Raw genomic sequence first — 142,276 nt, forward strand, 5'->3', positions numbered from 1 at the left:
ACCTTTATTTCTGTGTATGCGAGATATTCAGGCTCATGGAGAAAAGGAGCTTTCAGTCACAAATTTATTGGCATTTAGGCAACATTTTGTATGGGTTGTCTTGAGGCAATAGTCAAATTTCCCACGATACCACAGCCCCTTATGAAACTACATCTTACAAATTAATACTTACATCACTGTGAACCCAGACAATAGCCTACGAACAAAATATGCTTAACCCTTAACCCTAAAGGAATATTCTTTTTTAGCCCCATGGTGGCTTTCTGCACTTGCCGTCTTGCACACAAACACGTGCTCGATAAGTCTTAAATTATTTAAGACTTTGTGGTCAATGTCTATGTTCTGTAGAGCACTTATCCACCCAAGTGCCTCTACAAAATCTACAACGTGTGCCAAAATTATATATCCTGACAAGTCATGCTGATCAAACTGATTTGATCTACTAAGGCCAGCATGCGATCTCTGACACGACTAATGTCTTCCATCATCTCTCGAATCTAGGTGTCCCTATCTGCCTTCGATCTTGTGCAGCTGCGTTGGTCTGAAGATAATCACACCCCTTTCGTTTGCATGTTGGATTGGAAATAAATACAGCACAGAAATAAATGTGCTGTTCGGAAATATATGTGACGTTAGGAAATAAAAGTCCCATGAAATAAATGTTGTCTTTACAAAAACATAATTTTGAAATAAGTACATTTATTTATTTATTGATGTAGGTAAATGGATTCAGCAATATAATTATATGATGCTATATTTGTATATTTATTGCCATATTTTTTTAATTTCAGGGTTTATTTCATAGCCATATTTATTTATTTATGTATTTATTTATTTACTTATCTATTTATTTATTTAATTTTGACTAACGCGGCATTCCATAGTAACAAAGTATTTTACAGTATTTTTACAAAATACGAAACACTGAAGTATTTTGATACAAAATAAATAGCTATTTCTATCAAACCTATCAAATACAAATGCCAAAATACTATTTTGTAGGCTATTTGAAATACATCATTTAAATAAATGTATCATGAATACTGCCCATCCCTGATGTCATCGATATGTAAATAGCATAACTTAGCCAAATAACTATCAATTAATAACAGTTTATTAGTTTTATTAAGAGCTTATGCGCTCTAGTTATTAGGTGCCTCCATTGCGTCATCGATACATGATACATGGTTTACAGTCTTTGTAACGTGTTTAAGCAATACAGATTTTTTTTATATATGTGTTTAGACAAAAAACTTTAAATTCACTTTACAGGGATAACAAAAACATAATTGTTTGTCCATTTCTCATGGAAAACGCTACATTCCGAATCTAGCCTAGATTTCTTTTTTTGACAGTCGCCATAATGCATGTCGTTGATTAGCCTTCAAAACCGCCAAACTGCTGTTAGAGTTACAAAACTGTCCTGTATTAGCCGGGAAGTCCCTTATATTGGGCCTAATTGATTTGTCCCATCCCATGCCTCCCTTGTCTCGTTAATTGACTGTTATGCTGACAGACATCCCAACCTGCAGAGACTCATTTCAGGGAGGAGGCTTCGCAACCCCCATGGTTTTAATAGTCATCTACACTGTATTTTCACACAAAAACATACTGCTGCAGCAGGCCACCGTTGCCTATTTCATAGTGACAAAGTTGACAACATTGCGATCACACTTACCCTGGACACCGGATTCTACTATTTTGTATTAAGCAACCGTTTTTCCTTATGTCGTAATACATTTGTTATATTGCTGTCTAGAGATGTTTTATGTATTTATGAATTGACTCGCGGGCGGCTCAAGCTATTAGGCCGTAGCCAGGCTACATCCCCCACCCCTACTCCTAATTAAGAGCGGGAAATCGGATATTCCCCAGTTGACATTCAGACACGCAACTGAAATTACAGCGTCTCAGTTATTTTCCTGTTTCTGTTGGATGCCATTTATCTGTAAGTAGGCCCTATATACATTTTGTGTATCATTAGTGTAGACGTTCATATTATGCCGACAATTGTAGATACATTTTCTCTGTAAATTATGTGTTTGTGTACCTACTGTACTAATGTACAGTAACGTTATGATTTAATGTAGGCCTATAGGTTATACTTTCAGTTTCGCATCGAAAATCGTTCCAGTAAACATCGTCAAGTCTTGTGTTTATTGGAGATTTCAAGTTGTTAGCTACCTGTCTACAGTACCTTTGCATGGTAACATGCTGTAACTAAGGGAAGAATACAAATATAGGCTATTGTTTAAAGATGAAGGTTAACTTCCTATATATGTCCTGGTACTAGTAGGGCTACAAGTGTCCTTGTATGAAGGAAATGCAAAGAAGTAGGTTCAACTATAAACAGCAAAGGCGACAAAGCGTTTGCTGACCTGTCGAGGAGTAAACATTTGGTTTGTTATATACTACAACAATACGTGGGAAGATCACAAATCAAACAGGTCGAATCCGGAGCAGACGCCATGTTGTCAGAGCAATCAGCTGCACTTGCACTGGTGACGTCACTACATCTCCAAGGCAACATATCAACAACGTCTTCTATCTGCTTCAGATACTTCTTTAAAACTGGAAGCGATTGCGGGGCGTTTGCGGACCTGTGCAAAAAAACATATTTGGTTGTTTTAGTTTTTTTTAAGGCAATTTAGGCTACTTTGTTGCCGAGCAGATGCCACGTCGTTAAGGTCAATGGCTACATCTCCAAGGCAACCGCTTGTTGCTAGGTCCGTAACGTTTATTTACCTCTGCGAACTTTCAGGAGGTATATAAACGGATTTATTAACTTTTGAGAACGTCTTCTGGACCAATAGGAACAGCGTATTGGTCCAATTATTACACTAGTATACAACAATAAACGACAACAGCAGTAACCTAAAAGTCAGTGCAAAGTTTAGAATTATAGGCTAATGGTAAATAAATGTATTCCAGTTAATCAGTAGCCTAAACTACACGTCTCTTACTCAAATACTAAAAAGCACAGACAACATAGACCTACATAAATAATATCACCAGAAGTTGAGGACAAAGTTCGCTTAATATATGAGCAGTCATGTGGCCATCACTGATAAATGATCAACTTTTATCAGCTTTTAAGGAGGAAGTCCAACAACCCAACCCAGACCACACCAGAAAGACCAGCACATCCTTACAACATCCTGCTCTCCACTGTGAAGATGTCCAGCTCTGTATCAACAACCACTAATGGGGTGGTGGTCATCACCCATGTTCACCCTGCTGGGAACGGCTTGGGGATGGGGGCCCCCTCTCCCCCCACCTGTATGGGTCGGGTAGGACCTGTGGTGTCGTCTGTGATGGAGAGGTTCCGTGAGGGACATCCTAAGGCTCTGGGGGTAGGACTTTACTGTACCAAGTGTATGTAAGATAAATATATGTGATCAAAACGGAGCGATAGTGAAGAATATTTCATAGTACAGAGGGGTGTATGGCTACATCATTGTTTACACATTTCTCTTATGACCGTGTTCCATTAAATAGTCACTGTCTGACTGTTTTTGCTCTGTCTGTTTTGCCATCAGACAGTACAAATCATGGTTGGCGCCATTACATTTTTGTTTGGAATCGTGATGGCTGTTGGTGAATTGAGTCTTGGAGTATTAAGTGGTATATTCGTCTGGGGCAGCATCATTGTAAGTGCACATCTTCCCTTTGTTACCTTTGTTGTTGGTCGTCATTCTACAGTACTGGTGTGGATTTCAGTTCACTTTTAAAGTTCTGTTGTGTCACCGTTGAAACAATGAATTGAACTAATCAATAAGACCTGTTCTCTTACTCAAAGTATGTGGATAAGTTTGACCAAAATGAGTTGAACTCACTACCCTTCTGTGCTTTAATTTGATTATTGTCAGTCGAGGCAACTCGTGTAATCATTAATGAATGCTGTCATTCGAAGTTAAACCTGACCCCAGCTACTAGCTGAGTAGCTCCAATTACAGAAGTACAGTTACATAGTTTCATTGAACTGTTTCCTTATTATTGTTTCCTCATGTTTGAAGCTTCTACTCTGCTAAAGCAGTTGAGTTATGAGTATGCTCTATTTTTATAGTGTACCATAGAATGTACTTAAGTATACAGTTCATAGTGTTGCATAGAAAAGCTAATTGATTTAAATTTACATCAACTTTGTGTGTACAGGAAACCTACTACTAAGCAAAATGTATTTTTCTCTCTCAGTACATAATTGCAGGCTCTCTCACCATTGCAGCTGAAAAATCATTGAACAAGTGCCTGGTTAGTAATGTTGAACTTTCTTAATGTCCAGTCTAGTGTTTTTGAATATCTTCATCCATTTAAAGTTATAAATCCTTTAACTCTGCTTTTTATCTCTCCCTCAGGTGAAGGCGTCATTGGGAATGAACGTTGTTGCCACAGTGACTGCAGGCATAGGCACCGTTCTCTACTCTGTAGATGCTGCTGGTGTATTTTACTATTGTTACAATTACTATGAGATATGTTATCAATACTGGGTATGACCATACATATTTATTCCTTTTTTATTTGAGATGTTTATGGAATTTAAGTTACAGTATGCATATTGATAAAAATGAAAATAGTCAATACAGGTCTAGTGTTGAGTAGTGAATAAGACCTCACAGTCACTTCAGTCAAACAAGTATAGCTGGCCCAGAGTCATGCTGTACACAGAGTTGAAGGTGTGGGATATGAGTAATTTAGCAGAAACAGTGTAATGATTAGCAATTTGAATATATATATAAATGAATATGAGGCACAACTGTCATTCCATTCATGCCATCATAAAAGTCTGCCTAATTGCTGTAGGCTATTAATTGACAATAGTAGATAGCTACTAGAAAACCAGTATCTGGAGTGAAAATCTTCACAAAATGTTTCTCATGTGCACAGCAATTTCGTAATTTTTTGTCTTCACAGGCAAAACATCAGGGAATTTCTGGCATCATGTTGCTTTTCTCTTTGCTGGAAATGATGGTCACCATCAGTGTCTCAGCATTTGCCTGCAAAGCTGTCTGTCATTCCCCCCCTGAAGTAGGTGGAAGCATTGAAAACAACGTGGGTTTCGTCAAAATGCCGTCCAGTCCTGACAGCTGGTATAGGCCACTGCAGGGGACGGTGAAACAAGATGCACCTTAATAATTACATGTCTTATTTTGTCTTGTAGCAGGTGTTCATCGTTGGCAGTCACTTACCACAAGGTGGCCCTGTACCTTCACAGACAACATTCGACAACCCACCGAACAGCTATGAGGTAGGAAGTCTAACACTGCTTTTCACCCATTTCTATACCAGATCAAACACCACCGATCAAAACCTAAGGCGCAAAGGGGATGCAGAAAACACTAACCAAAACCCAAACATGCTTCCTCTCAGAAATTTAAATGAACGTTCAATTCAATAAGAATCAACTGGTTATCCTTGATAAATCATGTCTTCTTATATCTTCTTTTGTTGCAACAGACTTTGAGGACCCCAAAAGGAGCAGAAGAGGGATTGCCTGCCTATGACAACAACAGACCCCCCCAGTACAGTCCGGCTATCATTCCCTGAAGCTCTTAACTGTGGCTGCTTGGTTCTCTTTAGTTTGTTATGGTCACTTTATTACCTCCAATAATCACTTTTTAAAACCTTTACACTGGTTAGAAGTCAATCATACTGACTGTATGATGCTTTACCCTGTCATTTTTTTCTCTCTCCTTGTAGTTCAAACTCTGGCAATTAGCCTACCAAAATTAGCTTAGCATAAATAAATGGTGTGACTATTATTTTGTGGAATTTAAATAAATTACTGACTTTCTGAATCAAAGTTGTGTCAAATAAAACTACAGCTCTGGAAAAAGTTAAAAGACCAGTGTACCTTTTTCTTTCCCTTTTAAAAAAGTTGAGAAGGACAATGTTGTTACCCTTCGGTTCCTCACTCAAAATTGTCCTTCTCAACATTTTTAAAAAGGATAAAAAAAAGTGCAGTGTTTTTTTTCAGAGGTTTATATTACTGGACTGTATTGTTTAATTATAGAACAAAATTCAATACGAGCGCTACTCAAATCTGTTCCTCTTTTCATGTTAGTTCTTACAATCAATAAAAATGTCCCAAAAGCAAAGTGCTGTTCATTAGTCATATTGGGGTTAAAGCCATCCCTTGCTTTTACTGCAACTGGTTGGTTGGCTGTATTACAGACCTGTACCTTTTGAACAAAAAAACTGGCTTGGACCCTGGCAGTTAAACACATTCGTCTTCTTTTTGATTAACAGTATGAAAGCAATCAAACAATGCTAAGTCTGAGCTAGCTAGTAAAGACAGAGTGGGAATCTATCACACTGTTAGCTGATTTTGTCTCCAAAAGCAAAACATTTCTCATGCATTTTTTAAAACATCGCTTCTTTTTTTTTGTTGACAGAATCTGATACAATCCATACTGAGCCTTTTTTGGGATCCTACCATGACAGCATTGTGTTAGACTGCTGAATGCTTCCAATGGTTTGCTTGACCGAACACATTGCACACTATGGATGCCTCCACAAACTTAATGACAATGGCAAAATTAGCATGTAGCTTAGCATTTATACTACTGTGCATTCAAAATGAAAATCCCATTCCAGTTGTTTGATCTAAACCAAGCCTTTCAAAAGTATTATAACTACATACTAATCAGAACATAAAAGCATGAAATAATGTCAAAATAGTAATAACTGTTAAGTGAACAACATATTTGCCAAAAGAAAACTGGACAAAAAGCAGGTAACTTTACACACTGACAGGTGGCCCTGGGATAGATCAAACAACCATCCAAAATAATGATCCTACTGGATAAGTACTGCAAAACAATATACCGAAAGGTGTGCATGCATTTGATAGTAAATAGAAAAGGTAGAATATTAACCCCCACACGTTTTTGCACATTTGTGGCACAGGAATACACAGTGATCACAAAACAAAATGACAAGCTTCACGATATCCATGGCTTTTTGCTTGCTTTTCTACACAATGTACACCCATCTTCAATTCATGTGTTGTGCTCCAAAAAGGAGTAAAAGCTTAAATACATCAAGTCATTATTAATACACCTATTCAAGCAAGTATTGTATCCTTTTGTTTTCAGTTTATTGAGGTTATACTGTTTTTGTAGATTCATTTTTTTGTGTTCTTTTATAATTTCTTTTATAAAATCTTCAGAAATTAAATTGACAGGTCAGAAAAAGGTAGTTTTTATATATATATATATTTAAAACCTTACAAAAATGACATCTGAAAATGATCTTTTCCAAGTGTTATAACCTTTTTTCATAACATTTGTGAATGCATCTGGCATAGTTCGGGAAATAGAACAGAGAGAAAAGTTGATGGTAAGCTAGATAGAAGAGATAGCATAAACACGACAAAGGACAGTTATTAATATCAAACACATAGCATAGAAGACAATGATACATATAAAAAATCTGTGGGGGTAAAAACCACCAAACCGTCACTGTGCTAAAACAGTGATTGTGTTTCATCATGTCCTTAGAATAGGTAAAATAGCCCAATTACATTAATCTAAGTGCCACATCCCTTACAAGGGATAAAATAATTTAACGGCAACTAGTGTACACCAGACAGACAGATTTATTTTAATTATGTAGTTAAATTCAGAATAAAAACTCCATCCATCATCTGCTGCTTTTCCGGGGGTCGGGTGGCGGGGGCAGCAACTTAAGCAGGGAGGCCCAGACTTCCCTCTCCCTGGCCACTTCCACCAGCTCTTCCTCGGGGACCCCGAGGCGTTCCCAGGCCAGCCGAGAGACATAGTCCCTCCAGCGTGTCCTGGGTCTTCCCCAGGGCCTCTTCCCAGTGGGACGTGCCCAGAACACCTCACCAGGGAGGCTTCCAGGAGGCATCCTTATCAGATACCCGAGCCACCTCAACTGGCCCCTCTCGACGCGGAGGAGCAGCGGTTCTACTCTGAGCCCCTCCCGGATGACCGAGCTTCTCACCCTATCTCTATGGGAGAGCCCGGACACCCTGCGGAGAAAACTCATTTCGGCCGCTTGTATTCGCGATCTCGTTCTTTCGGTCACTACCCATAGAATAAAAACTCATAAGAGGTTTTCCTTTGCTGTGTATCCAAATATTGCACCTGCTTCTGAAGTTTAACAAGGTTAAATGAAACAGAGGAAAAGTAAATCTTGACCTTAGTGGGAAGCAAAAAATATGACTACACCGAAGACAATTTCATTAAGAGAAAATTGAGTTGTCAAAATGATAAAGAACAACGGAATAATTCATTTTAACACTGTTGCTCTTCAGTTATGAAGCTTCTTGCTCTGAGGGAAAGCACATTTCCTGTATTGTACATACAGTTCCTGGCCTTCACTTCCTTCACTCAGGAATATTGTGCAGACAACTTATATCAGGAATATTGTGCAACCTGTTAATAATGAATGGATCATTGATATTCGGAACCCATCAAGAATCAAGACAGACTTTCCCTAAGCCTTACACTGCATAGTGGACTTGTACACTAGCAGGTAAAAAAGTCAGACAATGTAATATTCATATAAAACTTAATCTACAAGTTTATATGTCAAAGAAAAGGTAACTCTTACTAGGGAACTCTAGACTTAGAAACAAAAGATAAATAAAAAGAACAAGGGGTTCAACACGTATGTCCCAATTTTATCCCAACATGTCATATTATAGATCTTCTGAACTTGTCTCTCCTATCCAATTCCTCAACAAGGTTTCCCAGCCAACCAAAATCACCATCTGATGTTTCGTCCAATTAAAAAAACTCTGCTAACTGACATCCTTAACAATCCAATGACTTATTACATAATGATGTCACTATCAACCATATTAATCCATTTTTTTTGTCATTTATCTTTCGAGAACACTCCGGACTAAAGCACCTGTTCTGAGTCAAGTAAAAACAACGAGGTGGGATTGCAATGTGGCATCTATGACTTTAATCTCAAATTAAAACAGGGACCAGTCTCTAAACCCATCTGGGTTCATTGCCCATTCTCTGTTTGAGGTGTATCCACGTTTCAACAGTCACTTCATGAAGTATTGCTATGAACAAGCTCCCAAGATCTAAAACATTGTATCTTTCAACAAATCATTGGAGTTTTATTTCCTCCTCCTTTTGCACCTAAGCTCCCAAGCTTGTAAGAGGTTTGAGATAATTTGTGCCAATTAAGCAACCACAAGAATCACCTTCTTAAAACAAAGGTTGAGCTATGTCTGCAAGTCAGGGAGATTCCACCATCTTGAAGACAATGTCTGTAACACCAGGATTCCACCTCCAAATGTTGGGGGCCCAGTTGAATGAAGCCAGATAAGGAGAGAATCGACAATCCGAGAAGACAGTGTAGTTCTCGAGGAAAAAAATAAGCCATTCCCAGAAAGGACAAAGAACTGATTTCTTATTTTAAGAAAGGCCAGACAAAATATTGCTTAAAAAAAAAAACAAGCACACGAATACTGAACAAAAATTAACACCCCACTTCTGTCGCCCCCGGTATATAGAAACAGGGTGATTTGAGGACAGCGACGAGTCAGTAGCGGTGAAACGAGAAGGACATCCATTGCACTAAAGACGATTGCATTAACATGGGGACTTTGTATCACGTGTTAAAACGACTGGTCGTTTTAATTAAGAGCGTTGTCTTTCATTTATATATTTTTTTGTTTTTGGAGTCATTGATTGATTGTGTTTTTCATACAGGTTAGTTTGGTAGGCACACTAACAGGCACTGCATACGATGGAGGGTCGAATGGTTAAGGGGGCGGGGGGTGTTGCAGTATTGCACCAGGATAGGTTGTGGGAAGGAAGGGGCGAAGGAGTGGTGTGGTTCATATCTGTCCGGGGAGGGACTGGGATATGGAGCAAAGGGTTGGGTGGGGGGGAATCATGTCCAGCACGATGGGTTGGGGGGGGCGAACGTGGTGTGGTTTCATTTCTGTCCAGTGAGGGACTGGGATATGGAGCGAGGGGGGATCATGTCCAGCAGGTACTCCCTCTGGCGGTCAGCCAGACTGGACCCCTTGTGGCCCCCGACGTTGCCTGGGTTCAGGTAGGCGATGTTCACCCCTGGAGAGAAGGAGTAGAGAGAGATGGGAGTTAATGAAACTCGTACACTGACAGAGGTTGGTGGACTTAAGTACGAAGCGTTTCTTTTGTCTTACATCCAATTTCCACTTTGATCAACGCCACTAATGCAGCATAAAATCTGTTATTCTAACTAACAAAAAACTGTTCAATCTGTGCTGGCTTTCTGTTGCTTTGGTAAGAAAACAAAAAAAACCTTAACTACCTTGATTTATGGCCTCATATATACTACCTGAGTGAGGTGTGCCCCTATTGCTCCAAAACAATAAAACTAAACAAATACAATAAACAAACTACTGATATGATTATAATACAATAGTGTCATGGCTTCTACAGTCCTATTTATAAATGTTTTATCTGAGCATAGCCACTGAGCAGAGGTGAGTTTCTCTCAAGATGGAGGCTTTCCCTATGGGCAAAAAACTTTCCCTATGAACTACTTACTTATGAGCAAGCTAGCCAGTCACGTTTTGAATCGCCTGACACACAGTTCTAAAGTTGAATGTCACAGCTCATCCCGTAAATGTGTCAACAGGGTCAATTACAGCTTCCCGAAAGCAGTCAAGCTGATATGGGTCCAAGATAAAGGTATATAATGGGTTCAGGGTGCGATTACCATTCTCACTTCCCAAACCTAACCCTGTGACCCCTCCCCACCCGGCCACTCACCAGGGATGCTGTAGAGCTGGCGCCTGTTGTCATGCTGCTGCTGCTGCTGCTGCTGTGCCCGCTGGTGCCCCCGTTATATAGAAACATGTATTACCAGTAGCAGCTCAAAACCATATAATTTACAGTTTTTTTATAAAGTAATAAAATTAATATTGAGCATAATTAAGTTCAGCCTATTGGTTCAGCCCGCCACAACGATCCAAATTTCTCATGTGGCCCTTCAGGAAAATGAATTGCCCACCCCTGATGTAGATGAGAAGGGTTAGATTGCTACATTAATTTGAATCAGGTGTGTTGGAGCAGGGTAACATCTAAAACATACAGGACAGCAAACCCAGAGGACCAGGGTTGAACACCCCTGCTCTAAATCAAGTGTCTGGTTCTCTGTATGTAATTCCAGTCCTCCAACCAGCAGGTGGGGGCCTCCCAGCGTTCCTCGTCCTCGTCCTCCTCCTCCGCCATGTACATGAACCTGGACTTAACAGACAATTATATTATAAGCACAGTTGTCTGTGTTCACGTGTACATCATTACGTCAAAGATACCAAGGCAGGTATACAGTAGCAGTCAAAAGTTAGGAAACTTCACATCTCTCTAAACTCTAAAACAAAATAGATAAAATAATTACAACAAAATAAATGATCAAACTATAAATAAACTGCAACTCTTCTTACATGTACATTTAGTCATTTAGCAGACGCTCTTATCCAGAGCGACTTACAGTAAGTACAGGGACATTCCCCCGAGGCAAGTAGGGTGAAGTGCCTTGCCCAAGGACACAACGTCATTTTGCAGAGCCGGGAATCGAACCGGTAACCTTCAGATTACTAGCCCGACTCCCTAACCGCTCAGCCACCTGACTCCCACTTCTTCTGATTACTTTTTTAAGACAGGAATCTGTTCTGGGTAGTATTGTATGTGTCTGCATGTGTCTTAACATATGCAAGTAAGGGCATTTTTGCAAAAGACTTACCTGAAAAAGTTCAACTTAATTTTAGAATAGAATTCTAAAGCTGAAAACATCCACATTTACTACATTAACCTGTCCCGGGGGCGCCTGGGAGCGCGGACGAGGGGGCGCCTGGGAGCGCGGACGAGGGGGCGCCTGGGAGCGCGGACGAGGGGGCGCCTGGGAGCGCGGACGAGGAGGCGCCTGGGAGCGCGGACGAGGGGGCGCCTGGGAGCGCGGACGATGGGGCGCCTGGGAGCGCGGACGCGGTGGCAGGCTGCGGCCAGGAGTCCTCGGGCGGAGGAGGCGGCGGCCAGAAGTCCTCGGGCGGAGGAGGCGGCGGCCAGAAGTCCTCGGGTGGAGGAGGCGGCGGCCAGAAGTCCTCGGGCGGAGGAGGCGGCGGCCAGAAGTCCTCGGGCAGAGGCGGCGGCCAGAAGTCCTCGGGCGGAGGAGGCGGCGGCCAGAAGTCCTCGGGCGGAGGAGGAGGTGGCCGGGGCACAGGGCAGGACCGAGGCTGGGGTACAGGGCAGGAACGAGGCTGGGGCACAGGGCAAGAACGAGGCTGGGGCACAGGGCAGGACCGAGGCTGGGGCACAGGGCAAGAACGAGGCAGGGGCACAGGGCAGGACCGAGGCAGGGGCACAGGGCAGGACCGAGGCTGGGGCACAGGGCAAGAACGAGGCTGGGGTACAGGGCAGGACCGAGGCTGGGGCACAGGGCAAGAACGAGGCTGGGGTACAGGGCAGGACCGAGGCCGGGGCACAGGGCAGGAACGAGGCTGGGGCACAGGGCAGGAACGAGGCTGGGGCACAGGGCAGGACCGAGGCTGGGGCACAGGGCAGGACCGAGGCTGGGGCACAGGGCAAGAACGAGGCAGGGGCACAGGGCAAGAACGAGGCAGGGGCACAGGGCAGGACCGAGGCAGGGGCACAGGGCAGGACCGAGGCTGGGGTACAGGGCAGGACCGAGGCTGGGGCACAGGGCAAGAACGAGGCTGGGGTACAGGGCAGGACCGAGGCTGGGGCACTGGGCAAGAACGAGGCTGGGGTACAGGGCAGGACCGAGGCCGGGTACCGGAGGCCGAGACCCCCCGGCAGGAACAGCCTCGGTGCTCTGGGTGCTGTACAGTATACAGAGCCAAAAACCAGCCCACAATAAAATACTCAACACATTTCTCTGTCAGTCTGTTATCAGAATCAGAAAGGGTTTTAATTGCCATGAAAGTTTGCACAGACAAGGAATTTACTTTGGCAGGAAGGTGCCAAACATTCAACATATTGGAATAAATCTTAAATAAGTGGTGTAAGTTTAAACAAGTCTAACTATACTATACAAAAGGTGCAAAGTCTAATGAACTAATGCTAACTAATACGAAGGGGACAGGTATGTAAAATAAAATAGGGAGAGGATAGTGCCCAGGAAGCGGAAAGACTCCACAGTGTTGACTGGGGAATCACACAGGGTGATGGGGGTGAGTGGGGCTCACAACCATCTCCACTGTCTTAACAGCATTGAGCTCTAGGTTCTGGCTACACCAGGTTGTCAGCTTCCCACCTATAATGAGACTCATCCCCTCCAGAGATGAGCCAAATGAGGGTGGTGTTGTCCGCAAACTTCAGGAGTTTGACGGACGGATGACTGGAGGTGCAGCTGTTGGTGTACAGGGAGAAGAGCAGAGGAGAAAGGACGCAGCTCTGAGGGGATCCGGTGCTGATGGACAGAGACTTGTGTTCCCAGCTTAACGCACCGCTTCCTGTCAGACAGGAAGTCTGTGATCCACCTGCAGGTGGAATCAGGCACGTTCAGCTGGGAGAGCTGGTCCTCAAGCAGGGTGGGGACGACGGTGTTTGGTCTATAACTATGGGTTGAGTGCATCAAAAATTCCTTTAATAAGAATGTTCCACGATATATCACAGAATGTATTCACAGCTCACATATTTATGGTGTATTTATTTGTTTTCTACGTCAAGGAACATTCTGGATGCCTTAAGGGGATATAGGCCATAGCTGCTATAGGCTATCAATTGTTTACCCTAAATGAGGCATCTTTATCACCTTCTATCTATTAATAACAAGAATCTGTGTTTTTATAATGGTATTTTAGGGCAGCCAATAAATTAATAGTTACATTATAGAACATGACTAAATATAAAATTGTATCATACAATGCTTTTTATTTGTCTTCCTAACACACACAAACACATAGCCTATGAACAACAATAGTAGGCTACATTGGAGGGGGGGGGGCGTGCAGACTACCCCAAACTCACTGTGGGTCCCACACTTAAATAAATGAATTAATTATATAATTAAATGCTAATTGACATTCAAAATGTATGAATTACAAAACACTTTATTTCATAATGGTCAAGAAGTAACATGAACGAGACGCATCTGTCACTCCCTGCATTGAATGATTATGGTAGGCGAGATTTATTGAATACATCCTTTGGCCTAGATGAGGCAGTGCCCGAATCTGGGATGCAGCTGGTAAATATAATGTTGGTTGGTTAATTTGGTGTTCGTTTATTTGGAGTTTGTGCACATTTGCAATGTGCAGTGTTTGCATCAGGCTCACCCGTTCTCATTCTCAAGTCGTCAAATACCAACGCTTTGTCACGGCCCTAGGCGTCGGATGCGGACGCACAGGGTACCGTTTGGCGTCAGTAAGAGACAGGGTAATTAGGGTTAGGGTTTTGAGTTCCTTTTATGGTAGGCCTACATGGCCTGGTACAGTGAAACATTGGGGTTAGGTAAACACAATTGTTCAATATCATAACCCTAGTGTAGCCGGTGTGTATCAGTGAAACTCACTCCTCAGGTATGTAACAGGCCACCCGCATCAACGAATAGCTAGCTTTTCGTTGGCGTAGTTGGTAGTGGTGGCGCTTGGGAAGCCAGAGGTTGTAAGTTCGAACCCAGTGCGGGACGATTTGCCCGATACCTCTGACGGAGCTTGCAAGACCACGTCTGTTACACTGGTGCCGTGACCCGTATCGCTAAGTTAGCATCAGCTAACCGGCCGGAGTGAGTTTGAGGAGTGAATGTAGCCGGTGTGTATCAGTGAAACTCACTCCTCAGGTATGTAACAGGCCACCCGCATCAACGAATAGCTAGCTTTTCGTTGGCGTAGTTGGTAGTGGTGGCGCTTGGGAAGCCAGAGGTGGTAAGTTCGAACCCAGTGCGGGACGATTTGCCCGATACCTCTGACGGAGCTTGCAAGACCACGTCTGTTACATTAGTACCAACAGGGGATCAACGGCGCCACCTAGAATACCACATTTTGGGGTAAAAGTCCACGATCAGATGTCAATATTTCACATCAGGAACCAAGTAGAGCCATCAGACTGGCATTGTGTTACTCTCCTAATCAAAACCTATCCAATGATATATTTGGTTTGGTCCTATGACGAATTCTAATTTTCACCCTGCTGGACTTAGGCATACATTTCAAAGAGACAGGGAAAGATCAAATGCAAAAAAATAGATTTTGTGTATATAGTGGCCAAATTCCTTAATGATATTATTTGTTTAACTTACTATTCTTGTTAAGGGTTTAACATGGGGCCAAATACAACTTTTACACAAACGTACAATACAAATACGCGGTTGCAGTTACATATGCAGTTTTGGTCCAAAATTAGAGTTAAGGTTTTCAGTTCCTTTTATGGTACATAGTCATGGCTTGGTACAGTGAATAATTGGGGTTATTTAAACACAATCGTTCAATATCACGACCCTAGTCCCAACATGGGATCAACAGCGGAACCTAGAATAGTTAATTTCTTAAAATTAAATTCGACTTTTTATTTAATCTGAAGCTGTTATCCGCCTGGGATTTTGTATTCAGACTCAAAAGGGCTTTCTTTAAGTATAATGTCGGAACCAAGTTAAAAAGTTGTAAAATAATGATGTTATATAATGTTAAGTAAAAGTAACATATTAAGACAGTTACATTTTAACTAATTGATAACTGATAAATTATGACTTTTCAAAGAGACTGATGTAAGTAAATATTACATAATAAGCGAATCTGGTACTACTTTAGGACGAAGAAAGTATAAAATTAATATGAACATACAGAACTACAATTCCCAGAGCTCCACCAGAGTGTTTTGACGACAAACATGCGCCATATTTGTAGTCCGCTTATATTCGCATTTGTGCTACTTGCTACTGCTAGACTCCATGACATTGAACTATTAAATAAAATTAATTTTGTGTACCCACCTCCCAGTATTGTTAATGATTTAACATATGGACAAATGTAACTTATACACAAATATAAGATTCAAATGGGAATGCTACAAGTTTGTCCCTACGGTTTTACTTCCGGCTTTGTTGCCATCGCTTATGATAGGCCTCGTCTTACCAGGATGATCATGTCCGAATTTCCACCGTGGGAGACCGAAAATGTACTCTTGAATACTTGCAATGTGTGCAGAAACAACCATTGCGTTGCCAGCTATGTTGTACAAAAAAAGTTACCCTTATGGAGCTTTCTAGAAAAGATTGACTTTCTCATTGCTATGACAGGCTTAGTTACCGTAGCCTAGGCTTACTGAGATTGTCTTCATATCAGACAGCCACAAACGTCAAAACGACAGCTTTGACAACGACCATTTTAACAATTGCATGTCAGGCCAAACATATTTATTAGTTTATATAAATACAGTATATATATTTTTAAACATTTGTTAAAGTATTCCCAGTTCAAATTGAATTTAGATAACAAATTTCATAACAACAGGCTAAATAAGTACTATATCATAAGAAGCATAACACATAACAACATTTTACCATGACTGGTAGGCTTATATGCGTGCATTATGACAATATACATTACAAAACACACTAAGCATTTAAAGGTAAGTTACTGGAAAATATTTGATTAACAAGAGGCGTATTACTTTAGACACCATAGGACACACACAAACTGTACAGAACACAATACACATTTAAGCAAACTTGTAAAGCTACTTAAACTAAAAGCTGCCTCTCCATGTCTCTTTGTCCTGGCTTTTGGAACTGTTAAAAGTACAGTGCCACGGGACCATCCTTAGGGATCTACTGGGTATGTATCTTGAGAGCAGTCCTAAAATATATTTAAGTGCATGACTATGGAGTGATTTAACTTTTGTAACTATTAAAATAATCTGAAAATATATGTCAGCCAGAGAGAGAAAAGGTTCCACCGTAGCAATAATTCTAAGTGATATAAAGATGTTTTAGTCATATTTTTGATACAGGTTTCAACATTAAGATGAGCTCATATTATGTACAAAATTACACAAAGTTAAACATTGCATATGAAACTAGAGAGGGTACAATTTCTGGGGAAATTGTAGGGTGTGCTTGCTTGCGACAGTTGCACAGGGGTCCGTTTTTGAATGACATTTTTACAACTGATATTTCTGTATATTTTATATAAAAATGCATACTTATTATTTATAAAGATGACATAGATTTAAAAGCATTTTTTTTTTGCTGCTCATTTACAACTGAAAATACGAGTGAAGTGTAGAATGAAATAGATGTCTTCTCATTTCCCCTGCAAGAGGCAGCCTCATCGTTGAAACAAAACGAACTAGAGAGGGTACAATTTCTGGGGAAATTGTAGGGTGTGCTTGCTTGCGTCGGTTGCACAGGGGTCCGTTTTTGAATTACATTTTTACAACTGATATTTCTGTATATGTTATATAAAAATGCATACTTATTATTTATAAAGATTACATAGATTTAAAAGCATATTTTTTTTGCTGCTCATTTACAACTGAAAATACGAGTGAAGTGTAGAATGAAATAGATGTCTTCTCATTTCCCCTGCAAGAGGCAGCCTCATCGTTGAATCAAAACTAATAAATTTGGCAGACCGGTGTAAAAATTGACCTAATCTCTATGATTTAAACGTCATTTTAAGTTTTTCCCTTCTCATGATATTTTCAGGCATTTAGCCTACTCATTGCATTCATTCATTAATAAAGAACCCCCTTTGAAGATTATTCTACGTTACCCGGCAGTAGAAGATGGAATCGCGATTCAAACAGTACCATCTGCTAACTGAAAATATGCCCCCAAAACGTAAATAAGCTTGACATTTATTTAGTGGAAAATCGCTCATTTATAAAAAGCTCACTGGTAGCGATCATTGTCAGTAACAACGCAAAATGCGATATAGCCCTGTGTAGAGAAGCTGCCCCGGTAAATTGTACTACTACGGTACAGTACTAGACTACTGCTGTGTTCGTCTTGGTACTGTAGCGATTGCGTTGGTTGAATTGGATTTAACGTTCCGTTGTACGGTTTAAGCTGAAATTAATTATTTTCATGAACAGATTGACAACGTTTAGGCTGTGGCAATGAAGTTCAGGTTAGTAGTTAGATAGACTTTTGATTTAAGTAAGGGGAGTGCCGAACATGTTCTGTCGCCGTTTGACTTCCTAAACAGCTGTGTAAGTTAGATGTTTTTGTCGTGTGTCTCGGGTAAGCTACAGCGTTGCAGTGAGCTACACTGGTTTGAAACCACAGGTAATGGTCATTTCACCAACAAATCGTTTACTAATGTCAGAATAAATCCTACAACGAAAATGTATATGTGAGGAATGTTTATTTTAACGATTGAAAACAGATAACGCTACATCATAGACCACTGTAGTATGTGTTGCCCGGGCAACACAGGCTAATGTCATGATGCTAATACTTCAGTGAAATAGTAGACTACTGTTTCCGAAAGTAGATGTACTTCCTTAATAATATCAGCTTATACTGTACATTACACATCACAATTGTGTGTCATATCACAAAGTAAAATTAGTAAATAGTTATCACCCTGGCCTCTTTGCTTGTGGCGTTTCTGCAGCTGCCTTGCAGTAAAGCTATAGTTAGCCTAGCTATCCCCCAAGTTAACAGATGCGAAACGAATGTTCTGCCAAAGGTAGTCACGCGTGTTTTCGTGACGTTAGTGACGTAGTGACGTTAGTAACGTCAGTGACTGTGGCTAGCAAATTAGCCACCGTTAGCTTCACTTTTCGCCACAAAAACTTAACTTCAGCCTAAACCATGCAACGGAACGTAAATTCCAATAGAAGCAACTCAATCGCTACCAAGACGAAACTTTTGACACCTACGTTGTCTATGTAGGCCAAATATTGACTGAGTTTTAGGGGGGCAAAAAGAAATAATAATAATAATAATAATAATATATATGTGAGAGAACAAAGGTTGTGCTCTCGCCGAAGGCTTGAGCACACCCAAATATTGCATATGTCAAAGGTCAAATTATGAAGTAGTATGTCAAAACTGTAGTATCAAAGCAGACAGTCTTAACATTGGAAACAGAAAAAAAACAAAATCAAATCAGATACACAACTAATCAAGAAGAGCATAGGTGTGACCTACAGGTGAAATTGGCAACATAACTAGACACAGTCCTCGTCAGAAGTGCTGAAATCACTGTCAGCTGCATCATTTTCTTCTGGCATCTCCTCCTCCTCCGAGTCTATGTCCAGGAGCGGTTGGTGGCTCAGGATTCTGCTGTAGTAGTCCTTCACTTTCAGCATTTGTGCTTTCAGCTCTGTTTGCTTTTTAAGCACCAGACACCGTAGTCCCTTCTGTGCATCCTCAGACATGTCAGCAAAAGAAGCTGTAAAAATGATTACATTTCATAATATTATTAACATGCAATTCTAAAAGTTGATAATGAAACAACAAATGAAGTTCAAACATACTCAAAAGGGAAAGGACAGCATTAGTCGCAGACCAGTCTGGCAGCAAACCAAATATGGATGCAAGTGGTTGTAGCTAAAATAGTTACGTAAAAAAAGAGATGTACTTACAGATAGTTCCCAGCTTCAAATGTTGTGCCTTCATCACTGTCCAATGCTGCTGCATTTCTTTGCAAAGGAGCATTTCCTCCTCCTTCAGGCGCCTCACAGCCATCACCTTCTCAAACACCTTCCTTTTGGTCTGAAGGTCTGCAGCAACTGCAAATTCAATTCATCAACATCAGAAGGGAAGATATTATAGTTGTAACAACTTGAAAAGCTATGGTCCTGATATGCCACTACTGCATAGAGATAATGAGTATTTGTTAAAACAGCATAGCCTACATTATAAGTAAAAAATAAATAATGAACTAATTTTCACGTCTTATGTTCTGCCAAGGCCACGTGTCAGCCTGGAGGATGGCATCAAGTGACACAATCATCAATTATGTAACATAATTCAACATCAACCTATAAAGTAAGCCATATAGCCTTTCATTAAGACAACTCACCTTCAGCCCATTGCTGCACATCACACACCCATGACTGCATTGTGCTGTCATCTACGCCCAGCTCATCTTTGGTAGCATCCAGGCTCTCCACTTGTTCCTTAAGCATCCTTACAGTCTAATAATTACATTAATAAAGTCAATCCCTTGCCTTTGTATGTCTTTACATTACTAGTGTTTTTCTCATTATGATATCAATATCAAGGTTCAAATTAACCTTAAGGTATCTCTGGCTCAAAGTGCGGCCTATGTTCTCCACTTTCCTTTTATTCCACCCCCAAGCCAGGAGGGTCAGCATGTCTGTTCGACCTAAATTCAAGGCCAGTGTGTAAAAATAGTTATTATTTAACAGGAGATTGGATGGAACACACACACACACATACCTGCTTTAGACATGTACTTGGTTGTGATGGCTGCTCTGGACAGGAAACTGTTCACTTGCTCAACCTCTTCTCCAATTGTTGAGCCTGCACCTTCCTGAAAAGCGCCTCCCCATTTAATCTGTAAAGAAGTGAACACATAGAAAAAGGCCTCAAACTAACACTAAATTTGTAATTAAAGCTACCATATACCTCGCATTTCCCAGTGTGTGCCTTTGCATGCATGACCGAAAGGAAAGGACGCATGGACAAGAGATCCCTCATCTCAGGGCACTGCTGAGCCACCTTGGCTAGATAGGGAAAATATTTGCAGGCTACATCTGAGCAAAGGAATGTGATGTTTCCTGGGGTACTTGCTGCTAACGTCTTCTGGAGGAAAAGTGGGTACGCAAAAATCTCTCCTCGATACATGTTTAGAGCACTGAGGAGGACTCCATGGCGACAAACAGCTATTTCAAGCCCTTCCTCATCCAGTTTGCTGGTGGACTTCCTGGATAACTCCTTAGCTGCTGTCCAAGCTGAAGATCCACAAGCCCCTTTTCCTGACACTTATACATTCAAATTAAAACATAAATGACATCCAGTATGAATGATCAAACCGTATCAGGGTTGTTACTGGCAACATCTACTAATAGTGACAGGTCTAGACTGTGTTCTGTTTACAGAACAATAAATAACTTTGATTTATGACTGCAAAAATTCTTTATAATTACACAAAAATAGTGACATGCCAGCAATGATACAAAAATAATTCTACGTACATGACTTGTCCGTCTGTGGATGTGGCTTACAAAGTCAGCAACCTCCTCATCTTTTAAAATGAAGATGTCTTCAAAGTTGCTTTGCTGTGAAGTGCTGACACAATACAGTGGTTTTCAAAGAAATGTTTTACATATTCATATTTGATAAACTGTTCATCAGGACTATGTTAGGGTTATATTAATCCATACATGTCATACGTAATGTAGAGTACCTTGCATTTGATTTAAAGCGATAAAGCTTGCGGTTTCCATCAACGGAGACGGCAAGCATTTCTGGAGTGCAGGCAGGGCAGCTGAAAAATGTCTCCTGACATATCTTCTCCACCTGAAACCTTACAGCAACCCACTCCGAGAAGCTTTTGCTGAAGGTATCAGCTGATATTTTGCCAGTCTTGTAGGTTTAAGGAAAACACAGCAAAGATATTAAAGATTTTAATCAAAATATATTTGTATATGTTAGAGTCACCATTAAAACTGATGTTGCAAAAAACATTTATACGTACTCTTCCAAAGTGCACTGTTCTCTTGTCAAGCATTTGGACATATGCCTTAAGTGACATCCCTGGTGCGGCCATCTTGATGTCACAGAAAGACTGAAAGACATCAGTGGCAAAGAGGGTGCAGAAATTAACTGTGCCAGGCCAGTATCCACCATCATGGATGTCCTTAATGGAGGGGGACCATGTTGCGCCACAGCTGGTGCAACTCACCACTGGCAATGCAAGGTTATAGCGACCTGTAGGGAGGATAAATGAGTCAGTGAATTAAGTAATTCTGTAAGTTACCTTACCTTCTGTATGCTTTAGACCAGAAGTAGGCAACAGCTGTTTACAGTTTTATCATTTTTAAATAATACGTGCTGGCCACAATTACAAATTCAGCCATGGGTTCAGAAAGACATGCATTATTTCCATGTTGCTTACAACCCTCCAGTAAATCCATATCATTAGACATAAGGGCAGATTTTTGGAAAATGCCCACACTGTATCCAGGATAATTACAAACAAGATAGCAATGTGCAACATGCACTAAATTCATGTAACATGCTTTGTGTGTATATTACAATGTAATACACAGCGTGTGTATTGTGTGTGACAAAATGTCCACTTACCATTTATGGTTATAAGAGCCACATTTCTGCCATGTGAAACATGACTTTCGCCTGTTGAACAGCCACAGACGCGATCTGGCCTCTGTATCGGTAACAGCCACACTAACAATGAAAAACAAATGGTAAAAATTGAACATGTTAATTGTTTAAATAAACAATAACAGCATACACCCCCAATCCACAAAATGTATACCCGCAGTTGACTGGAAAGATATAGATGTGTGACATTTGGTGGAAAACATAATCAACAATGTTGCGTGAATGAATGCGTTTTTCTTATGAATTCATTAACAAGAATAGCATATTTTTAATACATAGTATGAAAAGCATAGGACTTAAAAACGGTACCTATTTGCTGCTGAAACTCTGACAAAGGCTGCAAAAACCCTCCAGTTACTGCCTCTCTGTTGTGCAGGACAAAGCGTGTGTGAACAGCAACATCACAGTCCTCACAAAGGAATGGGAGAGGCAGGCAGTCCAGGCACCTCACACTGGCTTGTTTGCCACATTGGCACCTGCTGTTTGGATGTGGATCCTGACTAGCCAGCATATTTTCAATAAGAAGAGGCCTGGCCTCTTTCCACTTTTGTGAGGACACAGTGTTTCTGATCTCCCAATCAGTAGCATTAGCAGCTGGCTCAAGAGACGCCTCACAAGTCACTACTTGGTCCTCAACTCCATCCACCAGCAGCTCAAGGAGCTCTTGACGAAGCACCTCAGTTTCAGACACTGAAAGGAAATAATTTATAAATATATAAACTATGCCAGAAAGTGAACCAAACATTGTTGGTTGTATGACTTCTGGCTGCAGAAATGACACATCAACAAATTAAAAGCAAAATATATCCAGGCAATTACAATACACATTTCATACAAGTTAGTACCTTTTGTTGGGTTGACATTGGCAACACTCACATCTGGTGGCTCACATCTGGAGTGTTCTGTGTTAATAAAGTAAGTAATGACATTATCCTTAAAGAAAATACAAAAACTAAAAATGGAAAAACTTGAATCAAACATTTAAAATTAGAAATATGAGTGAGACTACTGACTAGGTGGCATGCAACTGGTCTTCCTACTGGATGGCGGCCTTTGAGGAATAACAAGCCCTTGTCTGTTGCGCTTCTTCCACCGGATAGGCTTTGGGTCAGAGGAATTGTTGTGCTCCTCCTGTGCCTCATTCTATGTCATATAAACGAGACACAAAGATGAAACACTCAAAATACAGTCCATTAATTAATTTAACATAACTCTAATTAATGGTGCAAAATTAGACATAATAGAACATAAATAATATTTGTATCTATTAATAATACATTACTGGGGGCTTGCTGTAGAAAAATTCTAATAGAGGTATTGCAGTAAACTTTCACTACCTAAAATAGTCAAGTGTCTTGTTGATTTACTATTTCCCTGCAATCTAGCTGTAAAAAATGAAACTAACATAATGAATTATAATAAACACAGACAGCACATTTTATTGAATGATTATGACACAATAATGCAAACATTTAAGAACAATACCTCCAAATCCTGAAGGAGGTTATTGGCATCCTGAAGCTCTTCCTCCAACCCCAAAGTATCAGGATCTGATTCCAAATAACTAATTTTAGACACAGAGATAGACAGATACAGATAGGTAGATAGGTAGGTAGATAGGTAGATAAGTAGACAGATAGATGTTGGCTCTTAAAAGAGCCGTTGGGTTATGTATGGGAGGTCAAAGGTTGGTTGAGGTGAAGGGACAAGGTAAGTGTACTGGAGCTGCAAAGAAAGATAAAGACAAGTGATTACAATTAAGTGTGTTGCATGGTTATAACTAACCTAAAGATCAGACCTTAAGATGTTCTTCACTGATTCAATTGATTTAAAATCTATCAGTCCCATTACTGATTTGCGAGTAAGATACAATAGTATTGGATAGGAAGGTAAATCCTAGCCTGGATCTGCAATTCGAGATTGCCTACTATTGTATATTCCAGGAGGAGATTAGCCCGCTCAGGAAGAGATTAGCCCGCTCAAAGAAGCTAGAAAGGGAAAACTGACAAGATAGCTAGACTAGCTACCACTAGCTAATATCCCATTTGTATTGTAAATAAAAAATACATAAATGCGAATAATCTTAACATTGTCAAACACTCACTGTCCCTTTTAATATTAAAGATAAAACATGCACGTTCCTCAAAACACAACTGAAGAATTATCGCGGTAAAATTCACAGGGCAGCCTCTGGGGGTTGTTCCAATACGAATGCGTTGATCCTTTCTCATGTCCTTGTCCTACCTTTTTTAATACTTCGCTAATTAAGTGCATTTCCCCATAACTATTAATTATATACTTATTACAACTAATCTCTCTCCGGTGCTGTACAGTCCATGCACAAAGCGCAAGATTAAAACAGAAAATTGTATAATTATAATAAGCTATTAAGACTATTTTCTTCACCTTCCGGTCAGGTTCACGTTCATTTTGAGATACAAATTCTTCATATCAACAGTGTACAAGTATAAATAAATACAAGGAAATCCTATTTAATAAATACATAAATCATAGATCGTCTAGCCACGGTGACTGAAGATTTTCAGCTACAAATTCGAAACTTTTTTCTTTTTTTTTCAGAATCGATGCAGAATTTCTAAAAACTGGATGGACATAACATTAACCCATCTTATTGGTGAATTATCAATGATACTTTCGTGTTTTGGGGTTGAACAATATTTAAGAATATAATAAAATTCTTCCGTATACAACTGCATCCCACCCTTCTTTTATCCAATGGGAATTATGCTCAAAGCGTCCAATATTGCCGCGAATGGGTTTACATTGGAGTCAGTTGAAACCCCAGTACGTCTCATACTGACGCGAAAGGGTACCCTGTGCGTCCGCATCCGACGCCTAGGGCCGTGACAAAGCGTCGGTATTTGACGACTTGGGAATGAGAACGGGTTGGGGGCATGGAGCTGTTGGAGGCGGACCTGATGACAGAGTGACCCTGAGCAGGACGAGAAGAGGGGTGAGGAGGAACAAAGATTATTCTTTTTATGGGATCAGTTGAGTTTCTGCCATAGAGGCTTTGAAAATATGCCATTTTCTCCACCCCAAACAAACCTACAGGCTACCTAAATACATAATTTGATCTACATAAAATATGCACACCCATCCAATTATTTGAGGGGGTCGTAGTTCCTCTCCCAGCCACTAGATGTCACCGTATCACCAGCAACAAGACTTGCAAAATCCAGGAGCTATTTGTAATGCATTGTGTTCCTCTGACCCAGGCATGTGACAACATGAATATACCCAGTAACTGATAGTGAATTAACAGCATGTGTGAATGACGATCCGAGGTGTAAAATGACCAATGACCATCTAGAATCGGTTATACGTCTATGTTTGGTTATCTTCTTGAGTGATCTGGTCCTTCTTAACTGGCAGAACAGAAACAAAATAGGTGGAGCCCTGCCAAGTGTACTCAGGTGGCTAGCGAGCACACACAGTAGCTAGAGAGCCAACTGGGCCGAGAGCTGTCCTTGTGGCAGACCCACCTGTGCCAAGCGGAGGTTCTGTGGCTCCGGGGTGTGGAGACCTGGTCGGGCAGACATCTTGTTCATGCTCTGGGCACCGTGGACAGAAGCTCCGGTCTGAATGGCCGAGGCTGTGTTCTGGACCACAGGGACCTGGGGGTGGGTCAAAGGTTAGAGGTCAAGGTGCAAAGGTTTAAGAGGGGGGTCACAGAATAATTCCAATATTACAATCATTGGGTTTGGTAATGTCAAAAAGATCATTATTTTCTTAGAAACTTTAATCAGTTTAATGTGTAGTGGATACTAGGCTATCAATGGTAGAGAATAGCTGATGTTGCCTGGGGAATTTTGAGTCCTTTATTAAAAGTGACTGGAGTTGGTTCGTTTCAATTAGGTTAGAGTATGGTGAGTTGGGGGGCCAGACAGGAGAAGAGCTTGTGTTGGGACCGGGCGCTCTTGAGTGGTGGGACCACCAGACGGTTGTCAGAAGAAGACCGTAGGTGGCGGGGGGGGGGGGGGGGGGTGTAAGGCGAGAGACTGTGCGAGGGACATATTAAACTGTGATGGAGGTCGCTCTGTCTACTCTGTATTTAATCTGTATTTCTCACAATCATTCTTGGCAGCCAGGCTGCTGATGTTTGCATATAAAGACATTGCAGAGGACATATGTATAAGAACATATGTTTTACAATTAAATTATAACTTTCTAAAACACTGATGTACATTGGTTATATTGTATGCTCAGCAGCTATGACAATCCCGGGTTCTCTTTTCAAAAGAGTTAGAGCATCAAATTGGGAGATGTATAATCCTAATCCTTTTGTCTGAAATAGACAATGTTCTTGCTGTTTCAGGATGCTGATGGAGACAGTGTGTCACAGGACCTTGCTGAGCAAAGAATGAAAATCTACACCATCAAGACTAACACATCAGAAGGTCCAGACGACGTTGGTATTGTGGTAGAGGGCCTGAAAGTTCTGACTGCTCTGGGTAACTTTACAAGGGCTTGCTCCATGCTCATTGGGTTGACATATGCAGTAAATTTGGCTTATCCCAAGGAGCTCAAATATACGTTTGAAGTCTTCCAGAAACTCCTCCTCGAGCTGGACTGTTCAAAGCTGTCCCCAAAAGTGAACAGCCTCAAGAACAAACTGCTAGTTTAAGAATATGGTCTCTTACCATATAGAACGGAATTGTTCAGTCTCGTGACATGTTGTCAACTCTTACAATGTTACCTTAATTATTGCCCATCAATCATACACCTTTAAGTGGTATTGCGTTTTATTTTTGTACCTAATTTCGTAAGAGGCAACTGTTCTTGTGACATGTTGTCAACTGTAACAATGTTGCCTTCAAATGATTCTTCAGAAATGCCAATCAACCGTACTAATTTTAAGGAAGTGGTATCCACCTTCAGAGAGGGAAATCAGGGTATTTCCCCAGTTGACTTTCAGACACGCAGCTGAATTTATAGCGACACAGTTAATTTCTTGTTTCCGTTGGATGCCATTTATCCGTAAGTAGTCTTCCATACATATTATAGAGAATTAGTGTAGATGTTCATATTTTGACGAAGTTGAGTTTTGTTACATTTCTCTTCAAGTTATGCGTTTGTGTACCTATGATTTTATGTAGGCCTAGGCTACTTTCAGTGGTACAACGAAAATAGTTTCAGGAAAAGTCAAGAAAAGTCAAGCATTGTGTTTTTTGAAGATTAAGTTGTAACTAACTGTCTATCTTTGCATGGTACACGCTCTAGGGGCAGAATAAAAAAACATATTGTTTAAAGATGAAGGTTAACCATGTCCTGGTGGTTTAGTGGATAGGCCGACAACAGCAATAGTCTATTAGTCTAAAGTTTAGAATGATAGGCTACTAGTAAATAAATATATCCCAGTAAACTAGTAAGACTTGTGCCTGAACGCGTTCATTGAACGAAAGTTCATGAACTCGTGTAACGAATAGCAGGTTGAAATATTGATCCTTGGCACACAACCAACACAGAGGGGTAGTTTATAAAAGTAAGAATTTATTGATACCTATGCTCTAAACAGAATACTTGAAATGGAGACAATTCACAAGTTCACATCTAGTGCTAACAGGGTGGGCTAACCCCCAGGGGATCAGTACACATCCACCTTATTCTCAGGGGGTCTACTGTAGAAATAATTATGGGTGAAACTTCCGGTGAGATAGCGGAAGTTGCGGTTTGCTATACGTTAGTCCCAGAGCCATAGAAAAAGAGAGTTGCGACACTTCCATAGACTCCCATTGTTATCGAGGAATGCGGAAGTAAAGCGTGTCACATGCGACCTGTAGTTCCAAACATTGCATTTTCCACCATTCAACCCCATTCATTTTCAGTGTCTCCGAAGCAAGTTAGCTGGTAAATTGATGAAAATCCTTCATTTTTTCATATTTTTACCACCACATATCAATTGTTATTAGTAGTATGTCATATAGCTAGCTTTAGATAAAGTTTATCGTAAGATTATAGCTTGTTTGATTCGAAACGCAGTTAGAGCTAGACTGTAGGTCTAGCTAGTATCTAACATAAGCAACACTTTTACTGAAGCTAGCTAGAGAGCACGTGTATCATAACCAGAAGTCAGTTGGCTTATAGTCTGTCAAATTAGTTCTAATTATTGGTGTTCGTTGGCATACAAAGTAAGTCTTCTATATATAGCTCTTATTAGCCTAGTTAGTAGAGCTAGCAACAATGAATTGCAAATTAAGTGGTCAGAAGCAAGTTAGCTGGTAAATTCACGAAAATCCTGCATTTTTTCATATTTCGACCACCACATATCAATTGTTATTAGTAGTATTTTATATAGCCAGCTTTAGTTAAAGTTTATCGTAAGCTTGTTAGATTCTAAATGCAGTTGGAGCTAGACTGTAGGTCTACGTAAGCAACACTTTTACTCTAGCTAGCTGTACATGTATCATAGCCAGAAGATCACCGGATCACTACAAACAAAAGGAGTGGAAGAACACAGGACATATTGTACAATAAAATGTTTTATTGAATGCAGTTGGTTGCCTTGTTTATTCTGTTCTATTTACCAAACTCCTTTCTTGTCTTAAATTGAGCAGTTTCTGGTGATAATGGTTAGATTCAACTTGCATCAAGTACTACAAATATAAGTGTTGTTAATGTGGTAGGCTAAATTGTAAGTGGGCTGATGAATAAAAAACGTTTAACAAGACCCATTTACTTCAACCGTCTAAGGTTAAACGTTAAGTGGAACAATATAGTCCTCATTAGGCTACTGTTTGGTATGTACAGTATGGTACAGTACAGTTTGTACAGTAGAGCTAGCATAGCCATTTCTAGCTCTGCTTCACAATATTGTGTTATGTATAAGTTCATGTAATACATACATGTTAATAAAGTATCAGACATACATGATACAACACACCAGTAACCAATTGACATTATGTGTTAATATACCGAAAATGTCCGTGAATCGAGATGGTGCTGCTGTCTGTCCCGCCGAAAACCATTCAAACAGGTTGACAGCAGTGGGGGTTTTGTTTAACTACAGGGAGCTACCGGAACCACGTGACAAAAAAGCTCTAGCTTTTTTCATGTGTTTCACTGGCAGTGAGTGTTCACAATGTTGTATTTCACTCCATTCTACACCAAACACGTCAGGGAGGACTGCCTTTTGTAGATACAAAGAGTCTGCTGAAGATAGCCAGAATATCGGATTTCTTTAACCGAGCCTGTTTCATTCATCATTTGCCTGAGAAAGCGACTTCCGTTGGCCAGCTTCATTGAAAACCATTCAAACCGGTTGACAGCAGTGGGGTTTTTTGGAACTACAGCGAGCTACATGAACCACATGATCACGTGTCGGCGAGATCAAAGCCTGTCGCAACTCTTTTTCTATGGCTCTGGTTAGTCCCAGCCAGCCGTCAACAGTGATTCTTTCTAAAGTAATTTCAACTATAATTTAACTAAAACTGGTTTGTTTTTAAACATATGTTGTCATTTATATTGTTATAAAATGTCATTGCGGAGCTCTGGTAGGCTTGAATCTGTGGCTTCAACGACAGTGTTGAATATACACTTTCAACAAAAAGGGATTGTTCTTGTGACAAACTTTACAGTTTCCATCGCCTGCCAACAGATTAGGAATACAAAAGAATGTAGCTGAAAACCCTAGCATTGAAGAGACCACCCAAAACACTATCGTAGCTACTCATTTTATTTTGGGGACAAAAAGCCGACGGAGGAAATCCGGATCCTACTTTGTTTGGGCTGCGAAAGACCTCCACAGATTTAGTTGCAGTACTGCCAGTAAAGGTGGGATGCAAGTGTTAATTTAGGTTTAATTGTTGTGAGTTAGTAGTGCCCTGGGGGCTATTGCACGAAACCAGGATAAGGGATTAAGTCGGGATATTCAAGTTATCCTGGATGAATTTAGCTTTGACTTGGTTGCACGAAAGCAGGTTGAATTAAACCCAGCCAAGTAACCATGGAGATTTATTCTTTGCAGCTAGCCTGCTCGCTCCAGAGCAGGCTAACAGCCAGGCTAAGATTAATTCTGGAGTCTCGTGTTAAATCAGCTGCCGCTCTGATCCGAAATAAACGTTTTTAACAGATTCTGAATGTGTTCGGATTTATTTTTATTAACATGCATTACTTGTCACTATTGCTGTCACGAGTTTGATTTTAAACCTTAGCCTACTATTGCAGTTTTTAGATGTTTAGAAATGGTTGACGAAGTTGCAACGGTGATTTCAATAGTCAGTGATGAAGGCGATATATAAAGTCCTATTCACCTGTGTTTCTATGGAAGCAAATTGTTACCAAAATTCAAATGAAAATGCATTTCCAGAAATGCATTTGCATTTTAAGAATGTGGCTGCATTATTTGACTCAAATGAAATTAGTAATCAATCATCCTATTTGCATTTTAATTTTCTTCTTCAAGAGTGCTCAATCTTTCACTTAATTAAAATGAAAAATAAATAGACATTTGAGATTTAATTTTCAAAACATGCCCCAGCAAATAGATACCAAAATTCAATTTGAAATGTAAAATTTGAAAATTAAAATTAAATTAAAATTTCCAGAAATGCATTTTCATTTTAAGAACGTGGCTGCAAAATCGTGACCACAATTCAAATTCAAATGCATTTCCAAAAATGCATTTTCATTTTCAAGAACGTGGCTGCAAAATCGTGACCACAATTCAAATTCAAATGCATTTCCAGAAATGCATTTTCATTTTAAGAACGTGGCTGCAAAATCGTGACCACAATTCAAATTCATTTCCAGAAATGCATTTTCATTTTAAGAACGTGGCTGTAAAATCGTGACCACAATTCAAATGCATTTGCAGAAATGCAAAATGAACGAAAAAGAATTCTGAGCGGCGCAGCAGAGTGACGTCAGTAGCCGCTCTTCTTCAGCTCCCTGCTGACCGAGCTACCCATCTTGTTCGGTAGGGAGCGGTGTGCACATCTGCATTGCATTACATTGCAAATGTGCCGGGAAATTGATTGAATTGCCGGGTCTTTGGAGGACGCATCACAGACTGAGCAACTTGATGTCAAACAATGAATAAAACAGTGGCAGCTAGAGCTACTATTAATGTGTAAATCTGTGACGGCAGAGTATGCAGCCAAGCTCTCTATGACTTGTTCTACTCGGTCACGGGCATCAGACTCAGATATATTAATAGATTCTACCTGTTCAGCTAATTCTAACAGTGTTTGCACAATTTGAGGGAGCGCCATGGTCTGTGATGCGTCCTCTAAAGCAGCGGTCCCCAACCTTTTTTGCGTCACGGACCGCTTTCATGTAAGACATATTTTCACGGACCGGCAGAACGGACTGGGAGGAAAGATAGGCCCTGGACAGCTGCGCTGCTAATGCATGTACATTCTGGGTTTGATGTGATCCTAGTTAGTGACTTCCACACCTAGTTTAGTTGATTTAAGCGAAAAATAGTTTTTGGAGTTTTATGTAAAATAAACAGCCGTTTTTTCAATTGACCCATCTTTAAGTTTCTTAGCCTGGTTTTCCATCGTTATATTGTTACTAGCTAGCTTTCGATGTGTCAGTCCCACTGTTGTGTGTGACTATAACAGTGACACCCGAAGTGCGTTCCTTATATCCAGTTCAGGCCTATTCCAAAATGTTGTTTGATTGCTGTCACGGCAGAAAATCCCGCTTGATGTTGGAAATGGAAGCAGGGTTTTCAGTGCTTTAGTGGCGATCTCAGGATAGCCTTCATCCAAAACACCGATAGAGTTGTTGTCTCAAACAGGCTTCATTGAGTGGTAACTATCACTTGTCATGTGTCAAGAGTAAGAGACGCGCATGATACCGTTCAATAAAGCCCACAAACTTGCTAAAAAATGAGTAAACACACGTCTTTGCAGAGCTTGTTTGCTCAGGGGAAAAGGCCCGCGGAGAAGGAGAGAATCAGGTCATTTTTTCAGAATAAAACGTCTTTCAGACTCTGATAATCAATTAAAAGGAAATAATGTTATTAATTCTTTTTTGTGCGGCCAGGTACGAAATGACTCACGGACCGGGACCGGCGGGCACCGGTTGGGGAACGCTGCTCTAAAGACCCGGCAATTCAATCAATTTCCCGGCACATTTGCAATGTAATGCAATGCAGATGTGCACACCGCCCCCTACCGAACAAGATGGATAGCTCGGTCAGCAGGGAGCTGAAGAAGAGCGGCTACTGACGTCACTCTGCTGCGCCGCTCAGAATGCTTTTTCGTTCATTTTGCATTTCTGCAAATGCATTTGAATTTGAATTGTGGTCACGATTTTACAGCCACGTTCTTAAAATGAAAATGCATTTCTGGAAATGCATTTGAATTTGAATTGTGGTCACGATTTTGCAGCCACGTTCTTAAAATGAAAATGCATTTCTGGAAATGCATTTGAATTTGAATTGTGGTCACGATTTTGCAGCCACGTTCTTAAAATGAAAATGCATTTCTGGAAATGCATTTAAATTTTCACATTTTACATTTCAAATTGAATTTTGGTATCTATTTGCTGGGGCATGTTTTGAAAATTAAATCTCAAATGTCTTTCTTTTTCATTTTAATTAAGTGAAAGATTGAGCACTCTTGAAGAAGAAAATTAAAATTCAAATAGGATGATTGATTACTAATTTCATTTATGAGTCAAATAACGCAGCCACATTCTTAAAATGCAAATGCATTTCTGGAAATGCATTTGCATTTGAATTTTGGTAACGATTTGCTTCCATAGGTTTCTTCTTGCACCATGGCATGCCCATTTCTTAATGACGTGTTGGACGACGAAGCACTGATACTGAGACGTGCTTTCAGACGTGAGAGTGTTTCGTGACAGATCTTTTCTTTGGCTTTTTCGGACGAGTACCTGCACGAGAGGTATAGGTTTTCTGGAGATGGGATCCGTTATTTGTGTAGACTGCTGGGTCCCAAAATTCAGCACCGCACAGGGCGAAGCCATGCTCTCACCATCCCACAGATGGTCTGTGTGGCACTGCGCTTTTTCGCAAGCGGCATGTTTTTATATGCCGTGGGAGATGCCGAAACCTTGAATAAAGGTACTATTTGCCGTACGGTCAGAAGTGTGTGTTTGGCACTGAAGTCCTTGGCACACATCTTCATTACCTTCCCTGGCCACAGAAGAATGTGTTACATCAATGTAATCAATGGTGCGCTGGACTGCACACACATCCGAATTAAACGCCCCTCAGGGGCCCATGAGGGAGATTATGTCAATCGAAAATCCTTCCACAGTATCAATGTTCAGGTAAAAATTATGTAATTACTGTCAACTAGCCAAATATTCTGTGCATTAAATGTGTAATGAATAGGCAACATTGCATCGTTTCAGATGATCTGTGACGCTTCCTGCATGATCACCAATGTGGAGGCAAAGTGGCCTGGGTCTGTCCATGACTCCCGAGTTTTCAGGTCCAGTACCATTTCCCAGCGACTGTCACAAGGTATGCCACACACATTTCACTGATAAACACAATTGCGTCAAAGGTTTAACTTGTGTAGTTGTAATGATTACATTTTGTATTCTCAGGTGAATTCTCTGGTGTTCTTCTGGGAGACAAGGGTTATGCCTGTGAGACATACCTTCTCACTCCACTAGCAGACCCTCAGACAGCAGCACAGCAAGGGTACAATCTTGCCCATGCAAGAACAAGGGGCCGAATTGAAATGGCATTTGGCCTTGTAAAGTCACGTTTTCAGTGTCTCTACCACCTGAGGGTCACCCCAGACAGGGCATGTGACATCACTGTAGCTTGCACTGTCCTACATAATGTTGCCTGTCTGAGGAGAGAAAGGGGTCCTGCACTGGCACCGGAGATTGAGTGGAACAATGCAGCAATCTTCCCAGATAACATAAATGGCAGGCTAGTCAGAGACCAATATATTAATTATTTTACATAAAAAACTTTATTTTCTTGTCCTTCTCAGGCAAGCTGGGGAGAGAGAGAGACAAAAAAAAATACATTGTTTTACCGATATGCAAAAGTGTGGATTGAAGTCATTTACTTATTTTTCTAGTTTCTTTATCTCCAGATCCAGTTTCCTCAGTTTTTTGTTCTTGATTTGTACATCAAGGTCCAGATCCTGGAGGCACCTCTTATTTACAGCAATCTTTGCATCTGCCAGCTCGATTTGCTTTTTTAGATGCTGCGTGTACAGACATCTGACAGTTTGTGAAGTCTGTAAACCATTCATTGATTAGCACAGCAGGAATTGTGCACGATTTAGATTTCCTTTAGCCCATACGTACTATGTTGCCAGGCTGGCTGTCAAGCTGTACTGCGTCTGGATCCTGTTACAAATATATATTATGAGTGCTATATAACTGACTTGTCATCCATTAGGGGCTAAATATGCGTTTCCATACGATTTACATGATACCTCAGGCCTTCTGGAATCCAGTGACAGTCTCCTCGTCATCCCATATGGCAGAAGTTCCTTCCCCCTGCCATATTGAATAGACTTATTGACAGGATGTGCCAAGCCTTGTGCTTTTAACGAATAATACTCACTGGATCTTCGCCTGGTGGCAGGAGTGTAACTGTGCCCCCGGACACTGCAAGGCAAAACAAGGTCAGACAGTCCACATATGCCCGTATAAATGGGTAATTGTGTTTGATATGCAGTACTGGAAAATGTACCATGGATAAGGAGGGCAGTTTCTGCAGGTGGAACACAGTCTGTCGCTGTCCCACCCTCAATCCCTTCCATCACTGGCCTTCCCTGATTTAAATCCAGGGCCAATTCCTCAGCTGGGGTGAAGCCTGGAGCTGGTGGCCCTCCCCCAGTGCCAGACAAATGAGCCTTCTTCTTAACTTCTAAAATCAGTTTAGATAAAATATGTGAGCAGGCATAGTGTAAGTAATTTCTACATACCATTTGCAAACTGTTAAGGCACTTACCAGACTGCAAAATGTTTTTATATTTAATCTTGACTTGTTGCCACGATCTTTTCTGTCCAGTCATGTTTGTTCTGTATGAACATTAATTGTAGAAAGATATTTAGAATTAGACACATCTTATAGAGATTTGTGCATATGGTTGTGAAACATTCTCGCATGGTGTAAGGGTTTGAAATTAGGCCTAGTCTTTAGGGTAAATTTCCAGAGGAACATTAATTGCCTGCTCACTTTTGAGGGAAAGTAGGCTTAATAATAATACATTTTATTTATAGAGTGCTTTGCATAGTAGGCTACTCAAAGAGACGTTACAGTAAAACCAGCACAAACACAGATAGGCCTACAGCAATAAAACCAACACATAAAACAAGCATATTAAAAGCAATTAAAACAGAGTGTACAACTTTCCTAGTAAGTAAATATTTTTAAATAGGCTACTTACGCATTCAGTCGGTCAGCGATTGTCTGCCAGGCTTGTTCTCGCTGTTTAATAACGGCTGCCGTATTCCCCTTTTTGCAAATAATATGCTTCACCTCATACATCTCCATTATTAATTTCTGCTCAGCGGGTGAAAAATATGCTGCACGCGTCTTCTCCATTTCTGCATCAGTGAATTTGTGATCGATACCATGGTCTATTTAAGAAATCCGTGAAGGTGCACTTATCCCAACTATGTACACCTGGATTGACATAGCGCCACCTTCTCATCCTGGCTTGGCAAACGTGCAACCGATTCAGCCGCGATGAGTGGATAACACTAAGTCAAGCTGCGCTTTTTCAGTTATCCTGGATATCTTTATTCTACTTTTGTGCAACAGCCCCCTGGTCCAGCAACACATGAGCACCAGCCGTTTGTATTTCACCTGACGATGAAACCAGTGGCGATTTCTTTAAGACTGCAAGGGAAGCTGAGCGTCCCCTAAAATTTAAAAAAAGTAATGGTCAAATATTTACTATTGTGTTAACATTTTAAATGCGTTAGAACACGTTCATATCGACGACGAGTTCTTTCAGAATCAGCTACATAAATTAGCAGGTCGACTGACTGATTTCCTTCTCATACATTCCCGTAGCGTCACAGTGCATTTCCCTGTTGAAGCTCAGCTTCCATGGACTTCAATGGGGCTGCTTTTAACAGTTTTTTTCAGTGCTTCGAAACTATACGGTCATTGGATGAATGCTGAGATTATGTCCCGCCTCGGACGCTCAGCGTCTCTGGGGTTGAATGGAGGAGTGGGCTGGCCTGGACGCTGAGCTTCCGCGTGATGATTGGAGGGTCTGTCGAAAGACTGCATCTCCTTTTGATTGACAGTAATTTTGTACTACAAAAAGTCACCGAAGCTGCAGCAACCTTGGTATTTGCTTGGCGAAATTGCTAACCAATTTTCATCATAGATTTCATACAATTATACACCACGTTCCTTGTTTCAGTTTAACCCAATTTCCTCCTTGATTAATATTGTTTTGTTAGATCGTTCGTTCATTCATTCAGTAGGCTAGTGTCGTAGGGGTGAACTAGCCAGTGAGTAGCCAAATAAATAAAACATTTTTAGGATGTAGGCCGAAAATGAGCTTCCCCTCTTTGAAAGACCAGCAGCCGCCACTGGATGAAACTAAAACCCAGACCGGTGATGTGGGGCTCTGACTAGGCTCCATGTCTGCTTTAAGGTAGACAAGGTTGTGTCCCACCTCCTTTATTAAAACGCGACCAACTTTATTGCTGTGGAGGTAGCTACTAATAAGATTCAGAGCTTTTCAGGTTATTCATCGCTTCACCCTCCGTAGCAACAGAGTTAATAAAGTATAAAGAATATATTGTGCTTATTAAAGTTATGCATTGTGCTTATTAAAGTTATGAACTTAGAAGTGTGCTCAGGCTTAAACATTGGGTCTCACACTGGGTGTGGGAAGCAGGCTGTTCTTTGTGTCTCTATCTCTTCATTTTCAGAAACAACCTTGAAACCGGGTGGAGACGGCACCCGAGCAGGTGGGACGCGTAGGCAAGAACAACTCCCTGATGTACGAGAGAACAAGCTCAACCCTTTTTTGATACTTGTGTTTCAATTGCACTGTATAAATATATGCTGGGGAGGGACAGATAGCCAGTTGGACTTCGTGAACCAGCCCAAACTCTGTTGCGGGTAGGGAAACTTAGACAACCCCAGAGCTCTGTACTTGTTGATTTCCAACTGCTGCATTAAAGCTGATATTATCGGACCTCTGCGACTCCAGACCACTCTTTCTAGAACACAGATTTGTGTCATTGAATACCATCATTACATATTGGAATAGACACATAGAATAAGAATCCTTCAAGTACTGTAGCTAAATATGCTAGTGTACGTTATTTGAGGCCACTTTCAGGTCGTCCTCCCATCCCTCGATAATAGAAGGCAGAGGTATGATCAAATTGTCCCTTTTCAGGTGTAACAGGCTGTGTTCCCACATGTTTTATTTCGCATCAGAATTAGCTTACCGCAATGACTGTTTATGAGCGTTACCATGACAATCGCCGGCTCCGGAAGTCGCGCCCATAATTCAGGAAATGGATGATGGGAGCTAGGAATAAGTGGCTTGTATTCAAATGTTCTGCTCTGGCGCCCCCTAGGGACGGTGGAGTAGTTCTAAGAGGGAACTCTATCATACCAATGGGCCTATGCCTTACAGGTGAAAGCACAGCAAACAGTTATCAAGTCCACGGCAATGTGCAAGGGAGCAATGTGCAAAACAGCAATATAAACCAGTGAAAGGAACCACTACAATCATAAACACCGCAACACGTTATCATGCACTAGGCTCATACACAGCAAAACAGCAATAGGCTCACAACACAAAGCGTTCCATAAGAATAGCATAAATACACCAGACATGATTTCATGAATAAGAATGACTGACCCCTAAACACCCAACTAATTGTTATTAAGCCAACCAAACAGCCAGGCATGAAATGCATTAGCAACCTAAGTCACACTTGAATGGGGGAATAGTAAAATTGAATACTCTGACAGGATTATTAATAGTTATTCTGGCAGTCCATGCACCACTCACGACCCAGATGATGACCCAGGGCTCCAGCGCACCGTAGCCGCGAGCGCACCAAAACAGCTCCACCGAAACAGTCCTTCCCCAGTAGTGGCTTGTGCACGATTCCCACAGAACTGCGGAAGAAGCATAGTATAACTCAGGACCCGCACTGGTAGCGAAGTTAAACCACTATTACACGGCAATGTGATACAGGCAAGAGCATTTCCCTTTGTTGCAGAAATAGAGGGCGTTGTATCTCTGTTTTGGTGGTGCTCAAGATACCAGTGGTCTATGAGAGGCCGTATAGGCCTTAATTCATACTTGATCTCACATACACGCCATGACCTCACATATATACCATTATACCCTCACATATATACCATTATACCCTCACGTATATACCATTATACTCTCACATATACACCATTATACTCTCACATACACGCCATGACCTCACATATATACCATTATACTTTCACATATATACCATTATACTCTCACATATATACCATGGTGTTGTATGTGAGACCAAGTATGTGCAAGAGTATAATGGTATATATGTGAGAATATAATGGTATATACGTGAGAGTATAATGGTATGAGAGTATAATGGTATATATGTGAGGTCATGGCGTGTATGTGAGATCAAGTATGAATTATGGCCTATACGGCCTCTCATAGTGGTCTCTAGAGTTTCCTTGACGTTGTTTCGTTGAGTGCGTCGTATTAGTTTTTCTGCTCGATCGCAACTGTTGCTGTTGTCCCACTCCCTGGAGGTTCGTAGTAGAATCCTTCACGGGCGCCTGCTACCAACAAGGAATCACCCAGTTGAATGCCGCCCTCGGCATTTAATTCCTCTAGCCACCAATCGCGTCAGTCTCATCAGAGGGCTATTTGTCACACCTGTTAGAGAACGCAACAAGCTACACACGCACCCCAGCGTAACCACATCCAGCCCGGCCCTACCATTAGTCAATGTTCACACATCACAATCGCGAACAACAAACATTTTCGGCCCCGTTACACTCGTTCATAATTTGGTGAACTGAACGTACTGTATTACGATACCGTGAACGCGTTCATTCTTATGTCTGTGAACGGCACGTTCACTCTTTTTTTATTTCGTTCAATAAGGTACCAGATTTCTAGAGACTTCCAGGCGAAAAACACACCGTTAACAGTCCTGTATCCAGGGTTGCCCAACCAGTCAATCGCTGTGTGTGTTCTACTGTCTATGCCTGGCAAGTGTGAGAGTGCCGAAGTTGCGTAGAGGCCGAAAGCGGTATTGCAGACAGATAGAACAAATGGGGGAAGGCTGTCCCTTCAATGCGAATGTAAATCCTGGTTGGATAAGGATTAAAAATTGGATATGAAGATGGAATCTGACACATAGTTTCAGCGTTAAACTAATAAAATAATTGCTGTCTGTGGTTCTATATGGGCTGTGGAAATAATTCAGAAAAATTATATCTCGCAACATATTGAAAAAAAGAACTGAACTAGTTCATTTTTTGGAGCTGTGAACTTAGTTCAAAATGTTGTATTATGAACTATGAACTGAACTAGTTCATTTTAAAATTGGTGAACTATGAACTGAACTAGTTCATGTAGAAAGTGAACTTTCCCAACACTGGTTACACATGTCTGTCTCTTTTACTTAAATACTATGAAGCACAAACAAAACATAGGCCTACACAACTATTAATCTGTAACACCAGAAGTTAACAGATTCATTCACATGAATGTCCCTCGGAGGACACATTTTACAGAATATATGAGCATGTGTTGTTACTTTTCAGCTTTTAAGGAAAAGTTCCAACAACCCAACTCAGACCACACCAGAAAGACTAGCACGTCCTTCATACCTTTCCTTATTATTGTTTTCTCATTTTTGAAGCTTCTACTCTGCTAAAGCAGTTTAGTTTGGTATGAGTACGCTCTAGCTCAGCTTCTCCAGCTTTAGACTTAAATGTCTATTTTTATAGTGTATCATAGAGTGTACTTCAGTATATAGTTCATAGTGTTGCATAAAAAAAGCAAATTGATTTAAATGTATATCAACTTTGTGTGTACAGGAAACCTACTACTAAGCAAACATCTATTTTTCTCTCTCAGTACATAATTGCAGGCTCTCTCACCATTGCAGCTGAAAAATCGTTGAACAAGTGCCTGGTCAGTACTGTTGAACTTCCTTAATGTCCAGTCTCGTGTTTAGGAGTACCTTATATTCTTAATATGTATATATTATATAGATTTAAAGTTAGAAATCCTTTATCCCTGCTTTTCTCTCTCCCTCAGGTGAAGGCTTCATTGGGAATGAACGTTGTTGCCACAGTGACTGCTGGCATAGGCACCATTCTCTACTCTTTAGATGCTGCTGGTGTATTTTACGATTGTTAGGATTACAAATGGCTATGTCGTCAATACAGGTATAACCATATATATTTATTCCTTTTTTTATTTGAGATGTTTATGGAATTTAAGTTACAGTATGCATTCTGATAAAAATTGTCAATACAGGTATAGTGTTGAGTAGTAAGACCTCTCAGTTACTTCAGTCAAACAAGTGTAGCTGACCCAGGGTCGTGCTGTACTCAGGGTTGAAGGTGTGGGATATGACAAATTTAGCAGAAACAGTATTATGATTAGCAATTTTATTCTATATATAAATGAATATTGGGAACAACTGTCATTCCTTTCATGCCATCATAAAAGTCTGCCTAATTGCTGTAGGCTATTAATAGACAATAGTATATAGTTACTACAGAAACAGTATCTGTAGTGAAAATCTTCACAAAATGTTTATCATGTGTACAGCAATTTCTTAATTTTGTGTCTTCACAGGCCAAACATCAGGGAATTTCTGGCGTCATGGTGGTTTTCTCTTTGCTGGAGATGCCTGCAAAGCTGTCTGTCATTCCCCCCTGAAATAGGTGGAAGCATTGAAAACAACGTGGGATTGCTCAAAATGCCATCCAGTGCTGACAGCTGGTATAGGCCACTGCAGGGGACGGTGAAACAAGATGCACTTTAACAATTACATTTCTTAATTTGTCTTGTAGCAGATGTTCATCGTTGGCAATCACTTACCTCAAGGCTACTCAAGGCTACCCTGTGCCTTCACAGACAACATTAGGATCCCACCGAACAGCTATGAGGTAAAAAGTCTATCTGATTTTTCCCATTCCTACACCAGAGCATGGGCGGAGCAGAGGGGTAAGCTTCTGGGACTTCAGCCCCGAATGTTTTTGCAAAAGCCCCGAATCTTTTAGGAAATAATTTAAGTTGTAATTTTCGTCATGGCCGAAAGGTTTAGGTTGTGAGTACAAGCGGCCAAAATGGGTTTCCTCAGGAGGGTGGCGGCGACTGGCGGGCGTCACCCTTAGAGATAGGGTTAGCGCACTCGCATTACCTGTGGAACTTCCTATCTAAGCTCACATTAAACTTTGACTAGGTCCTAGGTTGGGGCTAAGAAATCCTTACAACTTCTGGCTCCACTCCTGCACCAGGGTTTTTTGCATCAAAACCTAAGTCACAAAGAGGATGCATACAACACTAACCAAAACCCAAACATGCTTCCTCTCACAAAATAAAAATTAGGCTATCCTTGACAAACTGTCTTCTCATTTCCTCTTTTGTTGCTACAGACTTTGAGGACCCCAAAAGGAGCAGAAGAGGGATTGCCTCCCTACGACAACAACAGACCCCCCCCCAGTACAGTCCGGCTATCATTCCTTGAAACGTTTAACTGTGGCTGCTTGCTTGGCTTCTAGGTTCTCTTTAGTTTTTTATGGTCACTTTCTTACCCCCAATAATCGCTTTTTAAAATCTTTACACTGGTTAGAGGGAAATTATACTGACTGAATGATGTTTTACCCTAATTTTTTTCTCTCTCCATGTAGTTCAAATAGTCTGTTCTGGCAATTACCAACATTTGCATTTGCAATGGTGTGAAATAATTTTGTGGAATTGTGGAACATGTGAAAAAATTACTACTGACTGTGAAAAGTTGTGTCAAATAAAACTACAGCTTTGGAAAAAGTTAAAAGACCACTGTACCTTTTTTTATAAAAAAAAAAAGTTGAAGGACAATTTTGTTACCATTCTGTTCCTCAATAAAAATTGTCCTTTTCAACCTTTTTAAAAAGGATAGAAAAAGGTGCAGTGACTTTCCAGAGGTGTATATTACTGGTCTGTATTGTTTAATTATAGAACAAAATACAATACGAGCGCTACTCAAATCTGTTCCTCTTTTCATGTTAGTTCTTACAATCAATAACAATTTCCAAAAAGCAAAGTGCTGTGCATTTGTCATATTGGGGTTAAAGCCATCACTTGCTTTTACTGCAACTGGTTGGTTGGCTGTATTACAGACCTGTACCTTTTGAACAAAAAAACTGGCTTGGACCCTGGCAGTTAAACACATTTGTCTTCTTTTTGATTAACAGTATGAAAGCAATCAAACAATGCTAAGTCTGAGATAGCTAGTGACAACAGAGTGGGAATCTCACACTTTTAGCTTATTTTGTCTACAAAAGCAAAACATTTGTCATGAATTTTTGAAAACATCGCTTTAATTTTTTTTGACAGAATCTGATACAAGCCATACTGAGCCATTTTTGGGATCCTACCATGACAGCATTGTGTTAAGACTGCTGAATTCTTCCAATGATTTGCTTGACCCAACACATTGCACACTATGGATGCCTCCACAAACTTAATGACAATGGCAAAATTAGCATGTAGCTTAGCATTTATACTACTGTGCATTCAAAATGCACAGTGAAGATCGCTCATCTCATGAGTCTCTGTCTTACTTGGACCATGCGCTGCCTGTACCTGGAAACAGATAAATAGGGGAAAAAAGAAAATCCCATCCCAGTTGTTTGATCTAAACCAAGCCTTGCAAAAGTATTATACCTATATACTAATCAAAACAAAGCATGAAATAATGTCAAAATAGTAATAAATGTTAAGTGAACAACAGATTTGCCAAAAGAAAACTGGACAAAAAGCAGGTAACTTTACACACTGACAGGTGGCCCTGGGATAGATCAAACAACCATCCAAAATAATGATCCTACTGGATAAGTACTACAAAACAATATACCGAAAGGTGTGAATGCATTTGATAGTAAATAGAAAAGGTAGAATATTAACCCCCACACGTTTTTGCACATTTGTGGCACAGGAATACAGTGATCACAAAACTAAATGACAAGCTTCACAATATCCATGGCTTTTTGCTTGCTTTTCTACACAATGTACACCCATCTTCAATTCATGTGTTGTGCTCCACAAAGGAGTAAAAGCTTATATACATCAAGTCATTATTAATACACCTGTTCAAGCAAGTATTGTATCATTGTGTTTTGTAACTTATACAAATTCAGTTTATTCAGGTTATACTGTTTTTGTAGCTTCTTTTTTTTTTTAAGTTCTTTTTATTTTTTTTTGTTCTTTTTATTTTTTATTTTTTACAAAAATCTTCAGAAATGAAATTGGATTGACAGGTCAGCAAAAGGTAGTTTTTTTTATATATATATTTAAAACCTTACAAAAATGACATCTGAAAATGATCTTTTCCAAGTGTTATAACTTTTTTCCATAACATTTGTGGATGCATCTGGCATAGTTCAGGAAATAGAACAGAGAGAAAAGTTGATGGTAAGGTAGATAGAAGAGATAGCATACACACGACAAAGGACAGTTATTAACCATTATCAAACACATAGCATAGAAGACAATGATACATATCAAAAATCTGTGGGGGTAAAAACCACCAAACCGTCACTGTGCTAAAACAGTGATTATAATGTGTTTCATCATGTCCTTAGAATAGATAAATTTAATTGGGATATTTTACCTAAGTGCCACATCCCTTACAAGGGATAAAATAATTTAACGGCAACTAGTGTATACCAGACAGGGATTTCTTTTAGTTATTATGTAGTTAAATTCAGAATAAAAACTCCTAAGAGGTTTTCTTATGCTGTGTATCCAAATATTGCACCTGCTTCTGAAGTTTAACAAGGTTAAATGAAACAGAGGAAAATGAGATCTTGACCTTAGTGGGAAGCAAAAAATATGACTACACCGAAGACAATTTCATTAAGTTGAGAACTGAGTTGGCAAAATGATAAAGAAAAACTGAATAATTCATTTTAACACTGTTGCTCTTCATTTATGAAGCTTCTTGCTCTGAGGGGAAAGCACATTTCCTGTATTATACATACAGTTTCTGGTGGCCTTCACTTCCTTCACTCAGGAATATTGTGCAGACAACACCGACTGAGTGCAACCTGTTAATAATGAATAGAACATTCATATTCGGAACCCATCAAGAATCAAGTCAGACTTTTATTTTGTGGACAGACACACATTCTTGTCTAGAATAGTTTAATTGGAACCTCAAGTGCTCCTTAAAAGTACAATCCTATTCATTGCTATGGCCCATGATGTATACTCTGTAATTGTATTTCTATATAAACAGTTTGATTTAAGTTTGACAGCTGCTAGTTTGTCACACAGTATTTATCGTCATTGAGGCCAAGTACCTTTCAGATACACCACTTCCTCGAAAAGACGCTGCAAATATGAATAAGTTGTAGCTAAGAGCTAGCCACTTTCCCTAAGCCTTACACTGCATAGTGGACTTGTACACTAGCAGGTAAAAAAGTCAGACAATGTAATATTCATATAAAACTGAATCCACAAGTTTATATGTCAAAGAAAGGTAACTCTTACTAGGAAACTCTAGACTTAGAAACAAAAGATAAATAAAAAGAACAAGGGGTTCAACACCTATGTCCCAATTTTATCTCAAAATGTCATATAATAGATCTTCTTCTGAACTCGTCTCTCCTATCCAATTCCTCAACAAGGTTTCCCAGCCAACAAAAATCACCATCCGATGTCTCGTCCAATTAAAAAACTCTGCTAACTGACATCCTTAACAATCCAACGACTTATTACATAACGATGTCACTATCAATCATATTCATCCATTTCTTTTGTCATTTATCTTTCCACATAGAACACTCCGGACTAAAGCACCTGTCCTGACTCAAGTAAAAAAAACGAGGTGGGATTGAAATGTGGTATCCACGACTTTAATCTCAAATTAAAACAGGAACCAGGTCTCTAAACTCATCTGGGTTCATTGGCCATTCTCTGTTTGAGGTGTATCCACGTTTCAACAGTCACTTCATGAAGTATTGCTATGAACAAGCTCCCAAGATCTAAAACATTGTATCTTTCAACAAATCATTGGAGTTTTATTTCCTCCTCCTTCTGCACCTAAACTCCCAAGCGTGTAAGAGGTTTGAGAGAATTTGTGCCAATTAAGCAACCACAAGAATCACCTTTTTAAAACAAAGGTTGAGCTATGTCTGCAAGTCAGGGAGATTCCACCACCTTGAAGACGATGTCTGTAACACCAGGATTCCACCTCAAAATGTTGGGGGCCCAGTTGAGTGAAGCCAGATAAGGAGAGAATCGACAATCCGGGAAGACAGTGTAGTTCTCGGGGAAAAAAATAAGCCATTCCCAGAAATGACAAAGAACTGATTTCTTCTTTTAAGAAAGCTGGGGCCAGACAAAATATTGCTTAAAAAAAAAAACAAGCACACGAATACTAAACAAAAATTAACACCCCAATTCTGTCGCCCCCGGTATATAGAAACAGGGTGACTTGAGGACAGCGACGAGTCAGTAGCGGCGAAACGAGAAGGACATCCATTGCACTAAAGACGATTGCATTAACATTTGTATCACGTGTTAAAACGACTGGTCGTTTTAATTAAGAGCGTTGTCTTTCATTTATATATTTTTTGTCTTTTTTTGTTTTTGGAGTCATTGATTGATTGTGTTTTTCATACAGGTTAGTTTGGTAGGCACACTAACAGGCACTGCATGCGATGGAGGGTCGAATGGTTATGGGGGCGGGGGGTGCGTGTTGCAGTATTGCACCAGGATAGGTTGGGGAAAGGAAGTGGCGGAGGAAGGAGTGGTGTGGTTCATATCTGTCCGGGGAGGGACTGGGATATGGAGCAAAGGGTGGGTTGGGGGGAATCATGTCCAGCAGGATGGGTTGGGGGGGAGGGGGCGAACGTGGTGTGGTTTCATTTCTGTCCAGTGAGGGACTGGGATATGGAGCGAGGGGGAATCATGTCCAGCAGGTACTCCCTCTGGCGGTCAGCCAGACTGGACCCCTTGTGGCCCCCGACGTTGCCTGGGTTCAGGTAGGCGATGTTTACCCCTGGAGAGAAGGAGTAGAGAGAGAGATGGAAGTTAATGGAAGTCGTACACTGACAGAGGTTGGTGGACTCAAAGTACGAAGCGTTTTTTTTGTCTTACATCCAATTTCCACTTTGATCAACGCCACTTATGCATCTGTTATTTTAACTAACAAAAAACTGTTCAATCTGTGCTGGCTTTCTGTTGCTTTGGTAAGAAAACAAACAAACCTGAAACTACCTTGATTTATGGCCTCATATCTACTACCTGAGTGAGGTGTGCCCCTATTGCTCCAAAACAATAAAACTAAACAAATACAATAATCCAAAAACTACTGATATGATTATAATAAAATAGTGTCATGGCTTCTACAGTCCTATTATTATTTTTTTTTTATCTCAGCATAGCCACTGAGCAGAGGTGAGTTTCTCTCAAGATGGAGGCTTTCCCTATGGGCAAAAAACCTTCCCTATGAACTACTTACTTATGAGCAAGCTAGCCAGTCACGGTTTGAATCGCCTGACACACAGTTCTAAAATTGAACTTTCATGTCACAGCTCATCCCGTCAATGTATTTCAACAGGGTCAATTACAGCTTCCCGAAAGCAGTCAAGCTGATATGGGTCCAAGATAAAGGTATATAATGGGTTCAGGGTGCGATTACCATTCACACTTCCCAAACCCAACCCTGTGACCCCTCCCCACCCGGCCACTCACCAGGGATGCTGTAGAGCTGGCGCCTGTTGTCATGCTGCTGCTGCTGCTGTGCCCGGCTGTGCCCGCTGGTGCCCGCCTGGCCACAGCGCTTGCCTGTCATGCCCATGAGGCTGCTGGCCACGGAGAGCTGGGAGGCCTGGGCGAAGTTAGACAGGACGCCTCGGGCGGAGCCACTCAGGCTGCGCTGGAGGGAGGCCTGGGACTGGGTCACCTGGGGCTGAGGGTTCTGGCAAGCGAGCGCACGCACACACACACACACACACACACACATCTCTACATTTATATCTCCTCCAGGCGTAATGACACGTGTGAGTGTGGGAACAGTATGGGACATTGTGAGATTCAGCGTCTGGATGGAGGCCATCAGAAGGCAGTAGGTCCTTGCGATGGCTCACCTGTCTGTGTGTGTGGTGTCGGCTCATGGTCTCAGCCTTGCTCACACTGGGGGACGTCTGGGCAGAGCTGGTGGCGAGAGCAGCCTGGAGTTGGATTCTTTGCTCAATTTCCTGCACCAAAAAGCGTTGGGTCGAGTCAGTGAGGTACTCATTTATCATACAGTAGTGACCCATCTTATATAGAGCAAGCAGTTTCAATTCAACAGAGAGCGAAAAAAAATCTGGTGCATTCACAGACGGCAAATGACAAGCCGAAAACCTTTCATTTTTCAGCCAATTCATTTACTGGACTGCTATCATAAATGGTATAACAAACAAACAATTGTTGATTAACTGGTAAACGATTGCTAAGCACTGACTGCCAGTCATCAAAAGTGTAAGACATTTGGTACAGTTATATCAATCAACCCCAAAGCGTCACTCATTACCACAGCAACAACCCCAAAAACTGACCTGCTCCTGCTGCAGGGCTTTGACGAAGGCGTTCTTCAGTCTATTGGTGTGCTCGGCCTTCAAGGCCTTCTTCTGATTGGATGTCATGCAGAGTTCGCACAGAATGCGCCCGCCCTTCTCCTGCTTCCAGTGGGGTGTGAAGTCGGTCTTACACTGGGCGCACATGAAGGGCTCCATAGAGGAGAAGGGCAAGCGCAGTTTCCCTACAGACATAAACACATAGGCCAGGAGCTCATGAACCTTCAGAATATGAGGCCCAATCTGAGTAAATGAGGTGACAACTGGAGTATCAGGTAGAAAGAGGACCGCCAACCATCGTGGAACCAGCATTGTCAGCATAACAGCACAGACGCTACGCAAACTCCCCCAGAGAAGCATTATCAAAAATGCACTGTTCCTCTTACATTTTTACATTTACATTTAGTCATTTAGCAGACGCTCTTATCCAGAGCGACTTACAGTAAGTACAGGGACATTCCCCCGAGGCAAGTAGGGTGAAGTGCCTTGCCCAAGAACACGTCAGTTTGCATGACCGGGAATCAAACTGGCAACCTTCAGATTACTAGCCCGATTCCCTCACCGCTCAGCCACCTGACTCCCAACTCTTACCCTGGCTGTCGATGACACTCTGCACCACCTCCTCCAGCCCCACCATGTAGATGAACTCGCTGTTGGCCGCCGACGGCAGGAAGTGGAGGAGGGGTGCTGGCGGTTTGGGCGGGGGGATCTCCAGCAGGGTCTTCTCCAGCTGCTTGCGCAGGGCCAGCTTGGCGGCCGCCTGACTGCTGGCCGTGTCGGCCATGGACGCCGCCGCCCCTCCGGGGCTGTGCAGGGAGGAAGGGCTGACCGCACCCACCCCTGTTACTCCCGCGGCGCCGCCCGCCGCCTGCATGTGGGCCAGGTTCATGTACATGGCGGAGGAGGAGGACGAGGAGGAGGAACGCTGGGAGGCCCCCACCTGCTGGTTGGAGGACTGGAATTACATACAGAGAACCAGACACTTGATTTAGAGCAGGGGTGTTCAACCCTGGTACTCCAGGGTTGTTTCTAAGTCTTTGTTTTAGATGTTTCCCTGCTCCAACACACCTGATTCAAATGAATGTGTCGTTATGAAGCTCTGTGGAAGCCTGATAACGACACATTCATTTGAATCAGGTGTGTTGGAGCAGAGAAACAACCTAAACATACAGGACAGCGGACCCTGAGGACCAGGATTGAATACCCCTGATTTAGACGGTCCATGGAAGCCTTAAGTGAATTCAAATGTCAATATAGTATTCACTTAGTGCACAATAACATTCATATTGTTCCAACTGATTTCGTTTTTCAAATACAACACATTACCCTCATAAAGCACAGATAGCATCAAACCGAGAAAACAAGTTTGCTACTATCCAGGAGGAGAAAACACTGTATCAACAGGCGAGGATGGGAAAACCTCCTAAAGATGCCTTGGCAAAGTGACTGGACTTGCCTGTTGGTAGGTCACAGCGCTGTTGGCGCTGCCCGTCAGGGTACGCATGCCGCCCTGCTTCTGCATCAGTCTCTGGCCCTGCAGCTGGCCGGGGTTGGGTGCTATGACCCTCTGTGACATCATCATCTGGGACATGGAGCTGTTGGAGGCGGACCTGATGACAGAGTGACCCTGAGCAGGACGAGAAGAGGGGTGAGGAGGAACAAAGATTATTCTTTTTATGGGATCAGTTGAGTTTCTGCCATAGAGGTCTTGAAAAGATGCAGTTTTCTCCACCCCCAAACAAACCTACAGGCTACCTAAATAAATAATTTGATCTACATAAAATATGCACACCCATCCAATTATTTTAGGGGGTCGTTGTTCCTCTCCCAGCCACTAGATGTCACCGTATCACCAGCAACAAGACTTGCAAAATCCAGGAGCTATTTGTAATGCATTGTGTTCCTCTGACCCAGGCATGTGACAACATGAATATACCCAGTAACTGATAGTGAATGACAATCCGAGTTGTAAAATGACCAATGACCATCTAGAATCGGTTATACTTCTATGTTTGGTTATCTTCTTGAATGATCTGGTCCTTCTTAACTGGCAGAACAGAAACAAAATAGGTGGAGCCCTGCCAAGCGTACTCATGTGGCTAGCGAGCACACAGCTAGAGAGCTAGAGAGCCAACTGGGCCCAGAGCTGTCCTTGTGGCAGACCCACCTGTGCCAAGCGGAGGTTCTGTGGCTCCGGGGTGTGGAGACCTGGTCGGGCAGACATCTTGTTCATGCTCTGAGCACCGTGGACAGAAGCTCCGCTCTGAATGGCCGAGGCTGTGTTCTGGACCACAGGGACCTGGGGGAGGGTCAAAGGTTAGAGGTCAAGGTGCAAAGGTTTAAGAGGGGGGTCACAGAATAATTCCAATATTACAATCATTGGGTTTGGTAATGTCAAAAAAAAAAAAAAAACATTCTTAGAAACTTTAATCAGTTTAATGTGTAGTGGATACTAGGCTATCAATGGTAGAGAATAGCTGATGTTGCCTGGGGAATTTTGAGTCCTTTATGAAAGTGACTGGAGTTGGTTCGTTTCAATTAGGTTAGAATATGGTGAGTTGGTACAGTGAACCCAATGCAAGGGTGAGTGGATGAGACGCGATGGATGAATGAATGAATGAGTGTCCTAGATAAATGGATGAGTTTAGATTACAGAAAGAAACCGCAAAAGGGTATGAAGTGCGACAATAGGATGAGTGTATGGAAATGAGGATTAGTGCGTAAAGATGGATGAAGCCTTAGGATAGTATAAACATGGATGGATGGATGGATATATAGCTTGGTGTATGGATGGATGGATGGAGATATAGCTTGGTGTATGGATGGATGGATGTATATATAGCTTGGTGTATGTACAAATAGATGGATGGATATATAGCTTGGTGTATGTATGTATAGGTTGGTGTATGAATGGTGTATGTATGGATGGATATATAGCTTGGTGTATGAATGGATGGATGGATAGCTTGGTGTATATATGATGGATGGATATATAGCCTGGTATATGAATGGATGGATGAACAGACCTTCTGGACAAGGTTCTCCTTCTGTAACTGGCTCTGCCTCAGCTTCTTCAGCAGCACCAGTCTGGCCTCCTCCAACCTCAGCTCCTCTCTCAGAGACCGGATCATCTTCTGCCTCTCCTCGCCGCTCTTACCCTACCACACACACACACACACATTAATATCCTGGACCTGCATGCACAGACACCTGTGCATCTCCCACAAACCACACAAGTGTACAGTGCGCACACAGTGTCTGCAGTATGAGGACACACTTACGCCAAAGCCCTGATATATGTGAAAAGTCCGGATGACGGTGCGTCGTTTCGAAAAATCGTTTGCTTGTGGCCGTGTTTCCAGCTGTGAGCCAATCAGCTTGGTCTCACCCAAGTTAATGTACTCATATTTCAATGTTTCAGTTGCTCAGGTGAAGCTACATCACCAAAAAGAGCTAGCCAGTAGCCTTGCTTATGATGTTAAAATGTTTCAAAACGCGTAAAAGTGTAGCCAGACCTACTGGTTATCCTACACGTATAGGCTAAACTCAAATATTACCATCAAATGAAATGTAAGGTGAGTGGGGTCATGTCATTCAGGAAATCCCGAAACTACCATCATTAGCTTTTCCTTCATCCACATTGCTCTGGGTAGTAGAAGCGAGTGGTAAGGAAGCAGAAGGGTCAACGTCAAAGTCCCCGCAGACGTCCTTATTGGTGTCTGCGTGGCTTCGCGCTGCGCTCACTTGCATAAAGTTGAGTTTCCTCAACTTTTTCCCTGCGCCGCGAGCTGGCTCCGCACTGCAAGCAATCCCAGCATGCTTTGCACTGCGAATTGCTCGCGTCCATATAGGTCGCCAGGCAACCCGCGTTCAGTGTGGCCTTGGGTGTTATCCATCTACATACAATGTTGACCATATCTTCATAATTCAAGTCACGCACACACACCTTGAACATCTCTAGGTTGGCCGTCCTCAGTCGCTCCTCCCCTCTGCTCGGCCCTCTGGGGCTGGACGCCTCGTTGTCCGACAGGACGATGACGTCAGGGGATGGGGTGAGGCGTTCTCTGTCCGTGTCACTAGGGGTTACACGCACAGTAGGAAATGTATACAATTATAACTCTGTATAGCTCAGTCAATAAAAAAAATTGTACCTAAAAATACCTTGGCCTTTTTTCTTTTACCCAAGCACCCTGAGCACAAACTCTCTGACCCAGACCCCTCTCCCTTCTCTTTCCCCCTCCACTCACCCTCTTTTGGCGCTCATATCCACCGGTTCCTCCCCCATGTTCTCCTTCCCACTCTTTCCCAACATGGCGTGGTGGGACACGCCCGCCGCCGGGCCCCTCAAGGTCCCGTTAGTCCTCTCGTCGTAGGCCCCGCCCCCCAGCCCCGACGAGCTGTGGTGGTGACCCTTGACATCGGCCATGCCGGCCGTGGCGGCGGCGTTGAGCCCCACCAATCCGGCGGCCTCGAAGCCGGCCAGGTCCTTGCGTTTCAGGTAGGCCAGCATCTTGAGGCGCTCCATGGCCTGGTGGCCCTCCATCTTGATGCGCTTGGACAGCAGCTCGTCGCGCTCTGCGGCGGGCCCCGGGCCGTGGGACGAAGACGAGGAGGAGGAGTCCAGGCCGCGCTTCAGCAGGCTCAGGCGCACCGCCTCCTCATTCAGCCTCTCCATGACTGGACTAGAGAGAGGGAGGGAGGGAGGGAGAAAACGGGGGTGACAAAGGAGAGTAGAAAGGGAGGAATGAGATGCGTGCGAGAGAGAGATCGAGAGATGGGGAGGTTGGATTTTGGTTGATGGAGGAGAGGTTGAGGGAAGAGAAAGACGGGTAAACACTTAGTTGAAATATCAGACCGTTCCAAGTCTTCCTCTCTTCTTTGTTCAAATGATATCAAACCATCCCTTTTGGCATCACCCCCCCACACACACACAGAGATGTCAAACACCCACTCAATCCCCTCACGGTTCACCTTTCCTACGGCAGAGCGACAGCGAAGAAGAGTCTGTCGTGGTTTTCTTCAGCGGTGAGGCGAACGGGATGACAAGTCTACTGCTCCGCGCTCACACCCCCACCATATTGTTTGCTTTGCCACCTCAGACAGCGCTAACAGTTAGCTGTCATCGCCCCTGTCCGGTATCCTCACTCTCACAGGAGTCTGACAAGACACCAAGGCTCGTCCCCGGCACTTTCTTCATTCCCTCGACCACTTGTCTTAGGTTTCAAAAGGGAGAATTGTGCCAACAAGCCTCCCTCCGGTCTCACATCCAACGAAGGAGGTTGAGACACAGAGGTGCGATGGTTTTAGGATGGCTAAAGTCGTTAGTATTTGTATGATTCATAATGTTTCGGTCAGGAAAGTGTATACGGCAAACTGTCATAGTTTTTTTTTCAACAACAAAAAATTAAGACTGCTCAAAGTGCCACTCCCTGCCAGAGGGATGCATTGCCCTGCCATGACAACAATAAAGACAGGAAACAGGACGTTGGCGTGCCTGGCACATGTAAAGCAGAGCGAAACTGAAGCAGATAAGGGCTGGGGAGGAAGAATGCGTTTATATGTGTGCATTCACGTGTGTGTGTGCGTGTGTGGGGAGTCCAATTAGCAACCATTAAAACCATACTGTGTTCATATTCTGTATAGTATAGAGATGTGATGTCATCACCAGTCAACAGTCTTATTGGATATTCTCAAATTTCCATCAAACCCACAGAACAGGATCTGAAGAGTCCTTTAAAATGGCTGGCAAAGTATGGAATGAACAACACAGTTCCCTGACCTCTTCCCCCTATACAAGTTGAATGAGAGGGTAATGTGATATGTACCTAGGACAGAACATGCTTGAGGGCTTGATGCATGTATGCTTATGGATATATACTGTATCGCTAGTGTGTGTGTGAGCAGCTTACTGCAGTGTGATACAGGCTCAGACACATGATGACTTAAACAGGCACACACATGTGCAACCGTAGGGTGAGCGGGTTCATGTGTTCTATACAGCCACAGCATCAAACCCTGCATTGGTTAACTGCCTGTATCACAGTGTGTGAGTATATGTGTGCGCGTTTCAATCCGACTGCATTAGACACACTTGGTTGAATCATCGGGTTGAGAGGGTTGGTTGAGGATGCAGCGGGAGAAGCAGCATAGGTTGCACCGCAGGGAGCTAGTTTGCCCTGCAACTTGGGCCAATGATACGCATTAAGACTAGGAAGAGTGATGGGGATTGGCTAGGAGGGAGTAGTGGGGGGTGGGAGGGCTGGGGTGGCAAGGGACTAGGATGGTGGACTGGTTATAATTAGAACACAATGCCTCGTTAGGTGGAGATAGTAGCACTCTTGTACACTCACGCTGTGCACATACTGTACATGCGCACGCACACACACAAAAGCGGTATATCCAGGAGACACTCACGACAACGACATACAGCGCATTCACACACGCTAATGTGGACAACCTTACACACATACACATACTGTACTGTGTGCCTGTTCTTACTCACGCAGGCACACAACCCCCCCCCCCCACACACACAGACAATACTGTACTGTGTGCCTGTTCATACTCACGCAGCCACACACACAAACTGCATGCTTTTTAGTACAGCTCTGTGATTTACAGTACACTATCCGTAGTAGTCATGAGTCATGGAAGTTACCATTTCCTTTGTAGGGGCATACTGTAAAACAGAAAAGGCCTATATATGCCAAAGCTTTGACTCGAACCACCCACCTAGGGGAGAGAGAGAGCAAGAGAGACTGCCAAGCCAATCAGTTGAGTGTATGTGTGTGTGCGTGTCTTTAGCTCCAGCCCAGCACCTCTTGACCACCCCCCATCCTCATTCCTTCTTACATAATATGATGACTGTAGCCCTGCAACACACACCAGACTCTCTCTCTCTGTGTCCCTACCCCATGTATACCCAACTCTTATACGTGTGCTGCGGCCACATACATCCACTCACATGCAGTGTGCACACGTCGGCAGTACTTTTATACTCACACGCACGCACGCACACACACGCACGCACACACCTCTGGGCCTGCAGCCAGACAACACAAGAGTCAGACGCCTCCGTACCGCGAGAAGAGGAGGAGGGAGAAGAAAGAGGTGCTAAGATGGAGGGGATGGTAAACGAGAGAGCTGATCAGCATAAGCAACGACACACACACACGATAGCGCGCGCACACACACCGATACAAATATTCCCCCGAGCTACACACACCTATTCTCTTCAACACAGAGTTCAGCTACCTCTGGTGTGATTTTACCACCCGTTAAACAAATAAATCACAAAGGAATTCTTTTTTTTTTGTTTTGCTTTTCCTATGACCAGGTCCTTGGATAAAACACCCACACACACACTCAACACAAAAAAATAAAAAAGGTGTAGATTCATATGACATCAAGGTAAAAGACAGCCGTGAGATGGAATATCCTTGGGGCAGTCTTGGATATGAAGACAATAAATTGCAGACGGGTACAGTTCTAGGGAAGGTAAAGATTTGTACAGTACAATCTTCAGCCACGCACATCCCTGCACAAAAGACACGTGCGTGTGCAGGCGCGCACGCCACAGCACATCCGTACATTTGTCCATGCGTACGAGCGTGCAAAACGCCCAAGCACACACACGAGAGACCATGCCAACATAAGGCTCCTTTGTTCCTTTTCCCTCAACCCCCACTCCTCCTCCTCCATTTTACTACAGTTGTGCGATGCCAACAAAGCCCCCGTATAAACACTCACTCCCCCTCCCCCTCCTGACTCCACTTCCCTCCACCCATCCCTCCAAAAACACAGGAGGGGAGCAAAAAGAGAAACTTTTTTTGTGGAGGGGGGGGGGGGGGGAGTGGGGGTAGTAAAAGTATGCTGCGTAGTTGCATTTTCAGGACCCCTGAGGGACAAAGTGACGAATATGGGCTTTTGTTGCTGAATTGTTAGCAATACAAGTCCGTCTCCGGGGCTTTGATTTCTAAAGGGGATAACAGTATGGGAATACTGTACGTGCTTGGGTTGTGAGTCTGCGTTTGTAGCGGTGTGGGTGTGGAACTGCGGTAATGAGGAAATATTACATTTAGGCATGTCACTTCTACGGCTGTAGGCTTACCGGATCGCCCGTTATATGGAGCAAAATCCCGAACAGCTTGTGAGACTGAACCAAAGCCAATGCGATTGTAAGCGTTCCCTGTCTGTCCATGAGACCACCCTGCAAAACGCACCGCCGCATTACTGAGCCACTGGAATACGCCATCTTCTAACGCATCTCACCCTGTCAATAGGGAAAACCATGGTTGTGTGCAGTGACATCAAATAGGAGGTTCTGACTATCCACCATTGTCTCCACATTCCCTCAGGGGATGCAGTAACCAGCTGGAAGATCTCCACATCATGCTGCCTGACAGGGCCGTAACATGCAACTTGAGGTTGGGGAGATAAACTGTGAGTCAGAGTTCCCAAGCTTTTAGGTACTGCGTAAGACTATGACGAAATGAGTTCTCCCCTAGAAGGAGCAGCAAGCTAAATGAAATTAGCAGCTAACCGAGATGAATCCGGAAGGAGGTTTATAGCTTGTGCCCTGAGCGGGTTAGGAGGTGACACCCAGGCCCGGTCAATTCATAACACACAGGAGCATCCTTCGCTCCTACCCCGCCGAAGGAGGTGGCGAGTTGGACACGTTCACAGCTATTCTGGACAAAGCTAAGACATGCAGCTCAGATAGCCTCCAGCTCAGTTTCACACTCGTTGCCAGCTGTGAATACTCAAGTAGCATGTGATACAGGCACTGACATATGCTCTTGAATGAAATCATTCAAGACACAATGATGACCAATGTTGAAAGAATTAGGACTGATGGCTTGTTCTAAAGGGTGCACTGACCATGTGTGTTCCCAAAGGTGTGCTCCAAGGTTCTGGAACCCAACGGTTTTTGTCTCAACAGCACCACACCACAATAGGTTCACACAAAATGAGCTTTCAATATAACCCAAAGGGTATATTTTTTTAATTTACATAAAAACCTGGCCTCCAATCACCACATTCGCATTCATCGTCAAGATGGTTCCTCCAGTGTAGGCATTATCTGTACACCAAAGATTCAACAAAGAGAATCCTCTTCCTAATTCAACCCAATAATCGGAGGAAGCACACTGTGTGGATGTGAGGACACAACAGAATCATTAGCACGGCCTCAAGTCTCTCCCTATCTCATTAGCCGTAGCCCGAGGAAGACCGTATTGATTTGGAGGAAAGCGAAAAACACGAGGACATCATGTTGATGGCACCAGGAGCTGCAGTCTCCAACCAATAGCCTTTCATCACCATCAACCCACACGAGTGCATGCATGGACACACACACACACACACACACTACTGAGTGGGTACAGAGAGTTCCTGACATTAATGAGAATGATCAGGAAACAGTGGCCATGGTAACCAAGTGGTAAGTGCTGGTCGTCTTAAACATGTGAAAACCTTTGAAAGATCCAAATCTGGGAAGTTCTTATTAAGCCAGCGTTTACACCGATCCGCAGTCTAACACCAACAGCCATAAGTCTGGCGCCGGGCCCGCAGAAATACAAGACACACACACATTTAGGAGGTATCAAATAATGTGATCTCCACATAGCCTATACTACATGCAAACACTAACACAGACACCCACCCATCCTCCTGCGCCCCACCCCACGTAACAATAGTTAGACGCGCAGGTCTTCATCACACAACACTTATCACCCGGTTGCCAAGGCAACCGTGGCCTGTCTATTTATAGACCGCACCACTAATCAATTTAATTTCTGCGGTTGCCTAAGGGAGGGAGGGAGAAGGTGCAGGGGACAAAGGGAGCAAAAGGAGGAGATGGAAAGATGTCAGAGGGAGGGAGGCACGGGGTCATGCTGCGTAGAGGAGAGAAAGGGTTTTGTCTTTGACCGTGGGGGTTCAGGTGCTACTGTACACGACGCAACAAAGACGGCAGACTACGGTGAGGACTGACAGACGTCAGCCATCGCTCAGCTGGAGCGTGAATGGACACTGAGGAATGAGCAGTGGGACGGATGTCCGACCGGGCCACCTTGTCCATTACTATTCCATTCACAGCATCGTGTTTTGATCGATGCCCATATATTAACAAGCCCAAAACGATCATCGATCAGTAAATCAACCCCCCCCCCCCCCCAAAAAAAAGAAAAACATGTCCCAGAGATGTTCTGGGGTTGTAAAACCGTTGCCTTTTGAAGACAACCAAACACTTCCACAGACAGAAAGGGAATGTCAAACACAACATTGTGACATTCACCACTACAGAAGAGGGGCAGTGTCTCAAGCTTGCCCCCACCTGTCCCTTTAAGAGCAGGAGAGTCCCCCATTCTCTCTCTCTCCCTGTCTCCCTCTCTCCCCCCATGGTGCCAAGCAGAGTCCTAAAGCGCCAGCCAGTCTGAGCCGGTTTGTAACCTCAGGATATGGAATTATCTCTTAATGTGTAGCCCTTCATGACATCACAGAGAGAGAGAGAGGAGAGAGAGGAGAGAGGAGAGAGGAGAGAGAGAGAGAGATGGCTGTGGGGTGGTCGGTCACTAACAAAGTTGGAGGAGTGGTACACTGTAAAGTGGAACCGCTACTTGCTTGGTACCAAAATGGTGGAGAAACAAACACGTGTACCATGTGACCTGCATTCATCCTCTCAACTAAAGACAACAAATAAATAAAAGACATCACTATCTTTGCAAATGCACCTGTGCACAACCAAACGCCACTTTCATAACCTTGAGGTCTGTCGCCTGTGCAACAACAAGCCTTTTGTCAACAGAACATATGCCAGAGGCCTAAAGTCAGATCAATACTCTAATGTATCTGTTTCTTTGCTCCACATTTCTCACCTGCTCTCATTTACCTATAGTGAAGGAAAGGACTGGTGTAGGCAGCCTCGCAGAACTCTCACAGCTGGGCTACAGTTGGTGGTACCTTAAGCTCATGAAAAGCTTGGAAGCTTAAGACCTACGTGTGTTCCCAATGTCACCCACAGAGGTACCAACAAGGTTCCGGGACCCTCAGGTCACACGTTACGCATTCTACCAGTTACTCAGTTCATGATGTACGACCACATGCCTGCCTGTGTGCATGCAAGCTCTCATGTCAGTGTGGCACAGTGTTGAACTCCACTGACCAGCAGGATAGTCCAGTCAGGTTCAGGTGTACTGTACTACATTTTTCGGAACTCACAAAACGTGTGTGTTTTGAGTGAAAGAATTTGGCACTTTTGAAGGGACTGTAATGGAACTAACTGGGTAAAACCAGTGACCCTTCTCTAGGAAATACCTTTAGAAATCCACAGTGTGCTTAACATGTCTGTGTAATACAATACACAGATGAAGAAGGACGATCTTACACAAGGCTTCTTTAAAAGGTGAATCATTTTTCTTTATCAAGCTCGGCTCGCTGTCTCGTAACCTGAAAGGACGAAGAGGTAGAAGACTGTAACAATGGATGATGGGCTATACTGATAGACAGTCAGTGTCAGGATCAACAATCCACAACCACCTTTAACGAGTGCACCTTATACAGTGGCATCTTTACTTCTAGCAACAGTCACAAAAGCACCGGGCTGTAGAGGACACACTCACTTTCACCTGGCAAGGTCAATAACACAGTGGCCTTAAAAGGGAAAAGTAAGTAGAAAGGAGAGCTCAAACAAAGGCAAAGATGCTATTTTGGGTTGCACATGCACCAAATACAATGAACATCGCTTAAGACAACACATGAGAGTTGTTGTCAGTGAGCAATTTAAGAGCAAAGGCTGATGTACAAATGCACAGACCCTGATGCTTTTAGGTGAAACAACTACCAATCTTGTGACACTGTTATACACTGATATCACTGACAATAAAAAGCAGTGGGAAGTTGCTTGTATGTACGTTTTTAGGGTAAGGGAACTGCTTATTCGACTTTGAAATGTAGTGGAGGCTTTATCGTACAATTATGATTGGTTCTATGCTAGTTCCTACATGAAATGTAATTGTTCACCAAAAAAGTGAAATCCACCACTGTGAAAGATAGTCCTCTGTGAAAACGTGACACAGGTCAAGTTCATAGACCCATATGCATTGGGCTGTCTTGACAATTATGGGTTGAAAACATATATTTTAATTTGATTGTATGCTTCCAAGTGACAGAATTGGAATTGGTAATTGTAATGCTCCTGAAAATAGCAGCAATAGGAAATTATGTAAAATGCTAACTTGAAACAACGTGACTATATCATTTTACAAAATTATAAAATAACATAATAAACCCCAAAACATTTTCAACTGAAAGGGATGTAAGTGACCCTTAAGAGTCATTAAAGTCATGCATTCACTAATATATGCAACACCAGTTGTCATCGAAAACCAGGGTGGCCATTTGCATGCATACGAAACAAGTTGAGAGGGTGAACACGTCTTCACTTACGTAAATGGCTGATGCATTTTGAATTCATTTTATTGTATGACATCTGCACACACAACACTTCGTGTCGCCTCCTTCCACTACTCACCCCGAAATAACAGCGAGTTTCAGAAACTCGATTGTAAACATAAAAATTGTGCAGACACGTTTTTTAACAATTAAATGTATGACCGCATTTTGGTATGAACACCGACACCACGAAGACGTAGCTATTTTCCGACCAATCTCCAGGGTTAACCCCAAGGGACTCGAGATTAAACAATAAAGCGGATTCCTTTCTGTATCAATATGATCCGCGCGCGCAATATAATTTATTGCTATATCGTAAACAACTTTTGAACGTGGCAACATCAACTGCTTCTTTGTATATTCTGTAGAATAACACATGTTTATTGTCTAATTTTGGAACTAAAAATATAACGGTGGCAAGGAACAGCTACTGTATCAAATAGGTATACTCAGTAGTGTACCGTTATTTCAGTATCATCTCATCCTGCATTGCCACTTCGCAAGGGTTCAGTATTTTGATACTATATTGCATACATAATCTAAATCGGGCATTGAGGTTTTTAGTTCAACTTCAGTTCAGATAGGCCGCGGCTCAATCCTCGGTCTCACCTGACTCGCCTTCACCCCGCAGGTTCCACTGGCTTCGGGTTTGGCTTTGGGATCCTGGGGCGCAGCAGTAACTCCTTACAACCAGTCAGTCCCCAGCACCGGCAAGCAATACAAAAGCGCTGATTGGGTCTCGACAAGCTCTCATGCTCCCAGTCCGTAAGCAGACAGACAAATTATTGGTCCGTGGTTGTGTCGTTGACGCGCCTCCACTGAAGGTGTGAGTTGTTGTCTAGGAGGGAGGGGAGAAAAAGCGGCGAGTATATGAACCAGAAAGAGATGCCCATCGTTGTCGACAATGTAATTCTAATGCCATTTGAATGGGCCCATAAAAGCATCCTCCTATCTTACAATAACTTACAACTCATCAGTTTTTATGTTTGTACTTGCGACAAACTTTTTTAATAATATATTTATTTATGAGTTTATTTTGTTAATTATGTTCCATTTATAAACATATCTAATAGAACACCATTCATTAATTTACCTTTTATTCAAACACCCTATTGGTGCGTAAGCAAAGTATTGGACTAAACAAAATATTTGATTTAAAACAAAAATGTGCCTTATCAGTTTTAATGAGGTGTCCACCTAGACCAAATTACATGTCAATGTCAAACAGACTGGTCTTTTGTCTTTCAAATAGTATTTATATAATTTGCGCATTTATAAATAATTCGATTGGTTGCAAATCTATTGTGCTCTCTAAGATTAGTCTACTGTAGTCTCGTAGGGTTCGGTGGCATCAGTTGACCTCACTTCCAACTGCGCCCTCTGGCGGGGACATGGCAGTCTGCGGGTACAAATTACAGTATCAGTGGACGCATCACCCACCATACTAGCGTTATCCACTGCCAATCCAGAAACACTTTTAAGTGGAGATCCATGGCGGGTTTTGTTAGACACCAGTTTGTGGAACTCACTGGGTAAATGGGCATGTGCTAAAACGGTTTGCATCTAAAATGTCCGATGGCCAACTTAACTCTTGCGTCGACATAACTGGTGAAATAAATTGTAAAATTATCAGGCAGCTGATAAGTTGTTAAAACACTATCTACTCTTGACAACCATTTTAGTAAAGAAAGTAAAGAAAAACATGACAAAAGCTAAAGTGATTGTCTATAATTCGAAGTTTATTAATATACTACGAAAAAAAAGCAGCATTAACAGTTGTCATAGCATAATATGGAACATTTCTTACATTTCTCTCTGGTAGTATTTTAGTAAGTCAATACAGTAAAATGACAGGATTTTCCTATAGGCTACATTGCTGGTATAAAAAAGGGCTTCAATGCAAAATAACATTTAATAACAAGATTTTAGTGTAGAGAGATAAAGATTATTCATATATACAGACACACACACACTAATATATATATATAGGAATCAGTTGAAGGGTGAAAAATAAAGTACAAAGCAGAGGTACATAGAAACACAAAAAGACAGAAAATATTTACATTAACTGAGCAAGAGATTAGGTCAAAGGTTACCAGGGTCAAAGGTTTACTTCCAGTAACAAACAAAAAAAAACACCCCATTAACAAATCTGTGTATACACTTATCCTCATGCACGACACACACCAGAGACCCCCAAAACAGAACATAATTCTGTTGCAATATCCTGAATCCCATTTGAATAGCAGACAAACAAAATGTTATGCTCTGCAATGTTACGTTCTGCAGAAAATGGCTTTAGAGTGTAATGGTATCAAGTAGTTGCATCAAGACCGTTTAAAAGAGATGCAAATACACAAAACCTGTGTGCAACAGTAGCCTGCGCCTGTACAGTACAGGCTGGAGTGTTTCTATTTAAACACTATCTCTACATAATGCATGAGAAGACGCTCAGGGAGTCGTTGAAGGGGTGCAGGCAGGCACAACCAGCCGGCTGGAAATACGATTAGGAGACCGTTGTTGTGTAACATCAATGGGGGATTAAACTTTTTTTTTATATAACAGATAAAGGAATACACAGAGATTGAATACTGCATGTAAAAACTGTTGCACACACCTTTTGATTAAAAATCCCTTATTTAAAAAAAGCTTCTCTAATATATTTCAAGATTTAAAAAACAGCTGCACATTGTAAAAAACAAAACAAAGCTATTGTACTGGAGGAGTGTGAACTTCAATGCAAAAGACATATCAAGGAATCAAACGAAACTCATTCTCAACGCCTTTGGTGCACATTTTGTGCTTTTGCAAAAAACTAGAGCACCACTGCTTCAAGATATAAACCCTCATCATCCTGACTGACCACATTCTGAACATCTGGTTTCAGATATAGCAAAAAAAACTGCATGCAGTTTCATAAGTGTTGATGTACATTAAAAAAATCATACTGTAAGCTTAGATCCAAAACAAAATGAAGCAATGTTGTACTCTAAAAGACCTGAAAGCAATTTGCCGTGTGAGAAGGTGATGGTGCTTTGCAGGTTTCAGTAGGAGGAACCTCTCAAGAAGGCCCCTCCAATCTTTGGATGACTCCTCACTTTTTAAAGAACTTCTTGTTGAGGAGGAAGATGAGGAGGTTGACATTGACCTTGGCCTTGCCAAACATCTTCATCACGGCCACACCCTCATACTGCAGCTGCAGCAAGTCCTACCAACACACAGGTGACGGTGACATTGTTGAAAAAGTTTAGTACAACTTGTGGTACACCCCCACAACCAGGACTGCAAAGATGGTTCCAGTATGTGGATCAACTGTCGCCAGTATCTTACAAAAAAATCACTTTGATATCGTCAATGCCAGCTTTTCTTCCCATTTTCCATACAATAGAATACAGCTTGAAGCTAACACATCCATCTATATTTACTTCAATAAATCACATTTGCATTCCTAATGTCTACTGAACAGGGAATTCAAGATGACTGTATGGAGAATATTCCTTGGAGAAGATGTATTTGAATGAATGTATCAATAGACTGGATTTCCATTATTGTTGGAGAAAAAGCCAAAGGACATCAATTATTCAACATGTCATCTTGGCCTTGTTCAATGCAGCAAGAAATTGGGTCAAGAAGGCATGAAAGCTAGTCGTCTTTGTCTTTGTACTGGGATACACACAAATAACAGTCATACTGTATAGAACTTCTTCATTTCCTTCCATGTTCATTACAGGGAGAGCAATACATCCAGTTGTTGTAGTTCTTGTTAGCACTGCAGCACCATTTTCCATACCATCTAGAACAGCTTTCTAACATTTCTACATAGATTCATATGTGTATTGTCAGTTAATTGAACTCACTTTCATAGTGTTTGCTCCACTTACACGCAACGGAAGTGATATTTAAATACAGATCTTTTGATTGTTGTTTTGACCCATAAACACAAATGACTTTCCCAGAGAGCTATATAGACTTACCTGATATTTCAGAGGGAATTTCTCCATGTCCACTCCCATGAACCGAGCCTTCACCTGGAACGTGCCCCCTTCCTCACTGGGCACAATGTCGAAGATCACATTTTTAAACCTGAGGGCAGAGGAGGAATGGAAGATTAAAACTTGACGAGAGTGAACTCAAGTCCGTCCAGGGACGGCGTGCATCAGTACATCCCGCTGAGCTCCACCCACAAAGAGATAAAAACGTTATTATTATTAATTAATTATATATTTTTAAATCTACGACTGCCATGTTTGGCATTACATATGGGTGTCTTGAGTGTGGAGCGTGTGCCCACTCACTGTGTGACCGGCAGGTCTTCGATCTCCAGCAGGACTCCTTTCTCATGTAGACGGGCAGCAGTGTAGGTCAGAGTGGCCTGCTTGCTCTTCTTGCCCTTTCCCTCCGATGCCTTCTTCCCATTGGCCTTACTGAGAGTCGAACGGCACACATCAGCCTCAGAGGACGGACGTCGCATTCTAGTATTGCGCTTGTTGTTTGGTACTTGGTGGTTTTTCTTTACTTCAAGAAGCAACAGGTTGTGTACGCGTGTGTGTGTGTTGCTCGTGGATACGTTGTTTGGAAGACGGTTCTCCAACAGTGGGTGCAGAGTGTTAATACCTGTGCTTGGCTGTCAGGTTGTCCAGGCAGGTGGTGATGTACTGGCTGTAGTAGTCCACCTGTTCACTGTGGAAGGAGCTCTTGCTGTGAAGACTGCCGAGGGTCTGTCTCAGTTTCACCAGCTCTGCCTGTCGACGCTGCCTGTAGAGCCGCTGGTGGCGAATGTCCTGAGGGATGGGGCCAGGGCGAGGGTTAAACACAGTTCCCTGTTCCCACGCTCAGTCAAGGTGGAAGGCACTGAAGCATTGACATGTTGGAGGATTGTAGATCAGATTGGTTGAGACTGGACAGGTCCCTACTGCTCCTCCAGGTATGTGTCAAGGAGTCAAATGTGGGGGAGACAGTTCAGGTGTGTGTGTGTGTGTTGTAATGAGATCCGCAAGACCACACAGAGCCAACATCTTGCCACACCTGAAGAGTGATTCAATCACATCAGACAAACCTAATCAGCCCTTGTGACACCCTCAGTATGCTGATTACCCACCAAACGCCGATGCAAAGGAACCATAGAATTGGGGGGGGACCTCCCCAATCTACCTAATCAGCCCTCCTGCTAGCTTGCAAGCTTCAAAGGGCCTGCTTGAGACAACACGTCTCCAGCAACCATTTGCTATCGGTTTCGGCGGCGATTTGAACAAAGAAAATACCTTGATCAGAACTTTTGAGGAAAGTTCTTGAGACTTCACCTTTACCACAAGAGTACAAGGTGGAGAATTATGAGAGGGATATTTGTGTCATGTTTGTTACTTTGTTTTAATGTTGTGTTCACTGAAATCTTGATTCTAGTAACAACTCCTTCCTGAAAGATAACCACGTCATTCTTGGTATCTACACAAAGCTATCATAATTAAACAATCATTCAACTATATTTTGTAACTGTACCAAGATGTCCAGAACAATATTTGAAAAATCGAATGAACCAGCCAGAGATCAGATCACACCTTTGGTAGGTCTGAAGGAAGGAGGGGGGAGTTGAGAACCCAGCTTCCCCCAATCCACATCTGACTCCAGGCGGGTCCTCCCTCGAACTCTAAACTGTATAAAGACCTAAGATGACCATCAATCTCGGACTCCAGCGAAACCGACCATGGCATGAACGCCATCAGGATCGGCGTTCCAAAGGACGTCGCCAAGCTTCTCCTGAGATTCAACTTCATAGTGAACGCGTCACTATCTGGACGTTTCAACAGAAGAACCAAAAACGCAATTCTAAATGCGACTTCACTGAGATCCCGCAGACTCAGTCACATGACCCAGCGCAGCCGCGCTTTGACTTCAGATTCTTCAAATGGACCTTTGGCGCAAACCGCCCTCAACCTCATTGATCAACCCCTGATCAAACGTAACTATGGCTAACGCTCTTTCCTCCTCGACATGGCATTGGCGTGAGCTCTGTTTATGATTTGTAAGGATGTAATCATTGACTGTACAATTTCTGTCTTTCTTTAAGTTAGACCATTTCATTCTGTTCATTATAACCAATCTCTCATATCAAACCCATAATCTAACTTGTTCATAAGATCTGTTTACCTTACTTGAATAAATTCATTGTAAAGATATTTTGACGTGCGTGTTCACTGATGTTATGATTGGCTCTACACTTAGAACGAATTCATTCCTAAAGATGAGACTGATTATTACATATTAAACATAGGATTCCCTAATGTCCTAAACCAATATTAGGGTGGTGCCCCGAGACCTTATGATAAATTAAGTATTTCTATCTTTAAATGAGCAAACCCCGCTACAGTGTGCGTGTGAGAGAGTGAGTGTGAACACACCTTGGATATGAGCTGCAGTATCTGAGTCTCGGAGTCGGGCGGAGTCAGGACCCCCAGGCTCTCCAATCGGCGGAGGCTCCTCTGGATCTTCCTCTTCTTCTCCTCCAGCGACAGGTTGCCGTCGGCAACCAGCGACTGGTTCCGCTTCATCTTCTCCGGGGTGCGGGCGTCTCGCTGGGCCCGGCGCTGCATCATCCAGCCGTGCTGCGCCTCCTGCAGCACGCGAGCGGGGAGGGGGGGGGAGGTTAGATTTGTCCGTTTAGGATGAGATCGGGTTCAGCATCAATACACGAAAAGATGGACGGCTATAGAGCCGGACCGATCACTAGTTTACCAGGCTGAAATAATATAAATAGGGAGGAACATTTGGTGGAGGTATGTGGTTCGAGATGTATGTTGCACCTGGTCTTGGGAGGTGGAGGCTCGCAGCACCTCACTGAGTGTGTCTCCAGACTGGGCCCGGATCACATCGATGATCAGCTGCTTGGTGCTGGAACACAAATGTACTTTTTACACTATTCCACATGATGTTGTATCCACTAACCATTTCATCATGAGCTTTTTCGAATTTTTAAAAAGACGCTTAAACCTTAACACATGCAATCCTGTGCATGATGTTTTCCCCCTACCTGAGGAGGATCGCTCTTGAGTCCTGCCGGTCATCAGAGCCCCTGAAGATGTCAAACTTGCTGGTGAGGGTGAGAGACACCTCCATCTTGCTGTACTGGGCCAAGGTCTGTTCAGTCAGGGGGTCTCCTGGGCTGACAACACCCTCCCCTGGAAACGGAACCACAGACAGGGGCCGGGGCCAAACTGTTTACACACCGTCTCTCAAACCACATCTACAATAACATACGGTGCTGACAGTTAACATTTTCAGCGGTTGGAATGTTTGTTTTTTTTGTAAAACATTGAAGGTGAAAACAAAGGCGGTGTTGATGCTGGGTTGTGATTGGTGGGGGGCATAGGGCAGGCTCACCAACTAGGGCCTGGATGGTGGGGACCTTGCCCAGGTCGCTCAGCAAGGCCAGCAGGGGATCAGAGGGATCTGGGCACAAGGAATCCTGATGCTCCAGGAGAAGCTACACACACACACACACACACACACTTTAGTTCTATCTCACAACTACACAGAAAACTGAATCCCAACTGAAATGAGGTAAAACCCGGAAATTAAAGAACAGAAGATGGGATTCTAAATACTAAATCAACATATTAACCTCAATTATCCCCCAAATTCTATCAACCCAGGTTCCATCTAGACCTTGTGTGTGTTGAGCAGCTCGCTGATGGAGATGTAGATGACAGGCTTGTTGAGGATGACCATCTCTGAGTACTCATCGATGTTGAAGCGCTCCCCCGGCTCTGGCACGTCACACGCAGAGCGCAGGAACTTTCTGGAAAAGGCGAGTGACAACAATAGCTTATTTTTGACCAGTTCCTCTAGGTTACTAAACAATACAGACCCAAAAGCATAGTCAACAAGGTAAAGGGTTGTTTGTAAGCTGGTATTTTGTATTTATTTTGTATTCTTTAAAGAACATGGGTCGTAAAATGCATCCCGGAGGGACACCTCACCTGAACTTGGCGTGGGTCAGGGTGATGTATTCATTGAGGGAGCGCAGGTGGGCGCTGTCCCCGTGAAAGTGCTTGTGTGCGGCGGCGTGCTGCAGGACACGAGCGATGGAGCCAAGGATCCGGCGTTGCTCGGGCAGGAGGGCGGAGCCCGCCGAGAACTCCACCACGTCGAAGCCGTCGGGCGCCACCACTGCCGGGTTCATGTAGCGGTAGTACACCAGGTTCCCCACGATCTGACCAATAAAACGAGTCAGTAAACAAACCTGGTCACCCAGTTATCTTTCGATAACTAACACATTTGCAATAACTTTCTACTACACTGTAGCAGATCAGTTGATAATTAATTATTTGACGTGGACAAATAATACCAATTGGAGATGAACAAAAACTATTACCTTATAAAGCTCTTCATCACTGGCCTGTGGAAACTTTTCATGCAGAGCATCTCTCAAGACCTTGGCAGTGTAGCGCATTCCATACCTGGACCAGACAAAGAATACTGAAATTAAGTTCTGTTCAGATCACCAGTGGAATCCCTCACAAGCCAAAGAATATCCCACAAAAGCATTCAAATTTTCTGGAATTGGAGTTTCAACTGGGTGACGATCATTTGCCCTTGAGCCAGTTTGGTTGACTCACGGCAGCTTGTGCAGGTTGCTGGTGATGGCATTGAGAACACGGTCCGTCAGGTTCTTGAGGTTGACGATGGAGATGTCCAGGCGACGCTGCACCTCGGGGTGGGCCAGGGCCTGATCGGCGCTCACCTCGTACGGCAAGGAGCTGGAAGGGACACCGAAAAATTCATTGACTAACTAATCGCCTACCAACGTGATCGATTGAGTCATCCGTCGTTAGACGCGAGCGTGCGTGTATTGCTTTTTCACAGAGTGGTTCAAAAGTGTGCGAAACAGCTCTGTCGTGTCACTGGTCCGAGTCTTTTCTAGAAGGGACGTAATGAGTCTTTGTGACCTATACTGACCTCCTGTGGCCAGTCTGGGTTTCCGTCTGGTTGACCCAGCTCTTGTAGATCTCCACTGGGTCTGTGCGGATGCTGATGGAGCGATCCTGCAGCACCTCCAGGATGGCCGGGCCTAGGATCTCCTTGAGCGCATTGTGACCGCGAGCGTGGCGGTAGAAACTCACCAGCATCTTGATGACCGTGGGGTTCCCCATCACAACCTCCTGGGGCTGGTCCACTTTCAGTCTGGGTGAGAGAGAGAGACGGAGCGGACAACATGAGAGAACAGTTGCATTGAAGTATGACGTGCTCTGATGAGGCAGTATATATGATTTTAAGGTGCGCGTGTTAAAGCTCAGCAGAAGCCTGAAAACGACCAGTTGACTTGAAACAAGCGTGTTGGAGCAGGAAACATCTAAAACCCCACAGGACAGTGGGTCCTGAGCTCCAGGGTTGAAGACCACTAGGCTAAAGAACTGGATCTCAATGTGAAGCACAGAGTAATTGTGTAACATGTGACTGTGTGTGTGATCAGCACTTGTGTGAGCGCGCACTCCCAACCCAAGCTCTTCTCCTGTCTGGCCCCCCAATGGTGGAATCATCTCCCCACCTCCATCGGAGACACTGACTGTCTTTCCGCCTTCAAGAAAAGGCTAAAGACACACTTGTTCCAGGAGTACAACGGTACTTAAGAAAGATTTGTTGGATCCGATGTCAGGCTATTTTCTCCAGGAACACAATGACACTTATTGAGTGACTTGTTGGTTAGTTTTAACTGACTTAACTACTTGTACTCGCTGTAAATTATATTATAGTTGCTTGCTTTCCTACAGGTACACTCTTGCACTTTTGAGGCTCATGTTGTTTAATTTGTCATTTGTTTAACTACATGCTCTTATGTTTCTTCCTATTGGCACTTATTTGCTTTCCACAATGTATAGTGTAATGTAGCTCTCTCTTGGAAGTCGCTTTGGATAAAAGCGTCTGATAAATGAATACATGTAAATGTGAGTGCGTGCACACAACTGAGGTACTGACTTGATCTCATGGCGCAGGGCTGCGGTAAAGAGCTGTAGTAGCAGGTAGGCCTCCCTGCAGTCGGAGCCGTAGTTGAAGAGCGTGAAGATGACGGTCTCCATGAAATTCGTTGTCTTGTTCTGGGGCATCAGGAAGATGAGCTGGGCCAGATAGAGGGGCTGGGTCTGGGACAGAGCACACACACTTATGATGGGGGCTTCTGTATATACACACAGTCTTATGTTGAAGGGCTTCTGTATATACACAGTGCTATAGGAAACACACAAACCACAGAAGCAAATATGAGGGGTACTCCACCCTCTCATTTTTGGATGTTTTCCTTCGCTCACCTGAAGCAGGTAAAACAGGTGCTGGTAGGCCTCCAGTTTGTCCCTCTTGTCCTTGCTCAGAGCCTTGAGGCCCTTGCTCTTCTCCAGGGCCATCATGTCAGACAGCTGCTCCTTGTTCTTCTTGGTCAGCTTCTTACAGTGGGACACCACTTCCTGTGTTCAAGGTTCATCATGGAGATAAAGTGAGAGGAGGTGGCATTCTGGACACATTTGAGAGTTTAAATAAAAGGAGCGTATTTTGTGTCTCCCGTTGTAAAGGTGACAGCGTGCACCTCGTTTCGCTTTTTTTTTTGCCCAGTTAAATATGACATGGCAGCCTTCCCCTACATACTTGTGCAATACATGGCCGCGTTCACACACGCGCCACGGCGCTCCGTCTACCTGCAACGTGACACGGTTGCGGACCAGCAGGCCGATCTTGAGGTCCATGAGGTCGAGGTCGGCCTCCAGCTGGCGGTTGGAGCGGATGGTCCTCACCACCTCCTCCCTCAGGCGCAGCAGCTCGCCCTCCTGGCGGATGTCGCTGTCGCCCATCTCCAGCAGGTGGGCGAACTTCCGCACCACGGAGAGGGGAGGGGTAGCGGAGTGGACTGGGGGACGAAGAGGGAGGGCGCGGAACAGATGTTTTGAGAGGGTAATTGAGAGGCCCCTCACTATTGTACAGTGGCTGACGGGAGAGAAAAGAACTGGAAAAAGGTGCGTGTTCCCAACGTACTGTACCCTTCTCAGAAGGTACATTTGATGTACTGTATGCAGGGAGCTGATCACATCCTGCCCAGCGACTTACCCAGCATCCTGTACTCCTCACGGGCCTTGTTCGCACGGAAGAAGGCCTGGATCCTTACAATGGCGCCCACCTGTGGCCGCAGAGACACGTAAAACAACAACAAATCTCCTCCATTACTCTTTTGGGGTGGTCTAGACAAGACAAAAGGATCTGAGCATTTATGCCAATCCTGAGGCCGAGCAAACAGATACAGTAGGTATGATAAAAAAAATAAACGTACATGGCGCCGGAAGAAGCGAAGGCGAGCGCGGTATCTGCTCCGTGTGAGCCACATCTTCACAGTGGCCTGGATCTATGGGGTGAAACAGTTTGCCTGGGTCAGCCGCTGTGCCAAACTCTAGACGTGTACGACACGCGCGACTGTCAGGATGGAGCCTACCTTGACAACGGCCCTCCAGTTGAGATAGAGGTGCTGCAGTCGGTTTCTGTAGGCCCTCTGCTGCACAAACCTCCTCCAGTGGGACTGAACACACACACACACACACTATTGAGCCCAGTAGATATCACAGCATCATCTTCGATCATCGATTGATCCGCTTTGTCAGAGCAGCAATCCAACCTGACATGCCGTTCTTCCAGAAGTCTACATAGATTTTGCTAAACAAAACCACACGACACTAATGCAGTAATACCCCCAGTCAGTGTTGACTCGTGTGTGTGTGTGTGTGTGAGTGCTGACCTGGATGGTGATAACAGCTGGTAGCTGGGTGTTGAGGAAGTGCAGGCGAGCCCCCAGGGTCTGCCTGAGGAGGAAGCCCCGCGCCCTGGCTTGCAGCTGCACCACCAGCCCCTCGCTGGCCTTCCACTGGACCTCTTTGCTGTGGGCTGCCGTGACACTGCTCAGCACAGCCTGCAGGGGGAGACAAACACAAGACTGTTGGCTACCTGCAAGGTGCAATCCATCCCTGTCAGTACTAGGCAGGTTTTAGTGGAGGAAAAAAACAACCTCAACTCCACATCCTTTTGTGTACATGTATGTGCATTGTGCAGGAGTATGAAGTGTTAAAGACCTGGATCTCGTCATGGGCCAGGAAGATGTTGCTCTGCTCGAAGCCCTGGGGTCTCTCCCAGGTGCCCTCCAGCTTCTTCAGGTGGAAGTAGTAGGAGCTGCCATCCCCAGTCTTGGTCCTCAGCCACGGGCTGCGGTTGTCACCTGAGTAGCATAGTTGTGATGTCGTCAATAGTAACAGTGTCAACTTGTTGCCATGACAAACCGTTGAGTGAGTATACCAAAAGATGCTGAGCAACTTGACCGATCTGAGAGATGCAGTACATACAGAATAGCCTTCAAATCATTCTCTGCCAACTTGATCCGAGTCTTTCGTTATAGGCTGATACAAGTTGACATGAAATACAAAAGGAGACATGGATGAGGCCTCAGCTGGAGGTGAATGAGAGTCTCTACCTCCCGCTGCCTTCGCCCTGAGCAAGGCAAAGAGTTCAGCCTGGTAGCCTGCAGCACACACATCCACCACGCTGCGCAGTGCCACCTCTGGCAGACGCAGGACTCGCAGGGTCTGCGCCGCCTTGCCCTCCTTCACAGCCTGGTTCACCGCCGCCAAGCCCAGGGACACTGGCAGCCAAGCCCAACACAATATACATAAGCCAACAATTCAAATATCTTGTATATATGTTATACACATTTAATATTTATCAAGCAGATTCTAAAGCTGCGATGAGGAGAAAACAAGCCATACTTACTCTTTAGAGCTTTCTGACTGTGTTGATTGGCTAGCCTCACTCCTTCCTGAATGTCAGCCAACCACAGCTCGGCACCGGGATCGCGGTGAACCTGTGAAAATAGGGGAATGTCACGTTGACTCAGCGATGCAATGCAATCTGAATCAGCGAAAACTGACATTCTTTTATGAAGGCATGAAATGGTCAAGCAGCATTTGTTTCCGCATTTCAGTTCATGATTGTAGGATGAATGTTTTGGTGACTGATATGGTATATCTTGTCCTTATACTTCAGCAGGCCTTCAGACAATACATTCTCACAATGAAATGGTGGCAGTCAGTATGCATAACCCTGACATCCTGTGCCCAGTCAGAGCTTCTGCTGTACCTTGGCCTTGTGCTGCCTGGCCCTGGTCAGCACATCGTGGTAGTGGTGAGCGTTGGCCGGCTCCACCTCCTGCAGGCCACTGGAGGGCAGCAGTAAGGCAGCCAGGGTCTTATGGGGGTCTCCCCGACACAGAGCCTGGTTGATCAGGCTGATGGTGAGGATCTCTGCGAGACAAAAACACAGCGACGACGAGTCAGAGTTTCTTCCGAAAATGTTTCTTTTTTTCCCCTTCTTGCTATTTTTAAGGATCTGGAGTGAACACGGCGCTCTGAAAAAAAGGCTGTGAACCCCGGAGTGTTACGAAGGCCGTACGGTCGTGTTCGTCCTGCGCTGCGGCGTTGACGCCATTGAGTCCTCCCTGCAGCTGGTTCCAGGTGAGCAGGGCTCTGCCCGCCTGCCTCTTCTGCTCACACAGCTCTTCAAAGTACCTGAGACGGGAACCGGAAGAACGGATGCAGTCAACATTCAGCGTGTTCTAAACTGACACAGAGGCCATCGCGTTCTTGTCGTGCGTATACACAGAACACGTACAGTTCAATTCAGAAATGGTCAAATATGGAAATAAATGTACCTGCATGCAAATGTGCCGAGGGCTGACTATACACACTCTTACCTCTGAACCAAGCTATCGTCGATGTCTGCCAGCCCAGCGGCCGGGCTTATCAGTGTGGCACAGAAGGCCCCTACGTCTTTAGCCTCCACGGCCTGGTTGATGAGGGCAACCGCAGACAGCATCTCCACAGCCACATACAGCTCCTCCTGCTGCAGCTCCCCCTGTAGGTTTGGATGAACAAATAAGGAAAATGGCATTCTGACGACAATAAATTGAAAACACATTGTACTAAACTCATCAGAAAATGTATTTGGTATTTGAATGATGTTACGCGTCTTTATCTGAGAAACTTAAAGCTTTGTCGAGATGATCAAACTAGCTACTTTGCACATATGTACAGTCAGAGGTCAGAGGTCTCACACACACACACACCTCAGGGCTCTTCCGCTGCAGAGGGACCAGCTCACTCTGGTAGAGCACCGAGGCGAAGGGGTACACGTCAGGAAGGTGGGCGTCGGGGTTCATGAGGGCGCGGAGCGTCTGCCTGGGATCACCGCGACGTAGCGCCTCGTTGATGCAGCTCACAGCCCCCTGCACTGTCGGCCCATTCATTCACATTAGTATTCTTTCACTTTCAAGTGAAATGTATTTTTATTGTATGTCTTTTATTGAAATAGTAATGTATCTATTGGGGAGTCAGGTGGCTGAGCGGTTAGAGAATCGGGCTAGTAATCAGAAGGTCGCTGGTTCGATTCCCGGCCGTGCCTAATGACATTGTGTCCTTGTGCAAGGCACTTCACCCTACTTGCCTCGGGGGGAATGTCCCTGTACTTACTGTAAGTCGCTCTGAATAAGAGCGTCTGCTAAATGACTAAATGTAAATCTATTGACATGGTGAGTAACAGTTCTGAGGGAGTGAGACTGTGTGTTTACTTGTCTGGGCGCGCTGAGCTTCCTCGTTGGCGACACACACACCCTCCTGAAGCTCTTCCCGCTCAAGAGGGTCCACACAGCCTAGGTTCTGTCACAAGTCAGACAGAAAAGTTACTTAACACTGTGTGTAGCGGATGTGTGTGTCTGTGTGTCGAAACTGTGGTGTGACGACTATCAGCATTGGTGTTCTCTCACCAAGGCTTTCTGTTCGCGGTCAGAAGCCAGTTGGTCCAGGTACCAGGGCCCATGGTCTCTGTGGAGGCCCCTGAGGGCCAGACAGGGCTTCTGGAGGGCAGAGAGGAGGGACAGCACTTCCCCGCATTCCAGTGCCTCATCCACTTGCTCTATGGCTGCACGCACTACACAACAACATGGCACAACAAGGCAGCATTTAAGGACAAGCTGAACACATTTCAGGTTAGACAGATTTATTAATTATTCTCTTCTTGGGATATGTTTATCTTGCTTCTGTACAATGTTACCATGATAATTCACCTTGTAACTGACAGCAATGGTTGAGCAATACAGTAACTGAACATTTCGGAACATTTTCTAATTAAATATACTGCCATCTAGTGAAAAACATTTGTATATGTCATCTTTGACAGAAGCCAGTAGATGGCATTATTTGATTTTCTTTTCTAACGCTTGATTAAATGCTTTCCAAACTGTAAGGAGGAAAAGTAAATACAAACTTGGACAATTTTTTTGTAATCATTTAGTCTGACTCACCATTTACTTTGTTGATGTTATCTTGGATCTCATTCTGAGTAAGATACTCTTCATAAATATCCTTCTCCTGGGAACCATTGCGCTGAGAGAGAGAGAGAGAGAGAGAGAGAGAGAGAGAGAGAGAGAGAGAGAGAGAGAGAGAGAGAGACAGACAGAGAGTGAGTGAGATAAAGCAAGAGAGAAAAGTCACATATTTGCCACTAACCAGATATGGATACAGTTTCATTAATCATCATAGATTATCTGAATATAACTCATAGAAACTTCACCACGGGGAGGATGACATCGTTTGCCCACCTTGGTGTAGGAGAGAGCGGCCTTCTGTGCCCGCGCCTGGCGCAGCATCTCCTGGTAGATGGGCATCATGTGCTCCTGTAGGTCTGCCAGCATGGCGTTGGGATTACGCAAGGCCTGGGTAGTGTCCTCCACGTGTCCCCTCTCCACAGCCTCGTTGATAGCTATGACTGCGGCATGGACTGGAGGCACAGAGGAGAACAGAGGGGGATGAACATTTCAAGGGCACCGAGGAGGCTGATATGATAAAGACATGAGCCGTTATAAGCGCCACAGTGTCAAATGTGTTATCGAGTGTTTTAAATACAAGTAGGCATTAATTTGTGTTTCAACATGGGTAAAACACAATAGTTTGTTTAAAGAAAGGTCTATCACCCGGAAAGATAAACCGGTGTTTTTCTCCATGGAGAAATACAGGAATATCTTGAAATACAGACCCCTCCACTTCACAGTACTGAGGCCAAGCACGTGACTCCACATACCAGCAGCCTCGTCCACCGACAGCTCATTGGCCAAAATTCCCCCAATCTTGCTGAAGGCGGGCATCTGGATGCCATATTTATCCAACTCCCGTTTCATGTTGTTTATCTCCTCCTCTACAAAAGAGATGAGACCCCACAAAAACCTGTTACGTGCAACACAGTCAATCCAGCTTCAAAGTTAGCCGTAACTCGAAATCACTAACAAAACATTACCTGTAAATTTGACCTTGCCACAGAGGTCATGGATCTGTGGGGCCAACCCAAGACGGAACAGATAGAGGCTAAAGGGAAAGACAAACCCATGAGCAAACACCTCCTTGTTAGTAATACACTGGGCACAAGATACATTGTTTAGGAAATCCTCTCCATAGTCATACAGAATGACTGATACAGAAAGCGACCCTAGCTGACCTGAGAGTGTGGATGATAAACTGATAGCTGACCTGAGAGGGTGGATGATACAGACTGATAGCTGACCTGAGTGTGGATGATGAACTGATAGCTGACCTGAGAGGGTGGATGATACAGACTGATAGCTGACCTGAGTGTGGATAATAGACTGATAGCTGACCTGAGAGCGTGGATGATACAAATTGATAACTGACCTGAGAGCGTGGATGATACAGACTGATAGCTGACCTGAGAGCGTGGATGATACAGACTGAGAGCTGACCTGAGAGCGTGGATGATACAGACTGATAGCTGACCTGAGAGCGTGGATGATACAGACTGAGAGCTGACCTGAGAGCGTGGATGATACAGACTGAGAGCTGACCTGAGAGCGTGGATGATACAGACTGAGAGCTGACCTGAGAGCGTGGATGCAGTACACAGTTCTGGGCATGTTCTTCTTGTCGTAGATGTCCGTTGTCTCGGGGTGGAACATCTGATACATTTAGAGATAAATCAAATCTTAAAATAGACAATTGCTTGGTTAGGTTTCAAAATAAGAAACAACATTTTGATTTCAAATAAGCAGATGGGTGATTTTTTATGGAAGCAATTTCACCATGCTGTAACCGGTAGAAATGTCTATTTGAATTTCCTCCAGCTCTTTTCAGATTTCCATGAAGTGGCAGCCAAGTGAAGCTCATGCATCATTTACCGTTGGCAGTCCGACATCCACCATCGCACTGCGCCAGTGGTTGATGTTGTCCGTGTGGCGGAACTGCAGTCCCAGGGCCTGGGGGTGGTGGTGAGGGGGTATGAACAGTTAGAAATCAGCATTACGACACTTCTTTAAAATTCACATAAAATCAGTGAAGCTATGCAAATCCATGATCTACTTCAGCACAAAAACTCTTCAAGTACCACGTTTTAGCCCAAACACAGAAAAATGCATGACATGCACATAAAGTAAGTAAGTGTGAGTTACTTAAAACAACCATACCACATTGTGGAATAAAACTATTTGTAAACTTGGAATATATGAACATGACTGAACACATGTAAATTCACTAAACATTACGGTAAGCAGTCAGAAGAATACTGTAAAAGAACACAGTTGAAGAACGGGGAAGAAAAAAAAATTGCAGCCACAACAAGTGAAACGTAAGCTGTACCTTGTAGCGTTCCTGGTCCAGATCGTAGATTTTCTTGAGAGGGACTATCTTAGGAGCAAAGCAGTGGCCCAGCTTGGCCAGCAGAACCCCATTTCTCAGGCCCTCCTCCAACTCTGTTGGGGACGGCAGGTCCTCATGCAGACAAGCTTCCATCCACCTAAAATGCAAAAAAGGAAAGGGTGTATTTCAGGCCTTCCCAGACTTCAATCACCCTGAATCATAGGCTAGTAATTCACAACATGTGGTTATCCAGATGTTGACACCTGGGGAAACCGTACAAATGTGAGAATCGGTGTAGTTGTTTGTGTGAGTATATATTACAAAATAAAGGCCACTTGAGATTGACCTACGATGCCTCTACAGTCATGAGTACAGTAGACGATGAGACTGTCACTGATGAGCAAAATGAATGAGTCAAGGGCTAGCTAGCAGTCAAGCTTTGATAAAATCACTGACATTTTAAATGAGCCATCTTTTACTTGGGGCATTCTTCGGAAAACTTTTAGATTTCTATCAAGCTAACTAACCTCTTGGCCTCCTCCAAACGGCAAAGGTATTGGTAAGCCACATTTTGGATGCGTTGTTCATCCATCTCCTCGGCTGTCAAACGTTCATCTGTGAACACAAAGAGTAAAATTGACATTACCATCACCAATGAGATTTCAAGAATATTGCAGATTAATTAATTATTTTCTGTGACTAGACACCAAGGTTTTTAGCCTAGTCCACGTACACAGGAAACGCTGCTAACAAATATGGTGTGGAGGTGTCCTTCAAGTGAAATTGTGTTCTTTTAGCGACAATTATTTTATTTTAGAAAATGTTGCTTTACTTACATCCTGAACGTGGTTGTCCACCGTAATCTCCCATTTCGTGACTTTCCCAATTTGTATTTGTTGAAAGAAGGGCAGTCGGTTACACACAGGATCGTTTCTTCTTATCAACTAATCTACAGTAGCTAGTGCTAGCTAATAGCTCTAGCTTTCCGTATCTTGCTATCTACTTTTCTCTTAAAAGTGCTTTTTCTTGTTCCACTTTCACAATCGTATTCGCATGCCAATATTATCTTGATTTGTTTCGCGCGCACATGTATTCAAATCCAATACATGTTATAACTAGCAAACTTGCTCAAATGAAAGACACCTCTAAACTGACTTACACATTCAACGACTGAGTTCTGTCTGGAGTCTCAAAGCGAGCTGTTTACTTTCTGTCAAGTTTGAAATATCCCGCCGGTCACTCATTGGCTGGCTAATCAAACAGTGTAACCATTGGATGAAGACGTTGCATCGTGGTACATGAAGTTTATTTTAGACACTCATGTGCGCACAGACTGACATAAAAACGATAGTAGCCCACCAGATCTTATTATTACTTATTGAACCATGTAAATAATGTAGAGATATTAAACTTGACATATATTTTCTCTCTGATGAAATAATCAGTCGTAAAAAAGGTGTGGCTTTTTTTTTAGTTGTCCTTGTCCACACTTCCTAATTAAGATTGCTATGGCAACGGAGTCAAACCGGACTTGGGAACGTTTAGCTAGTAGCTAGCTAAGCATTGTCAAAACCCAAACCTAACAATAGACTACCTATTGCTCACAGGCATAATTAACATGCTCCACTATCAGCAAATAATATCAGCAATCCAGATGAATCGCAATACATTGAATCAATAACTCTTTGGATGGCCTATTATCTTGAAAATGTAAGTGTATATTTGAGCTACTAGCTACAGTACTGTAGTCGTGCCCATTGTGATTAGATTAATTGAGGCTGGCAAGAAAAACTGTAACTTCATTGCGACCCAGTTAGCCTGTAGTACTGTAGAATATGTCACTTGATAAAAGTTGATAGCCAGCTAACTATAGCTATATAATTTGACTGCGTTTGTCAGTAAACCAGGTGTTACATTAGACAGATGATTAAACATTTATTCAAAGGGACAGGCAGTGAGTCACCACATGTCAACATTAACGCCTCACATGTCAAATCTCTCAGCTACCAAAGGGGGGCAGTATGCTGCCTTTCTATCTAGTCGCCTTTGTGTTTACCTACAGAGTGGTTGCATGGTGATAGTTTTAGGCCTTTCTAATCTCTCTCTCTCTTTCTCTCTCCTGCAGTGTCATCATAATGCTCCCCTGTAGAACCCCCCGCCAAGCCCAACATGGCGTCCGATAGTTCTCCGTCACAAGAGGGCAAGAAGAGGAAAAAGAAAAGTGACAGGGCTGTTAAGTGCAAGGGCAATGGCGCTGGGATTGCAACAGTCCATGTGGACATCGACGAGCTCACTGCCTCTGGGCACAGTGCCCTACAGGGGGGCAACTGTGAGGAAGCCCTCAGCTGCTTCAAAAAGGCCTTCAAAGCTTCTATAGAGGTGATATTAATTAACCATACCAGCTAGTACATTTCCTGCATAATACACGTTCAGTCAAGCTCTCACTTGCTTCAAACTACTTCAAAGCTTCCATATAATTCTTACTAATTAACCTTACAGACCCATGCATTATACACACGTACTGGATTGAGTTTGAGTGAGATCCAACCCCGGATCCCTGTATCTTAGCAAGCATATCAAGCTGTTAACAGCCTATTACATGTAAGCCAGTGTATTATTACCCAGTGTACCATTTCTCTAACCCCCACCCTCCCCACACACACAGCTAAAAGAGACCCGGGTCCAGCGGGTATGCGCCTTTAATCTGGGTGCCGCGTACGTGGAGGCGGGCAAGCCCCAGAAGGGGCTTGAATTTCTGACACGTGCCCAACCTGGAGAGCGGGGGGAGCGGGTTGCAGACCTCCAGTTCAACCTGGGCGTGGCCCGCGATGTGCTTGGTGAGCTTGGCCAGGCGACAGGACACTACCTCCAGGCCGCCCAGCTGTATCGCTCCCAGGGGGATGGTGCCAGTGAGGGGGACACATGCATGAAGATGGCTCGCTGTCATTTCCTCTTGCAGGTCTGCATACACACCTTTTTACAGTATGTCATGGGGATTGCATTGTCACTCAATATACAGTACTTACATGAAACTAGTTTGACATGCTATGAGGTCATTTGGATGTGCTCAAAGCGAAACCTTGCTGTGTCATCTTATGAATCTCTCTGTGTAATCGTGCTGCAATGTTGCTAGCATGCTAGCATTGTGATGCATCACAAAAATAACACACACTTGTCATAGCCTCTGACACTGAAGAATAGAGTTACTGCATCTAAAACTTGATGATATGTAACATTGTTTGCTCCACAATGAAATATTATCTGAGCTTACCTTTCATACAGTTTATCTTATATGTTAGCTTAACTTAAGCATGTATTTCATCTTACTTTTTATCATGGGAAAACTAAGATGTGCGCTTGAGGGATGCCCTTCTGAAGTAGGATATTGCCCACAAATCAATTTCCTTTCCATTTAATAAATGCATGCCTTGCTTCTTAATAGGGAAGGATTACTGTACATGGAGCTTTGCATTCTGTGGCCCATTAGTAAGTTGCTGAAGCAGCATTTAACCACCCTCATAACTTCTGCACATGCAGAACTCAATACTTTAAGCTCATGGATGTGGTCTGGAATACACTAACGGACAAAGCATTTTATTCACCAAGAACCGTGATTAAAGATCCCAAGAAAATCTTAGCAAACAGACAATCAGGTCATTGGACGATCCTATCAGTCATTTGATTATGTGAGACAGTCTTTTTTCCTCGTGTAGTAAATGGGTCACTACCTGGGGAGCATTCATCCAAATTCTAACTGAAGAGCAGCAATCAGGGTTTCAATCTCACCCCCATCGCAGAACATTGATTTTTCCCACGGTGGGGACGTGGCATAACTGTGCGCATGCTTCTGCCCTCTACAGTATCTCCATATGTTCAAGTCATGTGTTCAAGTCTTGCTGAAAGAACTCAGGATTTAATAGAATTTGTATTCCAGTAAAACAAAACAGGAAGTGTACGGGCATTTTTCTGAAGACTTGGTTATGGATCGGACCTATGATTTGTGCAAGCAGGAGTGGAGCTTGGCCGCCAGCAGCTACCAGAGGGCCGGGGAGAGCTACAGGGTGGCAGGCAAATTGGACACCGCAGCCATGGCCCTCAAAGAGGCAGGAAGTCACATGCTCCGGTCCGATGACTTCACCATGGATGACATCATCAACGTGCTGACAGAGTGCCTGGAACTTAGCGAGGACATCAAAGACCCAGAGTCACTGGGTAGGTAGATTACCACCTGCAATGTAGGTCAGATTGTGCTAGTGCAGTAGAAGCCAAGTAAAGAGGGACTCATTATTAAAATCATCTGTCATATTTCTTTCGAATAAAAAAGGCTGCCACCCGCACACATCATCCCCCTCTCCCTCTTTACCCCCCCCCTCTCCCTCTTTACCCCCCCTCTTTCCTTGTGTGCACCCTCTGTCTCTCTTCTACTTCTCCCATGCCTCTGCCAGGTGACCTGTACAATGACCTGGGCTTGAGTTTCTCCCAGCTGAAGCTGTTTCAGGAGGCTGCAAGCTGCTATGAGCGGGCGCTGCCCCTAGCTGGCATTGGGGCCAAGCCCAGCAGGCTGGCAGTGGTCCTGCAGAACCTGGGTGCCGCACACAACTCCCTGGGCAAGTACAGGCAGGCCCTGGAATACCACACTCAGGCAGCCAGCTTGCACGGTGAGCATGGGGGTGGCGGGGGGGTGGAGGTACTGAAGAGTGAGACGGACGTGGGCACAGTTCATATTGAAAGAGAGGGAACAGTTAGGTAAAGATAGTGAGAAGTGAAAGGCAGAATAGGGAGGTTGAGTGGAAAGACATAACAGAGAGGGTAAGGGAAACGAGGAATAGGATGACTAAAAAAGCCACAAAGGAAGACAGAATGATGGTAAATGATCAGAAAGGTAAGGTAGTGGTTGCATGAGAGAGGTCCGCTCACATACTCTCCTACCTATTAATATTGGAGGTGCATTAGACAGTACCATTCATGATGGTGGTGTACGTCTGTTTAAGTGGGTATAAAGTGTGTGTGTGTGTGCTCTACAGTACATGGCTTTAATAATGGCTTTAATTTGTCTCTGGACAGCTCTCATTAGGACAAGTGAATTATGTGTGTGTGTGTGTATGTATTTGGGACCAAACTCACTCAGGGGTACTCCCACACGATCCACCAGAGTGCTTACGACAGCACTGCTGAATGACTCATGCTGACGTAACGTGTGTACTTTTGAACAGCATGTGCGTCAGCTCCGATCGAAGGAATGCGCGGAAAGGACCGCGGCACGAAAAGATCTGTTAGCTCTCAGGAAAACGTGTCTCAAGTGGGAAGCTGAGTGTTTTAAAGGCCCTCCGCCATTAGCCGCGGTGCATTTCCCTCATAGGTGCTCCACTCCATCTCTCCAGGCTCCCAGGGGAGTCGCCGTTCCCAGGGCAGGTGCTTCAGTAACCTGGGCTTTGCCCTCAGTCAGCTGGGCCAGCACGAGGAAGCCGCTGAGAACTACCTCCACGCCCTGCAGGCCTTCAAAGACACAGGTAGTCCTGGTGGACCCAGTCATATTTTCGTCAGCTTTCTTCTGCTACTGACCCATGCGTTATTCATTTAGACATGGGTTTGCGTTAGCCAGGGGAGCTACAGGCAAGCTTCAAAAAGTCTGTATGTGGAAGGCTATTGGTCGAAGGTTATTGTTTTCAGATCCCGGAATCACATTTGGGTAAACTGCTGACCTTTTCAGTTTGGCAAACCATATCCTGTCCTTCAGTAGCTTGTATTGTATCCTGGAATAGTTGGATTGCATCATACCATCCACTTTCCATGTTTGTTTTTTGTTTTTTTATCATTTTGCTGTATCTAAGTCGTAGACCACATGAATGATTCTAGATATCTCTGTCCAACTTCAATTTATATCTATCAAATGTCAACATCTCTGTGGACTCCTAATGGGCTAACAACAACCTGTCTTAGGCCCATGTGATGCCCCCCCCCCCCCCCCCCCACACACACACCATCCCCCGCCCCCCACCGCTGTTATCCGCATCCTCTAATGATCTGTCACTGTCACCAAGTACCTCATAGCGCTCCCTGTTGCCTACGCAATGATCTTCCTCTCACCTTTTCCGTTTCTCTCATCCCTGTCTCCCTCTCTCTCTGTCTCTCACCACCTGCTCTTTTCTGTCTTCCTTCATTATATTTTTTCCTATTAACTTTCGTGATTCTCTCTCTGTATCTTTGGTTCTCTCTCTCTCTCTCTCTCTCTCTCTCTCAATTTATCGATCAATATAATGGTCCTTCATTCTTTTCCCCCCGCCCTCCCTCTTACCTCCCCAGACGACTATAAGGGGCAATGTCAAGCGTATGAGGGGTTGGGTGAGGCTCGCTTAAAGCTGAGAGACCTGAAGAAAGCTACGCAGTATTACAAGAAAGCTTTGGGAGCTCTTTCACAGTGTAAGGTGAGCTTGGGATCAATTCAGTCCATTGTTAACACCCCAATGCAGTCACTGTAAGATCAATCGCTCATACAGTCACACACATCGTACACATAATCCTCATAGGAAAAAGGACCGTTTGCAGATCAGTGCACTCCACAGGTATTTGGACAACGTTTGAGCTGTTTTGGCTCTGTACTAAAATGTAGAATTTCAGCTTGAATTTGTGGTCATTTATATCCGATTTTTTACATTTTAGCAACAAAATGTTACATTTGACCATTTCATCCACTCGTTTGAGTGGACGTGAATCAAAGCCATAACAGCAGTCTCACTGTCAGTCTGTGTACGTCCCTCTGATCTTCCAGGACTCCTCCAGTAGTGTCCAGGAGCGTCTGGTCAACAAGCTGAGTGACACTCTGCAACTAACCCTCTCTCTGACCACCCCTGGCAGATTACAGGTACACCCAACATGTACCCCTTTGCACATTTGAATTGACCAGTGATGTTATACAATAATCTGTGTAGTTTGTGGTTAGGAGCACTGGTCTGGTTAACTTTTTAAATCATCCTGTGCAAAAAGTGAATGGAGATTTCTAGGTTGTGGATCTAATGAAATGTGCATTGAGTGAGTTGAGGAGGGCTCTGAGCTGATATAAGTTATTTTCATGTTTGTGAGACCCCATTGATCGAAGACTCCCATTGAAATATGTGTACAACTCTTTTACCAGTGCTACTGGTAGGAGAGCAGTAGTATGGGTGGGCAGAGCGATTCAAGGATGTTTTCAAGGCTTGTCAACATAACCTTGTTCTCTTTTACAGAGAGGTCCTGGTCCTCATCGACACTCCCACAATGGGATTCTTCCTGGACAGGCTGCAAGGTGAGACTAAGCACAAATCGACAGGCCACTATTGTTGATAATTGACATTTAGACACAAGTCATTTATATTTCATACCACTGCAGATGGTTGTGCGGTGGAAAGGGGAGTACTGCTGACATTTCCTAAAGCTGCCCAATAGGCAGTGGGATTTCAGTGTGTTGTTAATTCCCCCTGTATACTGTAGGCTGCCTGACATAAAAGGCACCAAGCCAGGGCCTGGCTTCCAAACTCTGGACCCGGAATCCACCCAACACCACAGGGGTGGCCTTTCAAATGGGCACAGGGTGGAGGGTGGCCTCCAGAGTAAGCTCCCAACATTGACATTCCATGTGTGTGTGTTTGCCTGCCTGTTCGAAAGCAAGTACACAAGTGTGTTTGCAATGTGAGATCTTTTCTGAGCAGCTGACTAAAAGTCGTTGCTAACTTGTAAGCTTATTTCACTTTATTTTGCATGTGTGCCTTTATGAAACATATGACTACTGTTGGTCCTCAGTGAGTGGAGCTGGCTCCGTAGCAGGGTCTTCCCAGGAGCATGTGGGGGGAGTGGGAGCCCTGGGCCAGGATGGAGACCAGACACAGAGAGAGACCACAGGAGAGGAAGCTGGGCACGTGCCACCTCTCAGAGGAGTGACACCAGAGCAGTCAGGCCATGTGACTGTGCTTCCTGGGGCCAATAGGTAAGGTTCCCCCACCCCTCAACACAAATGATATAGTTGACACATACTGTATATACACACCTGTACAAACTGTGTTTGTGTTGTCTGTGTTCACCCTCTGTTTCTTACAAATGTACACATGCACATCTATAATTGAACAGGGAACCCCCCCCCCCCCGTGAATACACTTTATTTTGTGAATTATAGCTTCGTTAAGTGCTTGCAACTGCATATTTACATTTAGTCATTTAGCAGATGCTCTTATCCAGAGCGACTTACAGTAAGTACAGGGACATTCCCCCGAGGCAAGTAGGGTGAAGTGCCTTGCCCAAGGACACAACGTCAGTTGGCATGACCGGGAATCGAACTGGCAACCTTCGGATTACTAGCCTGATTCCCTCACCGCTCAGCCACCTGACTTCCCATATCACATACGGTTAAGTCAAAGGCTTTTCATAACCTACCAATCAAGACCGTTGTCTTATGTTGTGTATTTTTGCAATGTGGCAGTATCCTGGTGCAATTCACCTACAACAGAGATGGAGGGCTTGGGGAGAATCCGTCTCTGCAGCAAAGTAATATAATGAGGAGAATAGAGAATCATTAGCAGGCTGTGCATTTATCAATAGAGTCCAAGCAGGGAAGGCTCAAACACATGCACGCAAAGACAATAAACACACAGGATGAGCTATGACCTTGACTGATGATGATGATACACCCACACACACACGCACACACACACACAGCTTCCTTTGCTCAGTCTCTCAGTCTTTCACATGCAAACATACGCACCAGCTACCCAGTAAATCCTTCTTTTTCTACTATAACTGAAGATTGCTTTCACTCTAGTACAGTAAGAGTGTTGGCATGGCTTAGTGTCTGTGAGTGTTTGTCCAGACATGTACTGTCTGTGTGCTTGTGTGAAATCCTCCTGTTTTACTCACTCCATGAATCCAGCTTCTCCTCTCACCTTTTGCCACAGAGCCAAAAGTCATTTTAATTACTCTGCAGATGTTGTCAGGAGAAGATTACTTTGCTCCAATGCTTCCTCCACTCTCTATTTGTCCAGAAACCTAAACAATACATATGAGCACCCAGACCCACACTACCAGAACCAGAGCATCTCTGGCAGCATTGGGAACACTCAGCAAAGTAGGTATCATAACATCAATGCAACTTGACGACAGTCAGCTCTTTTAAGAAATCCTTAGGGGCAAATCCTCCTGTAATATCCGGGATGTATAAAATACATTCAGTCACATGACTGTACAAGGGCAACTCCTATCAAATCTGGAAGGCAAAAATATTGTTTAGGGACTGCAGGTTTTTGTGAAATCAAAGGTGAGGGACTTGCAAACACGGCATGTACAAATAATTGGTATTATTGTAACGATCTTCATGTGAGACAATGTCATTGATGGAACAGCTTGTACTGACATGAAAAGAGGTGCTGGAGTGTCACCATTCTGAATGGATTATAAGAAAGGACAGAATAGATGATCCCCACTCTCAGATCCTCCTTTAGAACCGGATTTGACAACTGAATGAAATGCTGTTGTATTTCTCTGCAGGTGAACATTTGTACGAAAGTATCAAAACTGGGAAAACGCAAATGAACAGGTAAGGAAAATGATGGATGTGTGGTTTCTAATGAAATGTGCAGAAAGGAGTTTGAGGAGGGCTAGAACCTGCAATACTAAAGTTATTTTCCTGTTGAAGTGAGATCCCCCTGGTTGAAGACCAAGAGTCTCCACCTACTAGTGGATCGGTTAACGAAGACGCCACAGCCCTGATTAAAAAGTGGAAGTCTCGAATATGTACAGTCATGTGAATGGTGTAATTAAGTACTAACTAGCCATTCACAAAGAATGTTTTATAGCCTCAATTTGTCAAATTTGTACTGGTATGTGCATGTAAATATTGTTCTTGGAGGGTTTTTGTTGATTATTGATGATTGATATTTGTTGATATTTGTCTAAGGGCCTCATACCTTTAATTATATTTATATGTAGGCTTTTTTACTAATGGCTTAGCAAGCAATAGAATCATATGGAAAAGGGCTCTGGGAACATTTCACAGATTTATCTGTACTGATGTGCACTTATTCACATGGACAATTGACTGTGGGTTATGAATCATGGAATACATTATAATTTTACAATGTCTTTGGCTGTCAATGCATTCTATTGTTTGCAAATATTAAAATGTATTCTGCTTTTCATTAAAATAATATTCATAATTTTTTAAATCAAATAAGCAACTACTTTTCTACCACTGGAAAGGAAGTTATATTGAAACAATTCTTCACTGTCACAATCAACCACTCAGTCTGCTTTCATTATTTGGTTCGCTAGGGCATATATTGTGGAATTCAGTCTAAGCTTTGCAGATGTCCCTCAAATGAAACCTCAAATGTGAGTTTCCTTGATGTAAGAAGACTCACCCACACTTTTTGAATGGCTTTACAGATTGACACATAGGGGAGGTGGGGGGAGTAAACTGTGACTGTAATCCAGTCGTTCACTGACGACAGTGCTAGAGCCGGTAAAAATGCTAGAGGTACGGGGCAAACAGCGTCAATCATTATGTAGCCGTCTTAGCTGATCGATAAAAACATTTGTCTTCATACTGACTACATGCATATTCTGGTTTTCTTTTATTCAAACTAGTAGTCTATAGCGGAAACTGACTGCTGAAGATCCAAACTGCTAGAATGGTTACCTTTTCTATTTTCATTTTAGGGAAACCAGTATAACGGATAATATTGTCAATTTATAAACGATTTGTTCAAGACCATCAATCTACTCCGACCAGCACTCTTCGCCTTTCAGCACTAAGTATGCGAACAGCACCCGCTTAGTTCTCTGAAATAGCCTACAGCGCTAGTGGGACAGAACCCAGTGGTCGCCACTGCAGTCAGATGCGTAGCCTGATTTGCCTTCCGTGGACCTAACGGACAGATCTTTGAGAAAGATTGATGCAGTAGGAGCTTTTTTTAATAGACGAAATACTTTCAGCAATGAATAGGCTACTAAGCAAAATTAAAACATTGAAAAAACGTCAAATAAATTGGATCCCCGGAAAAGAATAGCCAACCTACTTTGAAGACTTATTCCACATGCTTTTCACGGAAAATGAAACAGAATTTTTTATTTTATTGCAGAACTTTTAAATTGGAATTCCCAATCAACACTAAGGTTACATCCAGTAAGGAATGTTGATCCAAGTGACCTGAGCATTTCAAGGTAGGCTATGACTAATTTTGATGCATTATAGCCTATATCAGGAAGGTTGAACTGAACTGAATCAGCCTAGGCTTCAGCTAACTGACAGTTACTCAGCAAAATGTGACTTAAAAACCAAATGCATATGCTTCATCACATATTATTTTAGTTTACATTCTACTCTACTGGTTGGCCCAAACAGTTTCTACTTCTTAAAGTTTCTTAAACAATTTGCCCACTCAGATTGCTAGCCTAAAGCAATTCCCCAAATCAGTCGGCATTAAAATAACAGTGTTGTGTCTTTGGGGCTACAGCGTAGCTAGAAAGTCCTCGTCTGATGTAGGTATAGGCTGTAGCAATGAAAGATTTACTGCGAAACTTGATCCGCCTTCAGACACCTTCTCGAGCCAAGGATGCCTCAGTGGGCGGAAGAATAATAACTGCTCCTAAAAATACATTGTCCAAGTTCACTTAAAAAATTGCAGCGAAGCCATTCGCTGCTAATGAGTCTTCGACTTTAAAGTGTACAGGTATGAGCAGCACTGGACTTGGAGATATGGTGTTGGTAGAGTTAATTGATGTAGAAAAGAGTAACTGAGGTGTGCTTGCGTTCGTGTGTGTGTAAGGGTGAATGTGAAAATGTGAAGAACGCGTGTGAATGCATGCGTCAGAGTCTACTGTGAAACGGAAGTGCTGAAATGTGAAACCACGTTCATCTTTCAATGGATCTCAAGGATGCTTCTTCACCAAGTGCTAACCGCGCTCGAGCTTAATGGTGAAATCATAGAGCAGAGAGACGGGACAAGATGTAAAAATGTTAGACCCGGTGTTCTGACGATTTGTCTCACAGTTTCACATGTTCCTTGGTAGCGCAAAACCACAGGGAAAACCTTAACCCCAATCTTAACCTTGATGTGCGGAGTAATTTAGGTTTCTGCACCGGAATTTACATTTCTGTGTATATCTAAAGGTGTGCCAGTGCCATCGATTCTGGCTGTTGGTCAGCTCAGTGTTGGGGTTTAACAGGTTTCACGAAACCTGTTGCTCAAGCGTTTGCAGGTGTCTTCTAACGGGTTTACTCAAAGGGAAACATCCTGAAAGAGTCCCAATTATGAAAATCACTCCTACAAAATATATTTTTAATTGCTGGTCCATATACAGACCTAATAATAAACACACACACACATCCAATGTTGTTGAACCAAGCAGGAGTGGGGAATGGTGCATGGGCCATCAAGGCTGGGTTTGTGCTGTTCTGACTGCAGTGTCGATGTTATCAGTAGCGACCTTTACAAGAGATGCTTCACAGTGAATCAACTGGGTGCTTTCAGGAGAATAACCCGACAGTGGACAGTCATGGTCAATAGAGAATGACCGGCAGGGAGGTCATCATGTTGGGAAATGGTTGTGGACATGATGTCCCAAACATTGCAATGAGATGTCGCTCATTTGGATTGTAGGAGCCCAGTGAGCCTCAATTCTACAAACAGACAGGCACAGACATTGATAATACATAGAGATCTTGGTCCAAATTAAAAAACATTCTGAGAAATGTGATGGTACGAAATTCATTTTGGAGAGATGAATGATAGGGTTCAATTCAGTCTCTGTTGTTAAGATGTAGTTTCCACGTTCCTCCAAAACTGAAGGAACAACCCTCAAACACTGAAATAAATTGTGAACTTTAATGCAATTGATGCAAGGGTTGATGTTGAAGCAAAGACATTCCTCTCAATCGAGGAATGATGTCATCCTATGATAATCCATGATACCTTCAGAAACAGGAAGTAGACAATTCTAATTAAACAAAGACCAAACAGGTCTTTGACTTCCTCTTGACCCTCTCAATTTGGGAATAGTTTTTTGTTGAGCATTGGGCTATAAAGTCATACATAAATTATTTCATGGAACACGAATGCAGACACGGAGCAGATTAATTTAATTGAGGGCACATCCTCTTAAGATGTCAGAAAGCATGACAAGAAGACATTTCTATACTTTTTTTTTAAAGGGATGAAATCACTTGTCACTGAAAGATTCACAACATTTCATGCCATAAGGGCCTACAGAATTCATTGGCTGTTGACTCCACCCCTCACATTAGCCCATGGACGAAGACTGAACAGCCTCTGCACTTTATTTCTAACGAATGACATGCCCTTTGTAGAAGATTTATAAACTCTATTAGTCCCTACAGGGTTGGTTCAATGACAAGAAAATGAAGATTGCGTTGCAATGGTTTTTGTGGCACGTTGCACAAGGACATTTCTCTATGGCAGGAACGTGGAGCAGAAAAACCCTGTCCCTCCATGCCAAAGCAACATCACTTTGTTTGTTAGTATTCACATGGCAGAGAGGAGTGTGAAGAGTTGACAGCTCTAGGTCAGACCTACTGGTCCTCTACATCGAGCCTTAAGTCAATATTGTCAGGAGGGCAGACGCTACGTGTGGCATACAGTCCAGTGGCTCTTCTTGTCATGAAGCGACTCAATTTTACTACAACCAAACAACGCATGTCTTCAAGACGCTGCTTATACTGGTTTGAGGATGTCTTGGTGTGAAATACCTCGGTAGTCATCGCAAAATCTTGCCACTTAGAATCCTTCCACCTATGAACTGTTCTAGCGGGAACTAGGAATGATTCACCCAAAGAGAACTGAAGAACCTCTGGAAATCTTTAATTTCTTTTGAAGAATTAAATGGGCTCCCAAGGCAGATGCAGGCAATTATTTTACCCAACCATGTCACTATGACAATATAGTTATGGGCTGTGTAGAACCTAGTATCTGAGCCTAATCCAAGCTTTGATTAGATTGTTCACACTCCAGTGTGATGAAGCCTATATCTTCCTTCTTCCACCTGTGTACGTCATTGTGCCACAATGATTCACTCGTCACAACCGGCCACACAATGCAGCTTGAAGGCAATAATGACTGTTGCCTAGGCCACACACAAGCAGGGTGAAACTGCCTTGTATGTGGAAGGTGATTTCTACAGGCCATAATGTAGTAAAGAAACAGATTAATCATGTTCCCAAAGTCAACTAGGCTGTGTTGTAGTTCCTTTTCTGGCCTTTCCTTGAACCCACTTTTGTGTGGGTGCTGGTACGGTATATTTTCAGTCAAAAGTTATTGTTTCAGCCTCTGATGACAAAGTGCTTCCAATATCTTGGTAACAGCTGTTTTATTGGAGTTGAGACATTGATTGTAGTAGTATGTTTGATGTTGAACTTTTATGTTTTGTAGAAAACTGGAGAATTGGTCTTGCTTTATGTGACCTTTCAGTGTTTAATAGATGATGCACTGCATGGATGTGATTTAGGGAAATGCTGTCTGGTTATTCCAAATGCATCTCAGCATATACAGTATATGTGCTGTATTTGTACAGTACACGTGTAATCGGTAATATGCATAGGCATGCAAAACATGAAATGTATAGATTTTCTGGGAAATCTGTTGACTATTTTTCAGTCCTGTATTCTGGTTTATTTACATTAATGTATACAAAGTACGTTTCATCAAAAATCTACTGTACATTTTACACCCCTTTACATCAACAACATTTGAAGAACTCACACGACTGAGATCAGAAAGGCAGAGTAAATATGTTTAGCTCAAGTTAGGGATATTTAGTAGACCAAGCAAGGTCAATGAACACAAGTTCATTTTAACAAGTTGTCAGATTTACAAGTTTACAAGTTGACAACTGGTTTATTAATTTCATTGGTTATGCTGCAGAGACTTTGTATTTGTTATTAACAATAAAGCGGTGGCTCTGACGGCTTATTAGAAAAGAGCTGTCTGTTTTGAAGCTCTGAAAACTCACACATCTGCAAAAGCAGTTCCCAGTTACATAACACAGAGCAATTATCGCACACACATTTTCTTTTTAGTGCTGTGGGATTGCAATCTGTCACACTTAGATTTGTGTGATAATTGTTTTTAAATCATCTTAATGGCTGTCAGATATTCTGCTGAGTTGGTTAATGGACCTATGTAAGGAAAATGGAAAACCCTTAGTCACACTTAGTAGCATTCAGCAGAAGAGCGACCCACATTCAGATTTGAATGAGCAACCATAGTCAGTCTGAGTAAAACATCCTCATTCTTGTGTATATGGTAGAAACTGGAAAGTAGTCATTGTGTATGAGCCAACATTAACATGAGCTATCTCCACTCTCCTCCAGGATGTCTTGGAACCTGTCCTTCCTGCCGTCAACAGTGTCTCCGGGGCTCCCCGTCGCCAACTCCTCCCAGTTCCCGTCACTCACGGAATGGGAGGCACCCACTTTTACCCGTGCCGCCCAATTCCGTGTCAGCGCCACCTTTGTCCTCTTCCTGTTTGCTGCCTGCAGTAACCTTGCCCTATTGGTCAGTGTGTGCCGAGGGCGTGGCCGGAGGCTGGCCTCCCACCTGCGCCCGCTAATCGTTAGCCTGGCCACAGCAGACCTGATGATGACGTTTGTGGTGATGCCGTTGGATGCCATCTGGAACATAACAGTGCAGTGGTACGGCGGGGACGTCATGTGTAAACTGCTCTGCTTCCTCAAGCTGTTTGCCATGCACTCATCTGCGTTCATACTGGTGGTGATCAGCCTGGATAGGCATCACGCCATCCTGCACCCCTTAGACTCACTCAACTCCCACCATAGGAACAAGAGGATGCTGGGATTGGCTTGGAGTCTGAGTCTGCTGCTGGCCTCCCCACAGGTGAGTGGGTCAAGTGTGTATGTGTGTATGTGTGGTGGAGGGGAGTCTTAGAGAATAGAGAAAAAGGGGAAGATAATTAGATTGAGAGAGGGAAGAAGAACTGTGTGGGACATAAAGAAAAACAAAGGCAGCAGAAAAAGGGGGTGTTCATTTGATTCTGACACATGGATTCACCTAAAACATTTCATATGGTCTTGGCAATGTGATTAATCCTAATCACTAGTTGTGATGTCTCAATTGCCCCAAGATTTTAGGACCTCTAAACAAAATGAGTGTTATGCAGTGCTACTCAATAACCTAGTGAAGCCACTGTGCTGAACAGATAATCAATCAGTGTGCACAACCCATGTTTTATGTACCGTTACACATTCATTCTCCAGTGACTGATGACACGACAGAAAGGAAAGATGGTGAGGCCATTATTTGTAAGCCGGTGTTGAAGTTATCATGTGAAGGTCACATACACATGTGCACACACACACACACATGCTTCATTTTTGTCATTCAAAGTAGGTCTTGAGTGAACGATGGAAAATGTATTAATGAATCCTTGAAAAGGATCAAATCCATTGATCTGTGTGATGAGGTGTCCTATAGAGAGAATTGAGCATGACAGAATTTGAACATCTTGGGACACAGAGGGGTTTATGTAAACAAGAAGCCCCTTTTTAGTTGCATGCGTAAAAACAACACACATTTGGCTGAATATTGGTTATTTAAAAAAAATATTTTAACATACTAACGAGTAAAAGTACATTACTAGGATCTACATTTGTTTACGTCCTCAGTCTCGCACAGTAGATAAAATGCTTTTAATGGCAACCTTTCTCCATCACATTCTGTAGATGTGTTCGCACATTTACCAATAATTTGTAAATCGTAATTTAATTTGGGGCTTAAAGAGGGTCATGAGCTCAACACGTGTAAACATAGTATCAAAGCATATTTTCAAAAACGCTGTCCCTAATGAGGACAGATTTATGACCAATGAAACAAATAAGGCTCATTTGCTGTCAGGGGTGACTCCGGGGCTCCTGGGAGCTTTATCTATGCACCTGGTAGAAGTGGGTGATTCACAGAGCCCTGTCGTCTTGCCTCTGGCACCTCTCCCATAATTGTATATTCCGTTTTGATCCAGAGAGAGAGAGAGAGAGAGAGAGAGAGAGAGAGAGAGAGAGAGAGAGAGAGAGAGAGAGAGAGAGAGAGAGAGAGAGAGAGAGAGAGAGAGAGAGAGAGAGAGAGAGAGAGAGAGAGAGAGAGAGAGAGAGAAGCGACCAAAGATGTACGCAGCCATGCCGCATTGCAAGAGCACCCACGTGACCACAGCCCCTACCCCCACCTAGACGTGACCATAGCCCCTCCCCTGTTGCAGGAATAGAGGCAGAGGGGTTAAATAAGAGGGGTGGATCAGGGGGAGGATTTCTAAATATAGTGTGTAAGGCATCTTACTATATTATCTTAATTTTATTGATAGATTCTCATGATCCAGAAATCTGTTAATTGAATGCTGGAATGAACAGAGAGAATATGTTGGTAGATTATTGAATCAGTGAGTGCAGCAGGTGGAGAAGAGTGTGTGTTGGAGGGGTGGGAGGGATATTCTGTATGTGTGTTTGTGTGTGTGCTTGCCTTGTATTCATATGTGTATGGGGACAGTCTGTTTGGATTTAAAACACTGAGCAAATGTAAGTACTCTATAGAGAGGTGACACAACCTCACAATGTTCTCACAAGATAAGTTGACAGTGACTTTAAAAGGCTGTTTGCTAAGGCTGTACGCTGCTGTAGAACTGCATGTTTAAATCTTATGCTGTCAAATCAGTTAAAAAAATTAAGAACTTGCTTTTTGTAAAACTATTATGACTTTTATGTTAACCATATGATTTATATTTGCTAGTTTCTGGAAACCATGCCTTGTCTTTCATTCCAAAGCTAGCTTAACAGATTCAATTGTTGACAACCTCTATAAAATGAAATATTTATCAAATAAATTCCTTTGACATGAGTAATGTTCCCAAACTACTGTAGATTGAAAGCTATTTTAGTATCTGCTCCTGTGACACTAAATCAAAATGACTTATCCACCTTCTTTCTAATTGTGACAGTCATTCAATAAGAGAAGGCTCATCAGTGAAGTTGTGTCAGGTGGTTGCTGCCAGCCAACTTCTTTAATTAAACAGAAATGGCCACAGTAGACACGAGTCAGCCTTTCCAGTTTTCATTAGAACACAAATTCTGAAAAACCGCTGCAGTACAAAATGACTGTTTCCACTAGATATAGTGCCAAAGTGTCTCATGTAAATTGGACTGGACTCAACACAAACTAAATCCATAATGTAAAAACCCTAGGACCACCCTGACAGACAAAGAATAAGTCTAAGAACACCACACGCAGTGTAGCGATGTCTTCGTTAACAACGGTACTTCTCCACCTTCTGTTCCACAGCTGTTTATCTTCCGCGCCATCAAGGCAGAAGGCGTGGACTTCACCCAGTGTGTGACCCATGGCAGTTTCCAAGAGCGATGGCAGGAGACAGTCTACAACATGTTTCACTTCGTCACCCTCTATGTGTTCCCTCTGCTGGTAATGAGTTGCTGCTACACCCGGATCCTCATCGAGATCAACCGGCAACACCACAAGAACAAAGGTACCCCAGTACAGAAAAGCAAATCCCACACTTGAGTTCAATGTGACCATCTTTTGGCGAGGTCTTTTATAATCTAACCACAGTCTCTTTATCATGTTTAATGAACAATGTCTTACCTTTACAGCTGGGGAATCTTGCCTTAGACGCAGTGGAACAGACATGATCCCCAAGGCCCGTATGAAGACACTCAAGATGACCATCATCATCGTGGTATCCTTCACCGTCTGCTGGACACCCTACTACTTGCTGGGCATCTGGTACTGGTTCCAACCCATGATGCTGCAGGTCACGCCGGAATACGTGCACCACGCCTTGTTTGTCTTCGGCAACCTGAACACATGCTGCGACCCAGTCATCTATGGTTTTTACACGCCTTCTTTCAGAGCTGACCTGGCTACGTGCTGGTGCTCCAAGAGGACCAGGGACTCGGCTGCTTCTCCCAGGTCTTTGGACCGCCTGTCCGCCCGGCAGGGACCCCATAGTGGGGAGCACGACTCAGACGGCCCCAGTGGGGACCAGACCCGAGGCACTGCAGGGTAGTTTCATCTTCTCGCACCCGATGAGTTTGGGTTTAAGCCTTGAAGTACAGTGGAAATACGTTTGCGTTTTCAGGGCAATGTAACCAAACCCATCGTGTGATATGTGGACAGAGCATCAATATAATACGTTTGGCATTTGTGTAAAGTGTTGGAGAATTGAATGAAACAACTGAAAATCCTGGGTACCACCATTGTGGAGACAAACTACACAATGGAGAGTGAAACTCCTATTCCTCCATACTGTAGGGTCTAGTTCAATAGGCAGTAGCTGAGAGCTTTGAGTCTCATGGTGGCCATCATCACTTCCAAAGTAAATCGCTCAACTGAGAAGGTGCTGTAATTTATCATTAGAATTCCAGAGCCATTTGACTCACCTTTCTGTCTTTAGGTGGAATCTGATAACTTAAATCGCAGAAACAGCCAATTGGAGTGTTTGAGAACATCCGTCAGGTCAATAAGACTGTGCCCTACAAACAAAGGTGACTTTTAGACACCAGTATATCTTCACAGCTGCATTAAGGGGGTTCTGTACATTGGACACAATCTATTTTCACTGTCTTTGAACATTAAATTATTAAACTGTAATTAGTTGCAGAATTTAACATTCTGGTCCAATTATCGTAAAATATAGTTTTTTTTTACCAGCAGATCCGCCTCTTCCACCAATTACAGTACCACCACCTCTCCTGGCTGTGTGACTTTACACACCATTTCCCCACAGATTGCTTTTCCATGCAGCTATGGGCATTGTGTAAACGCATCACTACATTTATAAAATGTCACTTGCACTCTGTAGTGAGGATTCATATAGAACTGTCCGTTCAATCAGGACGTTCATCACTGATAACCAAAGTGCAGAACTATTGAATTGATAGCAGGACTTTATTTTACACTTCATTTTCAACCTGTATTGAAATGTAAAAAACCTTTACTGCTAAGACCATAGTGTGGTCATCATTGGTGTACTTTCAGAGGCCTCCCCAAATACTTGATATCCAGCTGCTGTACTGTATATCTTATGTTTGGTAAGTGCATGTTTGGTATCAAATTCAAGTGTGTTTGTAAGTCAACAACTTGTCAATGGTGGATCGTTAACTAAGTGTAATCCAATGAAATATGACAGAAAGGTTTAACTGAAGCTGAATTAAACTTGAATTGTTATGCAGCAATTATATTACATTTATAAATCAGTTAAATACTAAGCAAGGGAGTCACAAAGATTCAGCACATGAAGGAAACTACCAGGCGTTAAGTATAGTGTATATCTTCGGGGTGTATATTTTCACCCTCTGATACAGGACAATGTCATCATTTGCTCAGAGCTATGAATTTCATTTAGAATTATTGCATTCCCTCAAGAGCTTTGCATATTTCAGCAAAAAAGCTGTTATAACATGATAGAGTGATATCTGTATTCATAATCAGACCCGCAAGTTTAATATTTTATTATTTACACTTGCCAAATTTAAATAAATGTCAAAAATATTTTCTTTGTTGCTCTTTTTAAAGTTTTAAGTGACAACCCTGTATTTAAATTGAACATCTACTTTCTCCTGTAAGCAAGACACGCACAACATATTAAATTCGGAACTTACTGTATCTAAGAAGATACATTTCATCACACAATGTTTATGATACTCTGGTATTCTAGTAAAATATTTCCATCAAACAAAAATGTAATTTGAATTGTGTAATGTGTTGTCTGTCTATCAGTCTGTATGTCATGTAAATGGCTGTCATATGTTTTGCTGTTGTATAGGATAATACAACAATAATACAAAATAAAATGCCAAAATAACAGAAGAAGAATTTTAAAATGTATGCTCCTACAACTCTCTACACTATGCCTGCATGAGCATGTCTGCTTCTTTAAAAAAAATGTTTATGTGAGGCAAGTGAAAAGAATATAGAAAGAGAGAGAGCGAGTGAGAGAGAGACAGGCAGGGTGGCATACAGGCATACCATTTTTGACAGACAGTGAAACATGTAGAGGGAGATAAAAAATAAAACTTTAGTGGCAGAGGGATTCAGGAGGAAACCATCATCGATCTTCGGATTTGTGAAGGCAGGAGCAACAGACGGAGAGCACAGGGCCATCAGTGTCTAATAAACCAGGGACAGAGACCACACAGGATTCTCACAGGCTTCTTATCTAGCGGGCGCCGTCCACATCGACTCTGTGTAGCAGGGGCCTCACCGTCAGCCATGTCTCTCTCTCTCTCTCTCTCTCTCTCTCTCTCTCTCTCTCTCTCTCTCTCTCTCTCGCTCCTTCTCTCTCTCTCTCTCTCTCTCTCTCTCTCTCTCTCTCTCTCTCGTTCTCTTTCAAACACTCTCTCTCTCACACATACATCTGTGAGACTATGCTGCACATGGGCACATACATGTATCTACAGCTGGTGTGTGTGTGTGTGTGTGTGTGTGTGAGAGAGAGAGAGAGAGAGAGAGAGAGAGAGAGAGAGAGAGAGAGAGAGAGAGAGAGAGAGAGTGAATGCCTCTCTTTATTCTCGCTTTAGTATGTAAATAATCTTTATTTCTGAGAAAGACAACGGGATGCCTCATGCTCCTAAAAGCCTGGTAGATCTTCTTACAGAAATATGGAAATGCAATCCCAGGACGTTCTACCTCCTGCCAGAAAAAAACAAACAAGGACACATGAAATAGTGAAACCTGACATAAAAGGAATCATTACTGTCAGAATAAAATGTTTTACTAACACTATGACACTTATTTCAAATGAGATCTGCTTTACGTCAAGAAACAGAAATGTACATATTATTATTCTGGAGGAGTGCTATTGGAGAAGGAAATGGTTGGTTATAGAAACTTAAATTGAAGTTGTGTTTACACGTAATCAAAAATAAAATAAGTTTCACTAATGTGTTGTTTTTCAGGTTGACATCTAGAGGAGGCATGGAGCAGAACAGCAAGCTGTGCTGTTGGGAAAAAACCTGCTTTCTCACTCTGACAAGACGCAAGAATTCACAAGAGCAAAATAATATCAATCCATAGCAAATATTCTTATATCTTTCGTTATCACTCTGACTCTCTCTCTCTCTCTCTCTCTCTCTCTCTCTCTCTCTCTCTCTCTCTCTCTCTCTCTCTCTCTCTCTCTCTCTCAGACAGGGTGAAAAGCAAACAATCATATCCAATTTTTATGTCTCTCTCTCTCTCACACACACACACACACACACACACACGGACACACACGCACACACACGCACATACACACACACACGCACACACACACACGCACGCACACTGAGACACGAACAAACACACACACACATACATACAAACACACAGACCATTAGTATGCCAGAGTCCACCTCAGCATGCTCTTCTTGATTTTGTGGATTCCATGGTAACCTGTTCCATAGTTGACGTCTAATCCAGTGATTCCAGAATTAGCTGTGTGCTGTGACATGTGCACAGCCTCTACATATACAATATCTAACAGAGTTGAATACATCTGCTGTTGAAAGCAAATCTGAATTTGTTTATATCTTGTTTATAATAATCCTATCCATTATTATACACCGTATTAGAATTGGGAACCCTTAAGTGAATACAAATTTGTATATGTGCAATCATGCAAGTCATGCAAGTCTGTGAAATCTGGAATGCGCAGTTTGGTATTTTTTGTTGTTGCTTTGTGGCACATTTCTAAACACAGATTCAGCAGCCAACTTCAAAATGTTGCTCAGTTTAATGATAACATGTTGGACCATATCAGTGTCTTTTAAGAGCTAATGGTAATTAATGGATGCTGATATTACGTGTTTGAGGAACGACTCGGGCCATTTGCTTATTCTTCCTTATCAACCCCCTGCAGAGAGAGCATGGCATGGGTTCCATCATTATACAGTCGTCATCAAACGGAGAACGTGGAACCTTGTCTTAATAACTCAGCATGGTGCCACACACCTCACAATCAAGCTATACATCCTTCTCCCTTCAATAGAATAAGTAGCATGCTAGTCAAGCTAACTGAAATACACTGGGCATTTTTAAAATATGAATAATAATATAACCAGACTTCTTCAAAGCTAATAGAAAGTTAAAAACAATTTAAAATCTTCATTCTTTTTTATTCTTTATTTTTGTATTTTAAAATGACAAATACTGATTTGGATCTTTTTATGTGTATTTCACAAGCTTCCTCGTTGATACTTGATAGGACGATAACAAAGGTGGAGATTCGGAAAGCAAGTGAGGAGGCTGATTGCAGGTGCAGCGCCATGTGTAACTGAAGAGATGGGGATGTGGGAAATGCCGGAAAAGTCATAATCATTTACATTTTACATTTAGTAGACGCTCTTATCCAGAGCGACTTACAGTAAGTACAGGGACATTCCCCCCAAGGCAAGTAGTGAAGTGCCTTGCCCAAGGACAAATGTCCTTGTTTGCCAATTAAGTAAAAATGTTCAGGCACCCTGGAGAAGACATCACACCAGAACACTCAAGAGGTTTTCTAATGTGACGATGGTGATGTCCATGAGATAAGGAGGAAATGCAAAATAAATAACACAATTAGAATATGCAAATACGATATCAAAGAAGTGTTATCGATGCTCAGAAAATGAGTTATTTAAAAAGATTTGTGGGCATTATTTGATTTAGTATTATCATGCACGGTGCTTCAATTAAATATGCTGAGAGCCCTGTTTTTTTCATGGCTTTTCTCTGCTTTTTAATGATCTAGGGAAAGATTATCCCTGTTCGTTGCCACTGAGACCACAAAACCTCAAAATATAATATTTTCATACAGTAAGCGCATGCATGTTGTATGCCAGTTTTCAGTAAAATTCACCTCTGTTTTGTTGCGATTGCCCTTTCTACATTCCCAATAATTGCAAAGGTACTGTAGGTGTCAAAAGTAATGACCTTGCACCCATGGGCCCCCTGTAAGATTGCGGCAGTGAGGTGGCCCATTTCTCTTGGTGAGAGAGGGGTCGGAGATATGGATCTGTGTTGGCTTAGGAGGGTTATTCTTGGAACTCAACCGGAGATAAACAGAGGACCCTGTCCTTTACAAGAACCTGGAGATGGAAAACAGTGAACAGCTGACAGGGGGTCTGAAAGAGGGGCGCAGCTAGAGATTGTCTTCCACATGACGTGTTCAGAGGCACTAACACACAGAGCAGGATCAGAAGAAAAGGATTTATTTTCTATTGACGGTGGAGATGTCGAGGCTGGGTGGATGTGGATGTGTTTGCGTGCGTATATGTCTGTTAATACTATAGTATTCTCTGCACTCACTGCCTCTATTCACAAATGCATAATAGGCAAAGTCATGAGGGCTGACATCAAAGTGAAAATCAATAACGTCACAAATACTTCTGTACTACTGCACACCAAGGTCCGGTGAACAAAAGGTCAACATTACAACAGCAGACGAGGGAGAGGATCCTGTTACCTCCACACACCCTTGCTCTCTGTTCAGAGGTTACACACCACAAACACTCAAATGACCCACACCAGACAATAATAAAACCCCTCTGAATCCTGGCTTATCTGTAAACAAAGAACACCTCTTTAGTTTCCTTTTTAGTCAACTGTCAAATGGCAACATGATACATTGTGTCAACACACTCTGGTATTGGAGGTATACTGTACGTATATATAAAAAAAACTGTCTGGATGACAGAAGCCATCTAAAGGGATGGTTTGGTCAAGGATTTTGTGTTTTTTCAATGATCTTGGAGGATGAACATTTCGGATTCCGAATCAATCTCTGCAATGTCTTATTATTCTCATTCCCATCCAAATAAAAAAAGCCACTGGGCTGAAACATCCAGCACTATACAGCAGCATTGGACTTGGGGAGGTGTTGTGCCTTTACTGCTGCAGTCCCTTGATATTTCACTGGGCCATAAGCTGCACTGGATGCTGTCAGAAGTAATCACACTGGCAACAGCGGATCAAATGAATGCCAGAATGAAGCTACAATGACAGGGCAGCCCCATGGGAAGAAGAAAGGGCTGGAAGGGAAAATAAGAGCCCACACTCAAATTGCCCTCCATGCAGTGGTGGAAATCTTTACCTAAGAGACATGAACACAAGCTTGGTTTCGTCGAGAGGACACATGATCGAAGGCATTTTCTATTTTGTTATCTGACTTGGCAGTTTGGCCAATTACCTGCCAGGTGAGGAAAATTTGATTTGACACATTTCAAGTTACATTCAGGTGTTGTGGTGGGTCTACTGCACATACAGCTACTGTATCTCATGACTGTATTCAGTCATGAATAAAAGATGGCTGCCCCGTAATGTAATTTTGCCAGCACTGCACCATTTTCACTCATAAACAATATGGTGATAAGGATACACACTTTTGACAACTGATACCAAAAGCTGACACATTTCTCAGCCAGAGTAATTTACTCCTTCAGACACAATTGGATAAATTAATTTGTGTATTTTGAAGAATATGCAGGTATGTGGCAGGAAGTAACAACCTATTAGGGGAGTCAGGTGGCTGAGCGGTGAGGGAATCGGGCTAGTAATCCGAAGGTTGCCAGTTCGATTCCCGGTCATGCAAACTGACGTTGTGTCCTTGGGCAAGGCACTTCACCCTACTTGCCTCGGGGGAATTTCCCTGTACTTACTGTAAGTCGCTCTGGATAAGAGCGTCTGCTAAATGACTAAATGTAAATGTATTAAACAAGGCCTCCATTAAATGATCCCAAAAATGCCCAGCATTGTTTTGGTTGACATTCTGCTCTGTCCCTGGGAGATAGAAAAGTATTGTGTGCCATGCTCATGCTGACGGTTCAGATAATATCCCACCTTGGCGCAGAGCTGAAAGCAATTAGGTTCATCCGTAGGTAATTGAATCGGTAAATGACCTGCAAGCCAAGATTAGACTCTAGGGTTTTATCACCAGAAAGGATTTAATTTGCGGTAGAACCAAAATGAACTGAAGGTGAACAACTTTGGATTTGTGTTATTCCCCGTTTAGAGGAACTACGACGGTTTGTTCATCAACAGTGACAATTGTGTCACCTAAAATATGACAACATACAGTTCTTAAGGACTTCTTACCTGCCTCCAGCACTAATTTGATCAAAAGTTCCTGACTGCATGATGTAGAACTGCATCTGTATGAAGGCATATGACTATGATTCATTATGTAAAGGTATCATTCCAACAGCTGAAATCTACTATAAACAAATCAGCCCAGAGAGGCTTAACGTTAAGGGAAAGAGCTTCAACATGAAGAGGCATCCATTCAAAACTATAAGGATTTAGAATATGAGATATGAGATCTTAACTTCCCCTTTGTGGTGCTCTACTTGTTTTTTTTTTCTTCATTTAAATGTAAGAATAATATTATCTTCAAAGATCCCCATCTCATCTGCAAGTGCATGCTGTGATTTTTCAGTTATCTCCCAAGGATAGCATCTCTTCTGTAGGCGTGTATATGGTGGTGCATTGCTGTGATGTATAGTAGACAGTAAACCCCAAAAGCCTCCAATATGCTTCATTATCTCAGTCAAGGGTGGTGTCCCTTAGGAAAAACAACTGCACACTTTTTCATCACAAATGCAAATGATTGGCATTCTGACTTCCGACCCTTGGTAACAACCAACAGTAAATTTAAGCGTGAATGAACATGGAGGGATCTTTTTTTTAAGTAAGAAATACATGAAATACAAATTTAAATAATAAAATAAATTACTTTCACAAAATGCAGAATTTTCATTTGTTTACCAGTTATCAGTTGCTAGTGTTACTGGTTATATTGTACTTGACCAGACCTTCAGACGAAGACTGAGTTAGCGGAATATGATCTCAGTTGATGTCGTCTTGTCTAGATTACTTTGCACCAAATAGATTGTAATGACTGTTTCACATTGTGTGGATCCCTCAAGTGTATTTATAGCTTACTGAATAATTAATAGGATCTCTGAATGTGTAGAAAGGAGGAGGAAGGGAGTGGAGATGCAGGGTAACGAGGCAGCAGTTTACCTCAGGGCTAACAAGACCATCCTATTCCCTTTACCAGGGAATAGGATGACCAATCCAAACTATGTATTTAATTCCTGTTTTAACTAAATAACATGTTCCATGGACATAGTTTGAACCCATGTAAAACAAAGCACAGTTTTGTTAACATTAAACAAAAACAAAATCCTAAACTTGCTAAATTAGCACGTCATCAAACAAAAAAAGAAAAGAAAGTAATTTCTTTTTTACTGCAATTTTGGGGATGAGACCAAAAAAGCATGTCCGCTCATCAGTCACTTGGTCTCTAACTAGTAAAAAGTGCTGTGTCAGTATCTCGAACCTTGGCAAAAGCTTTTCTGCTTGCTTTTCTAGACAGCATTAATCAGGCTTGCCAGCAGGTGTTATCAGGTGCTGGCGCTATGGCTTGGGCTCCCCAGGCAGAGAGGGACTGTGTGTGTGAATGTGTGGGCAGACCAGTTGATGCCAGGAACGATGCATCCATGTCAGCTCTGGGGCAGACTGGCAAACAACTGCATTGCAGACAGCATCTGTGATAAACAGTCAATTTGTGTCCAAAACTGGATTGACACAACATTACTGTTCAATTGTTGGAATTTGGAATGTTCTTGTAGGTTCAATATTTGTGTCACTGTTAGCCGAATTTAATGAAATGAGCACCTGGGGCTAATCTTGCATTAGGCCAATAAAGCCTACTTGTTCACGAAAGGCACACTTTTGTTAAGCAGTTTTCTCAAAAAAAGTGTAATGTGAACCCCAAGTAGATTTTAATCTGTGTTCATATTTAACATTTTAATCATACCATTACTTTTGGGACTCTGATATTTGTAACTGTGGTGCAAGTTAGATTAAATACTGTTACATCTTTCATTCAAACTCTTCAAAGCTGTTGAGAAACTAGAAGCTGGATTTGACCTTTAAATAATCTAAAAAGTCTGTGTTATAGTTGGCATTGTAAATGAGAACTCATAAAACACTGTGGTCTACTTTAATGGTTTTAGTTTTATTTGGTTTTCAGGTGTCATTTCATGTGAAAGAAAGAGAAACAGAAATAAAAACAGGCATGTTGTTTCAGATGGCGTATTTCAACACTCATATTACCCAGAGACCCACAGTATGGAATCAAAGACTACAACCATAAACTAGGTAATCTCAATCCTGGTCGTTTCTGTTCAATGAGCATTGGCCCATTGGTACAGTGGAAACAACAACAATAACATGGAGTCCAATCGAGGTCTCTGGTTATGCCTTGAATAGTTTTTACATGAAGTCTCCAATTCTCTCCTCTGGTGTGGAACCAGTTTCTAAAAGCAATTTAAAGCTTTGAGTTTTTTAAGTATGACACACAAAAATGTATGGTTTAAAGAGAAAAGAAAATTGTGAACATTAAAGCATCACTTTTCTCATTGGTTCTAGCATCCATTCACTATTTCTCTACATTTATGTTTTACTACAAGGGCAATAGTTTAGCAAGAGGTAGGTTGTGTGTCTGGCTTTGTGAAATAATCGATAAGTTCAATGCAGTATTGGTTTTACAAAAATACCTAATAAAAATGTATTATTTGAAATACAAGTATTCGATTTACTGTACAAAAGCATAGTAATGCAAAGTAAAGTTGCATCTGATCAAGGTATGGACTAGAGTACACAACAGCTGTGTAGAATATGGCTTAGGAATTATCCTATATGGCTTACTATGGTATGGCTAGTGTCCATCTTGAAAAGTTAACTTAAATAACATGGTACATACTTTATAGGAAAATAACATAATAGGTCATTAAAATGAGAGTTCTGACAAATTAAGCTAAACGTTTGTAAAGTAAGACTCTGAAATATTCCTCCATCCTAATACTGCTTGTGACCCTACCCTTTGCAGACAACACACCATCCTTTTCAAATATTTTAGCCAACATTTTCACATCATTCAACTAGATAAGAATAAAAAGTAAATAAAAATGAAAATCAGAGGAAGGGAATAAAAAAGGGCAATACTTATAATATTAATAACAATAATAATGACAGCTTTTGAAAAATATTATTATTAATAGGTCTTAATTTTGGCAACATTTCCAATACACAGCAAGACAGCAGTAAAAGGAAAATCCATTAATGAAAAAAATGTTCTACAAAAAGAACAGCCACATGTATCCTCATGTTTTTGTTTAGCTCAAAGAAATATTGGATCTGAAGTTATGTCTCTAAAGTCAAATTATAGTATCATGACAATGTTTTTTTTTTTTTATTGCCTTTTGGTATCACATTTGTTTCAATTAGAAAAAAAATCACAAACAAATGTGTTTGTGTATTAAATGAGGTATTCACAGTAGTAGTGAAGGCAGTGGTGAATCCTGGGCAACTGACAGTTGTGCTGTAACCTTGAACACTGTGAGGCGGATGTGTTTTCTCCTCTTGTTCAATACTTCGTCTTATACAAGCAGTGTAACAAAAGCTGCACAACCACTAGAAGTGTAGTCTAGTCATTTACAGCCAATACAATTTAAGAATTTGAATATAACATTCACAAAAACATTGAGAATAAGTGGCTGCACATGTTCATGGTTTACCAACTGTCAGTCAGTCAGTGAAGACGCACATACTCTATGAAGATATTTAAAATGTATGTGCTTAAGTCATGAATATGTAACTTGAATTTATCTGAATATACAGTGTATGCTAAAATAGGCAAGAGGTATTTGGTTATAATAGTATTTCTAAAATTCGAAAGACAGTTATTTGGCAATTTCAACTCCATTTAGTTATAAAGAGAGATCTTCTTGTAATAATATATGAAAATATATATCCCATTTTCAAAGCAAAATGTTCCAATGAAAGCAAAATAAATGTGGCATTCCTATTTAGGTCTGCCAGTTAAACACAAGAAAACCAACCTTGGTACTTTAGTGTGATAGGAAGTATACTATTCTTGTTGTTTACTGTTTACATTTTGGCTCACAGTCCACTATTCTGTTGCTTTAGGGACAATTGGTTTGTCTTGTTTTAATGGCAGTCCATTTAAACAGGAATCCTGTTGGTAACATTATTTCACCAATAACAGACCGGTAATGAAGATAAAGAATGAAAACCGTAACAATTTTAAATCTTTGGATATCGTTCCACTTGGTTTTCATTGAATATTTGGAAAGTTTGGTTGAAACAGAAATCTACAGGAGAAAGCTAATATCGTGCCATGTAAGTTTTAGAACACATATTGAGGCAAAACAAAAATAAAAAAAACTGTAGGTTTAACAACCTTCAAAGTAATAGTAGGTTTTGATGATGACAAAGGCTTCACAGGCACCGCAAGCCAATCACTTGTTTGGTAATGGAAAGCTATCTGTAAATGGCCATCTCTGAAACAAAACACATAAAAAGTATGCAGAAAAGGGCAAGAACCTGTTAAGTTCCTTCCGTTGAGCTCAAACGAAACTTGGGCAGGTTCAATAGTGTCCATACTTTTCGGCAAGGCTCAAAATAACTAACGTGTTATTGTTATCTGTTAACCATGTCTCAGGCATTCAGTGCTTGCTTCCTGATGCACTTTTCCATGTCCTTTCTCCCCTGGTGAGAAGTGAGACGGTACGAGGTTACCAGAGGTCTTGGAGCCATAAATGGTGTCTAAACATAGACCGACTCTGCTCTCATTCACGGAGGACACATGTTATTCCATCACTCTGACAGTGCTCCACAGCTCGGCTTGAAAAGCTGTCTGACATCAAAAACAGAGCATGCTCCATAAACTGGTTGGGAACCTGTGGGTTGGAGGTAGAGTGAGGGTGTCCCCAAATCACCATTGGGGTGTGGAGATGTAAAGGCTTGACACTGTCCACATCAAATGTGGATAGTTAAGGTTTGGGCTAGTTGGAGCGAAGCCGTTGGGGCGAAGATGGAAACATTCATCAGGTTGAAGCTCAGTAGTTGACCATTACAGGTTTTACAGTTGGCAGTAAAAAAAAATGCAAACAAAAACAGTAGAGAACTGCCAGGCCACCCTGAACTTGGTTTGTTCCATGAACTTCCACTTCTTTGTGACAACGTGGGGCGAACCAAGTACATTTTGCAGGGGGTTGGGGGGGGCATCATGACATACAATCTCTTTTCGAGGATTCCTGCTTTTCTCGACAGCAAGGAGGGTTGAAGGTTTGAGGCAGTGTAACAAACTTGACAACAGGGAGTGGTGGGGACCGGCACAGGACACTGGCACTGACACCCAAATAGCAAAGGGGGAAAGTGGGCACACAAGTACCCTTTTGGTTTTGAGGTAGGTACGCTTGACCAGCAGCACAACAGGCAAAATGGTTACCTTGATAGCTCCGGCATTTCTTGCCAGGCTGAGGTAGCTATCTTTGGAGGTAGAGAATTTTGGTGGGGACGCAGTAGGGGGGGAAAATTGAGGAAAGGGGGGAAGGAGAGGGTTAAAAAATGACTTATTCTCTGGTTCCTACTCATCTGCCTTGAGGCTAACTTGGTGAGACAAACAATCAACTCAGTCAGGCTCAGTAAGGCTGAATAAGAACACGCTAAGTTGCCCTAAGGTACTAGCTGACCTCAGTGAAAAGATACATAACGAAAACACCTCCTCGTATTCGCTTGGTGAACAGTGAACTCACTTTGGCTATGGGCTCAATATCATTATATTGAGTCAACATGGACTTCTCAGCAATAGCTCTCAACACCTAATAATCTAAAGGTCATGTTCACTGTTCACATTGGTCAAAGGCCTCAGTGTATCTGTAGTTTGGCTGAACCTGAAACATGGCACCGTTGGCAATTAACTTAAAAAATGACATTAAATTAAGCTGAACTAGAAAGGTTTTGGTTTAGGAGGAACCATCCTTGGCAGTTGGGTAACAAGCTATGTTAACAACGATAACAAGCAACCCAGCTAATGTCTAATACCACACAGGGAATACTACTTTCTACTAGAAAATGAGTACTTTTCTGTACTTTTAAGTAATTTGTACTAATAAAACCAAGTAATTAGTAGAGATCAAGATATGAGACACTGTGAACATGTGTTGGCACATTCCCTTCTGACTATTGGTATATATATGAAAGTAAACAAAAATGTTGCTAAGCTTTGGTTTGATAAGAACATTTCTAAGGAAGGTAACTAAGTAATTTGGGCATTTAACAGAATAATATCAGCAAATGCAACACTGAAGCCACAGTATGTTAAGACTTTCCTGTGTGGTAAAATACATTCAACAGATGTCCTTAGACATGCTCACGCTCTCTCAATCTCAAACTGAATTTGAACCACTCGCATTCATAAAAAGGACTAGGGGCTTGTAGCTGCTATTAGGCAGACTATGGCTAAGGCTTAGGCAGGCAGGCTGGGAGTAGGAACCATTGAACCGTCAGCCATTTGTTTCAGGGGGAAGGGAAGAGGGGGGCAAGGGGAGGTAAGTGGAGGTGTGGTTGTGTTTGCTTTAGCCGGTGCCTGTGCCAGGCTGGCAGGGGGGGGCCTGCTCTACGAGGATGTGACACTGAGCTGGAGGGGCGTGTTCAGCCCCCACGACCATGACTGGTGCAGCGGAGTTACATCTCTGCAGGAGGGAGAGAGAGAGAGAAGAGGGTCGTTATTTTTAAGGGTGATGGTAACACGTCTGATGGAAGTGTGTAAGTGTGTGTGTAAGTGTGTGTGTAAGTGTGTGTGTCTTTGATTCTCTTCATGCATTAGCCTGTCAGAAGAGCTCACCTGAGGCCTTAACTCTATAGCCTCGGGGATGCGGATCACCCCCTCTTTGGGGACAGCAGCCCTCTGTCCCACGTCACCCCGGTCCCCTCCCTGTGGAGCCCCCCAGCTGTCCTGGGTCCCCTTCCTACAGAAGAAGCTGGGGACCGAGAAACGTTCACACATCAAACTGTAGCTCGAAATCTCGAAAATAAAATACATCCTACAGTATACTATGGCAGTATACCACTTCCCAATGCATGGCAATATTTCCCATCCAATGCAAATATATAGGAGTTGTAAATAAGGCAATGTACACATATATACATACACACAAGGGGTTGCTAGGGCTTTTCTCAATATAATCCAGTATATATTGTATATGGTTTTCTTATGGGGGGAAAATGTCACTATAAAAGGCTAGGAGACTGTAACTGCCAGAAGGTGCTTAATGTGACCAAAGTTTACCTGCGTCTGTAACCAAACATGAGGAAGAGAACACAGAAGATGATGCAGGCCATGCCGATGTGGATGCCGACCACAATACCCGTCATGGAAGCATCCGTGCTCTGCCCGCAGTTACAGGGCGCCTGACCACCTGTTCATACACACACACACGCACACACAGGCACGCACACACAGGGATACAGGTTAAGCTTTTTCAAGGGTACTTTGAGAACACAGTGCAATGCAACACCAATGATCTCCAGTGTAGATGCTGGTAGAACACACACGCAAACCCAAGCACACACACATTGCAAACATATATGTCCTCCGACGAGAACAATAACGCATTTGCATTTGTAGATAATCCAGTAAGCGCAGAGTATAAAGCCAATCATTCTCTCCAGACACTGGCTCTGTGCATAATGGCACTGAAGTAGTTTTCCATTTCAACTATCAACCTTCCAATTGTACCGCATAGCATACCCGCACCCCTGCCTACCCTCCTGTGCTACGGTGGTCCAAACTACGACTGGCGCTCAGCAGACAAACACTTATTGTAATGAGGTGTGTTTGGAATAAGCGGACATAAAAACACATTCTTTCTCTGTGAAGCATGTCCTTGAGGTCCTGTCTCAGACACACACCACAGCTGTGCAGACACACGCTGAGACAAGCAGGAGAATAACGAGCTGGAGAGGGAGTGTGGGTACTCCCTAACTGCCACACCGGCCAGAGCAGCACACCATCTGTGTGCTGCGCTGCTCCGTATTGCCTCCCAGTGAGAAAATGATGCATTGCAAGTCAACGAGGAACCACCATGAGGTGTGGTCAGGATTCTAGTGAACGACTGTAGTTTTCCGGGTCTTACCGCCACCGTTCTTGGCGCTGGTACCACTCTCAGCCAGTGAGACCAAACGCTTGTTGGCTGAACCATCCCCGTTCCCGTTGAAGGCCACCAACTGGATCTCGTACACAGCGGCAGGTTCTGAAACCAGGAAATCAATCATTAAAAGTGAGTAAAAAAATACATTCTGGTGACTAAATAACAGCACAATGAAGGGTTATAGTTACGGTTAGGACAACGTTATTTATAATGACTTACTTTCAATGATTTCATTTTTGAAAAAATTTGGAGCATGCAAAAGAGCTGTTGTAACAAACCTAGGTGGGAGATGGTGTGGGTGTTGATGTGGCCGGGAAAGACTTCCTGCCCCTGGAAGTTGGGCTGGGGGACCTCGCGGTAAGCCAGCTTGAAGCCTTCCACCTTGCCAGGCTTACTGGGCAGCTCCCAAAACACCTGCATGGCTGTCTTGTTCAGAACCTTGGTGAAAAAACTAGGAGAACTGGGGACTGTGTGGAGAAAGAGGGAGCCAGAAAGAGATAGTGGGAGGTAGAAATAGAGAATGAGGATAATTGAATTAACATCTAAATGCTTTGATACTTCTGGGAGACAGGAAACTGTGAAAAAGCTGTTCGTTTCCAAGTGCTTAAGCATAAAACATATTTAAGGAGGAGAAAAGAGAGAAACAAAAGACAGATAAAGGTGACCTAGATTTTAAAATAGAGATGGAAAATAACATTTTGTTTGAAAAAAGGCATTATTTCTCCTGTCCACATTTAATCACATTCTCAGTCACATGAAAAGTGACTTACCGCCCCCTAGTGTTGTGGAAATGACAGTGCTGGACTGCTGACTGGCCCCCAAGGGGGAGTAAGCCTTGAGGTAGATGGAGTAGGTGGTGGCAGGCTCCAGGTTAGCGAACTCATGCTGGAAGGTGGTCTTACTGACAGCCTCCTGCAACTCTCGGCTGTCTGGCTCTGAATGTGAGGAAGAAATTGTGTCAGAGGTAGAGTTCATAACAACAGAGATAAAAAAGTTTTTTTCCCCAGCAATGTGACAAAGTTTAAAATATCCTGGTGATCTTAGACGGACCATGTTCGTAACAATCGCACTGTTTAGGAATTGGAGCACACAAATAGCAGTGATATATTATCTTGTAACATCATCAGCTTTATACCTGTTAACAACAATCCTAAGAAGCCCCAATCTACCGCCATGGTCTGTCATCACTGTTTTGTGGTGATTCAGTAAGTCATAGTAAACGAGATAACACGAGCAAGCGTCTCCTCACCTCCCAGCATGCGGATGTGCAGCACGTAGCCAATGATGCCGTCGGTGACCTCGGGGGAGGGCTGAGCCCAGCTCAGCTGCAGGCTGGTGGAGGACAGGGGTGTGGCCTTCAGGTCCTCAGGTGCCTCGGGCAGCTCGGTCGACTGGGTGATGGCCAGGCGGGCGCTGGCCTGGTTGGTGCCGGCGCTGTTCTCGGCGATGCACTGGTAAATGGCCTCGTCCTCTGAGGTGATGCGTGTCACCGCCAGAGTACTGCGGGGGGGGAGGTAGAGGGAGTTGACGAGGAACGTTCTTTGAGTAAATGAGCGATGACACTTGTGTGGTGTTCTATCAGGAGGTGTTCTGTCTTTACAATCAAACAAGCGTTCTACATGAAGTCATGGTTCTATAATCCTGCACTGCAGCTCATGCACAAGGAAGCAACTATCGTTTATGGACCTGTTGTTGTTGGTGAGCTTGACGTTAACACCGGGCGTCAGGATCTTGCCGTTCTTCAGCCAGATGAGGTGTGGCTCAGGGACGCCCTGGGCGGTGCAGGTGAACACAGCGCTGGCCCCTGCTGGCCTGGAGACAGACTGCGGCCACTGCAGGAACTCAGGAGGAGCTGGTGAGGAAGAGGGAGAGTGAGTTCCTCCCGTTTCCTTGGCTTTTTACCAACCTGGCTTTTCATTGATTAGTATTTTAAGTATCATCTGATGAAACGAAAGTATTGTTAGAACGTGACTTCCAAATAAGTGTTACACCAAGGGCACAGAGAGTGAATGTGAAGGCACACATGTTTATGTACACACGGAGGCTGACAGAGTGGCGATATAGTTAAAACTTGTAACTCAAATTTGGAGCCTAAGGAGCAGTGATTGCTTTCCACATGGGGCTGCCTCCAAGTTCCTTGTCCTTCTGCAGTCTCCTGTCTCTTGTAGTTACTAGGAGTGTCCAGTGGAGGGCAGCACTGGAGTACTAGCATTGAACTTGACACCATGACCATGACCATGCTGAGTGACTGAGAGGTGAAAATTAATGAAACTGTCTGCTCAGGTTTTTCATTTCCCCGTGGAAATGAAAAGGTGTAACACAAAACTTATTTTAAACCTCCTCTGCAATACATCCATAGTCTAAATGGCACATACGCCCATAAAATGGACCTCAGGTATTGTGAGTAGGGCTGCGCCACTTCATTTAGTTGGGTCTATGGAGTGGATTCAATGAGTATATGTTTGTGGAGTACGTTCATGTTTTGCTCAGTTAAACCAAGAACAATAGCCAAACCACAAGCACTGAGTCTCAGCATTGGAACAACAACACACAGCCGTGTTCTGGGGTCTGACGTAGACCAGAACAAGGCATATGCCTAAAAAACAAGTTCATGACCCGTGACAGCCGCGTCTCGTCCCCAAATTAAAGCGACACCCCTCTTCAGGCCCTCTCTGCAGTGACAGTGTAAGGGGACAGAGAAGGGGGACAGATGCAGTCTCGCCACCACCCTGCCCTCATATGGGACACAATAGCACGTCTGCGTCGCAAAAAACCTGCGCCCCCCCCGCACCCATCCGCTCCTCTCAGCATCTCATTAATCTAACGTCACCCCCCATCACCCTCCTCTCTCGCTCTCGTAAAAATGAGCTTGCTCACAAACCCATTGTGATGTCTCTGAGAACAGTCCAAGGAGAGATTGAGGGGGGGGGGGGGTTCCAGGGGCCAAAGGGCAGGGTGCACGGGAGGGAGGGAGTGGGGGGGGGGGGGAAGAGGAGGAGGGGTGTCCAAGGAGGAGCCCGTGTGAAAAGGGGAGCCATTAATCAATCGCAGGCATGGATTTTATTTCACGATGGGCCCGTGGGGGCCTCAATCTCTTTCATTAACAGGAGAGGAAAAATAAAAGCCCTGTAAAAGATTTAAAGGGAGTAGCCCTCCGCCCTGAAATACAGCTTTGGTTCCTCACAGACTTATGCCTAGTCACTGCTGTGGTTTAGAACGCTTCACAGGCTAGTTTAGGGAGACTGATATGGCCGTAAATGTGTCAGGGGTACTATATCTTTGCAATAACCGCACCTTGTCAGTATTTTCAGGCCATCAAAACTGTTACTGAGAGATAAACTAGATCTTAAACACAGGGCCTTGGAAAATTGAAGCAGTCAGTATGGACAGTCTGACAACTGCCACTCTCCACAGTAACATACACCAGCCACCCCTTATACCTAAAGTGACAGTGAAAGAGTGAAGCAGTGTGTACATTTCACTTCAACCAGAAGCAGTTTGGAGAGCTCAAATTGAGTCGAGTAAACCACTTAATGGCGGTTGTGTGTGTGTGTGTGAGAGCCTTGGTGACAGGGTCATTGTCATTGTCACTGTGTTTGCAGATGGAGCCCCCCAGCTGTCCCAGGACTAGCCCACTGAGGAGGGGTGGGGTAGATAGGGGTAGGGTGCAGGTTCACCCTCTCGTGGGAGTGAATAGGTCTAGGGTGTGTGTGTTTGTGTGGTTGGTAGGTAGGCCCGGCAATCAATCTACCCCTAACAACCCCCTTTCTCTACTCCCCATGAGCTGGAGAGCACTTCACACTTGAACTTGTGAGAGCCAATTTATCAAGAGTAGATGGCTATTCAGACAAACACAAACCCAAGTTGTTTTTCCAAACGGGTTGGTGTTTCTCATTTTGCTCAATAAAGCAGCAGGAGAGAGCCGAGGTAAAACGCTGTTCTGAGTTTTTCATTCTCTGTAGCTTCTTCTCTGTGGCCCTGCTTTCTTTGACAACAGTTCTTCCCGACTGGCTCTGAAAGGTCCCAATGCTCCCTAACTTCTGTTTGAAACTAGAACCAAACATATCTGACGCAGAAAAATCTAGATTTTTATACCTAGTTCATCAGGTGTATCTGAGATGCACTGAGACTACATACTACTAAAAAAGGGTAAAACACAGATGTGAATGCAATTCTATTGTAGAGAACTTCTATACATTTTCTAATTGCAGTGGTTTACAATCATAAGTGATTGTTTGGACTTGTCAAAGGCAGGTTCTCAAATTATGTGTGTGTTCATCAAGCTATAGTGAATTTATGTTCCTGTCAAATGGACTTTAGCACTGCACATCCTATTGTATAATAGTCACTCTAAAACATGTGGTCTTCCAAGCTCTGTCGTGAGAACCACCCCACTCCCAGGTCTGAATCCAATTCCACATGAATTTCCCTGACCTCACGAAACCATATGCACAATATATGCACATAATATTCAAATGTGTGAATGAGCAATGACTCCCTGAACTCCCTATGCATGAGGATGACGACCAAAAGCCATGGGAATGGCCCCGTTCCTAAAGACCTCCCTTAGAACTAAGCTGTTGTGTACACACAATGCCCGCCGTGTTCCATTGTCGATCCTCAGCCTCTCCTTGTCCCCCCCTGCCACTCAGTGTCCCCTGAACCTGGCCTTGCCTCTGTCTGTCACTAGCATCTGGGACAGAGACAAGTGTCCCCACAGGGCAGCGTGCACATGTATGTGTGTGTGTCTCACTTTTCAATCAAGGTTTGTCAATCAAAGCCTACAGCCTCCAGCTTCAAAGCAGAGCAGTACTAGTTTGCCACGGCTGCATCACAGCCTCTTCTGCTCGCTGCCTCCGTAACTCAACGCCCCACCCCCCAACCTCTCTCACGCATCATTTCCGGGGGGGTCTGTTGGGAGAGGGGTCAGGGGTGGGAGGTCAAGGGTGATCCTTCACTCTGACACAATTATTCTGCTTCTCCCCAACCCTTCTCTCCTTCTCAGCTAGTGTTGTTGGTTTTACTTGGCTACTAGGATGACTTTGAATTTTAACACATTTTTATAAATAAAAAATCTACACATTTTCTTTGTCATTCTTTTTTCCATTCTTTATGTGTTTCCCTTGGTTTTATCCAGCCTATGTTACTACATCTTTTACTTCAATCGCTCATTTCTTTCAATCTCACTTCTTTCCCTTGTAAAGTACACCACATCTATATCAATGTACAGGTATGCTATAACTCTTATTGTATGTGTATATGAGATAATTGACTATAATGTACAACATAATTCTCTCTCTTTGGATATTTCCCTTACAGATGGTGGCTAACCATTGTCTGAGCCTTGTCTACATCCGTCCAAGTCACTTTGTACTCCATCCTCCTTCCTCCCCTCCCCACCCCCTAACCCCCACCCCCTAACCCCCACCCCAAGGCCACAAATGAGGTTGGGGAGAGAGGACAGATAAGGGTTAGGGGGTGGCCAGACGCGACCATGGAGATGAGGCCATCCTGCGATATGCACTAGCAAGCCCAGATTGACCCTAGATTTGACTGCCAACTTAATGACAAAGGGTGCAGAGAAGCAGTGACTGGTCAAGTTCAAGTACAGTTAGTGAACTTCTGAGATCCTGGGATGGACTGACACAGATGGTGTATGGAGGACAGAAGGATATGGAGGGCAGGGTCACACACATATTTACTGCACACTTCAGATTCACATATTAAATATAAGTGTAATAAGTGGCATTTTTTGTAAGATAAAATGTTTACTTATCAAATCTGCATTGTAATCAACTTAAATCTTCCAGACAAAAACCATAGCCCGTAGTTTCTATAAATCATGTGCAGCATTTGATCTGATTCTGTACAGAATCCCATAAAGCGAGGCTGTAAACAAATAGTAATTTGTGTTGGACTTTTTGTTTATATCAAAAGGGCGGGGGGGGGGGAGTGGTCAAGTGAGCACCTTTGTCCTGTTTCCAAAGTCAATCAATAAATGAATGAATATATTAGAGCACCAAGCCAGATTGTGATGGAGATAGAGTGGATGGATAGGCAGGTATTGATTGAGCAGGGTGGAGGGAACTGTAATCAACCATATGTTGAGAGCCTGAAGCCGTTAAGTCCTGGAGCAAACACACTTAAGCATGTTCACTCAATGTGTGTTCAGAGAAACAGGGCACAGATGTTATCAATACAAATTATCATTCTGTATATGTAAATACATTGCTTTGAGCACTATAACAGAATTATAACATTATGTATGTAGGGTTATGTTTTTTGCACCTTTGCAGTGAGAGTGTATCTGATTTGAAACATTGGTCAAACAAACAAAGCCAAAGAATTGTCTCCTTTGTCATGAAGCGAAAAGGCAGATCAATTGTCGAATATCTTTGAATGGAAGGAGGCTGGGGTTTGGAAACTACAAACGCCGCCAAGTCCATTATCCATATCCAGTGGGGCCCTCAATATGATATCCAGATCACATTAGAAAATGGCCAGTAGCAGGTTAGAAAGCCCAAAGGCCCAATCTGAACTGAGGTCAGAGGTGACTAGAGCAGGGGTATGGGTCCAGCTCACTCTGGAGGTCACGGTCACATCCAGCAAAGGTTAACACAGTCCGACCCCCCCCATACAAAAAAAAAACTCTAGCCACCTGCCACACACGCAAACACATGCTGGATCCTCCTCCTCATTACTTACATCTCTCCTCCCTCCCATCCCCCATCTCTATCCTCTCTCTCACACACACACTGGCTGAGTATTAGGTGTTCCCTTGAGGGACCCTGGGTCAGGGAGATGGTCTATGGAGGTGGATGGGGAGGTGGGTGGTTGACTGCTTTGCTTCGAGGGGGGCTGGGAATAAGTGTTAGATGGAATATGCTGGACGAAGCTTTGTCAAAGCTGCCCTGAATTGTGTGTTGTGTATGTGTGTGTGTGTGTGTGCGTGTGTGTGTGTGTGTGTAGTGTAGTGTAGGTGTAGACCACTAGATGTATTTTCAAAAGAGAATTTCCCAATTAACAGCAACAAAAACAATGACAAACAAGGAAGGACTAGTAATCTAGTCCTCTTAATCTGGCCTAGTGATCCATATGAAGTGTCTAGTGGTATTCATGCTAAATGCATCTAAAATGTGATCAAGTACAGCAGCCCTTTTACGAGGGTTCCTCGTGTATCTCTAGCTCATTTGAAGTGGTTGAAGCCTCACCTTGCACCACCAGTCTGCCCAGCGCGGTACGCCTCATCCTGGTGCCGGGGCGGTTGGCAGAGCACACGTACACGCCTGAGTGCTGCAGGGTGGCATCGGAGATCATCAGGTTGCCCGTTCCGAGCACCTGGATGCCCTCCACCCCGATGGAGCGTCCATCTGGGGTCAGGAACGAAGGAGGAGGGAAAGCAACATGTCATTGAGGAGAGTGTAGAGGAACGCATCCGTCAGGACAGAAAGTGACTCATCGAATGCATCGGATAACAAGAATGATAAGTGTTTACCCAGGCGACTCCAGGATACAATGGGTCTTGGGTTGCCAGTGGCAATGCACTCCAAGATGGCGGTCTGGTGAATGGTAATGGTCAGGTTCTGGGGACCTGACAGGATCACAGGCTCCTTGTAGATCCTAGGGGCTGCCACTGACGGGGGGGGGGGGGGGGGGGGGGAAGAAAGCAAGAGAGAGAGAGAGAGAGAGAGAGAGAGAGAGAGAGAGAGAGAGAGAGAGAGAGAGAGAGAGAGAGAGAGAGAGAGAGAGAGAGAGAGAGAGAGCAAAAGAGAGAAAAAGAAAGAGCGAGAGCGCGATAATGACAAAGGTCAGATTCTGCAACGTTAAAGGATTTGAAGATGATTTTGGATGGTCCATCCACACAGAAACACTGTCTTACCAGTGACAGTCAACTGAGCCTCGTGACTGTAGCGTGTGTTAGCGATGTTGATGGCAACACAGCGGTACACGCCACTGTCTTGTCGCCTCACTCCAGTGATCTGCAGGATTCCATAGGGGAGGAGGGTGTACCTAGGTCCAACAGAAAGAGGTCAGATATTACATGGAACGGTTGCTCTTGTATGAATGTGGAATAGGAATTTGTAGATAATGACAGTGTGTGTGTGTGTATGTGTATGAGTGTGTGCGTGTTACCTCTCGTCGTCAGTGTTCAGGGTAGTTCTGTTTCTCTCCCAGGTGATGTTAGCCTCTGGGATGCCATTCACCACGCAGGCCAATCTGGCGACTCCGCCCTCATCCACTATCATCGACTCTGGGTGTGTGTGGAATTTAGGGAGAGCTGTTTGTGTTAGAAAGAGAGAGAAAAGGAGGAAGAGACACAGAGATAGGGTAAACAGAAGGGAGGAGAGCATTGGAGAATGAGAATTATAAAATTATTCTTTCATAACATATGACAATTTTTTTCTTTTTTCATTCTCAATGTCCAAACACTGAAAAATAGATCTCCTTTGAGACCTCTCTCTGATTGGCTTTGAGGAATAGCCAAACAACCAGGTCAATTTTGCAATCAATACCGATCATTACAAAAGTGGAGGCATTCTTCTTAAATGAAATTGTATCACCATGGTAACCCATTCGGCTCAAGGGCAGCACCACCAATCCTCACTAGGGCTATAATTCCAACTCTTTACCCATAACCCCCTGCCCTGCACCCCGCCCCCTAACAACACATGCTCGTTGGCCACTTCTGGTTTTATTTGGCCAGAGGGAGGGGTCAGGGGCATGAGTGAGGGAAAGGTCGTTCACTCAGAGGGGGGTTTGGGGAAAAGAGAGGCGGGGGCTGAGGCTATTAATGTCCAATCCCAACTAGGGGGCTGCAGAGACTAGATAAAGGGGGTCGGTGGTGGGGTAAAACCGTCAGGTATGATTTAAATGCACCCTGGGCAGTGTTGAATAAAACACATACTGTACACCAACACATAAAAAGGGATTGACCAGCATGGGAGCTAGTTTTACAGGGGAGATGAATTGCCCACCTCAGTGTGGAGCTGGTAACATAAAAAAGGACAGGAGACATTATGTAGTTTCCATGTCTGTTGGTTCCACAACCATCTTTAACGACCAGCCTTTTCTGATTTAGTGTGTGGTTTGTAAGGGTTGTATTGAAATGAATCTTTCAAGAGTTCAGTCTGATAAAGGACAACTTTATGACTTTGTGTAAAGGACACGTTTGCTAAGATTTACATTTTATTGAAAACACGCAAATACTTATCCTTTTTTTACATCCTCATCGTGGATGCATTCGTTATTCCATTTGTGTATACAAATTGGTGTGTGTGTGTGCGTGTGTATACCACTTACATGCCAGCTGCACCCGTGCCTTGCGGCTGATCAGCATGCCGTAGCGGTTCTGGGCGGCACAGTCATACTCGCCGGCGTCCGTCTCATTGCTCTCCCTCCTCTTGGAGAAGTTCTTGATCAGAAGCGTGCCATTGGCCAGCACGCTCGCCTTCGGGCCTGTGGGCACGGGCCGGCCGTTACGGCGCCAGGTCACCGAGATCGGCCCCTCGCCTTCCACCTGGCAGTCCAGCATCAAGGGACGGTCTCGCACGGCGATCACATCATTCGGCTCCTGCAGGAAGGCCAGCTCAGAAGCTCCACCCAGAACTGGAAAAGAGAGAGAGAGAGAGAGAGAGAGAGAGAGAGAGAGAGAGAGAGAGAGAGAGAGAGAGAGAGAGAGAGAGAGAGAGAGAGAGAGAGAGAAGGTAAAGTTTAGAGGTGTGGTCACTTTGGTAAATCCTCAGATTACACATGGTGATGGTGATGATGATGAGGAAGAAGAGTGAGAGAGGGGGAGATGCATACTCACAAAGATTTCACGAGCCGGTGATCCTCGGACTGAAGTCACCGATGATGACGATGATGATGAGGATGGTGGTGATGATGATAAAGTGTTGATGGAGAAGACAAATGTCTTGGAGGAGCAATCATTCACAGGAGACAGAGGTGATGTTTTTCAGACTTTGATACAAAGATGAGATACCCCCAAGGATAACAGCACGTTCACTGCTACTGAAACAGTGGCCACAGCACAGAAGAGTTATTGCGAGAGAAAAAAACACACTCTAAAACAGTGTGGTCAAAGACTGTTGTGAATCAACTCACAGTCAATCGGACATAAATCTCCGCCGATGCTTTAACGATCCCAGAAACGAAGACTCTTAAAAAAACGGGACTCAAATCAACATTATGACCTCCCACCAAACTACAAATCAAAGAGTGATTCCAGAACACTCCATGCAGGCGGCCAGAGGGATGTGTTTTCCACATCTATGGGCTAGCTTTACGATATGAACTGGTAGGAGTAACAGTGCTGCTGCAGCTACACAGCACTAACCTCAGATATATTAGAACAAGGCTGAGGTGATGGTCCTGACTCATAAATGCTGAGAGGACTCCATTTAATGACAATCACTCCGCGTTAAGGTGAGGTAGGAGGTGAAAGGGATTATGTTCAAAGATGGCCAATGAGGACACGGAAGAACGCTGATGTCACTGACGTAAATGATCCTTTTCCACTATCAATGACAGTTAACAAGATGAGTTTCCTGTCTTGCAATGTCTTACATCACCTCTGTGGCAATAGATTACCTGTATAGTTAGCAGGTTTAGTAGCTTGACATACAGGAAACATTCATGTTCAGTGTATATGGTCTTGTAAGGCTGGGTGTCAACCTGCCCCCACCTCTCACATGCTAAAATCTGGAGTTGCTTGACAGGGTCTCAACTTGATGGCTCTCACACCCCATTGTGTAACTTACTGTAACATTGCTAGTCATATGTTGATAAGTAAGGATCAAGATTTGGTCTGATTGGTTGTTCTTGTGTATAAAAGGAATTGCGAAGCATTGTTCTGTGGATTCTTGATATCCTGAGAGCTCCTCAGCTCTGGCTTGTCTATCATTCTATTTTATTTCATTCATTTGCAATGTTATTAAAGGTTTATTTGATTTACATTTAGTCATTTAGCAGACACTCTTATCCAGAGCGATTTACAGTAAGTACAGGGACATTCCCCCGAGGCAAGTAGGGTGAAGTACCTTGCCCAAGGACACAACGTAATTTTTCACGGCCGGGAATCGAACCAGCGACCTTCGGATTACTAGCCCGGTTCTCTAACCGCTCAGCCACCTGACTCCCTATTTAACCTTACTTTGACCATTCTTGCTCAAATTTAACCCATAGAGTCAAATGACTGTAATTCCATTAGTATTGGCATTATTTGGTTCATGTTATTACACTGTTCAGTTTCTCATCTTCCTTTAAATCATAGTATTAGAGAATAGTAGAATTAGTTTAGGTTGTTTGGCCAAAATGTAACCCCCTACAGTCTTTTAAATACATTTATAAGAAAGACTGTTGAAACCCATGTAAAACAAAACCTTCAGTATTTTACCTCAGAGGTGAGGTGAATGTTTAGAAAACAAATCCTACACCAGGAAAAAGTGGTTCCCAAAACCAAGACATTCATAAGATTTTCATTGTTAATATATTCATTATCTCCTTTTTTCTGCATTGAATCAGTAGGCCAACTGAACTGCATTCTCTTATTGTCAAGTAAAACACCTGGCATGATGCCAAAATGGCAAGAAGCCAACACCTTATGCGAAGTAATTCGTTGGGATTCCTATACTTTGGTGACCAACAAAGGACTTGGATCCCAACCCACTCACCTCTGGTGTGTTGGACAAACTCCAGGCCCTCGTTCCCTTCATAACACCTTAATTACAGCTGAATAGCAGGGTTGTTAATGAAGGATTAACAGGGGAGTAAGGGTGTGTTTGGGATTCATCCTTGGCTGGGTTTTTACAGGCTGCAGGGGAGAAATCACACACTGATAAATGGGGAGTTTCATTGAGGGAGCGCGGACAGCGTGAAGCCCTAACTCTTCCCCTACAATGACGCTGGATGAAAAGTGGGAGTCGCTCCCTCAGCCGAGAGCAGCCCACACTGTGAGCACTGGTGACAGCTTCATTCTCCAGCAGAAACGGTGTGTGTGTGTAAAGAGAGTCATCAGAGTGAACAAGTGAGAAACAAGGGCGCAGAGGGAGGGGACGGGCCAAAGCCAGGCTGTGGAGAAGTCTGCCTGGGGTAGAGTTTTCCGAGGGGTGAACTTGCACTTGACTTTGCTCTGGCTTGATTGATAGCTCTGTTAGTTAGCTACCCTTCCCACATCAGCACCCCTACACCCACCCCACCACCATTCTTCTTTTCACAATACCCTACCCCCCCACAAACCTCACCCCCCCCCCCCCCCCCAGAACACACACAATTCATCCCCCCAAAACTGCTTCCCACAATAGAAGTGAATGCCGGGGAGCCATTGAGGCAAGAGAGAGCTCAAACAATGGCAGAAGTGGAGAAGAGGGGGGGTCAAGTTAGGATGACTTCAATTGAGTCTGGGTGGAGGACTTGTCTAGTGATAGCACCGCTCCCCGACACCCTCTGCCCCTGTAAGTCATCACTCACTCAGGCAGACTGAACATCTGCCCCCCCCCCCCTTCACTCCCACCCACCCCCGGTTCCTCACAGTCCCTTCTGCCCCTCCTGCTTTTTAACTTGAACTTGGAGGTGACTTTCCCATGCCACCCCCATCGCTCAGTCGCCTCTGGACCCCTCGTTGACGTCGCCGACACGCCCGTCCCCTATTTTCCGCACCATTTGAAGGGGGGGGACCTCTGCATTTTCATGATATTTTCTATCCCCCAATTCTCTCCTTCCCCCCTGACCCCTTTCTGATGTCCCAATCCCTCGTTCCCAGCTGTTCCAGATAAAGAGAACAGAAAGTCACGAGACGGAAGAAAAGGCTTCGCACCATTTCGGCCTCTTGAGTTTATGCAGCGACATGTGAAAGGGAGACAGGCCTCAAGCCCCTGACGTCTGGACTGGGCTCCTTTCACCTCACGGAACATCTACAATGAACACAGGCCCAGACACAACACCACAACAACCCCTGTAAGCAGCAAAACATCCCGCCATCACAACCCAGCGCCCGGCAGCTGCTCTCTCTCTCTCTCTCTCTCCCTCCCCTCCATTCTCACACTCCTTCTTCCTTCACCCCTCCATCCGCCCTTCTACCACCCGAACCCAAGCCATACTCTTCTACACACATCAGTCCATTCAGACCCACTAAGCGAAAAGCCCCAATCTTGGCTATGCTCCAGCGCATGCTGTGCGACAGCAACCAGTTCCAGTTGTGGTTTTGTTTGTCTAATTAGCCTCCCCCTTCTTACTCGCTGAGCCTTCCCCCTTGAATCCTTCAATCTACACTATCTCACTTACAAACTCAATCTGAGGGGCCAATTATAGGCCATTCACTATTCACTTTCCTGCCTGACACTTTGCCAGGCGTTCCTCGTGAAGTATTTGATCTGTTCCAAACCAGGAACTATTCCAATACTAATCAGACCATATTATGTCGCCAGCAGCAACCATGAAAGTTCTCCCTCGTCTAGCTATACTTTCATTCCCCCAAATGATATTATTTATTTGGAGGCTCATGCAATGACAAGTGTTTTCCAGATATGTATACATACTGTACATGTACATCATGATTTGAGTCAGTGTGCTATTCTGGGCTGAGATGCATCAGATGAGGTAGAATGCACATTGCATGTTCAACATGGTCGATTTTCACACCCTCTCATGCCATGAAGCCAGGTGAGGACCTATGGACTTCTACACAAACACTCAATATTAGCTGTGTGACTGGAGCCGACAGAAAGCCAACCAACCTCCCTTATATTCTGCTAACTACAAGCTGAATACCCCTGTGTGGACCAGAGGATGAGAGACAGGCCTTGCTCTCCCAGCTACACCCCAGGACTGCAGCATCCTCTGGGGTAGATCACAGGCACCGAGACCCAGGGCCTCAAATCAAAAGCATAACCGTACTTCCAGGACCAAGACACACTGCCTAACACAGCACCCACTGGGACAATAGACCTTGGGCCTTTGTCAGTTCAATCGGCTTCCTCTTGACAGTGTTAAATCTCCACGGTTGGACATGGTGCCGTGCTTTGTGTGGGATCTAAAGAGGGAAGGAGTGGATTAAGGGATACCTGGAGCTAGTGAGGCTGTGGTGGCGCACAGAGAGTGAGATATCAGTCACAGGGACTAAGGATTAGATTAATGTCGGAACTGGTGGGTCGAAGCATGGGATTAGAGCTACCTGGGGACTTCCACACTGGGGCTGTGAGAGAGTGTGTGATGTAAGTGGAGAGCAGGGGAGTGAGTTAAGACTGAACAGTGAGTGAGCAGTCAGATGTCAAACAGTGCTGGCAGATATCTGAGGATTTAGACCTGTAAAGGGAGCAACAAAAGAACTCCCCGTTGGCTTGGTTTATTTAGTGCAATGTTTCGACAAGAGCATTATAGTGAAATGTTGCACTTTAGGGGGGGAAGCATGCATTAAATAGATATGAAAAGGGCACTTTAATAGTGAATGACATTGATAAATATCACTGGCTTAAATATTATTTTAGGTGTTAGGTGTTTGCATGAAGACATGGGTGTTGCTTAATAACAAACAGTCATTAAGTACAGGACAGAAGGGTAGATGTATCCCATATAAAGTGTTCTCTGTGCTTCCCAGTTTTATTCCACCCGGCACCTGCTTCAAAGCCCATCTATACCGCAGACCTCCTCCAGCCCCCTATGACCCCGGGTGTGATTGAGCGTTCAAGTTTAGGGATAAATTCGCCACCCATCTGTGTCCCAGTACTACGAAGAGGGAGTCTGGCCGGGGGGGTTGGCAGGAACACTGGAGACAGACATCACCCCCACCCTATTCTATCATCCCCCACACACTTTACATCCTGAAATCCCAAATCTCCACCCCACCCCCCCGACTTTGACCCCCAGCCCCTAAAAGGTCATGAGAGAGTTGGGTGAAGGGGGGACCAGGGCGGAGGACAGCTTGCGGTCGGCCACCGGTGCAAACCAACCCTCCCCCACCCCCAAAACCAACCAACACCCCTGAACCCCCAGACTTGCCTTTTTGTCTTCACCCCCCCTTGGCCGTGAACTTCATGGTTTCCATTGAGGGCGGTGGCGCTGCGAGGACTAAGCCCGTGGAAAGACTAAGAGTGGAAAGGGGGTTTGAGGGGTGAGACTGAAAAGGCAAACACTAGCAAATCCCTTCATTGGTTGCGTGCCGCGTTCTCCATATAACCTTTATGGGAGCGTGCAAGTTCGCATGTGTGGGGGGGGGGAGGCAAGGGGGGGGGTCAGATTCGGTCATTAGTGAGTAAAGACCTCATTGGCGAATGTGTCTCAGAATCCTTAACTGACTCGTCCTGTCCTATGTCATCCCCCAACCCTGGGAATCGTGACAACTGTGAAAGGGAGACGCCGATTCTGGAGTTTAGCCGATGCCTTGGCAATCTCCAGCATGTTGGTGTACATTACACCTCACATAAAGGCACTTTTACAGTGAATTCATATTTATGTCAAACGCACTAGTTAAACAGACAGGGTTCATGGAGCCTGATACTATGAACAATGCAAAGGGAAATAGGTTGTTCAGACAAATCTAAAAACCCTGGATACATGTCACCTGACTGTAGCTTTATCAGACCTGTGTGACAAGGGGCGTGATATGCCAGGTGACATTCGAAACATCTCAGAATCATTAGAACAGGCTTGACTTCCAAGCTCTCCAAGCAATTCAAAAAAGATGAAACAATATCAAATGTAATCTTACTTAGATCACTGATCTACTAAACAAATGAGTTAACTGTTTTTTTGTTTGCGTTAGTTGTCAGAATCTACTTGGACAGGGCCTACTGACTAAAGGGAAGAATGTATGGGAAACAAGGGTTGTATTGACTACTATATGGGGGTTTCAGTCAGAGTGCTCTGCTCAACTGGGATAGTTGAGGGGGGAGTTGTGGACTTGAAACCCAGTGGCACAGGGCTGAGCCCATTGTCCCGCTAATAGGAGTTAAACTCCCCCCTCCTCCTTCCTCCCTCCCCTCTGCCTCCACCAGCTCTGTGGCACGCTCTCTCTCTCTTACGGCCCTGCGATGGCTGCCAGTGGATCTTACACCACGCAGTTCCCAGCGCTATTGTCTAATGACCAGAGTCTTCATTATTAATTGGTCTCTGCCAATTTGGGGGACTGGTGTGTGCCCAAGACCCCATTTCCAATTTGGCTAATTAACTCTCACGCCTGCAAACACCTCCTTACACACCCATGGGTGTGTTTTGGGAGGGGCAAGGGGGCATGTCATTGGAATTAATGGCATGGGATGGCATTGGGACAAAGTAGGCAATATTGGCAAGAAACCAAATATATACTTAGATTGAAACTACATTAGCATAATGCAGGAAGAGTCTTGATTCATCATGTTACTAGCCCTGCAGCTATTACAAACCTAGGTTTTGAATGCACACTGGTGTATTTTCTGTCAATCAAATGGAAAATGGTTGGTGGTATTTTTGGATTGGGTCTGCATTTTGGTTTGTATCTTTTTGGTTTCTTGCAATGTTAACACATCAAAGTGAACGTGGTGGATGGGTAGCAGATTATGAACATTTAAATCATGTTAAGGCCTACTCTCTTATTGGTAACGTGGTTGAGTTGAGCAAACTATTCCCATTTACTATGAACATTTGGTTTTATATAAGGTTTAGTTCAGTTAGGAACTGAACTTTTGTTTTTCTTTGCAATAGATAACGTTGTCCTGGTGTATATTGCAAGTTATGAACCCAGACACAGTATATCCCAACTGTAATCCTATACACACAGTGTCTGCACCATGACGAGCAGTCTAATACACAGAGACATTAAGGTCTCCTCGGTCCTCACTCACAGCACTTTATATTGAATTTACTCAACACATACAGCAGGAGAAAACCTTCAATATACGTTTTCTTATGTTTCATAAAAATACAGACATGGATCTTACTGTAGATAATATGTTTCCACTTTAACCTTTCCTTCTGAGTCCATTGCGGTGAAGTTCAACCTTGTACACAAGAAGGCTGTCTCGTGTCATAGCCATTCATAACTACTGATGAATGGCATCACTGGAGCCTTAAAGCGGCAACTGAGGCATTTGAAGCCATAGCCAGCAATGATCTGTGGGAATCTTTGTCATCCCTTTTGGAATGGCAGCCAACACCCATCATGAGCCAAATTTGGTCCTATACTTGGTAAACAAGAACCCAGGGTGAGACCAGCTATATCAGGGAGGATATCAGTAGGTGGCTATGGGAGACTATGGCCTGTAACAAAAAAGGCTAAGGGAACTGGGCCATGCTTTCACCTCTGATGGCTGCATAAGGCCTTAGCTCTGATTCTTTCTCATTGTAGGTCTTTGGGATTAACACCCTGGGTCTGAGAGATGCTGTTAGGATTAAGAGAACACAGTCTGAGCAAGGGAAAAAGGAGAGGGTGTGTGTGTGTGTCTGTGTGTGTGTGTGTGAGGGAGAGATAATTGTGCTGAGGTCTGGTGGTGTCCAGGCAGCTGTGGGGGGGGATTACAGACGACACTCCAAACACACGAAAACACACACACCATCATCATTATCCCTAGCACCATCCACAATGAGGTCTTAATCAGGGGGTGTTGCACAGACAGAGAGGGTCTGTCTGGTGTATGTAAATGAGGGTGTGTGGGGGGTCAGGGTGGGGGTCAGCCATCGTCTGGCCCTTAGGGTTATCATGCACGGCTGTTTGACCGTGACCATGAGAGCTGTCTGGGCTTGAAGACAATGCAACTCGAATTCAAAGCAGCCTTGAATATCAAAAGTGACCATTATGTCCAAGGTTATGTCCAAGTTTAGGTAAAAAAAACTTTGAATTTATCTTTCAATTAACTAACTTTTGATGCAGTTGGGCTTTTTAGAATGGTGGGAAATGACACATTTGAGATAAAAGTTTGGGGAATAAAGCTTGGTTGATTGTCTGAGAATATCAACTTACAATTTAAAATGTTCCATTGCATTTAGTCAGCAGTCTTTGACTGCTATACTTTTTTACTGGACAGGTGTGTAAATGAAGAGTTTCACTGTTGAAAGTTGTAGCCACTATCTAATTAACATTTAAACATTGTGTTTAACTCGAGGTCCATGTAATAAATGATGCAATTAGAATTCCTTGTAAGGGGGAAGCTAGTAATTAGTCTAATGGTCCATTAGGTAAAAGATAAAACCTGGCCAGAAGCAAGCCAGAGAATCATAGAAAACGAAACTGTAGTCTTGAACGTCTTGGACCAGAACAAACTAGAAATCTAAAAAGGGCAACAGTTTATTGGAAATCTTTGTGTAAACTGGATAGCGTCCTTGCGTCGTAATCCACGCCTTTTATTCGTACCTTAGCCACCTAGGCTATATGTAGACCTAGCACCAACATTTTTATTTTTTATCTGGACTAAGCTGCCTATGTATTAGAAATATAAAGTAAATCCGCTCTCCCAAGGTCTCTGAAGGTCAAACGCTTTAAATGAAATAGTTGTAAATATCCTAATGGTTGAAAACATAGCCATTCGTCTTTACGCGCAGCTTAATGGAGCCATTGATTATCACTAATTATGCCATTCGTTTCCCGGGGTCAACAAATTACAACTCATATTGACAGTCACTAGACCACTGTTTTTAAGAGAAACAAACGTTCAGATATTTCGGTGGAAACAGCGACAAAACACACGTTTTACGCACTGAAATTGCAAGTGTGTACAAGGACACATGGCCACTCCGTACACCCAGGGCATGCTTCGGATAAAACAAAGTAAACATATCCAAACATATTTTGTGTTTCAATCTTCCCGTTATAGTATCACCGTACTATTATGACCGTAATAGGGTAATAGTCACTAACACATTCTAATTCGTTTGTTACTGAACAGTTACCTGCGCACCTCGATGAAGCCTATACTTGTTTAGCTTAAGTCTTCAAGGACCGTGAACTTGACTTTCCAAGGTGAAACTATCATACATTTACCGATATGTTTCGCGTTACCTGACACTTTCGGGTGAAATCATGAAGAGCTAAATTTTTCTTAAACGTTGTAGATTTAAATGGACCTTTCTATTGAATCTTATTTTCAACAACTATGCCTTTGCAGTCTATCGTTTTCATTGCTAGGATAATAGGCTACATAGTCTTACAAAAAATAAAACGCACTTAACTGTAATCATTGTCTCACATTAATGTCATTTACGAACAACTCTTAGACAAACGCAGCAGCATGACAGGTTACACGCATTTACATGTATATATCCCCTCTACGATAGTCTACAATATTTCATAACCATTTCAGAGTATATAGAATAATATTTACCTGTGCAGATGACCGCTAGTAGAAAAACCTGGAAATTCCGAGTCTTCATGGTTTGGAAGTAATCCTTTTTAAGTTTGAGGTCTCTATAACTGCAATCTTTACGGATATTGCTAAATAAAATTCGGCACGTTCATAAAGTCTAATATATCCACTGCTTCACAGTCTTTAAAACGATCTCATTTGAAGCGACATTTCTAACATCTCAAAAAAACATTCTTGCTTCTCAGTTTCCCTGTCCAGCGCGAACGGGCTGGCTTCTGGACTCGTTCAAGGCTACTGGGAGAATGTCCTCTTTGCTATTGTAGAAGGGCCCTCGCGGGGTACAGAGCCGTTTAGTTATGCATAAGGGTATTGTTGTCTTCACCCCAATCAATGAATGGACACTGATAAAACAGAATTGGCCGGCTGAGGCTGGTTAGTGTAAGGGAGCCAATGACAGGACGTAGGCCAGTCAAAAGGCGGGGTCCTTCTCGCACCTCAAAGGACCTATTGGGGATGCTGCATAAAAAGGGTAGCCTTCATACGGAATGGACTTGACCATGGAGAGATGAGCACCGATCTTGCTCTGTGTATGCCTACACAGACCGTTCTTGTCATTAGAGTTCATGTTCATTAGAGCCCAAAGTTATGATTGGACTACCTGTCAATGGAAAATCTGGTCAAAGCCCAAAACACCAGGCTTAATAAAATGATAATTCTCTAATGTTCACATTCTTTTGTTCTCTCTCTTTCTCACACACACAATAATGAAAACTTTTTTAATGAGATGGAATTCATTGCCATTTCTGGAGCAAAAGAGCAGTTTTTCTACCATAAGGCTCATTAGCACCATATCTATAAACATGTACATATGTGGTATTAACAGCCTCTCAAAATGTGGATGAATGAGAAAAAGTAGTGAATTGTTTCTGTGTAGAACCTTGAGGGCCTGGTCCATTCAAAGGGCCTTTTCACCCTATAGGCTACATCCAAACCCGTCTCATCATCTCAGCCTTGCGCGCCTCAAAGGAGATCTCAACTCCCTCCCGCACAATAAACCCCCAGTTTAGAAAGAAAACAAACATATTCAGCTACCACCACCCCGTCACTAGGCTCCTCATGTTCCTTATTTGGGCTTATAAAGGGAAGCTTCTTGATCGCCTGGCTGTTGGAATGCAGCGCGGCACACGGTGTGACCCAACAGCCAATTAACTGGCATCAGCGTACACGACGGGGTGCCCCCGGCACACAATACACCCCCCTTCTAGGCAGAGAACAACAGGGTGGGGAGCCATGTGGTTTTCATTAGGTGGTCCTCTGTGTTCAGGAGCCTCTATGAGGACATTCAAAAGAGATCTAATTAGAGCTGAGGTCCAGTAGAGTCTGGTTTGGACGTATAATGAGGAAGATATCAACATGCAAAGCAACAAGGGGCTGGAAGGAGAGCGAGAGTGAAATAGAGAGGCACACAGCCGAGGCTGGTGGACAGGGGGTGAAGATGCATGTCATCTCCTTGCTCAAAACACAAAAGGACTGCGTGTGCACACATGCGTACACATACACACCTAATGTGCTCATTAGCAAGGTCTTGGGTGATTGGGATCTGGGTTCTCACCGATGTTTCTCCAGTTTCATGGAAACTCTCATCGTCCATTCTGGGGAATGCATAACATTAATAAGACTCCTTTGGCTGTTTCTTGGAAACTGCCAAAGATGAGAGCTTTGTAAGGCTGGGTGTCAACCTGCCCCCACCTCTCATATGCTAAAATCTGGAGTTGCTCGACATTGTCTCAACTTGATGGCTCTCACACCCACTTGTGTAACTTTCTGTAGCATTGCTAGTCATATGTTGAGAAGTAAGGGTCAAGATTTGGTCTGATTGGTTGTTCTTGTGTATAAAAGAAATTGCCAAGCATTGTTCTGTGGATTCTTGATTTACTGAGACCTCCTCAGCTCTGGCTTGTCCTTGTACTCCTTCTCCTTCCTCACATGCTTTCTATCTCTAGTTTACAATAATCATGGTAGTGTAGGTAAGATTTAACCTTCATTTTGTAACATGTCTGCCTTGTTATTGATTTCATTCATTTGCAATGTTATTAAATGTTTATTTCATTTTAACCTGACTGTGACCATTCTTGCTCTGATTTAACCCATAGTCAAATAATTATAATTCTATTTGTATTGGCATTATGTTTATGTAAATACACTGTTCAGTTTCCCATCTTCCTTTAAACCATAGGGGAATTAGTTTAGGTTGTTTGGCCAATATTAAACCCCCTACAGCTTCGTGCCATGTGAAGGGGCAAAACTGAATACCACAGAAGAGAGGTCCTTCACCTAATTAGTTGGCCGACAAAGATAAACACATCTCTCCAGAATCTCTGGTAGGTTTCCGTTAATTCTACATTTCCATCTTTCCTATTATGTCAACAGCTCTGCATAACGCTCTTTGTTACTGTTGAAAATACATTTTACATTTACATTTATTCATTTAGCAGACGCTTTTATCCAAAGCGACTTCCAAGAGAGAGCTTTACAAAGTGCATAGGTCACTGATCATAACAACGAGATAGCCACAAAACATTGCGAGTAGCCAAAACATGAAGCACACATTGTGAACAACCAAAATAAGTGCCAAAGGGAAGAACCATAAGAGCATGTAGTTAAACAAGTTACAATTAAACAACATGAACTGCTATAAGTGCAAGTGTACCTGTGAAAAAAAACAAAAAAAACAAGCAACAATAATAAAACAATATATCACAGCGAGTACAAAAATTTAAGTCAGTTACCACTAACCACAAGAGCAACAAGTCTCTAAGCAAGAGTCATTGTGATCCTTGAGGAAACTAACATCGGGTCAAGCGAACCATTCCTAAGTACCGTTGTACTCCCGGAACAAGTGCGTCTTGAGCCTTTTCTTGAAGGTGGAGAGACAGTCAGTGTCTCTGATGGAAGTGGGGAGTTGATTCCACCACTGGGGGGCCAGACAGGAGAAGAGCTTGTGTTGGGACCGGGCGGTCTTGAGCGGTGGGACCACCAGGCGGTTGTCTGAAGAAGACCGTAGGTGACGGGTGGGGGTGTAGGGCTGCAGGAGAGACTTGATGTAGACGGGTGCAGTCCCGTTCACTGCTCGGAAGGTCAATACCAGGGTCTTGAATCTGATACGGGCCATGATAGGTAGCCAGTGGAGAGAGATGAGGAGCGGGGTAACATGGGAGCGTCTGGGTAGATTGTAGACCAGGCGGGCCGCTGCGTTCTGAATCCTCTGAAGAGGGCGGGTTGCACATGCTGGGAGACCAGCGAGCAGCGAGTTGCAATAGTCCAACTTGGAGAGGACAAGTGCTTGGACTAGCAGCTGGGTGGAGTGCTCAGACAGGTATCTCCTGATCTTCCGGATGTTGTAGAGGGTGAATCTACACGACCGGGAGACCGCAGCAATGTGGGCCGTGAGGGAGAGCTCGTCGTCCATGGTAACCCCAAGGTTCCTGGCAGAGGATGAAGGGGTCACCGTCGCAGATCCCAGGGTGATTGAGAGATCGTGGGAGATGGAGGGTTTAGCCGGGATGATGAGAAGTTCTGTTTTGGCGAGGTTCAGCTGGAGGTGGTGCTCGGTCATCCAGGCGGAGATGTCTGTGAGGCAGGCCTCAATCCTAGCTGAGATCCCCGGATCTGTCGGGGGGAACGACAGGTACAGCTGCGTGTCGTCAGCGTAGCAGTGGTAGGAGAAGCCATGGGAGGCTTAAATACTGTACAGCATCCATAAAACAATGTTCCATGTGTAGGAGTTACATTAATCTTGGCTAGTTATAGTACATAGCATTGCCCTTGGGTCCCTCACAAACAATGCAGGCTCCATTCTTAAAAGATAGATTGGGAATGAAGCGTCTAAGCCCATTTCTCCTTAATCTAGCCATTAAAGTGTTTTGTTCCAATCCCAGAGAGAAAGGGCCAAAGGACAAGAGGAGTAAATATATTGAGGGCTGGAATCCATGAGGGACAACCCTTATAACTAGAGATGCATCAAACCACGCTGAACCAAGGACCAGCAAGGTGCGGGAGAGCCTTATCAACATACTGTACACAATCTTTGAAAGAGGTAACCGACCCAACACACATACATGATACTCATATACCTTTTTATTTCTTCTATATACTTTTTATAACTCATTGCTTTCTTCTCTCCCTACCGTGGTTTATTACATTTTACATTTACATTTACATTTAGTCATTTAGCAGACGCTCTTATCCAGAGCGACTTACAGTAAGTACAGGGACATTCCCCCGGCAAGTAGGGTGAAGTGTCTTGCCCAAGGACACAGCGTCAGTTGGCATGACCGGGAATCGAACTGGCAACCTTCGGATTACTAGCCCGATTCCCTCACCGCTCAGCCACCTGACTCCCCCATTATTACGTACAAGATCCAGTTAAATTTGTTACTCAGTTCTACTGCCCTGCCCTCAGAAAGTCCAGATTTTGCTTTATTAACCATGATCCTTTGGAAGTGTGATCCAATTGGCTTTGAAAGATGAAGACTCAGCATGTAAACAATGGGTCAATAAAAGACAATATTAAAGTTTCAGTGGCCCCGGTACTTCAATCCCTTGGCCCCAGAGACCGATATGGCAAAGACTATAGCAGACTATACATTATAGTAGCAGGCCACCCACCACTAGAATCACAAACTGGATATAACTAACCAAGGAAATCAATGCCTGGTGTACGGTTGAAGCCCTCCCACCATCATTATAAATAACAAAGTTTAATAGAGTTGTCCACTACTGTTCAGTTCAACAGTGGAAACCACATGAGCCTGGAAGATCGACCAACACTTGGCAGCTTGTTGCCAGTCAAGCAGAGCATAATCCCATTAAACACATAACAGGCTTTGGGGTTTCACATGGCGACGACCACAGTGGCCAGATCTGAGCTGGCTGTACTCTCCTCCTCCTTCTCTACCTCACTTGGTGCAGCTTTTCACACTGTCGTCAGTTCAGGCTTGTTGAGCTTAATAGTATTACGGCCGGATTTGGGATTTGAAAGGGCCGGAAGATGGAGTTAGAGAGAGGGCAGGAAACGGGGGCCTGTTTAAGGCAGTCATGGAGGAAGGGTGGGGGATTGTAATGTAGAAATAAAAGACTAGAGGAAAGACCAAGAGATATTTTTGTTATCAATAAACAATGTCTCCAAACTCAGCTAAGTAGTTTGGCTGTTGTCAGAGCATTTGATCGCTCTAAGGCACCAGCTCTGGTACCAGTGTGGAAGTACCCACCACCACTATTGGTCATTTCCTACCCACTCACCCTCTATGACTGTCCCAACTAAATGTCTAAACTCTTTCTCTCCACTGTCCGAGGCAGAGATCTCTGACCTCATTCTCTCTCATCACCCCACCTCCTGTCCCCTTGATCCAGTCCCTTCTCCTCTCTTCCAAACCATCTCTCCCTCCATCATAACTTTTCTTCTGCATGTCCTTAACTCTTCTCTTACTTTCGGCACCTTCCCCTCTGCCTTCAAACAGGCCAGAGTTGTCCCTCTACTCAAAAAACCCTCCCTTAACCCTGCTGTCCTCCAGAACTACAGACCAGTATCACTGCTACCCTTCTTTTAAAAAACAATTGAACGCGCTGTATCTAACCAACTGTCAAACTTTCTCTCTCAGAACAATCTGCTTGACCCCAACCAATCAGGTTTCAAGACCACTCCACAGAAACTGCCTCCTGTCAGTCACCAATGCCCTCCAGTCTGCCAGAGCGGCTTCAAGGTCATCCGTCATCATTCTGCTGGACCTTTCTGCAGCGTTTGATACAGTTAACCATCAGATCCTGCTTGCTAGACTTGGGCATCACTGGCACTGCACTTCAGTGGATCTCATCCTACCTGTCGGGAAGATCCTACCAGGTCTCCTGGGGAGGCAAAGTGTCAGGCCCTCGCCAGCTCTCCACTGGTGTCCCACAGGGCTCCGTCCTTGGACCCCTCCTCTTCTCCCTGTACACCACCTCACTTGCACCAATCATCACCTCCCATGGCTTCTCCTACCACTGCTACGCTGACGACACGCAGCTGCACCTGTCGTTCCCCCCGACTGATCCGGGGATCTCAGCTAGGATTGAGGCCTGCCTCACAGACATCTCCGCCTGGATGAACAAGCACCACCTCCAGCTGAACCTCGCCAAAACAGAACTTCTCCTCATCCTGGCCAAACCCTCCATCTCCCACGATCTCTCAATCACCTTGGGATCTGCGACGGTGACCCCTTCATCCTCTGCCAGGAACCTCGGGGTTACCATGGATGACAAGCTCTCCCTCACTGCCCACATTGCTGCAGTCTCCCGGTCGTGTAGATTCACCCTCTTCAACATCCGGAAAATCAGGAGATACCTGTCTGAGCATTCCACCCAGCTGCTAATCCAAGCACTTGTGTCTCCAAGTTGGACTACTGCAACTCGCCGGTCTCCCAGCATGCGCAACCCGCCCTCTCCAGAAGATTCAGAACGCAGCAGCCCACCTGGTCTTCAATCTACCCAGACGCTCCCATGTTACCCCGCTCCTCATCTCCCTCCACTGGCTTCCCATCATGGCCCGTATCAGATTCAAGACCCTGGTAGTGACCTTCCGAGCGGCTACATCAAGTCTCTCCTCCAGCCTTACACCCCCACCCGCCACCTACGGTTTTCTTCTGACAACCGTCTGGTGGTCCTACCTCTCAAGAGCGCCCACTCCCAACCCAAGCTCTTCTCCTGTCTGGCCCCCCAATGGTGGAATCACCTCCCCACCTCCATCACAGACACTGACCGTCTCCCCACATTCAAGAAAAGGCTTAAGACACACTTGTTCAGGGAGTACAACGGTACTCCCGGAACAAGTGACACTGACTCTTATTGAGGGACTTGTTGCTCGTTGGTTAGTTTGATTTTGAATTAGTTTGAGTTTGAACTGATTTAACTTCTTGTACTTGCTGTGAACTATGTTATTGTTGCTTGCTTTTTCTACAGGTACACTCAGGTTGCACTTTTTTGAGGTTCATGTTGTTTAATTGTAACTTGTGTACTTGTGTAACTTGTACTCAGATGGCTGAGCGGTTAGGGAGTCAGGCTATTAATGAGAAGGTTGTTGGTTCAATTCCCAGCCGTGCAAAAATGAAGTTGTGTCCTTGGGCAAGGCACCCCACCCTACTTGCCTCTGGGAGAATGTCTCTGTACTTACTGTAAGTCGCTCTGGATAAGAGCGTCTGCTAAATGACTAAATGTAATGCAAATGTAAGTCACATAAAACAAACTGATTTCTGCGTAGTCTGTATTTTTTTTATTTTCATTAAAAAACATTTACAATTCACAGCCATATAAATTACAACAGCAAACACAAATCTTAAATAGACTTCTCATAATTTCTTCGTTCATTCAACCAGGACAAGTAAACAACAGTATAAATGGTAATTTCCCTTATATTTGCAGTCCGGTGCATTGAATACAGTGGCCTTATAAGTGAAAATGCCTATGAGTGGAAACTCATCCTCCTTTCTTCAGCTTAACTTCCTTATTCTCTTTTTGAGTAAAGTAACATTACTAGATTAATGGATCCATAATAATTCCTAAGAATTAGTTGCCTGCTGTTCTGACTTGATTGCAGTAGTCATTACTGCCCTCTGCTGGTCAAGACCGCTTACAGCGAGCATCAGTCAGTACTTCACTGGTACACAAGATAACCCGTGTTGTGTCAGTACAAACTGCCCTCGTACAAATCTTGTAAAAATCATCCCAAATGTACAGCTGAACAAGTAGAAGTATGTATGAGTAAACAGTAGAATCAGTGCCATTTTCAATGTTCAACCTCAGTTTAAGACTAAGCAATATGAGCGCCGTTGCAATTTCCCAACTAGTTACCTCACAATGCTGCTGGAAGCCAGGGAAACTAGCAAGTCTATACAGGAAGGGAGAAAAACTGGAACACAAGGCATTCTCTCTTGATGCTCCGCTAAAACAACTCTGCTAATAAAACAAGTTACAGGTCTGATGAGAAAGCTGGCATTACAGTGTAGCGTTGTAGAAGATAGAAATAATATGAAAATCCTATATTCTTTTATTTTGCACTTGAGAGAACTTTTGAATACACAAGGCTGAACCACAAATAAAGGGTCAACATTTCAGGAGAAAGGCCTCACGGGTACATGAAGACAGCAACCTGGCAGGTGGAGAATCCAAAGGGAACAAAACACCTCTAAAAAGTCAATCTTTTAATATTTAGCTGATTGTGATTTGTGGATTTATTAACTTGTGTGGTTTTGTGAGAGACAGTGATGGAAAGCAATTTAAAAGTCTTTCACAGTTATGCTGGGCCCTAAACATCAAATCTGACCCTGTGAACAAACGAGTCAAGGAAAAAAGAAATCACTCAAAAATATGCGAAATGAGGTAAATATGAGCAAAATCAGGGAAGAAACACACATCATACATGTCATTGTCACGTCATACATACCACCTTTTCGCTCCTAGTTTTTATATTTATTATTACATCAGTCGCTTTCAAAAGTTCATCAGCCTCTGACTGAGCAAGTCTGACACAAAGTTGAGTCAATCACGCCACAAATCTTTAACAAGGAGTTTTAAAAACAAAACAATAAATCCTTTGCGTGTCAAAAATAATTCCTGTTTGTGATGCATGGGTGTCGGGAAAAATGCCTTTCACTCTGTCTGGTTCCTTCCCTGCGCACAGCTGACTCAACCAACGTCTGTCCAGCACATCATTGCTTGTCAAAAGTTGACGAGTCTTTAGGATCTTTTTGTTGTAAATTCCCTCCAAAAAAGGGACTGCATTACTCTTTTCCACCCAGCAGAGAGACAGGCGACCAGGTAGGGGTTCTGACTGCCCCACAACAGGAGCAACATCTGTGGTCGAAAGTCCTCATCCCTGTCAGTCATCCCTCCACAGTTCAGGCCATTCCAAACTGGTCGTGTCCTTCCTGTTGACGTCATCCGTATTTGTAATTTTTTAAAGACATTGACCTCCGTTAGGCTCCTTCACTTTGAAGTTTCCCCGCTCAAAGTCAACATATTTACCCCGAAAGAAGCTTCCAATCGAAGTCGCGCTGCTCAAGTCTCATCTGAGACCAACTTCACCAAGGCCCAGTTGATATAATGAATTACAGTCGAGGGCAACTAAAACATGGAGTAACATAGGTGTTTTTGTCCTCAAATTCCCAGGTTTTCACTATTGTGAACTAAAAGTGCTAGAAGTCTGTTTACGACGCTATGGATCTTTTTCAGTGTGCAGTTCACAACCAAACTTCAACCACAGCCCGATTGCACTTCAGATCTCCCAAGTGCCCACTTGATATTGGCTCCCACCAGTAGGAAACATCCTGCTTGAAAGCAAGGCGGCGCAGATTATAGAACGGTCAGTAATATGCATAGACGGCAGTTAAGCATCAGGGCCTTGTTAGGATTAGGGGTTGGGCTGTATGAAATGTGTTTAGTTTGACCTACAGTATATGACCTTTGTGGCTGAGAGCGAGGCTTCAAGAGACTGTTGATGCGCCAATCAAAGTCAAGAGCGGGATAGTATAGATATTCATAGACTTCTGAACGCCCAGGGTTCACACAAACAAGGCCCAGTGAGGTGTGTGAGTGAAGACTGGAAGCCAGTCTGCACAGGGGGCAGCAGAGAGTTCACAGATGGAAGGAACGAACGAAGGCAGTTGGATTTGGATTCTGAAGCTAGCGAGCGCCTCTCCGTCCTCCTCTACCCTGCTCCTCTTGAGGGCCGGGCAGCGGTGCTCCAGTGAGTTCGAGTCAGCAGCATCTGATAGGTGGGGGATGCAGGTCTGGGTGGAGGTCTGCAGGCTGCAGGGAGTGGGCAGGTGCAAGTCTGGGTGGAGGTCTCCAGGCTGGAAGGAGGCGAGGTGGGTACATCAACACTCAAGGGGGAGGAGGAAGCTCCGTCGGCAGTCCACGGCCTTGGGGCTCGGCGGCTGGGCCCGCTTCCGCCGGAGCTCATCACGGCCCAGGGTGCCGCTGAGCCGCGAGTATGCCGCCTTGTACTTCTTATCAAACGCAGCTGGCGGACAAAGAGGAGAGGAGAGATGGAGAAAACAGGAGACGTGAGGAAAAAAAGTGATGTGATATGATGCGACAAGGACTTTGTAAACGTAAAGAAAACTTCCATCTCGGCGTGTCACCTACCCACGTGGTCTTTGCCCATAGCAGCTAGTGTGAGAAAAAGCATCTCCCTGTAGAGACTCCTAAAACAGACAGATTACATACAGACTTAACCATTTGTTCATCCTCCAAGAGTAGTTTATTATTATTTAAAAAAAAACTTTTGAGGACATTTAGCTTTATTTGGACGAAGAGTGGTGAAGTGACAGGAAATGTAGGGGAGAGAGAGAAGGGAAGAAATGCAGAAAATGACCCGGGCGAATTGTGTGTGTGTTGTGTGTGTGTACACACACACACACATATGAAGGAGGCTCAGATGACTCAGAGGCCATTTCCACCGCTCACCTCTGTATCCTGGGCGTGCCCGGTTGCTTGCTGATGGTCTCCAGGAAGAGGGTGACAGCCTTGTGCACCTCGTTCATGCCGACCCAGCGCAGCACTTCCTCCAGGAAGCTCAGGGTGAAGGGGTGGTTGTGCTTCCTCCAAGCATGGCTCCGCATTGGCACGCCACCTGGGGGTGGAGAGGGATGATGGGAGGAGAGAAGGAAGGGATGAATAGATACAGTGCAGGGAGAAGGATAGGACGGGGGGAGGGGAGCGTGGGGTGATAGAAGAGGAGAGAGAGAGGGGGAACATC

General features: G+C 43.5%; 9 protein-coding genes and 2 long non-coding RNA genes across 16 annotated transcripts in view; 5 read left to right on the plus strand and 6 right to left on the minus strand.

Annotated features, from left to right (window-relative positions):
- The first annotated feature begins 1,749 nt into the window (after nt 1-1,749).
- On the plus strand, nt 1,750-42,144 carry LOC134023080 (membrane-spanning 4-domains subfamily A member 4A-like). 3 transcript variants are annotated; one of them, XM_062464903.1, is made up of 8 exons: nt 1,750-1,948; nt 3,098-3,353; nt 3,540-3,650; nt 4,195-4,251; nt 4,356-4,487; nt 4,912-5,025; nt 41,270-41,423; nt 41,855-42,144. In XM_062464903.1, the coding sequence occupies exons 2-8, from the start codon at nt 3,177-3,179 to the stop codon at nt 41,944-41,946; spliced, it is 837 nt and encodes a 278-aa protein (XP_062320887.1). In that variant the 5' UTR covers nt 1,750-1,948; nt 3,098-3,176; the 3' UTR covers nt 41,947-42,144. The 3 variants fall into 3 exon arrangements, with proteins under 3 accessions (XP_062320887.1, XP_062320888.1, XP_062320889.1); XM_062464904.1 differs by having other exon boundaries at nt 1,751-1,948; nt 41,270-41,365; XM_062464905.1 differs by lacking the exons at nt 41,270-41,423; nt 41,855-42,144 and adding exons at nt 5,159-5,245; nt 5,455-5,800 and having other exon boundaries at nt 1,767-1,948.
- On the minus strand, nt 19,119-24,692 carry LOC134023763 (uncharacterized). Its single transcript, XM_062466127.1, has 15 exons — nt 24,670-24,692; nt 23,749-23,827; nt 23,277-23,406; nt 23,109-23,165; nt 22,573-22,953; nt 22,225-22,326; nt 21,617-21,849; nt 21,326-21,504; nt 21,119-21,207; nt 20,545-20,894; nt 20,356-20,473; nt 20,190-20,281; nt 19,976-20,090; nt 19,536-19,682; nt 19,119-19,342 (listed from the first exon to the last, which is right to left on the minus strand). The coding sequence occupies exons 1-15, from the start codon at nt 24,690-24,692 to the stop codon at nt 19,119-19,121; spliced, it is 2,319 nt and encodes a 772-aa protein (XP_062322111.1).
- Nucleotides 27,212-33,940, plus strand: LOC134023070 (uncharacterized). 2 transcript variants are annotated; one of them, XR_009930735.1, is made up of 3 exons: nt 27,212-27,264; nt 33,616-33,727; nt 33,814-33,940. It is a non-coding gene; the product is annotated as an uncharacterized LOC134023070 (long non-coding RNA). The 2 variants fall into 2 exon arrangements; XR_009930734.1 differs by lacking the exon at nt 27,212-27,264 and adding an exon at nt 32,861-33,531.
- Nucleotides 38,310-39,317, minus strand: LOC134023924 (uncharacterized). Its single transcript, XR_009930814.1, has 2 exons — nt 38,877-39,317; nt 38,310-38,463 (listed from the first exon to the last, which is right to left on the minus strand). It is a non-coding gene; the product is annotated as an uncharacterized LOC134023924 (long non-coding RNA).
- A 617-nt stretch (nt 42,145-42,761) lies between the features above and the next one.
- Nucleotides 42,762-52,821, minus strand: LOC134023082 (transcriptional repressor p66-beta-like). The gene is made up of 10 exons (XM_062464908.1): nt 52,276-52,821; nt 51,975-52,104; nt 51,055-51,186; nt 50,196-50,327; nt 49,485-49,655; nt 48,620-48,983; nt 48,011-48,213; nt 47,558-47,668; nt 47,163-47,388; nt 42,762-46,467 (listed from the first exon to the last, which is right to left on the minus strand). Exons 1-10 carry the CDS (start codon nt 52,701-52,703, stop codon nt 46,331-46,333), a joined length of 2,034 nt encoding a protein of 677 aa, XP_062320892.1. The 5' UTR covers nt 52,704-52,821; the 3' UTR covers nt 42,762-46,330.
- A 9,378-nt stretch (nt 52,822-62,199) lies between these two features.
- iqgap3 (IQ motif containing GTPase activating protein 3) lies at nt 62,200-79,386 on the minus strand. The gene is made up of 38 exons (XM_062464892.1): nt 79,026-79,386; nt 78,717-78,804; nt 78,190-78,346; nt 77,733-77,810; nt 77,437-77,513; nt 76,841-76,908; nt 76,628-76,741; nt 76,149-76,327; nt 75,852-75,933; nt 75,315-75,478; nt 75,120-75,207; nt 74,619-74,782; nt 74,247-74,407; nt 73,946-74,061; nt 73,634-73,797; nt 73,268-73,358; nt 72,972-73,139; nt 72,577-72,719; nt 72,246-72,416; nt 71,946-72,029; nt 71,787-71,858; nt 71,567-71,636; nt 71,161-71,369; nt 70,780-70,932; nt 70,451-70,614; nt 69,434-69,658; nt 69,094-69,234; nt 68,850-68,934; nt 68,455-68,687; nt 68,141-68,273; nt 67,856-67,958; nt 67,506-67,653; nt 67,279-67,366; nt 66,877-67,089; nt 65,096-65,262; nt 64,777-64,905; nt 64,456-64,564; nt 62,200-63,689 (listed from the first exon to the last, which is right to left on the minus strand). Exons 1-38 carry the CDS (start codon nt 79,057-79,059, stop codon nt 63,576-63,578), a joined length of 4,947 nt encoding a protein of 1,648 aa, XP_062320876.1. The 5' UTR covers nt 79,060-79,386; the 3' UTR covers nt 62,200-63,575.
- A 335-nt stretch (nt 79,387-79,721) lies between these two features.
- On the plus strand, nt 79,722-88,293 carry LOC134023072 (tetratricopeptide repeat protein 24). The gene is made up of 14 exons (XM_062464893.1): nt 79,722-79,899; nt 80,315-80,568; nt 80,855-81,148; nt 82,200-82,401; nt 82,635-82,847; nt 83,571-83,699; nt 84,493-84,614; nt 84,959-85,051; nt 85,413-85,471; nt 85,657-85,775; nt 85,966-86,149; nt 87,198-87,280; nt 87,700-87,748; nt 87,848-88,293. The coding sequence occupies exons 2-14, from the start codon at nt 80,359-80,361 to the stop codon at nt 87,957-87,959; spliced, it is 1,869 nt and encodes a 622-aa protein (XP_062320877.1). The 5' UTR covers nt 79,722-79,899; nt 80,315-80,358; the 3' UTR covers nt 87,960-88,293.
- A 438-nt stretch (nt 88,294-88,731) lies between these two features.
- On the plus strand, nt 88,732-99,001 carry LOC134023073 (gonadotropin-releasing hormone II receptor-like). Its single transcript, XM_062464894.1, has 4 exons — nt 88,732-89,373; nt 93,539-94,061; nt 96,507-96,708; nt 96,833-99,001. Exons 2-4 carry the CDS (start codon nt 93,540-93,542, stop codon nt 97,246-97,248), a joined length of 1,140 nt encoding a protein of 379 aa, XP_062320878.1. The 5' UTR covers nt 88,732-89,373; nt 93,539; the 3' UTR covers nt 97,249-99,001.
- Nucleotides 99,002-110,448: 11,447 nt separating this feature from the next.
- Nucleotides 110,449-125,387, minus strand: LOC134023823 (immunoglobulin superfamily DCC subclass member 3-like). Its single transcript, XM_062466181.1, has 15 exons — nt 125,262-125,387; nt 125,097-125,130; nt 121,520-121,825; nt 120,353-120,497; nt 120,099-120,229; nt 119,715-119,852; nt 119,431-119,589; nt 113,906-114,071; nt 113,469-113,719; nt 112,990-113,154; nt 112,498-112,686; nt 112,205-112,321; nt 111,358-111,487; nt 110,897-111,049; nt 110,449-110,708 (listed from the first exon to the last, which is right to left on the minus strand). The coding sequence occupies exons 1-15, from the start codon at nt 125,385-125,387 to the stop codon at nt 110,645-110,647; spliced, it is 2,274 nt and encodes a 757-aa protein (XP_062322165.1). The 3' UTR covers nt 110,449-110,644.
- Nucleotides 125,388-135,431: 10,044 nt separating this feature from the next.
- LOC134023075 (uncharacterized) lies at nt 135,432-138,682 on the plus strand. The gene is made up of 2 exons (XM_062464898.1): nt 135,432-135,583; nt 137,148-138,682. The coding sequence occupies exon 2, from the start codon at nt 137,219-137,221 to the stop codon at nt 138,368-138,370; it is 1,152 nt and encodes a 383-aa protein (XP_062320882.1). The 5' UTR covers nt 135,432-135,583; nt 137,148-137,218; the 3' UTR covers nt 138,371-138,682.
- Nucleotides 138,683-139,548: 866 nt separating this feature from the next.
- LOC134023074 (DENN domain-containing protein 4B-like) overlaps nt 139,549-142,276 on the minus strand; it is a 29,375-nt gene continuing 26,647 nt past the window's right edge. For 2 of the 3 annotated variants that reach the window (XM_062464897.1, XM_062464895.1), the window contains exons 27-29: nt 141,985-142,150; nt 141,664-141,722; nt 139,549-141,538 (exon numbers count right to left, since the gene is read on the minus strand). In XM_062464897.1, the coding sequence (XP_062320881.1) occupies nt 141,393-141,538; nt 141,664-141,722; nt 141,985-142,150 (371 nt within the window). In that variant the 3' untranslated portion in view covers nt 139,549-141,392. The remainder of the gene's footprint in view (nt 141,539-141,663; nt 141,723-141,984; nt 142,151-142,276) is intronic. The other variant, XM_062464896.1, reaches the window with a different exon arrangement.

This window comes from Osmerus eperlanus, chromosome 7 (assembly GCF_963692335.1).
Source record: "Osmerus eperlanus chromosome 7, fOsmEpe2.1, whole genome shotgun sequence".
Classification (NCBI taxonomy): domain Eukaryota; kingdom Metazoa; phylum Chordata; class Actinopteri; order Osmeriformes; family Osmeridae; genus Osmerus; species Osmerus eperlanus.

Coding starts and splice junctions, on each gene's coding strand:
- LOC134023080 (XM_062464903.1), top strand. CDS start 3,177: ATGTCCAGCTCTGTATCAACAACCACTAATGGGGTGGTGGTCATCACC. Junction 4,488..4,911: donor AGATATGTTATCAATACTGG/GTATGACCATAC, acceptor TTGTCTTCACAG/GCAAAACATCAGGGAATTTC. Junction 41,424..41,854: donor AGCATGGGCGGAGCAGAGGG/GTAAGCTTCTGG, acceptor TTGTTGCTACAG/ACTTTGAGGACCCCAAAAGG.
- LOC134023763 (XM_062466127.1), bottom strand. CDS start 24,692: ATGAACGTGAACCTGACCGGAAG. Junction 21,850..22,224: donor GGCTCTTATAACCATAAATG/GTAAGTGGACAT, acceptor TCCTCCCTACAG/GTCGCTATAACCTTGCATTG. Junction 20,474..20,544: donor CACACACTGGGAAATGCGAG/GTATATGGTAGC, acceptor ACTTCTTTACAG/ATTAAATGGGGAGGCGCTTT.
- LOC134023082 (XM_062464908.1), bottom strand. CDS start 52,703: ATGGAGAGGCTGAATGAGGAGGCGGTGCGCCTGAGCCTGCTGAAGCGC. Junction 50,328..51,054: donor AGGAGAACCTTGTCCAGAAG/GTCTGTTCATCC, acceptor ACCCTCCCCCAG/GTCCCTGTGGTCCAGAACAC. Junction 46,468..47,162: donor CCAGCTCTACAGCATCCCTG/GTGAGTGGCCGG, acceptor CCTTCTCTCCAG/GGGTAAACATCGCCTACCTG.
- iqgap3 (XM_062464892.1), bottom strand. CDS start 79,059: ATGGGAGATTACGGTGGACAACCACGTTCAGGAT. Junction 75,208..75,314: donor ACCGCGAACAGAAAGCCTTG/GTGAGAGAACAC, acceptor GACTTGTGACAG/AACCTAGGCTGTGTGGACCC. Junction 72,030..72,245: donor CAGCTGTTATCACCATCCAG/GTCAGCACTCAC, acceptor GTGTGTGTTCAG/TCCCACTGGAGGAGGTTTGT.
- LOC134023072 (XM_062464893.1), top strand. CDS start 80,359: ATGGCGTCCGATAGTTCTCCGTCACAAGAGGGCAAGAAGAGGAAAAAG. Junction 83,700..84,492: donor GCAGGCCTTCAAAGACACAG/GTAGTCCTGGTG, acceptor TTACCTCCCCAG/ACGACTATAAGGGGCAATGT. Junction 85,776..85,965: donor GGTGGAGGGTGGCCTCCAGA/GTAAGCTCCCAA, acceptor GTTGGTCCTCAG/TGAGTGGAGCTGGCTCCGTA.
- LOC134023073 (XM_062464894.1), top strand. CDS start 93,540: ATGTCTTGGAACCTGTCCTTCCTGCCGTCAACAGTGTCTCCGGGGCTC. Junction 94,062..96,506: donor TGCTGCTGGCCTCCCCACAG/GTGAGTGGGTCA, acceptor TCTGTTCCACAG/CTGTTTATCTTCCGCGCCAT. Junction 96,709..96,832: donor GCAACACCACAAGAACAAAG/GTACCCCAGTAC, acceptor TTACCTTTACAG/CTGGGGAATCTTGCCTTAGA.
- LOC134023823 (XM_062466181.1), bottom strand. CDS start 125,387: ATGCGCTGGAGCATAGCCAAGATTGGGGCTTTTCGCTTAGTGGGTCTG. Junction 119,853..120,098: donor GGCTCAGTTGACTGTCACTG/GTAAGACAGTGT, acceptor CCCCCCCGTCAG/TGGCAGCCCCTAGGATCTAC. Junction 119,590..119,714: donor TGTATCCTGGAGTCGCCTGG/GTAAACACTTAT, acceptor TCCTGACCCCAG/ATGGACGCTCCATCGGGGTG.
- LOC134023075 (XM_062464898.1), top strand. CDS start 137,219: ATGCCCTCCAGTCTGCCAGAGCGGCTTCAAGGTCATCCGTCATCATTC.